Consider the following 144,179-nt stretch of genomic DNA (forward strand, 5'->3'; position numbering starts at 1 on the left):
CAGCCATTGGGTTCGAGTGCAAATGGTCAACCTTTAGTTAACCCTTGTGCACACTCGAACTTGCTCTAAGTAAGGGTCTAAAGACACTCAGAATACTCATTCACTTCATAAGAAACATCGCATTTCCAAAATGAGTCTCTAGGTTCAAATACAAGTGCTCCTTTTTGTCGCAACACCAGCCATTCTAACATGCTCCCAGCAAGAACACTGCATCGGCAGCTGGGGAACGGTCAGTGTTTAGTACAACTTCCAAGGATTTCATTTTAAGCCGTTTCTCCTTTTACAAAATGTATGCTAAAACTCATCTTGAAACCTCACAAACTAAAGCAGCAACAGATTCCAAAGCATAGTACATGTTCATCACAAAAGTGTATCACAGAAATTTATCTTACAGAACAACTCCCACAGAGAAAAGACAACTAAGCAATTGACATCAAACACAATTAAGTATACCACTTTTCTTCCGTCGTGTTGGCAGTTTTCCATTCATTGTAATAGCACTCCGCACTAAAGCTAAAAATAGAAGCTTAGTACCCGGATTTCAGATAAACATGCAAAACTTTGCTAGCATACCCACGTAGAGGACATAGTTTTATGCTCACTCGGGTTACACTACTACAACAAGTGCCACGTGGCGCGTTATGATGGTGTGGAAAATTTGTCTGACAGCCGGGTGTTTTGAGCAAAAGTCACTACCAACTGCCCTATATTGGCGGTGTCCCTACATGTATTTTGTCAATATCTTTGTTCGGGGTTGCCAGTCAGAAGCCATACAACCGTTAACTGCTGTGTAGCCAGGGATCACACCCAAATTACGATACAACCTGGGAAGCAGCAGCCAGGGGATCACCTTAAGGGGATGCAACTTTTTGTTTCAGATATCAATAAAAACCACAAGGACAACTGACTGGTAAAAATTTACCCAGTCAGTTTCCCTTGTGGTTTATATTGGTCTTTTTTTAACAACCTGTCTGTAGCTTGGGTTTTAAGTTCCATCAGTGAGTTTGAAATGGTGTGCTTTCAGGTCATGGTTTGATAAAGACATGTGTGTATACTTGAACAGCGATGATCTGGTACTCCAAACCACTGTTGTATCTTCAAACAGATGTCTCCCGTTCCAATCTCTTCCCTTTTGCTGCATCCAACGTCTTCTTCTCCCCATTCTGTCCTTTTACACTTTCCAAATCTGGCCCCAAATGCCACTCGGCATCACGAGCCACCACCATTGGTCCAGCTACGTTGGGATTACTCTTTGATTTCCGTCGACCTCGTTTGACCTCTCCAGAGCTCAGAACGACCTCGGGGTCCGATTCGACCTCTCGCTCCTCGCGGACGAATGCTCGCAGCTCTTTCTCTCGGGCTTGGACATCTTTTACGGACTGAATACTAGATGGTTCCATTTCATAGTAGGGATGCTGTCGTAGTTTGATTTGAACTTTGACCTCGACACATGCTTCTCTCTCATTGTGGATATCATGGCTGAGCTGAGTATTCTTGCGCTGAAGATGAGATTTATACAAAGCATGAAATAATTAGTGAAGGTATGAATCAACAAACAAAAACTCCATGAACCAGGCACAGTTCCATAAATTTTATTTAGGGGTAATAGATGTCCAATGGGAGACTTTCTGGGACGATAGAGGGCAGCAGACTTACCGGGTAAATCCATTGTTCTCAGAATTATGCGCATGTTCAGAACTACGTAAACAATGGAAATTTACCCGGTATGTCTGCTGCCACCTAGCGTTGGAAAGTCTCCTATTTGCATCGGGGATAAAGAATATTCATTTTGGTTTTTACCCATATACACCGATGTGTGTTCGCACTCTATACTCTGTACTTACCCGAGTTCTATGAAAAAAATCACAGGCATGTTACTCGGGTGGGATTCAAACCCACAACCTTTGCAATACAGAGCAGTGTCATACCAGCTAGACCACCGAGATTGCCCGGTGGCTAGAGGCAGTTTAGAAAACATACATTTGTTTTACAATAAATCTTTTGCAGACGAACCTCTAGTTCTTGGTTTTCTCGTATGAGTCTATTCAGGATAGTCTGGAGCTCCCGGTCATCATCTTCATCATCCTGAGGTTGACCAGTGTTAAGGAGAAACGTAGGATGTCATGTCTAAGAGCATCAAACTCGAGTTCTGGTGGTTAAGTCATCACAGTGTGGGTTCGGGTTCCGGTCATGACATTTGCAAGAAACTTTACCATAATTGCTTCTCTTCACCCAGGGGTATAAATGGGTACCTGCGAGGGTACAGGTGTATGAAAAAGCTTTTGGAGCGCCACGGCAGCTCAGGGCTATATACTCCCCAGGGAGCTGGGAAAGATGAAAGAAATGTTAGTGGCCAAATGACCAGGGCACTAATGGAACGCGCATTGAGACGATTATTGTGAAATGCGCTATATAAGAACTTGTTATTATTATCCATTTCGCCTTACTTTTCCCATGACTCATAGTAAGGTGGGAGATCGTTCATCCACTGTTACAGCAGCTAAAGAGTGGAATGAACTTCCCTCCTATATTAAATCTGCTCAATCAGTGAATGTGTTTAAAAAGGTTCTCAGAACATACCTCTTTCCTAATTGATTTCCTATTGTTGTTATGTTTGTATGATGTTTAATATATTGCTCTTTCTATTGTAAAAGCTGTGATATGGTTTTACCATGAATAGCGTACCTAAATGCATAATAATAATAATAATATCATAATAATTATGTCAGGCTCTATGAGAATGAGTCTCTTGTTGCACAGCCCAAGTCCTGGTACATGTATCTTCTCAGTTTCTCAGCTCAAATCAATGTGACCAAACTGAGGCTTGACTGAAAACATAGTCCGGTCTCTTTTCAATTAAATGAAAACCAGTGATAACAACTGCTACTGCATAGGGGATACTTGTCAAAGAAGGTTAATAATAACAATTTTTTTTATAGCGTATTATACACCATGTCTCAAAGCGATTCCAACATTATTACCCCTGATCACTGGGCCTTTTCATTTCTTAAACCATCTCAGCGCCCCGGGGAATTTTACAGCCTATGCTTCCAAATATGTGGCGCACTAAGCTAAACCAACCACCAGAACCACAAGGTACCCATTTACCCCTGGTTGGAGAGAAGCAATTACAGTTAAGTGTCTTGCTCAGGGACACAAGTGTCACGACCGGAGATCGAACCCACACTCTGCTGAACAGAAAACAGCAGAGCCTCAGTTTGGTGCTCTTAACCGCCCGGCCACAGTGTCTTGCTCAGGGACACAAGTGTCACGACCGGGGATCGAACCCAAACTCTGCAGAACAGAAACAGCAGAGCTTGAGTTTGGCACTCTTAATTGCTCGGCCACAGTGTCTTGCTCAGGGACATAAGTGTCACGACCGGGGATCGAACCCAAACTCTGCAGAACAGAAACAGCAGAGCTTGAGTTTGGCACTCTTAATCGCTCGGCCACAGTGTCTTGCTCAGGGACATAAGTGTGACAACCGGGGATCGAACACAAACTCTGCAGAACAGAAACAGCAGAGCTTGAGTTTGGCACTCTTAATTGCTCGGCCACAGTGTCTTGCTCAGGGACATAAGTGTCACGACCGGGGATCGAACCCAAACTCTGCAGAACAGAAACAGCAGAGCTTGAGTTTGGCACTCTTAATCGCTCGGCCACAGTGTCTTGCTCAGGGACATAAGTGTGACAACCGGGATCGAACCCAAACTCTGCAGAACAGAAACAGCAGAGCTTGAGTTTGGCACTCTTAATCGCTCGGCCACAGTGTCTTGCTCAGGGACATAAGTGTGACAACCGGGGATCGAACCCAAACTCTGCAGAACAGAAACAGCAGAGCTTGAGTTTGGCACTCTTAATTGCTCGGCCACAGTGTCTTGCTCAGGGACATAAGTGTCACGACCGGGGATCGAACCCAAACTCTGCAGAACAGAAACAGCAGAGCTTGAGTTTGGCACTCTTAATTGCTCGGCCACAGTGTCTTGCTCAGGGACATAAGTGTCACGACCGGGGATCAAACCCAAACTCTGCAGAACAGAAACAGCAGAGCTTGAGTTTGGCACTCTTAGTCGCTCGGCGACAGTGTCTTGCTCAGGGACATAAGTGTCACGACCGGGGATCAAACCCAAACTCTGCAGAACAGAAACAGCAGAGCTTGAGTTTGGCACTCTTAGTCGCTCGGCGACAGTGTCTTGCTCAGGGACATAAGTGTCACGACCGGGGATCAAACCCAAACTCTGCAGAACAGAAACAGCAGAGCTTGAGTTTGGCACTCTTAATCGCTCGGCCACAGTGTCTTGCTCAGGGACATAAGTGTGACAACCGGGGATCGAACCCAAACTCTGCAGAACAGAAACAGCAGAGCTTGAGTTTGGCACTCTTAATCGCTCGGCCACAGTGTCTTGCTCAGGGACATAAGTGTGACAACCGGGGATCGAACCCAAACTCTGCAGAACAGAAACATCAGAGCTTGAGTTTGGCACTCTTAATTGCTCGGCCACAGTGTCTTGCTCAGGGACATAAGTGTCACAACCGGGGATCGAACCCAAACTCTGCAGAACAGAAACAGCAGAGCTTGAGTTTGGCACTCTTAATTGCTCGGCCACAGTGTCTTGCTCAGGGACATAAGTGTGACAACCGGGGATCGAACCCAAACTCTGCAGAACAGAAACAGCAGAGCTTGAGTTCGGTGCTCTAAACCGCTCGGCCACAGTGTCTTGCTCAGGGACATAAGTGTCACAACCGGGGATCGAACCCAAACTCTGCAGAACAGAAACAGCAGAGCTTGAGTTTGGCACTCTTAATCGCTCGGCCACAGTGTCTTGCTCAGGGACATAAGTTTCACAACCGGGGATCGAACCCAAACTCTGCAGAACAGAAACAGCAGAGCTTGAGTTTGGCACTCTTAATTGCTCGGCCACAGTGTCTTGCTCAGGGACATAAGTGTCACAACCGGGGATCGAACCCAAACTCTGCTGAACAGAAAACAGCAGAGCCTCAGTTTGGTGCTCTAAACCGCCCGGCCACAGTGTCTTGCTCAGGGACACAAGTGTCACAACCGGGGATCGAACCCAAACTCTGCAGAACAGAAACAGCAGAGCTTGAGTTTGGCACTCTTAATCGCTCGGCCACAGTGTCTTGCTCAGGGACACAAGTGTCACGACCGGGGATCGAACCCAAACTCTGCAGAACAGAAACAGCAGAGCTTGAGTTTGGCACTCTTAATCGCTCGGCCACAGTGTCTTGCTCAGGGACATAAGTGTCACAACCGGGGATCGAACCCAAACTCTGCAGAACAGAAACAGCAGAGCTTGAGTTTGGCACTCTTAATCGCTCGGCCACAGTGTCTTGCTCAGGGACATAAGTGTCACAACCGGGGATCGAACCCAAACTCTGCAGAACAGAAACAGCAGAGCTTGAGTTTGGCACTCTTAATTGCTCGGCCACAGTGTCTTGCTCAGGGACATAAGTGTCACGACCGGGGATCGAACCCAAACTCTGCAGAACAGAAACAGCAGAGCTTGAGTTTGGCACTCTTAATCGCTCGGCCACAGTGTCTTGCTCAGGGACATAAGTGTCACAACCGGGGATCGAACCCAAACTCTGCAGAACAGAAACAGCAGAGCTTGAGTTCGGTGCTCTAAACCGCTCGGCCACAGTGTCTTGCTCAGGGACATAAGTGTCACGACTGGGGATCGAACCCAAACTCTGCAGAACAGAAACAGCAGAGCTTGAGTTCGGTGCTCTAAACCGCTCGGCCACAGTGTCTTGCTCAGGGACATAAGTGTCACGACTGGGGATCGAACCCAAACTCTGCAGAACAGAAACAGCAGAGCTTGAGTTCGGTGCTCTAAACCGCTCGGCCACAGTGTCTTGCTCAGGGACATAAGTGTCACAACCGGGGATCGAACCCAAACTCTGCAGAACAGAAACAGCAGAGCTTGAGTTTGGCACTCTTAATCGCTCGGCCAGTGTCTTGCTCAGGGACATAAGTGTCACAACCAGACCCACACCCTGCTGAACAGAAACAGCAGAGCTTGAGTTTGGTAACCGCTTGGCCATAACACCCCATGTATCCTTTTGAAATTTGGCGCTATATAAATCAAGTTACTACTAATAGTATTCATATTCTTATTATCTGAGGAGATAAAGGATACACTATCAGTGCTGCTATCCGATGACATGAGGCTATCCGTACTGTCCATTGGGTAGGTGCGACAATGGTGAGTGTGTGCCTCACAGATCTCCGCTTTCAACCTCAGTACCTCCTGTCGCTCAGCCTCAACTCGCTTTAATAACTCGTTGCGTATGGATTGAAGCTCCTCCTGTTCAGCCATTACCTCAGCTTGAGACAACAGCAACAGACGGATCATCTCTGATGAAAGACCAGACAAGATCACAATCAATTTTATCTGTCAATTTATTCATTGTTCAATCCTTGTTTTTCTTAGTTTTGGGTTTGAACAAAGAACTGGAGTGGGACTTGAACCAATGACCTCAAACTGAGCCATCCGTCTCCCTATAAAGCCCGGTTCATACCTCATGCAAATGTGAATTTGACGTCACAACCCCTCTTTCGCAACGATATTCGCAAGTGAGTTGAGTTGAGTTAAACTGCTGCGAATTTTTCGTTGCAAATTATTGACGTCAACATTCGTATCGCATTCACATTCGCAGAAAGTATGAAACGGGCTTAAGTCAATATCTTTGTTCAGGGGTGCCAGTCAGAACTGTTAGCTGCAGTGTGGCCAGGGATAGCTGCAGTGTGGCCAGGGATAGCTGCAGTGTGGCCAGGGATAGCTGCAGTGTGGCCAGGGATAGCTGCAGTGTGGCCAGGGATAGCTGCAGTGTGGCCAGGGATAGCTGCAGTGTGGCCAGGGATAGCTGCAGTGTGGCCAGGGATAGCTGCAGTGTGGCCAGGGATCACACTCAAGTATACAATACAACCTGGAAAAACGGCAGCCAGGGGACGCAACTTTTTAATGTCAAATATCAAGTAATAAACCACTCAGGGAAACTGACTGGGTATATCAAGGTATTTCTTGTTTGTGTTATGAACATTCCATTTGTGCATTTGGCCACTTTGCTTATACATGTATTCAATACAATACAACAGTGGCTTCTTACACTTGTGTATAGTGCACATTTCCGTCACTCAGTGACGATCAAGGCGCTTCAACATTCAGTATTTTTCGACCTGGGCCCAATTTCCTAGAGCTGCTAAGCGCAAAAATTTGCCTAGCATGAAATTTTTCTTCCTTGATTAAACCAGGATTACCAACAAACTTTTCATTTTATTGCATATTGCTTGATACTGGTATTCAGCTGTTATTTGTCTAACCTGAAAATCATGTGGAAATTTGGTTGGTAATCCTGTTTTTATCAAGGAAGAAATTTCATGCTAAGCAATTTTTTGTGCTTAAGCAGCTCTATGAAATTGTGCACAGGTATGTGGGCCTACCTAGATCTTCCTCATCCTGTTTCTTAGCTTCAGCATCCTCCAAGAAGACGGATTCATCCTCATCCTCCTTGCCCTCATCTTCCTTGACTTTCTTGGTCTCTACCGCATCTTTCTCTTTTTCCTTTATCTCAACCACAACCTTGGGAATGTCTTGAGTGTTGTCAACTGTCGCAACCTCCTCCTCATCAACTTGCTGAACATCTAATGGAGTCTTAGGTGCCTGTCTCTTCTTAGGTGTCCTTTCCAGTGACTCCTTGTCAGGATCCCTGACTTCTTGAGAAGCAGCACCTTTTTCTTTTACTTCTACGTCTTTATCTTGGGTTTTTGGTTTGTCCTCTTCTTTAGTAATCTTTGTCTCTTTGTCTTTATCAATTTCTTTTTGTTTTTCTTTTTCTCTCTCCTTTCCCTTTTCCCGCTCCTTCTCTTTTTCAATGGCAGCAATTCTTGTTTCCGAAATGCGTCGACTCACTCGCAACTGGAGGGAAACAACGTATACATTTTAATAAGCTGTACAAAAAAGACTTTAAACAAACATTTGTCAACGGAAAATTATCAACTACATGAATTATTTGTCAACTTGTGATTTAAGTAGGATTTTAAACTGTGAGTGGTGGGAGTATAATCAAGTGAGGCTTGTGGTAGCGCCATGTGTAAATCCTGTTATAATAGTTACAAGGTTGGACACTTGTTGTTATAAGTTGAAACACAATGGTTTAATGAGTAACTGTAGAACTGGTTGTGTGACATCCACTGGGCTTACTAGCATATGAATAAACATGAGTCTAGACTTGTACAAGTCCTAATGAGTAACTGTAGAACTGGTTGTGTGACATATACTGGGCTTACTAGCATATGAATAAACATGAGTCTAGACTTGTACAAGTCCTTCGTAAGTATTATCACAACAAATCCCTTTTGAGTAGTGTTGGTTCTGAAAAGAGCTTGTGGTTGACAACTCATTGTTTTGGCTAGTGTGCTCTGATCGTCTTCAGGAGAATGCTGGACTCTGTTGCTGGATGCTGCTTTTAGTACCTGCCTAGGAGGTTAACTGTGATTGGGCTTGGCTCAATGATGCGTGAAAGGCAAAAACAGGATCAGCTGGGTTGTGATATATATTCCACATTGTATAACTGTTCTCAGCCAAAAAGTATTGTCTACACTAACAAGGCTCAAGGTGTAATACAGGAACTTTAAGATTTTAAGAGAACGTTTCTTACTTTTCTCTTGAGCTGGGTGACTATTCGCTGCACTTCCCAAAGGTGTTCTTCAGTCAACTGTAAACAAATTTGAATACAAAAACGCAATATAAACTCATGAGACAAATGAATGCATTATAATTAGCATGAGACACAGACAGTGTCTCAGATGTGTAATGTTTTTAATTTGTTTCTTCTGCAATAAGTCAATTAGTAGAGTGCATATTCAAAATGTTCATGTTGCTAAGGTTTCCATGAATATTAATTATTAGTAGAGTGTTTATTTAAAATGTTGCTGCTGTCAAGGTTACCATGAATATTCAAATACCTTATCAGCCAATCCCCTGTTGAGTTCCTCGTGCATCTTAGCCAAGATGGCCTCCTGTCGCATCAACTCATCCTCCAAAGCACTTGTAGAAATAAATAACAACAAAGTTTCAATGTGTATTTGGTTTGCGCCAACACACCCAGTGTAAACATCTATCTCTGTGTCTTACTATATATTATACTGCCAAGGAGTTGATTTTTATGGAACTCAGGAGAGCTCTCAGTTCTCAAAATGTACTGCATGCCCTGCTTAATAACTACTACCTGGGCAGAAGGTAGCAAATCGGCCAGGACTAATACTTTTGCTTAGTGAATCGACTTCTCGTTAACGTCACATTCACTGAGTGAGCTTTTAATTGGTCTCAACCTTACAACTAGCTTGCTCTAATCCTTGTCAGGAGACCAGGCCAGCCTTCGATTTCACAAAACTCTTCCTAACTAATCTTAGGACTTAGGACGAGTCCCAACCCTGCCCTGTAGCATGCACACCTTAAGATTAATCCTAAGTTAGGACTAGTTAAGAGTCCTAACGCTTTGTGAAATCGATGGCCCCTGTGCCCCTGGTTTTGGCCTTGGTGCCCTTAAAGCCTGGTTCATACTTCCCGCGAATGCGAATGCGATATGAATGTTGACGTCACAAATTCGCAACAAATTATTCGCAGCAGTTCAACTTTGCTCAACTACTTGCGAATATTGCTGCGAAAAGAGGGTTGTGATGTCAAATTCAGCTAAAAACCGGGCTTAAAAAGATTCCAATTGACTTTAAGATTTTCCATTGAAAGTGACCTCCAAAATGAAAATGGCCTTGCCCATTCAACATGTTCAACGACAAAATTCCAAGCCTGGGAGACTGCAGAGTGTGAGACATGTTCGCCTCCATATCGATTTCAGCAAAAACTGATTTAATGAAAAGTTCTTTTTGTGTCTATATTTAATTCAATTAAGCAATAAAGTCAAAACTGATACATGTATGACATGATATGTTTGAAGGAACTCACTCTGTGTTTTCTGGAAGCTCAAGCCGATCTTTAGTCTGGTTCCATCGTAGTGGTTGCGGACACCTTCAACCACACATTAAAAACAACATTAGTTTAAACATGTGCTTTTTAATGACTTGAACTGTAAGATTTCTTTTATCAAAAGTAAAAGACCACTGCTTGAGCCCATTTCTACAGGTGAATCAAATTGTTCATCCATTTATTACTTGGCATTTTTCAGTCTTGGTAATTGAGATGATTCTAGTTTTTATTTTTTATAAACCCTGTTTCAGCCCTAGGAGTAGGCGGCAACAATCCTCTGGAAAAAAATAATTGTAGCCCACACCTTGAAGTGGCCTTCAGGCCTTGTGTGTCTGGCGACTTGCATAAAAAAAGGGGGGAAAAAACCTGGGGACAGTGGTGCTATCAATAGACCGTATTGAATAATCCCTTTGTTGCTATGAAAGTCGCCATATTGTAGGGATGCTGTATTTTGTCCAAACACGAACATCAATGAAGCACACAACACGCAGCATTCCTGGTTTGATTTTTATGGCTTACGCACGCACACATACACGCTCACAGCTGCCATGTTAGAGGGCAGGTATTTGAATGATATCGTCATATGCGATACGGTCTATAGTTATGGAAGAGCATATTCTGTTGAGTTTAACAGGTGTTAATTTGAGTTGACTTACTTCTTGATCTGTACACCTTTGAATAGTGTATTCCAGTTGGTAAAGAGAAGGTTGAGGACTCGGTGACTAATGTGGAGTGTTGGACACATCACAATGGAGATGTTTTGAATTGTCATCTTAGTCTCTGCCTCCTGCAAAAACAACAGAGGGGGTAAATAGTTTGGCAGCACACATGTATGAGATCAAAACTCATTCAGCTGTGATCCCATCCAAAGGACGAAGCAATGTTTAAGTGCCTTGCTTAAGGAAACAAGTGTCACGGCACGGGATTCGAACCCACACTCTGCTGATCAGAAACACCAGAGTTTGAATTCGGTAATCTTAACCCCTCGGCCACGACACTTCCATTGGGCCTGTAAGACCAGTGCCTGTCTTAATCCTTGTGGATAAAGACAGGGGACCAGTCTAGCTACCATTATAATTAATAATTAATAATAATAATTTGGGGGGCTAATCGTCCTTACTCACAGCTTGAGCTGAATTGCGAAGGACGCGGCTGCAACATGTTCGAGAAGCAGGCATGCAAGGGCGCACTCAGCTGCCAGCCACATCAACCCATTATGACCACGGAGCACAGCCAAGATCGAAAGTGTTTGATTTTTTCCTGAGGGAGGAAAACCAGATAGTCTGGAAAACCCTCGTGGCACAGCAGAGAACCAACGCACAACTCAACTCACATATGGCCCCAACCGGGAATCGAACCGGGGTCACCTTGGTGAGAGGCGAGCCCTTTACGCACAAGCCAACCGTGCCACCCTAATTATACTTACATTGTTAAGGACGTGAGCGAGATGGACCACCATCCAAGACAGTAGTGTAAAGTTACATTTAGGCAAGACTTGAAGCATACGATTAAACTGGGCTACTCTGGTCTTCACATCAGCAATGGCTGGATGGTAGGGAAAACATCAGTTAACATATGAGAAAATGCTCATGGCATAACTTGATCCAGAATGGTATGCAGTTTGCACTGGTGCATGGTACAACAAACTAAGCTTGTATCTACACAGACTGTTTAAAGTCACCTGGAAATAGAATTTTTATTTTTTCAAACATATTAGTATATGTTTAGGAACAATTGAACAATTGTTTGTAACGATTTACATGTTTAAAAAATAGATAAAGTTGTTTGGGGGGTTGACTCCGCCTACCCATTTTGTGACGTCAATCGAGGCAGAATTGCCTTGATAGGTAGAGTAAACACACGTGCAAAATACATTCAAGTCCAAGTCGTGAGTTTGTACGTTTCGAAAAAAGTTTTTTCTTGCATTTTTCTGGCAATGCCGACCAAGTGTATTGCTGCTGGATGCAGCAAAACAACTAAAGATGGGGTCAGTCTGCATGGCTGGTCAGACTCACAAGAGCAATAGTGCCTAGTGGTCCGGTCCGGCGTCTTTTTCAGCGCTGTGCAGCATTTTCTCTTCAAATATCGCGCCTCGATTGACGTCACGAACAGCGCCCTCTCGGGTCGGGGCCTACTCGTAAATTTTTAAATAAGGTAAGAACACATTTTTTAGAACCTTAGTTATCTGTTTATTCACATGCCACTCATCAAAACACATATAATAGTGACAATAGCTTTATTTTGACAAAATACCACTTCCAGGTGACTTTAATAATAATAGTGGCTTCTTATATAACGCTCATATGGGTGACGCTCATATCGGTGACGCTCAGTCACTCGGTGACGCTCAAAGTGCTTCAAACAATATTTCCCTGCAAGGTATGTGGGACTACGTTTGAATTATGAGATCTACTTCTTTAACATAGCACCATGTAATTTTTTATAAGATGATGGGGTGCAATATGCAGCCAATCAAACCAGGAACACCGGGGCGAACCCCTATTTTGATAAGTGCACTGTTTTTTTTTAACGTATGTTACACAACACACGGGACCAAGAGCTTTCTGTCCAATCTGAAGGGCGAAGCATCATGGTCAAGTTTCTTCTTGCTTAAAGATACAGGTGTCAAGACTGGGACCCGAACCCACACTCTGCTGATTAAAAACACCAGAGATTGAGTCTGGTGCTCTTAACTGCTAGGTCACAACACTCCTGTTTGAAAGAGTATCCCTATTTCAGAAAGTTAATACTCCTTGAAACAAACTTTGTACAACAAAAAAAAGAAGGGAAAAAAATCAACTTAATAAAATGTGCTGTACTGCACCACTGCTTGTAACTGGAGTTACTGGATTCACCTCATTCCACTAACCTGCTGTTTCTTCAAGTTTAGGAGCGAGAGTCTTGGTGAGAATAGGCTCAGGCAGCTCTCTAAGGTACTGCTTGAGGAGACTTGCTACGTTGTTTGGATCTTGACTACTTAGATCCACCTCTTCATTGCGATTGTATCGGCCCTTCAGCAGCTCCACCTTGGACTTAACCCCAGACAAACGATAAATACCAGCAACACTTAGACCTAGCAAGGGAATTTAAGTGAGACGTATAAGAGTTATAGCCATGGCTAAGGGGATCTGAAAAGTTGTAAACAACTAGGAACTCCAGTTAAGAGGGGCCGCTAAACAACAAAAAACTTGTATAATTAATACTGGTTTGTACACTGAAATTACTGAGGTTCTTGATATTCAAAAAAGCTTTCCCATTTCAAAAGGTGTTTCTGTTTATTTTTCTACTTTTGTCTTTGATCATAAACACGTTTCTTCTTAGCATACAGTGGTACTTCCTTCACATTCTTCAACAATGACCTACAAGGCAGTGGACACTATTGGTAGTTACTCAAAATAATTATTATCATAAAACCTTTCTCGATTACGAGTAATGGGGATAGGATGATGGTATAAAACATTCTGAGAAACAGCTCCCTCTGAAGTGCCATAGTTTTCGAGAAAGAAGTAATTTTCCACAAATTTGATTTTGAGACCTCAAGTTTAAAATTTGAGGTCCCGAAATCAAGCATCTGAAAGCACACAACTTCGTGTAACCATGGTGCGACAAGGGTGTTTTTTTCTTTCATTAATATCTCGCAACTTCGACAACTGATTGAGCTAAAACTTTCACAGATTTGTTTTTTGATGCATGTGTTGAGATACACAAACTGTGAAGATCAGCCTTTGACAATTACCAATAGTGTCCAGTGTCTTTAAGGTTGACTTTCAAACTAACCTTGGAAAAGGTAAAGTTATTATTTTGATTATTTCGAAATCCGAAGTAAACAACTTTCACCTCGTGCCAAATAAAGCTAGGATGTGAATCAAGTTTCAATGTTAACAATGTCCTACATGTATACCCAACATTATCCCCAGAAATGTTTTTGAAATTTTGAGCTCATGAACACAAGTTCTTCTTACCCTGATCTTCAATAAAGTCAACGCATTCTCGTACTATCTTTGGTAATTCAATCCCATCGTACATCTTGGTATGTTCTACAGCCTCGGCTAAGGGGATACCGAAGACAGGCTTTACTTCCACTGAAACAAAACACATGATTTGTATGAAAAGTAAAGTTTTAAGTGAAGTAGTTTGTTTTCATTCAGCTACAAACCCTCGGGATGGATTTTCACAAAGAGTTAAGACTAGTCTTTCTTGAGTATGACAAGTTACTCGTCCTAACTTAGGACTAGACCTTAAGTTTTTAAAATCTCCCAGGACTAGTCCTAAGTTAGGAATAGTCCTAACTCTTTGTGAAATCGACCCCTCCAATCTTTTGGATTGTTCCCACTCAATGATCTTCATTTGATGATAAAAAAAGATAAAGTTCTTTTCTTGCTGCTTCTTACCAGGTTTAGGAGACGGCACATTGCTGATGGTGTGTGCCTTCTTACGAGCAAACTTTTCTCTCTCTTTGCTCCTTGTCCTTTCCTTCTTGGCCTCTCGCTCTCTGCTCTTGCTCCGTTTCTTCTCCGCTTTCATCATCTCTTTCTCTTTCTGTTTCTCGTCTACTACCGGCTCTTTTTCCTTGTGTTTCTCCTTTGGAGTCTTGACCTTACGAGAGCGGAAGATACTCCGCTTTCTCTTGCCCCTAAAGAAGATTTAAAAAGAAATAATTACCATTCCATGTGACAACACAAAAATGTATCTCACAAATTTAGTTTAATATTTTATATGGAAAGGTTTGCGGTAACACCATGTAATGACTATCCCTAAATGAGTTGGGGTGGTTCTGAAAAGTAAACGGAGTAGGCTGGGATGCTTGCTAGTTGCTGCAAACCTAGACTTTTAGACAAGCTGTTATTAAGCTGTCGCGGTGATAGCGTTGTAACTCTGTCTGCGATTCTTGAGACACTGACGATGTTCTTGCAAGACTGCTGGCCCCGCGAGACTCCTGCTCTTGCAACTATGGTAGATCAGTCAAGGAGCCAGCAGCCTCGCACGAAAGCAGTGATCTCACAAGAGCAGTCTTCGACCACGGAAGGGGCTTCAGAGTGCATTACGCTATCACGACATTAACAACTTGTCTACTGCAAACCAGAAACTATCATTAAATAGAAACTCTTAAAAAGAATTCTGTGTTATATAATTAATTAGATACCATTTTGATGGTACCATTCTCAATAGAGAGGGATTTCTTGTTCAACAGACACAACCACCGTGACGGTAGGACCAATCCTCAACTCTAATGATACTCCAAACAACATGGGTTGACCTGCTACTGGGAACATACAGTGTATGCGCATGACATTGCTCTAACTGAATTCAATGTTTCTATAATTTCTAGTAGCATAACCTTTGACCTTTCCCTATTGACCTTTGACCTTTCCCTATACCTCTCATCTTCATCATCAGAGTACACCTCCATTGGCTCAAATGACTTGTAGCCTCGTTCCTTGTCTTTCTTCTTGTCTTTCTTCTTGTCTTTGCTTTTGAAGAGTTCCCTATCGCTACATTCAGAATCTATGACGGACAGGAAAGTGAAGAGTAGTCAGTCACAAGGTCAAAGAGCAATGAATCACTGAAACAAGATACTTGAAATATGTGTAGTATAATACAGGCCTGGAAATTCTAGTAAAGAGTTAAAGGCAATGGACACTATTGGTAATTACTCAAAATAATTTTTAGCATAAAACCTTACTTGGTAACAAGTAATGGGGAGAGGTTGTTACAAGTATAAAACATTGTGAGAAACGGCTCCCTCTGAAGTGGCGTAGTTTTCAAAAAAGAAGCAATTTTCCACGAATTTGGTTTCAAGACCTCAGAATTAGATTTTGAGGTCTCAAAATCAAGCATCTGAAAGCACACAACTTCGTGTGACAAGGGTGTTTTTTTCATTCATTATTATCTCGCAACTTTGACCAATCGAGCTCGAATTTTCACAGGTTTGTTATTTTATGCCTATGTTGAGATACACCAAGTGAAAAGACAGGGCCCAATTTCATGGCTCTGCTTACCATAAGCACAGAATCGGCGCTTACGGAAGCAGGGAATTCTGTGCTTACGGCAAGCGTACTTCACGGGTTAGCAGCGAATTTGCACGTAAGCGGGGAATCGCGATCGTAAGCGCAGAATTCGGAGGTAAGCAGAGCCATGGAATTGGACCCTGGTCTTTGCCAAATTACCAATAGTGTCTCTAAAGCCAACTGTTCATTTGACATTAACAATTTTAAACTCAGAATGTCTATGGGAACATTTTTATTGGGTACCGAGCCTTGGACCAGGGTAAAACCCATGAAATTCCAAGCCTGACTTATGCACCATTAATAAATAAAAAGTGAAATACAGATTAACGTGTAATTGTTTCTTCTACTGCATGAAGCTAAGAATGGAGAACTACAGTAGCTACTTGTACTTACACAACACTTGCTATGATATAAACATGAAGTACCAATTATGATTGATTAGAACTTTTAGAGGCTTGTGTGCTCCAATGACCCTGAAAGCTAGATCCATTGGGGGATAATGCTCCTGGTGGGTTCAACCATATTGGACAGGTTCCAAGTCAGACAAAATTTGGCGCCTTGTCCTCCAGATTGGGGGTAAGGCATGGTACTAACAACTCCACCCGCTCGAGGATTAAAGAGACACGTTGCCTTGGATCAGGCAAGCTGATCAATGAAAAGGGTTTGAAAACCAACTGTTATCAAATGCATAAAATGGTTGGAAAGATGTTTTACAAGTAGAATATAATGACCCACACAAAAGTGCCTTGAAATTGAACGATTTGCCTTATACCTTGCCAACAAACAAGGCACACCATTTTGTGGAGTCAAATTTTTTTACTCCATAAAATGGCCGACCGTGTTAGTCCACAAAATAAAAGGAAAACCATGCAATGACGAGGCATATTTGTTGTGGATCATCATATTCTACTTTTTAAACATCTTTCTAGCGGATGCATTTCATAACAAACAGTTTCAACCACTTTTCATAGACTAAGTCGCCCGCCCCAAGGCAAGGTGTCCCTTTAAGTGAGTAAGAAGTGCATCACACTTCAGATGGATCCAATTCCAACAATTTGGACATAAATGTACCAACATCCAAATCCAACCAATTGAGCCTCTGAATATAGTATGTATATTCCTCAAAATAAGTCACTGGAGCTGTTAGTGAAAATTATTGATTTGTTTTAACCCCACAAAACAGTGAGAAGACAGCAGTTTTAATGACTGAAGTGCATTATGTGGTTGTGCATTGAAGGTTTTTGTTACCATTAAAGTGATACCTCCACACACATTTATAAAATGTCTAATTAACTAAACATTTGGGTTTCCAGGCCCGGAATTTCATCTTTGAGAGGGCATGGTTATTTTCATTTTATTTTTCTATCCATGGGCACTTTTGATAGAATTGTTTTTACATAATATTTTATTTGAGACTTTTGAAGAAAGAACGTTTTTTGATTACCTGAGGAAATTCAGTCACTGTCTTTTAAAGGCAGTGGACACTATTGGTAATTACTCAAAATAATTAAAAGCATAAAACCTTTCTTGATTACGAGTAATGGGTGGAGGTTGACAATATAAATCATTGTGAGAAACGGCTCCCTCTGTAATGTAGTTTTTGAGAAAGACATAATTTTCCACGAATTTGATTTCGAGACCTCAGATTTAGAATTTGATGTCTTGAAATCAAGCATCTGAAAGCACACAACTTGGTGTGACAATGGGTGTTTTTTCTTTCATTATTATCTCGCAACTTCAAAGACCAATTGAGCTCAAATTTTCACAGGTTTGTTGTTTTATGCATATGTTGAGATGCACCAACTGTGATGGCTAGCCTTTGACAATTACCAATAGTGTCCAGTGTCTTTAAATAAGAGTTTCATTTTGAAATAACTTCAATTACAAGTGAGCATTATATGCAAATCACTGCCAAATACTGAGCCAGCAGCACACTAAAAGCTTTGCCATTTATAAAACAAAGACAGGATACTAGAAAAAAAACGGGCATACCCTGTCATGCCTAGTGCTTCTAACGAGTTCAAATTTCTGTCATATTTTCTGAAGTGCAGTTCCACACATAAGGCATTTCTTTGGCATGAAAGTATTGCATAGTGTGGTACACTGTACATGAAGTACATGATAGAAACAAAACTTGCTGCAGAGAGTGACTAAACACATAGACTACAAATTGGGTGTGTAAAGTTTGAGATAAAATTGACAGGAACTGTAACTTAGTCATGTATTATGGCAGATTGGCAGCTAAAAATCATGGAAATATCTACGCCCCATGTACCCATGGTCTAAACATGGTGGAAATGTTCACACTCTGTCGTGTCTGTAACAGTAATGTAGCCATATTGATTTTATTTTTTACCCATACACCAATGTATGTTAGCACTTCATACTCAGTACTTTACCAAGCTCTGCAAAGTGCGAACACAAAATCACAGAGCTCGGGAAAGTAACACACATCAGTGTTGGGTAAAAAACAAAAATTATTATTTTTTATCCCCGATGCAAATTTAATGTTTAAGACCATAAGGCTAGCTTTAAAGGAACATTACAGAATTGGTTGTTGCTAACAAACCGTTGCTGGCAGTGTAAGCACTTTATGTAATCCACCATATAGGCCTACATAAACTGACACACCTGTAGAAGTTTGATAGAGCGATCAGCCATCTGGGTCACGAGAGAACAGTGAAAAACCGATTATAAATTTTGCATTGCATCGATGCCAAAATAAAAATGAATAAACGCTCACTGAGCGGTAAACTCCAAATGCGTAGTTAGATTATTTATTTCTCATCAAATATGACATTTCAGACAGAACTATTTTAAGGGATGTTTTCTCCTATCATCATTAGACATGTCAGTTTTATGTAAATCTGTGGTCTTCATGATTTTTGTTTCTCACCAATTCTGTAATGTTCTTTTAAACCCTGCATGGCAGTGCATGGATTCTTGACTTGAATGCAGAGTCAACAATGAGATACTCTTATAATTAGTTACTGGTATCTATGCCACTAGGCACACATCCCATTGTACATAGTGCCCATCCTTGTTAGATTCCTTTATTTTCCCAGCAATTGAAGTCTTGCTTTTTAGTCAGAAAAATTATTTGAATGGGGAGAAAAAACAAGATGACTGCACCATGATAAATATCTCATAAAATATATTGAGTGCCGATCAATTAAGGGCTAAAACACCTGTTAATACTTGTTAGTTCCTCTGTCAAAGTTATAGAAGATTGAAGAAGTTGAAAATGGTTAAATTTAAAGACAGTCACTACATAATGAATGACTGACTATTTTTGACAGACTCAGCAGATTGTTGTACTTTAGAATAATGTATTTTGACCATCACCAAAAGCGCCACCTTAGTGGGAGAAATAGAAAAGCACACAGTCGCAAACAGAAAGCTCACACAAATCATTTGTTCAATGCCAAACTGTACCTTTTTACAATTTACAGAATATCAGAAACCTGTCAATAATGAAACAAAAAATGAAGAGAAAAAGCATGCTGAAAATGTATACAAATCTGTTGAAAACAGCCCTTTCTAAATATTTGTAACCTTTTTATCAGAGTTAAAACAGTAATAATGCCTTTATCAGGGGGTTAAATACTATAATCAGCAACAACTCAACTGTCTTAATCTTATCGAAAATACTCAAACAAAGCTATTCATGAATTATACCTGTATGTGATGGGGATACATTATAATCAACGCAGCCCAAAAGCTTAACTTTTTCAAAAATGAAAAAAAAAACAAAAAAAAACATTGGTATTAATATTATTGACAGTTTATCAATGTTTTCATCCTTTGACGAGGTTTTTTAATTTCACTCAACAAAAAGGAAATACAAGCATTATGAATGTATATTGAGTAGGGTGGGGAAAGCTTTAGGTGTACAGTACAGTACACAGGAAACTTCAGTTCTGGCTGGCTAACGGTCGTAAAACTTTCACCCATCAACGCTGATTTGAAAAACGTATAGCGTTAAGGAGGCCCTAAATATGAGACCCCTATGTTATGTATACAGTATAGGCTCAAGGTGAGCCTTTTAATTTTTTTTATAGTTTCTAGAAGTATACGAACAGACGAATGATCTGCAGATCTTACCCTGGCTGAACTCATCTTCATCCTGAATACTTCCAGAAAGACCAGGGAAATTTGCTTCATTGACTTGGTCTGGATCAAAACTCATTGTGTAGTCATGTCAATTTTTGCAGAAAAATAATTTACACAACCAATCAAAAATGGCCTTGGTTAATGTTACAACGTCAACGATCGAACAAGTCAATAGGTACAGATGTTTGTGTGATTTTCACCAAATTATACCACAAATTATCTAGCAAACGCGTAAAATACTAATATTTTAGTCCCTTTAACATCCATTTATCAAGCTCACAACTCGGTAACAGGCCTCAAAGATCACACTATTGACATGTTTTTCTGCAATAGAAAAATGCACTCATGGGCGTCGCCATCTTTTTTTGCAGTTGCATCCTGGGAGTTTAGCAATTGTGGGAAAAATCAAAATGGCGCACGACTCGAAACGTAAGGGCCGACAAACGCTTAGAAAGTTATGATTGATGGTTGATAAATCTCTTCCGTGGTGAGTGATGTTATATAAACAGAATTTCTATATTAAATATTAGGCTATATTTTTAATAAGATTAAAGTTGAAACGTTTTTCGGTCAGCCTGAAGTTTTATTAGACTGTTTTTGAGATCGTGATTTTGCTTTCCCGTGCGGCGTCGTCGTGCTTGCCGTGTGGTTCGCCGTTTGTATGTTGTGTGTATTTTCGGATCCGTATATCATAGTAGGGATGGCAACCAGAATTTCAATGTTTGTTCTATAGCTTTGAAATGTGGCTAGTATGAAAGAATTCAGTAAATGGAGTTATTTGGTGGTTGTTTGAAGAAAATCGGTCAAGGGGTTCCAGAGTTGTGGTTATTTAGTGTCAAGTTCAGAGTCGTGGTCGTTGCCTAGCAACTAAAGTAAACAACAAACAAACAAATAACAATTTTAATAAAATCCTAATTAACAAATTAGACTTTTTAGTTACACAAAACTGAAATATTCTGGTTCCAGGCAAAAAGTGTTATGAGAACTGAAGAAAAAAACCAATTTGATTGCGTGGATTTTGAATTAACAGACCTCAAAAATGGACTCAAAGTCCCCAGGGATTACTCAAAGTGCATATCTTGATCTTTCGTATAAACAAATAAACAATGAATAAACAACAGTTCTCAGAAGAGCATATCTCAAAAAGTAATTGACTGGCCACCTTCATTTTTGGACTAGGGGTAGAAAAGTGGGATGCATTTGAGGTTACTTAATGACAACTAAAAATTCCCATGAACTTAATTATTGTTATTTTTGAAAATATGCAAATTAGGCCTAATTACCCGTGTAATCTGACTCCCCGCTGAGATAAACAAACAGCGAATATACCTTGCATTTTCAAAAGTGCATATCTCTAAAAGGAAATCTCTAACCAGCTTCATATTTGGACAAGGGATAGAAAAGGGAGATGCCATTAAGGTTTTTAAACAACAATAACAAAATTCCCTTATCTAAATAATTTTTTTTCTTGTTCAAAATATGCAAATCATGCTAATTATCTGTATTTTGACACCTGCCAGATATAATGAATTAACTCGTGTTTTCAAAAGCGCATAGCTCAAAAAGTAAATATCTGATCACCTTCATTTTTGGACAAGGATTAGAAAAGTAAGATGCCTTTAAGGTTATTAAACAACAAAAACATAAAGAAGAGGTAAATAACACAACAAAGTTAATGTTAAATTCAACTTCTCAAAAGGTCAATATTTAAAATAATGTGAAAATTTCAAAAACACAGCTATATCAACATCATACATGAACACAACAGAGTAAATGTTAAAATGAACAACTTCTCAAAATGTAAAAAATGTCAAACAACAAAGATAAATAACAGAGTAAATGTTTAATTGAAAGATAACAATAAAACTTAATAATATTTAGTCAAAAATCAAGTAACAAAGCTAAGTTGCAGAATAAAATGTGTGAAATTGGAGATTAGAGTTTGCAATTTAAACTGCTGAATATGGATCACCGAAATCCGAAGAAAAAAAAACAATTTTGACGGACGAAAAACAAGTTCAATTTCTTTTTTACGAAAATAATGTGAATATTCTTTGTCAACAAACAAAAGTTCTCTCTAAAAAGTTCAAATTTCCCGCAAATATTCTGCACTTTGATCAATAAACACTTGCAATTCTCAATACACGTCCGCTCTTCACGAATGAATAATGGAGTGTAAACAAATATAAGACCCACGCGGCGCAGTAACTGCCATTTTGCAGCTTCATTGCGCAAGTCTGGTTTCGGCGCGATGACGTCACCATGTACACTGCGCTGTAGTGGGATTTATGAATGACTCTTTACGAGAGGTCAAAACTAGACATCTAGCTCTGTACACAACCTTGCAACCGAATAGCTACAGATTCTTGAGCGACCCCTCATGGAAAAGGCGCTGTAGCTGAAAACCGCCTCGTTCCTCAACTTAGCTACGGCCACCATTTTGTAGAATAGAACACGGTCTTTCGTTTGGTATGCGTCGCGATGGTGAGCTAAGTCGCGATCGTTAAAATCCCCTTCAACAAACATTTTAACATTGTTTCAATAGTTTAAGATTAATTATGGCAAAGTGGACTTAGCCATAATTAAAAAGCCTAACATCTAAGCTTCATTTTAAGGGGTATTTCGATATTTTTGGACGTATTTACGGCCGTACGACAGCCCAAAGAAAAACTTCATCACGCATGGCAATTCAGGGACAAGAAATGAACTGCGCGCTGACGGGGTGCGAATTAACGAAAAGTACGGATTTTTTCTTCTCTTTTCTCGGAAAGTAAATTTCTAATTATTCTAACATTTTGTCAAGTACTAGAAAACGAATTTCTCAAAAGTTTTACATTATTAACATACTTTTATTCTACACCATTTCGTAAAAAAAAATTTTTGGAACTGAAATATGACACCGTCGCAAATTAAAACTTCGTCAAATTGTTCGCCAGTCACGTGACCGGGCGACGTCCCTAATCATAGCAGAACCTCTTTTTGACTCTCTGAGTCTATGAGTAAGTGCAACACTGCACACACTTAATTACACAATCACCCACCTAACTAACATCACTAAAAAAGTAAAAGGTCAAAGCATCTATTGAGTTCCAGACAGACTACACACACAACACAACACAGAGTACAGACAGAAAAAAAAAAGAATGTCAGACAACTCGTCCGTCGGACAACTCGACGGTTCAGACAACTCGACGGTTCGGACAACTCAATGGTTCAGACAACTCCACTTTGCGGTCGCACTAAATACCGATAACTCACGACCCCTCACGACAACTCACAACAACAATTTTTAAATGCACTTTTAACGGTAGACGGAAAAGGAGACCCAGTAGAGGACCCTACGTCATCACCGTGATATGAATAAAACATTTAGGTCAGGTCATTCCCTAACCCTAACCCAACCCCTAACCCCCCAACCCTAACCCTAACCGTAAGCCTAACCCCAACCCTAACCCTAACACGCTTTGCCTCGATTTCGATTTGACATCTGACCCGACATCAAACATGAATTATGCATACCATGTTTTATTCACACGACCAAAGTCCATGACATACGTCCTCTACTGGGTCTCCTTTTCCGTCTACCACTTTTAACAGAACATTTGAAGTTGAACGTAATTCAACCGGTAAATATGTGCACAAGAGTCATTTGCATCTAAATCAATTTCAAACTGTTGAAAAAATTGTATTTTTAACTGTAAAAAAGGTGTTTTTTACCCCGAATTTAGTAACGAATGGAAATATTCGCCATGTTTTTGACGTACATGGACGATTCATTTGAGTTGTCATATTTGTTATAATATAAGCCTTGTATTAAAACAGCATTCTTTATGGCGGAACTTGTGTCAAAACAATGTCAGCAACTCTCAGAGTCTTATTTATTATTATTGATTAAGTTACTCATTTTAAAACTTACTGAATGTCTGTTGGGGTACATGTACGGCATCTGCTGGTCTTGTTTCATCGTTACCTGAAAGAAAAATTTATAAAATACAATCTTTCTTGAGTCAAAAAACAAACTGCCATTTTAAACAGGCAAGATGAGTGAGGGGGAGGGCTAGAGCACTTGTTTGACTTGGACTTTGAAGGCAGAGACGGACATCTTGCCATGTTCAAAAAGATTGATATCAAGTGTCTATATGAGTTTTATGTCATTGCTCAGTAGAATTGATTGAATGCTATTTCATCAGATGAAAGTCAACATTTGGACATACATGTAATATTTTTGCTAGATGTTACAGGTAATATTTCTTAATTATAATTCAATTAAAAACACACAAGATCACCAGACTTGTCCAGTCAAACGTTTACTGGCAAGACACCAAAACTACTGGCCCCATGCCTGCTGTGTTCAAGTGTTTGGGTGGCACGGTTGGCTTGTGCGTAAAGCGCTTGCCTCTCACCAAGGTGACCCCGGTTCGATTCCCGGACGGGGCCATATGTGAGTTGAGTTGTGCATTGGTTCTCTGCTGTGCCATGAGGGTTTTCCAGACTATCCAGTTTTCCTCCCTCTGGAAAAAATTAAACACTTTTGATCTTGGCTGTGCTCCGTGTTCATAATGGGTTGATGTGGCTGGCAGCTGAATGCACCCTTGCATGCCTGCTTCATGAACACGTTGAAGCCGCGTCCTTTGCAATTCAGCTCTAGCTGCGAGTAAGGATGATTAGCCCCCCAAATTATTATTATTATTATTATAATTTGAGCCCCGCTGATAATATTGTGAAACTGCTTTCTTTCAGTCTGCCAAACGTAGTTGTTCACAGCGAAGAAAACAGCAAATAGAACAATTTTTTTCTTGTCACTTTTTTTATAGAAATGGTTGTTTGAGTGAATTGAGTGACTAGAGCCCAGTATGAATCCGGGTACCAGTCTACACTTTGATGGAAAGGCACTTGAGGAACAGCAAGAGGCAGAGCTGAAACAAGATGACCTCAAGAGAGAACAGGAGGTAAGTTTTTTGCTAAAACGGAATGAGAGAGAGAGGAGTTTTGGCCCAGCTCCATAAACATTACCGCCAATCAACATGGCTGATTTTGCTGATCTGGCCAAAAGGCACTGTGGGGAAAGGGGGCTTTAAAGCCCACAGTGACTTTCGGCAATTGAGCACAATCAGTCAGGTGGAAAAATGGGATAAGGTCCATAGAATAATGTACCGCTATATGGTTTGCGGTGACACCATGTGTGTATCTACTTGGCAGTTAGATTTTGTTCTTAGAGCTAGCTTAATTCTACTACCGCGGAGTAGGTTGTTCGGGTGTTCGGGAGACTTCTCAGTTCTGAAAAGAACTGTTCTGCTTATATGGGCGGATGGTAAAGAAATAGGCTGGGACTACTACTTTAGCTTATAGGATCGTAATTATCTGTACTACCGTGAAGTCAGTTCTTGGGTTGGTCTCAATGTTTCGACTAGCTTGCTCTAGTCATCGTCAGGAGACTCTACCTTGCAAGTAGATACACACATGGTGTTACCACAAACCAAATACATATTGATACCTCACCATGCAATGCCTCAAGTCCTTAGCTATAGAATTGTCAAACAGATGTTCTTAATATTGCTCATAGACCTACATGTAATGTAGTAACTGGTAGCCTGTTTCTGCGAGGCAACAAAACTACATTCTGCATTACTGTTATTGTGAACTCCCCACAATTGTTTGGGGTCCCTCTGATTCTGGAATTATTGTTTAGTTCCAATTTTGTGGTCAGCCCAATACATATTACTCACATGATCAAAGTCACTGAGGCAGTTACTTAAGGGCTAGGCATATAATTATAAATTTTGGTTTTTACCCATACACCGATGTGTGTTAGCACTTTATACTCTGTACTTTCCCGAGTCCTGTGAACAAATATCACAGGCATGTTACTCGGGTGGGATTCGAACCCACGACCCTTGCAATTCTAGAGCAGTGTCTTGCCAACTAGACCACCGAGATTGCCCGGTAGCTAGAGGCAGTGCGAATCCTATGTTTTGGCAGCCTGTACCGCAACGATATAATAGATGTTTAATTTGCATCGGGGATATAATAGATATTAAATTTGCACCGCTAGACATATAGACTGGTTTTAGCAGTTAAACGCTGGGGATACCACTTTTAATTTCTCAAAATTTTTTCATCAACATTTCAAAAACTTCTTAAAGAGCACTGTGTAGGGATGTAGAGTAAGAAAATCAATTAAAATGCACTGTAAAATCCTAGGTCGACAGAAACTAAACAGTTTGTAACGGTTTAATTTGAAGGAAAGGTGAAGACATGGGACAGCCAAACAACATCAGAGTCCATTTCATGTGTGAGTGGTGTTCAGGGGTACGGTCTTAGCGCCCTCTTGTGTCCACTAAAGTTATGGCTTATAGATTTTTTCTCCCTAGTCATTTTTCTCCCAGGTAGTCATTTGTCTCCCTAGTAATTTTTCTCCCTATTTATTTTTCTTTATGGCTTTTTAAGCTTTGTCTATGATGCTTTACAGTGTACTATACGTTATGAATTAAATCTGTTTGTGAAACCCCAATTTATTATTTTGTTCAATGTATTCTGCTTTCTATTCATGCACTTTAGCTACACATATGAAAGAGTTTTGGTTATTATTGTCATCTAAGTTTGATCATATCTCTAAAACTTTCATATTTCTAATGGATTTCTATCAAGGGGGAGACAGGAGTTTTGAAGCTGTTTGACAAAAAAATATGTTGACCTTCAAAGTTCATCAATAAGATCCAATCATTTCATTGATGATTCTTAACAGTTTTATCCCCTTGTGGCTGAAAGCAGTTACCAGTTTTGCTAATCCTTGTATTTCCTCAGAAACAAGACTGTTTACATTTTTATATCAATTCATGACAATTTTCAAGGTTTTCCAATAAATGCAGTCAATACAAAGAAATAAGACTGTATTATAAACACACCCTGTTAGTGGTCAACCATGGGTCAACCAACCTTGTTCAAACTCCCCCACACACCCCTGAACAATCCAGGGGGTTCCTGGTAATGGGCCACTCTGTTAACCCACTCTTTTGGCTTCACATGCCTCAGTGCACATCAGCTCTGGCTAGTCTAATCTTCCACGAGACTAATCAATAAAACCATACATTTCTTCTTTTTTGTTGATGAAGGTCTCTGACCTTTGTTGCCTCAAGGATTTCTTTGTAAATTCATTATTTTTCAAATTGTCAACAACTTTTTCCTGAGAAACGGTGAGTATCTTGAGAAGTAAATCTTATACACTGGACCTATATAGTGCACACTATTCAGCAATGAAAATGAGATGTCGAAACCAAAAGATCTGAAAGTGTTTAAGTCATACATGTAGTTTTACAAGATGTTTAGTGACTAAGAACGTGTGTCAAAAGGTGTTGTCTTTTGTATTAAAACAGGTGAGGTTTGTGGTTGACACATCCCCATACTGATATAGCAAGCCTCACCTGATTTTACTGCCGCCATGCAAAGTTTCAAATCGTACTTGTCTTTTGTAATTGATAAAGAAATACTGAGTGCTCGACTTTGTTTATTCCTCCATGGTCTAATGATCTGTGATTACAGTACTCACTGACCAAAAGAAATAACTTACCTGGTTGCTTTGTGGCAGAAGATTGAGACAGCAAATAAAATAACATTTTCAAAATAACACAAAGCTTCAGTAGCAAGTTTTAAAATGAAAACATAAAGTTGCTTTAAAAATGTCTTTTGTCAAATTGCTAGAATTAAGGCTTTGGAACCATCAACTAAATAAGTTTTAAATATTTACAAAACGAATAGGAAGTTTGTTGTGAAAATTCAAAGGATTTCTCCACTAGGTAATCAGGAGCAATAGTTCCTATCACAATGTGTATTACATCACTGTTTGTTAATCGCTTAATCCTTGAGACTATTGTTATGGTAGGACTCTTTGTCAAGGCCTGAGTGATATCCTTAGAAAGAAATCGATCAGCCTCGACATTAATTGAGCTTTCTTCAAGGACATTCCAGGAACCAACAACTTTGAGTGACATTTTGTTTGTTTAGATGTTGTTTTGGGGGTTTTTTGTTTGTGTTTTTTAGAATTTAGGGATCAATTATTATTATTATTTTTTTTTTTCCAGTGTGTTTATTTTTATTCTTTTATTTGATCATTTTTTTTGGGGGGGTGGTATTTTGAATGTTTAAATGAAGGAGGAGAGCATAAAAAAGCATTATCCTTATAGCCTATGTATTGAAGTTGCTTGTAAATCCATTAGAATCTTTGAGCAAATGGCGGTATAAAACTCGATTTCCAAATTGTAGGCGTTGGTAACTTTTGGTGTAACTGGCAAGTGGCTATAATAAATGCCTCTGTCGTCAGAGGGTAGGTTTTAATCAGGGAAAGAATATTGTATTTTTGTGAAATGACTCACACACAAATGGTTCCCACAATTAGATTTTCTATGTGTGTGTGTTTGACATGTGAATAAGACATTGATCCAAGTCGATCTCTTGGTGGGGATATCCGACCTTAAGTTTCTTTAGTCACCCAACACATGGCTTTTTATCGAACTGGCTTTTCAATTCCTGGCAGTTTTCCAACTTCCATTCTTTAGGAGTTCACCAGAAGCCATTTTCAAACAAAAGGATGTGTAAAGGGCTCTTGTATCCCGAAAATTATCTCTGTAAAGACAGCAGCCTCCAAGGATATTGGCAGGATAATTTTTATTGACCTGTTATGCCAAACCTGGAAGAGCTTTATACTGAGTTTAGCCTACTGAAACGCAGAATGATCGTTATTTCCGGGAAAATTGCAAAAAAGGGGAATCAAGCATGAAAGGGTGACCAGTTGGGTTCAAATTCTTTAAGAATTATCTGGGGTTTTATTTCTTGGTAGTTTCTTTCCTGGGAATTATATCTGAAGTGTGAAAAGAGGTTATTGTAATGTAAAATGCAGACCTGAAGCTTTGTTTCTAAAAGAGCAATGGCACCAAACAAGCCATTTTCTCCTAGGTAAAGGGCATCTCTATGAGGAAATTGCAAGTTTCTATTGGAAATTTTTAAGGGGCACCAAATTGATGATGGGGCAAGGGGGGGGGGGGGTGATTGCTCCCATACCTCAGTGGTGAAGTCTCAGGACAGAGTTTATTCAGAAACTTCAGGTACTTCAGAAACTGTGGTCAACCTTTATTAGAGTACAAAGTAATTAGGCTGACTCTCTGAGCTATGCCCATCTAAAGAAGGAATGTCCTAATCTCTTAAGTTCCATTCAAATCTCAGAGAATCGGTGGTATTCAAGCATTTCTAAAAGTCTTTCCTCCATGGGTTAAGCTCTCATGTTTTCACAGTTCAACCAGCAGTGCATAGGGAGTGTACAACTTCTCAATTTGCCAACAAGTTTGAAATTCAATATCCATTGTCTATAAACTGTCCATATCTCCAGTTTATTTTAATACAACCAATCATATCAATGGTGACTTTAATCCAGCTTTGCTGACTGGATCACAGAAGATTTGTGGAACCTCCCAAACAAGACCCAAACACTCCTATTGTCCACCCCAATGACTGTGTACTTAAAGCGTCTTTGTCATTAATGCTGTATTATTTACTGCCTTTTTGTGTTGGTCTGGGTGGATGGATTGTTGATGGGTTGGATGGGTAATGGTACAATCGACCGGTTGGTTTCTACTGACGTCAACCTGGTATGGATGTCAGTAATGTGGACCCTGATCTTTGGGATGCACTGGACCTTATATAATCCGCTCTGTATGAGTGCACATGGAGCGCCAAAAAGTTTACTTCAGTTTTTAGTATGAGATGGATGGGTGCATGGCACAGATATCATCAAAAAGGGGTGAGTACCTTTTCTTTGTTTTGTTTTATACTTTTTAGCTCTGTCAAATTGAAAGTTACATTTTCTACAAAGTTTTATTTTAAATTATGCAAATTCCAAATGGGTTAAACATCTATTAATACTTGAATCTTATCACTATTTAAGCTTAGGTCAGTTCATTTTTAAATTAAGCTTAAACAAGTTCTGAAAATGCACAGTTTGTACACATGTAAGAATCGCGCCATACATGCTCAAAAAGAAGATCGTTAAAATTTCTGCTTGTTTTATTTATAGCATTTTAAGAAATGGCCTTCTTATAAGTTATTATTAATGAACATTGTTCATTAAAAAATGTTCATTTTTGCAAAGTGACCAAAAAAGCCAACCTCTCTCAAATTTCACTTACAAATTTGTATTAACACAAACTTGTGGACATAAAATAAATTTGATGTTTACAACAACCGTTTGGGGGCTATTTATGTGTGGTTTTACTGAAATCAAGCAAAAGGATAAAGAGTAAGGAATGTAACTCTTCAAAAATGAAAGTAATTTGTTGAAATATGTACTTTTCTTTAAATTTCCAAAGTGTTGTTTTTATGTCGCTTCTATAAACATCGTTTACACCACTCTTGCGGTTTCAATATAGCTTCATAATCACATACATTTGTGTTTGTTTCCTGTTAGTGTTATTAGGAAGTACTTCTGATTAGCATCTGGTTTATAGTGTGTACTGAACAATTATTATTATAATCATAATTACGTGTAGGCTTCTATTGCACAAACGTATGCGTTAGAGTAATCTATTTTAAGCCACTCACTGCAATGAGAGACTTTTTTAGACGGTCCTTTTTCACAATATTGCGTGTGCTCAGACCTACGCGCGCAATACTGAGCATGAGTGCGCACGCTCAGAGTCGCAAAAAAGGGACTTTTATGTCTGCTGCCACCAGCGTCTGAAAAGTCTTGTATTGTTGTGACTACATATTTACTGCAAACTTAACATGCGACAAAACACCTTATAATTTATCTGCAGAACCAACAGCTAGCTTCTCTTTAAAGATACATCACAAAATATTATAGCTAACAACAATAGTTATTAAAATGTTTGGCTTGCATCAAGCTATATTTTCTAAAAGACTATCTAAATAGTGTGTGATAGCTTAAAATTGCTAATTGGACGATTTTCAAGCAGCTTTGGAACTATTAAATAAGGTTAAATTATTTATTAATGGCTTACCCATTGAGTATGAGAGAACTTGCCCTTTGTATGACAGCTGGAAGTATATAGAGCTGAACTGGTTTTGAAGACCGTTCCCAGGAAGTTTGAAATTAACAGTGAAAGATCTGGCTTGGTTGATCCTTGCATGCTTGTGTGTATCACCGTTTCAGTTTCCTGCTAGCTAGCGCAATATTCCATATGCGATATTCCCAAATGAGTCTTGCTTTTATTAATAGTCAGAGCATATTTTGTTTCTGTGGAAGTTGTGCACTTTTGATACATGTAACGTTATCTGCAATGCATTGTTATTTCCTACTTTTAAAGGAACAGTGCAAATTCATGACACTTGTTCAAAACTAATTGTTTCAATTTTTCAATTTTTAATTATTCAAAACAAATTGGTGAATTTTATTTCACAAACTTAACTTATAGTAACTTTAGACATTACATGTAGGAAACAATTGTGTACTACTATTTTACATACATGCTTATACGGGTAGTTTTTTACATGATTTATGATTATCTTCTTTTTTTTTCTTCTTTTTTTTTTTACTGCTTTTTGTTCATTTTTGTATGGGTAGCTTCAACTTTTTTCATTCGGTGAGATAATTATTTTTCAAACGAAGTAAACCAGACCCTAGTATTACCTCCTGTACTGTAATAGTTACTTAATTTCAGAGTTTGAACAATTTAAAATTCCAAGAAAAGAAATTCAAAGTAACCTTAGTTATCATTATATAAGTATCACTAAAATGTGAATTTTGCTCTTTAGATTTGACTTTCCAAACACTGAAAATATTAATACAATTTGGTTCTTTAGATTTGACTTTCCAAACACTGAAAATATTAATACAATTTGGTTCTTTAGATTTGACTTTCCAAACACTGAAAATATTAATACAATTTGGTTCTTTAGATTTGACTTTCCAAACACTGAAAAGATTAATACAATTTTGCTCTTTAGATTTGACTTTCCAAACACTGAAAAGATTAATACAATTTGGTTCTTTAGATTTGACTTTCCAAACACTGAAAAGATTAATACAATTTGGTTCTTTAGATTTGACTTTCCAAACACTGAAAAGATTAATACAATTTGGTTCTTTAGATTTGACTTTCCAAACACTGAAAATATTAATACAATTTGGTTCTTTAGATTTGACTTTCCAAACACTGAAAAGATTAATACAATTTGGTTCTTTAGATTTGACTTTCCAAACACTGAAAATATTAATACAATTTTGCTCTTTAGATTTGACTTTCCAAACACTGAAAATATTAATACATTTTTGCTCTTTAGATTTGACTTTCCAAACACTGAAAATATTAATACATTTTTATTTCATATTGCAGGTATGAACAATTAAAGCTGAGAATCAACAACTTCTACAATATCTCTGGACAAACAATTAATCAACCCAGAAGGAAATCAGCCTATCAACTAATTTTGTTGCCCAGTTACCATGGTAACCCATCTGGATATATGTACGGCATTTCTTCATTTTGCTCTCATCCACTTAGGAGTTCAAGATGTAATGATTTGAAGAGCAGGGACGTTGATGTAATCAAAGCTCATATGGAACACCTGAGAGAGTATTTGTTAATAATCAAAGTCATCACATGATATCCGACCAAGTAGACAAACCAATCATTTTCCATGGATTAGCATCTGATTTGAATAATTGTTATCCAGATGACAGCATATTCAGACTAGTTGTCATCGCTATTTGAACAACTGCATAAACAGACTAGACTCATTAACAGTTCTTTACATCTGGCACTTATTGCAAGTATTGTGCATAGACTTTAATCAGGAATATTGGTGCCACATCATGTCGCACGCTTTACATTTCTGTCGGCTTCCAGGCATTTGAAATGAAAAATTTACGTGTTTCTTGAAAAAGAATGATGTTTATGTTCCAATGGGGGATGTGGAGCTATCAGAGTTAAAAGATATTGAAAATTCACTTTTCCAGGTAAGTTGGTAGTCTGATGATAACAATTATAATAATACGAAGCATTTATATAGCGCTCTACGGAAAACAGAGCGCTTTACATGAGACTATGACAAAAAGAAAAACAAACGAACTAGGATGGGTTGGGGAACAGAAATGTCTTGAGGAAGCTTTTGAACACAGGCAACGAGATCGCCTCTCGCAGACCCGCGGGGAGCTCATTCCATAGGCGAGGAGCAGCTATGGAGAACAAGCTATCCCTAGTAGTTCTAGAGACTGAAAGCCAGGTCTGATCAGCTGATGAGTGGAGTCGTTGCCTGTATGCATTAGCAGTATTAGAGTTGTGGGAATGTACAAGTTCAACCCGATATGATGGAAATTAGGTGTGAAGGATTTTGTAGCCATGAGTGACAATTTTGAAGGTTATGCGTTCTTTAACTGGGAGCCAATGCAGTGATGCAAGCAGGCCAGCAGAAGGCTGGTCACGGCCACACGCAAATACTAGCCAAGCGGCCTTGTTTTGCAGACGCTGTAGTCAAGCGAGGTCATTTTCGCGGGCACCTACCAAAAGAGAGTTGGCATAGTCAAGACGGGACAAGACCAGACTTCTGATGGCATGATGGCAAGGGCTTTGTGTAATAAACCGGCGAACACGCCATAGATTACATATTTTGAAATTAACAGTTTTACAAACGGATCTAATATGATGAGACATATTCAAAAAACAATCTAGCGAAACTCCTAGGTTGAGACTCTGATATTGAAGTGATTTGGATTTGAATAAAGACAAATTGACTGAAGCGGGACTTGAACCAGTCGGAAGCCTTATAACCTTTAACTGCCGAATAGCCAGGTATCACACTTGAGTTATTTAATGATACAACCTGAGAAGGCATAGGGTGCGTTCAGACACGGTATTAAAGTTGGTTTAACTCATGGTTCAACTCGATCGAGTTCAACTCAGTGTGTCTGAACGGATTTAAAGTTAGTCTGAATTGAGTTCAACCCACAAAAGATAAACCGTCCAGGGAGGGGGGTTTATCTTTAGACCGCTTCGGGTTTATCACAACAGGCGACCCATTGACCTCCGTAATCATTACGTAAGCACACGGTGACCAATGAACCGGACAATAAACAGGATGTTAGAGTAACGGTTCGCGTTTTCTTTGACCTCTTAAAACCAACGATAAACCGGATCGGGTTTAACTCAGTGCTGTCTGAACGCAAAGGGGTTTTATTTTTATGTTCACCCCCTGCTGCTCGTAAAAGTTAAACCGGTTCGTGTCTAACTTAGTATGCTGTCTGAACATACCCTACTTCACCTAACTTAGGACTAGCCGTACGTTTTTTAATATCTCCTAGTCTTAACTCTTTGTGAAATTGACCCCTAGACAAGTAACAGTATTGATGTTTGAAATCCTTGTTGGCTACTGGCCAAGATGGAAGAAGTCTGAGCTCCATTTGATGCCAATCCTTGACGGAAGGAAACAAACTTCTCATGTTTGCTCTGATGTGACCATGCTCATGCTGATCATTTAAAGGGAAGATACACGTTTGGTAAATGTCAAAGACCAGTCTTCTCACTTGGTGTATCCCATCATTAGCATAAAATAACATGCCTGTGAAATTTGGGCTCAATTGGTCATCGAAGTTGGGAGAAAATGATGAAAGAAAAAACACCCTTGTTAAACGAATGTTTATGCTTTCAGATAGGTATAAAAGACTATCTAGCTTAGAAGTCTTATATTATTTTAGTGAGAAATTAAAAAAATAAAAAACTACGTTACTTCAGAGGGAGTCACTTCCCACAATGTTTTATACTATCAACAGCTCTCCAATGCTTGTTAATACCAAGTCAGTTTTTAAGTTAATATTTGTTTTGAGTAACTACCAAACGTGTACCTTCCCTTTTGACACTGGACACTTTTGGTAATTGGAACTCACTGTTTGTTTTAAGCCAACATACATTGTAGTCGTATAATACCATAAAACTAACCGTTGAAAATTTCAGTTCAAAAGGTGCTAGCGTTTTTGAGATATAACTGAAAATCTGGAGTAGTTATGTACGCTCACACAGGAAGAACAATTAAAATTTTAAAAACGCAAACTGAGAAGTATTTCTGTCAGTAAACACTTCTCAGTTTAAAATTTGGGGGGATAACAAGTTTTATATAACACCCAAGCAGATCCTTGCCATTTGATTGGAGGATTGTCCGTCACGTGATAGCAAATAAAAGTACCAATACTTGCTGAGTCACTCACCGTGCTTATTCGTTCCATCCGAAAAGTACCATTGCACGCTGCCAGCGTGCAATGGTACTTTTCGGATGGAACGAAAAAGCTGAGTAAAAACATCACTGCGTGCGTGTGTCTTTGGTAACGCAGCAGTGTTAATATTATCAGTAAAATTACTAGCATTCGGTTTCTACAATTAAAAATTGTAGGCCTATGCTTTGTTTTGAAAGTTGTATCTTTCAATCAAAATGACAAAGATCTACTTGGATGTTATATAAAACAAATAATGAATGTTTTTCATTCGTGCAATGGTGCGAAAATGTTCATGAGTTGAAAGCGTTGAATACCACATTCCATCTTTCAACTCATGAACATTTTCGCACCATTGCACTCATAAACATTCATTATGTGTATAATAACTTTTTCCATAACCACATTACCTCGAAGCAAAAAGTTCCTCATTTTTATACCATCCAAAGCTGCTGTACTTATCAAAATGAGTTTGTATTGCCAAACGTCATTACCAAACGTCTACAGATTATTTAAAGGAACACGTTGCCTTGGATCGGTCGAGTTGGTCTTTGAAAGGCGTTTTCAACCGTTTGTTATAAAATGCATATGATTAAAAAGTAATTTTAAAAGTAGAATATAATTATTCACACAAGTATCACTCGAAATTGTGTGGTTTTCCTTTTACCTCGTCGACAAACACGGTCCGCCATTTATGGGAGTCAAATTTTTGACTCCCATAAATGGCCGACCGTGTTAGTTCGCAAAGTAAAAGAAAACCACGCATTTTCGAGGCATATTTGTGTGGATCATTGTATTCTACTTTTAAAACATCTTTCTAACCATATGCATTTTATAACAAACGGTTACAAACGCTTTTCAAAGACCAACTCGACCGATCCAAGGCAACGTGTTCCTTTAACATTTCTTTTCCAAAACTAAAAGAGCCTTTAACATTTCATATAGACTGGTTGATATAACTTGTAGTGTGTCTTTTACGCAGCACTATTAATATGATTTGAAAGTTGTTTGTTGTCGGGTTGTTGTTGTTGTCTTTTGGGAGGGCTGGGTTTTCTCACTCTTTTGTTTCGTCTACTTTTGGGAGTAAACCATAGAGCTATATAGCCCTATGGAGTAAACAAATAAAAGTTCAGCTTGATTTCTAAACTGTAATAAGATTTTGATACATTTTAATTTAATGATATTTTTATTTTAGTGAGAGTGATAAAGCATGGGACATGTCCTAAGCTGCTTAGCAGAAAATACTGCTCGACAAATTTCTTTGCTAAGCAAACATTGAGTGGGGAACCAGTTGCCACAAAGTAAACTTTATGGAATTTTGGCTGGTAACCTGTTTCTGTTAAGCAATACTTTTTTGACTTTGTGATATAGTGGAAGTGTGTAACTTTGCTTGGATATCATTCCTGGTTTATTGAATGTATGCTGAGCCTCCATCCATCGATTCATTATCGAAAATTCAAATCTTGTAATGAGTAAAAGTCAACCCTTAAATCTAAAATGTGTTAAATGTTTTCATTTTTTCTGTTACGATCTGACAAGTTTAACTGTAAGCATAGTGAACACACAACCAGTTTGCATCACAGTACATGGCATTGTGTCTGGTTATCTAATTGAGTACTTTGCAAATTTCAACTCGGGAATATAATGTGCCAGTGCTCAATTTCATAGATCTGCTTAACGGCTAATGTTTTGCTTACTACTTGATTTCCATTGTGTAGCGCTGCTAATCGTTAACACATTAAGAGGCATGCTAACCTTCAGGTGCGTAATAAGAATGATGTAACAATACAGATCCATGGTGAATGCGCAAGATTTTGGTCACAGGTTGAAACACTAATTTGACTCTTCTCTTGTCTTTGTTTTTTGTTCTTGATAGTTACGTGAATTGTTGTCGACTGCTCTACCAGATGACCTACTAGACGATGACACAGCCTCATTTTCCAGTCATGAGTCAAGCGGCTCACTTAGTCAACATCATGACAATCCACAAACTGCTACAAGGAGGTGAGTCATGTCTTAATCGGGATACTGCAGGCTGTATTCAGGGATCCGTTGGGAAATCTTATCACACCGTCTTCGAAAAACTATAGGTTGCCCAGCCAGTTTCAGCAAAAATTCATTCAATTTCATTTACACTGGACACATTTGGTAATTGTCAAAGACCAGTCTTCTCACTTGGTGTATCTCAACATAAGCACAAAATAACAAACCTGTGACACAAAGTTGTTGCTTTCAGATGCTTGATTTTGAGACCTCAAATTCTAAATCTGAAGTCTCAATATCAAATTCGTTGAAAAATACTTCTTTCTTCAAAACTACTTCACTTCAAAGGGAGCCGTGTCTCACAATGTTTTATACTGTCAACCTCTCCCCATCATTCGTCACCAAGTAAGGTTTTATGCAAATAATTATTTTGAGTAATTACCAATAGTGTCCACTGCCTTTAACACTCGTCCAAACTCATGAGAATGCATTTCCCCCAACCACTCAAACTATGTTTGTTTTTTAAGCTACTAATGCATTCAATTATGTCAAACACTGCAGGCTATATTCAGGGATCAGTTGGGAAATCGTATCACACTCTCTTTAAAAAACTACATGTTGCCCCAGCCAATTTTAGCAAAACATCACTCAATTTCTGGGATCAGTTGGGCAAGCGTAAAACACCCTCTTTAGAAAACTATAGGTTTTCCCAGCCAATTTCAGCAAAAATCCGCCCAATTTCATTAACAATCATCCAAACTCATGCATTTTCCCCCAAACCACTCAAACTAGCGATTCTTTTTAAAGCTACTAATGCATTAAATTTTGTCAAATACTGCAGGCTGTATTCAGGGATCATTTGGGAGATTGTAACACACTCTCTTTGAAAAACTATAGGTTGCCGAGCCAATTTCAGCAAAATTCACTCAATATTATAAACGCTCGTCCAAACCACTCAACTTTAGCTACTAGGTAATGCTTTAAAAAAAAAAATTCTGCACGCATGATTTTGTTTTTCACAGTCTGATTCATTTCAGTCAATCTATTTTATTTATAGGCATTCAATAAGGGAATAAAAGGGTAGCGACGAGTTCTTTAACGGCCGTTTAAGACAGGCAGGGTCGTTGCCATGTGATAAAGGCCCGAGCTGAAGGCGAGGTCCTTTATCGCACTGCAATGACCCTGCAAGGTTTTAAACGGCCTATTAAAAACGAGTCACTACTCTTTTATTCCCACTCATAAATGCCTTTTTGGTTAAAAGGCGTGATAAAGCAAGAAGCTGTGTAAAAATATCCGTTTCCGACGTACTTGAGCTCTGTACGTCCGACTGTTGCACTGTTATGACTGAGACGCCTATTTCCGACATTTTCCGGATTCGTTCGTGCGCGTCTAGTCTTGGTGCAAGACATTCTCGTTTTCCTTTCACACACAGCGTGGCCAACTCACTGACAGCAACCACATCACCCGTTACAAGAAACGTCTTGCACTAAGACTAACTGGTTATACACTGTAAGCAGAGTCCAGCTGGTAATTGTCAACCATTTAAACACCCCCCAAGTGACGCGCTCTCCACCAATAGGAGACTTTCCAACGCTAGGTGGCAGCAGACATACCGGGTAAATTTCCATTGTCTACGTAGTTCTGAACATGCGCATAATTCTGAGAACAATGGATTTACCCGGTAAGTCTGCTGCCCTCTATCGTCCCAGAAAGTCTCCCATAGGAATTGAAGAAACTGTCTGAGGTATTTATGAATGGGGGTTTAAGAGGTAGCTATCAAAGATGACACTAATTATAATGTATTTATCTCCACCAAGCCCTGATCCTTGGAACCACCTGAGGCAGAAGCTTCCTGCTCATCACAGACTGATTCAGCATCAGACGCAGCAGACATCCACACCCAATAGCTTCAGTAACCCACCCGCTCTCAAGACGCCTGGCCCAAGCCATGAACATCAAGCAAGTCAACAGGTAAGTTGTTATACACCCATCCCTCTTAACACTCTTACATCCAACCATTACCATCAGTCACCTAGTGAGTTGTTAACACTCACTGGGTTCAGTAACCCAACGCCTCTCAAGACGCCTGGCCCAAGCCATGAACATCAAGCAAGTCAACAGGTAAGTTGTTATACACCCATCCCCTCTTAACACTCTTACACCCAACACTCACCATCAGTCATCCATTGAGTTATTAACACTCACTGGGTTCAGTAACCTGCCCCCTCTCAAGACACCTGGCCCATGCCATGAGAATCAAACAAGTCAACAGGTGAGTTGTTCAACACCTAACCCCTCTCAACACTCTTACACTCAACCGTCACCAATAAGACATGCAGCAATTACAAAGAAAAAGACGGCAGGCCTAATACTTCAAGGTGATTGTCTCCATGCCCTCCGGGCATTGCCTTGGTGTCCTTGAAAATGGTCTAGTAGAAATTTACAAGTTCGTCACGGGGTGCCCTTTACCATTGAGAAAATGCCTTGGTGCCCTTACTCTTTCAAAAACGAAGCACACAGGCCTAAGGCGGGTAAGGTTTTCTTTGTACACATTTGTTTATCTTGTATACATAAAGTTCTGTATAAATCATTTGGTTTTGCAACTAATATGAAAATATGTTGTGAAGTTAAAATCAGTCTTTGCATGTTTTGCTTGCAGCACTACCTCCCTACAAAGACCAACGTCCATAATGGGAATAAGCTTGTCGAGTCATCAGATAATGAGTGGATTGAAGAACATACCATAAGACAACAATATGAACGAGGCGAGATAGAGGGCGCTGTTAGTGATGAGATACCAGAAACTGGGACCGCATTTCCTGGACATGAAGCGCAGCAAAGGTTTAGAAACAATCAATATGAGCAACATTATGATGTCCAAGGGATGGAGAATGGATACCAGGACTATGGTGACCATGCTGATTACCAGCCAACCAATGGGATGAATGGATACCATCATGAATATGCTAATGAGGATCAGGCAACCAATGGGATGAATGGATATCATCATGAATATGCTGATGAGGGCCAGATGCAGAATGGAGGAGTTGAAGAACCAAGCTACATTGAGGATACAGAATCAAATCGTCCAGAGCTGAGGTACAATGAGAACGTCCAGCAGTATGACCCATCAGACAATCCTAAACACACTCAACAGTATTCAGTCAATGCTCAGCCGCATCACCAAGAGAGGAATGTGAACCAACCAGGCAACCATGGATTAGAACCATCCTCAGTCAGGTATAGAAACAGGCTCGGTTGGGGTCAGGTTTAGTGATGTAGCCACAGTGGGCGGTGCCGGGCGGGCCTGCCCAGAACTAACAAATTTTGACCAGCACTCTGAGCAAAACAAACACTGTGCTGCCCATTACAGACTTTCCCCAGATTGCACTTCAGCAATGATGGCCCTATATCTAAACATGAATAATACCCTGTCACTAAAGTTGGTCATAGCCAGTTAACACTGGTCTGGGGTGCGTTCCACTTGCGCAAACGACTCGCAACTGTTCGCGCAAACGTTTGTTATCTTTTGAACTATTGGTGCGTAAACGCGATGTCAATATGGCGGCGCCCTGAAATGAAGATGGCGCGCACCATACATAGTTGTTGTTTTTTTTACTTTGTTTTTGCTGCAATAGTCCTCTTTTTGACATCATTACATCAACTAATTAACTTTGTTATTTCAAATCTGCATTATCATCCACAGAAAATACAATGTAATTATGTTTTTGGCAAAGAAATAATACCGTATGTGTCACAACCAACCCATCGGGGTTGTTGTTGCAACCGAGGAAGAAACCAACACTGCAGAAATAAATTTGCACTCAAGCCAATCAAGATTATATTTACAAAATGTTACAATTTATTTACAACACAACTCTTCTGCAATCTGAATTATTTTCAGTGGCCACACCTCAAAAAAACAATAAATTCAACTTCCAAAATTCACTCATTCCAAACCTTAAATTGAGTCAACCCGACTCTTAAACTTGTGAGTTACAGTTACTGGCTTCAAGTAACCTTAACTCGCCAGTAGTTTATTCAAGTTTCTACGCCTTGCATCACCTCGATCTCAAATTCCAACTTCTCAATAATTTCAACAATATATCTCTGGTACTTTGCAAATTCTCAATAATTCAACAATATCTCCAATACTTTGCAACTTCTCAATAATTTCAGCAATATATCTCCGGTACTTTGCAAATTCTCAATAATTCAACAATATCTCCAATACTTTGCAACTTCTCAATAATTCAACCATATGTCACAGTACTTGGCAACTTCTCTACAATCCAACAATTATTTAACAAACTGTCTACTCTAAGGTTCACACCACTCCTTAGGCTCGTTAATTCTCCTGAGTCTACAATATCATAGTTCCTCAATGGTCGTGAGAAGTGTACTGTTCATTGGATGTTCATCTGTGCATTCTGTGTTTCCAGCTCTAGAAAACCCTGCCATTGGTTAAGTTCCAACTCCACTCTAGTGATGAAAATGTTGGCAAGACGGTCCCATGTGATTTATCATGTCATCAGGGGCGTCCGATCAGTCACTCCCGGACTTTAAAAGTCGCGGGTGGATAAGGGCCATCTATAATAATTAAAAATGAACCAAAACTGTACAAGAACAAGGTCGCTAACATTATGGGATGGTATCGGCACGCTTTCCAATAAAACAATGAAAAATTATCAAACTTGCAATTCTCCGCTTTTGGACCAACAATTCCTTTAAACAAAAATGCTTTTACAAAATGCTTTATATTGAATGAAAAATACTACTTCAATCCAATGGGTTCCTCCATAACCATAATTAAAAGTAACTTACGATTTGTCGAGCTCAGTCCTCCTCTGTGCCTCACCAGAACTTAACGTCTGTGCTGTAGCAACGCAAGCAGAACTCTAAATGCATAGACCCAACTTCCTACACATCACCCCACTCACTTCAGAACTGGTACTCTGCACATCACTTCACTTTCTCCCATTCATATACACCACCACCACTATCTACACTCAAGCATACCAGTGAAATTCGCGAGACATTCCCGAGAGCCAACGCCCCAAGGAAAACAAAGGACCGCCCCTAACAAAAAGCCTTTGTGCTTGCAAGTTCTATTGCTGCACAGTAGCACTTGCCCACCTGTCCAAACTATTTACAACATTTCAACACAGTAGCTGTAGCAGCTGCACAGTAGCCAGTAGCGCTTGCCCCAGCAGTTGCACAGTAGCAGCTCGCGTTAGCACTATTTACAACAGCAAATCATGGCCCTATATTTTAGTGTACCACAAAATATACAAAACAACTATTTCCAACTGCTTCCATTAGTCAACCTGTGACAGTATGCTTGTCCGCCATTTTAAAAACCATTCGCCAACACCTCAGAAGTACATGTATGTTCGCCTAAAGTTGCCAACGTGCACCAACGGTGGCAGCACACAACTCTTTCCACTTGAAATTGTTGGCAAACGTGCGCAACTGTTGGCAACATTTGCGCGAGTGGAACGCACCCCAGGTTGACCTAGTGGTATCTTTCCTTGCCTTCCACCTTTAGGACCCAGGTTTGAATCCCAACGGGGACACTATGGATTGGGTTTTCAGTCCCTACCTGACTCCCTGGGTTTGCTCTTGTAATATTCCTCTGGGGTTGCCCTCCCACATTTAAAACCCAAATTTCCTTCTTGGTCTTCTCTCCATGGGGTTCCTGTCTAGTATTGACCCAATTCACCTGACGTCATCATCAAATAATCTCGGATGCGCCATTTTGACCCAGGGGAAACAATGTCAGAAGTGCTTTGATACGCCCTTCGGGCTGTGATAAAGCGCTATATAAAAATCAACTACGATTAATTATTTTTAAGATTAATGTTGTTTGTTCAACACTTTTGATTTGACCTCGGGTAGTGCATGCTCATTACATGTAATTAGACTTTGCAGCTGTTGTAACATTTGTGTGGTTTTAATGTGTTCATTTTGGGACAACTCTTTTACAATTCTTACCCAGAGTCCAATACCGAGTTGGAACTTCTCAGCAGAATGAACCATTGCAGCAAGCAAACCAACACAATGGATTTCCTACAGTTAACAACCAAGCTACTCCGGGATTTACACAAGATGCTGAGGACCCTTTGCAGAAGCAGTTCCTGGGTGCTGGTGAGTAAAACCAAAGTCTGCATTTCTAACTTCTATGAATTGGGCCCAATCTCATAAAGCCTGTAAGCGCAAAAACTCGCTGAGCACAAATGAACTTGCTTAGCAAAAACAGGTTACCAGCCAGAATAACATACAGTTACCATTGCTGTGACTGGTACCCCAGTCATTTTTGGGGGCTTAGCCAAGTCCTTTGCAAAATAGAATTTTCTGCTTGACAGCTTTATGACATTGGGCCTGTTCCCACATGATACCCATAACTGTGTATTAAAAGCAGTGGACACTATTGGTAATTACTCAAAATATTTCTTAGCGTAAAACCTTACTTGGTAATGAGTAATGGGAGAGGTTGTTAGTATAAAACATTGCGAGAAACGGCTCCCTCTGAAGTGGAGTAGTGTTCGAGAAAGAAGTAATTTTCCACGGTTTTGATTTCGAGACCTCAGATTTAGAATTTGAGGTCTCGAAATCAAGCATCTGAATGCACACAACTTCGCCTGAGAAGGGTGTTTTTTCTTTCATTGTTATCTCGCAACTTCGACGACCAATTGAGCTAAAATTTGCACAGGTTTGTTATTTTGTGTACATGTTGAGATACACCAAGTGAGAAGACTGGTCTTTGACAATTACCAATAGTGTCCACTGTCTTTAAGTTTGCGGCACACATGTGTATCCTACTTTTCTGTGTGGATTGTTCTTTGGCAACTAGTTCTTGCTTTTTTTCTACAGTCGGGGCGTAGCTTTCAGAATTTAGGAGACTACCGAGTTCTGAAAAGAATCGTCCTGCTTATTATCATTCTACCTGGGCTTAAGGTAGGAAATCGGCCGGGAATACTACTTTCACTAAGTTGATCGAGTGGACTTCTTATATATCAATCACCTTTTTTTCAGAGGATGATAGTTCTTTTTTGTTTGTAATGTAGGTGGTGATGAGGAGAGTAGACAGATGGCTCAGCTGCAGATCTTATACAAGGCCAGAGGTAGGGAACTAGACCATCTAAGCAGCCAACTCCAGGTTCTTAAGGAGGAGTCAGGGAGAGAGAAGAGGATTCTAAATCATCAACTTGCTTTGGCTCAAGGTAAATCTTCAATCATCTTAAAACTATAAAGCGCCTAAATTAAAGGTTTGCTCAGAGGCACCGAGGCACAGAAGAGTCATTGATGGTGGGCCAGAAGTGACTTGAACATGTTCCAGAAATTGGGTCCATATACTGAGAAGGCTCTATCAACAAAAATGAAGTGGCTTTTTCTTAATAATAATAATACTAATAATAAAAAGACTTGAAATTGTAATGCACACGTATCCACCCTGCTGGGTGTTTAAGGCGCAGTAAAAACCACAAAACAAACAAAACAAAGACAAACAGACACAACAAAATTAGTCCTTGATGCGGTATGATGACAGACGAATGATGTTGTTGATGTGTGGTTGAAGTGTCATCGATGAATAAAAAATTACCCTTAAGTTCCGAGCTTGCAGCGAGGGTGCTATCCGAGCATCACCGATGGAAATGTATGGCACTGAAACCTTTGTTAACTGTTGACGTGACCCAAATAGAAGGAACTCTGTCTTATCATCATTTAACTTCAGGAAGTTTTGTTGTGTCCAACATCGAATCTCTTGGATGCATTTCTCAAGTCTTGCAATAGATGCATTGCCGTTTTCTTGAGAGATTAAACGTGATGTATAGCTGAGTGTCGTCAATCGAGGTTTCAATACATACACGCTGAGTTCTATTGAAGAGATAAGATTTGCACCATGCTAGGGCTGTGTCCTCTATGCAAAGGTGATTCTGGAGCCGTGAGAGAAAGATGTTGTGATCAACAGTGTCAAAAGCAGCACTCAAGTCTAGCAGGACTAGTGCTGTAAGGTTACCATTGTCCATTGCAGAAAGACTATCGTTGCTCACACGGACTAGTGCACCTTCTGTCCCATGGAAAGGTTTGTATGCTGACTGGAACACGTCAAACAAGTTAAAAGCATGAATGTGATCAGAAATGCGTGATGAGACTACTCGTTCGATGACTTCTCCAAGATATCATAAGTTTGCAACTGGCCGGTAGTTTTTGAATATCTCCTTGTCCAGGTTTGGTTTTTTGATGAGCGGCCTGATGTAGGAAACTTTGAGGCTGTCACGGAAACAACGAGAACTGAGAGATCCGTTTACAAGATTAGTTTAGAACAAAGTATGGTGAACAAGAGCTATTTGACTGAAGACATCTCCATACAGCACCAACTTGCAGCATTTCCATGATGTAATGAGGGGCTATGTAAGCCCTTAAACCAGTGTAGTTTGATGAGTTCTTGGGTGATAGAGTCGAACTTGTGTTTGTTTGAGATGAGTCTGGCAGCAGTTCGCTAAAGGCTTTTAAAAAAAATCCTCCTTCTGATCCTCCGTCTGATTTGTTGACTCACTCCAATCAGAAGACTGTTGCAGTAGTCAAGTCTTGAAGTAAAGAACAGCCTCATGCCATTGTTTTTTCTTGACAACAAGTTTCATAAGGTAACAGCACTTCAGCTTTTGAAGTCGAAGAAATTTTACAGTAAGTTACTGTTGAAAAACAAAGCGGCCACCGCTCTTTGTCGCCATATCCCGGCAGAGGACCTCAGCTTGGTCCCTTGGTCGTATAGAGTTTTCACCTCAGCTTTCCACTTGAACTTTCCTTGCAATCAGCTGCTTACAGGTCATCCAGTACGTACATAGGTGAATCTTTAAAGGCGGTGCGTTGAGATTTCATCACTTTTCTTTGCTTTGGTAGGACAACATCTTGTCGAGCATGTGGGCTGGTTTCCTGCTCTTTCCTTTGCCGTCGCGTTGTTCTCAATCTATCAGGGGCTCAGCTTCGAAATCAAACCTTTCACAAGGATGGCTCTGACTACCTTCATGCATTTCTCAACAGCAGATTCTTCCAAACCAAGTATTCTGAAGTTATAACCGCCTGGAGAAGCGCTCTTGTTTGTTGAGCTAGCTGGATCTGGACAGCAGAGAGATCTGTCTTTAGCAGGTCTACAGTATCCTCTAGAATATCGTTTGCTTTTTCAAGTTCTGCTATCCTCTCACTGTTGTATTTTATGGAGGCCCCGAGTTGTTCTTCAAGCTGCCGTTATGTGCTCAGTGGAGCTCCCATAAAAACACATCTTCCTCTCACAAGGTCATTCTTGCAAGCCCCATGACTGCGGCTGTGCACTACATGTAGAGCAAATGAATACGTACAAATGGTGCTTTTCTTTAAACCAAACATTTTTTTATTAATTTTGGTTTTTTTACCCATACACTGATGTGTGTTAGCACTGTATACTCAGTGTTTTCCCGAGTCCTGTGAAAAAATATCACAGGCATATTCACTCGAGTGGGGTTTGAACCCACGACCCTTGCAATTCTAGAGCAGTGTCTTACCAACTAGACTACCGAGACTGCCCGGTAGCTGGAGGCAATGCAAATCCTATGTATTGGCAGTGGGTACCGCAACAACAATAATAATATTTTTTCCTTAACAACAAATTTCATAAAGGAAAGCCAACATGTTTTTTGTATTTGTCTTGATTGAAGGAGAGAAGGCGGGAGTGAATGCCAGTTATGAGCACTGTCAGGAGCTATTGATTGTATCACAACAAGAAACCAACGAGCTGAAAGGGCAGCTTCAGTCAGCTCATGTACAGATACAAGCTCTCAATGCTGCCAAACATCAGGTCAGACTCAAAATAAATATTCCTAATGGCATGATTTAAATTTTGCATGGGACTGATTATGGCATGACGCACACTCAACTGTACGACTGCCTGATGCACAACTCTATTTGCCAAACAAAAGTGTACGCATGCATGATTGTAAATAGCATATTTTATGTTAATGCTCATGGTATAAGAGCCAAAGGTCTTGATGGTGTTTTCATCATCTTAAATCATGTGCATTAAATCATATCCAAATTACAATACCATGTAACCCAAAATAGCACTCTGCATGGGTGGTTTGACTAATCAGCAACCTTACTGCAGAATTCAAAACCATTATTCGGCAGGAAATTTCTTGCCCCGTTAATGGGAGCCCCAGTTGACTAAATTGGTGGTGGTAGTATATTTACTTCCTGCTTGCCTCACCTACAAACTAGGTAAATGCTTGTTGGAACGGTTTAGCAAGGATATTTTTAATAAGGGAATCAGTGTGTGGTGGAGAGGTTTTCAACTTGTGATTTAATCCCAACGAGGCCTGGTTCTTGATAATTTTACCGAGATGAAGTCGAGGTAAATTATCAAGAACCAGGCCTCGGCGGGTTTAAACCACTAGTTGAAAACCGATTCAACACACTTTGGTTCCCATTCATAAATACCTTTTCGGTCAAAAAGTAAAATAAATGCAAAAATTATAATTGTTCAATGATTTCTTTCAACACAACAACCCTCCAGCTATGAAATGGTAAAGCCCTCCGCCGCCCTCGGGTAAACAACTCCTTATAAGGGATTGATGTGCACGTCGCGCGTATCGCGTGATGTGGCACAACTGTTTCAGCCGTTGCTCTCGACCAATAAGAATGAAGAAACTGTCTTATAAGAACAGGTGCAAGCTCGCGTGTCACGCATGTTTCAACACTTTTTACTGGTCATAAACAATGGTTTGTACACACCCACGTGACATGCTCTCCACCAATAGGAATAGCGAAACTGTCTGAGGTATTTATGAATACCCCATAACTGAAACTGACTGTCCAGATTTCATACATGTATATCACAGGTAGAGGAGAAGCTTCAATCAACGGAGGCTGCTATAGAAAGCTTGTCTGGCCAGCTGATTGAGCTACAACGATCACAACCTCTAGCCAAGGCTAGAGAGCAGCAGGACGGACTACTGAAGAACCTTCAGCAACGATATGAGCAGGAGTTAACGAGACTCAAGGAGAAGGTGGACAGTAGTCAAGGGACCTTAGAAGATAAGGTTAGTTCCTTATCTGAAAAACAAGCGGCGTGTCAAGAACAAGCGGTTAAGAGCACTGGATTCAAGCTCTGGTGTTTGATCAGCAGAGTGTGCGTACGAATCCCGGTCGTGACACTTGCTACGTAAAATTGGGGAGGTAGTACTTCTTGCTCTATCGGCCAGGCTTCTGATTTATGATACCCTAGCCTACATCCGTATGGACTGTAAAAAGGTGTAACCCTGTTTCAGCCCTAGGAGTAGGTGGCAAACACCCTCTGAAAACAAATAATTGTTGTCCACACCTTGAGGTGGCCTTCAGGCCTTGTGTGTCTGGCGACAAAATAATAATAACAAAAATAATTTTCTTAAAGCTGAGGAGTCATCATCAGTGTTGTTTTCAGTTGAAGGGGTTTACTTCTGCTCCTGGGCCCAATTTCATAAAGCCTGTAAGCACAAAAAACTCTGCGTAACACAGAATAGTATTGCTTAGCAGAATCAGGTTACCACACCAAATTACAACTCAAAGAAACTTCCCAAGTAGTATTTTTCTGCTGAACAGCTTTATAAAAATTGGGACCTGGGTGCATGAGAATTTTTGCCACATTTTGGAAGAGTTAATGTTACAAAATATCTTGCTGATCATGAGCATGTAATAAGCCGTTTTGAGACATGGCAGACACAATGCTACACACTATAAGGTTTGGGTAAATTTGTCTGTATCCATCCAAACCAAATAGTGCAGTCCTAGACCTTTATCATGGTGCAGCCATCTTAAATTTTTCCAAAGATATCATTGTAACCAAACCGAGGCTGGAAGAACAAAATAGTCTGGTTCCTATTTGCAAAATGATTACAAGCATTCATTATTGTTATTCAGTACAAGAAACATGACCAAGATGGAGGCAGCATGATAAAGGTCTATAGTGTCCACTGTCTTATAAGGCTAATGAAAGCAAGTTACCTATTATTTCCATCTTCTGGGAGGAGTGGTTTGTCATGAAACTGCTGCAGGTTTGTTTCATAAAATACATCTGGAGCACTTGAATCAATAACCAGTCGAATACTGATTGCAAAATAAATGATTGTATACTCAACTTAACTTTATGATGTATAGTGTATATCGGCATGGAAGATGAGATAAGGACAAAATGTTTTGATCGCTCTTATTTGATTCCATAGAATAATGAGGTTGCTAGTCTTCATCACAAGCTGTCTAGTGTTTCCAAGTCAGCCGAGCAGCAGAGACTTGAACAGGGTAACACCATCAACACATTGACAAATCAACTACAACAGAGCCAGAAACAATGCAGGGACTTACTGGAGACAGGTAGGAAGAAAAGGGGTTTGTTGTTTTTTGTTTTGGCCCTGAGTGGAGTGTCTTGGCCAAGCGGTCTGGTGCACCAGACTCGCATAGCCCGTCGTGGTCAAGCGGTCTGGTGCACCAGACTCGCGTAGCCCGTCGTGGTCAAGCGGTCTGGTGCACCAGACTCGCGTAGCCCGTCGTGGCCAAGCGGTCTGGTGCACCAGACTCGCGTAGCACGTCATGGTCAAACGGTCTAGTGCACCAGACTCGCGTAGCCCTTTGTGGATCAGCAGTCTAGTGCACCAGACTTGGGTAGCTTGTCGTGGCCAAGCGATCTAGTGCACCAGACTTGGGTAGGTTGTCGTGGCCAAGCAGTCTAGTGCACCAGACTTGGGTAGGTAGCTTGTCGTGGCCAGGCAGTCTAGTGCACCAGACTTGGGTAGCTTGTCGTGGCCAAGCGATCTAGTGCACCAGACTTGGGTAGCTTGTCGTGGCCAAGCGATCTAGTGCACCAGACTTGGGTAGCTTGTCAGGGCCGAGCAGTATAGTACACCAGACTCGTGTGGCGTGTCATGGCTGACCAGTCTAATTCTCCGGACCCAAGCTCTGATGTAGGTTCGAATCCCGTTCATGACACTTGTGCCATTGAGCAAGAGATACTTAACCATAATTGCCTCGTAAAAAGTTTTGGAGGTAGTGAATTCTGCTCTACCAGTCAAGCTCCTAGTGGATGATACCTTGCCAACATCCTTCTGTCATGTAATATACAAAAACCCTCTCCTATGTGTAAAAATAAACATCAATTGTTTAAGGGCGTTGTGATACCATTGAGTAAGAATGCATTAAAAATGTCCAGATTATTTTTACACAAAGGAGAGGGGTTTTGCTTCTCATCAGCGTGACCGAAGTGACACTGATAGGCTAAAATAGTCAGATCCCCTTTTGGTATAACAAGAATCAGTATGCATTATAGCACGGGGAGCAAGACAAAGTTGGTGGCAGCATTATACATTTTTACTTTCAAACCTTCAAAAATGCTAAAATGTTCTTGGCTTCCACTGAAGGCTAATAGTAGTAACACTTGTTTGCATCTGTTTGATTTCCTTTTACGGTTTACACAGGATCCCTTCAAGAGATCAACCTCTTACGTGTGCAGCTCCAGCAAGTTGAAGCAGCTCGTAGCTTCAGTGAAAACATGACTGCAGCGTTACAGGTTGGAACAGTTACTTTGCTTTATTTTCTTGTGTTACAGTTTCAAACAGAGAACCTGGACTCACTGTGTGATGCAAAAGTTGTCCAGTTGGGGAAATCTTGTAAATCATCGAGCAAGACACCTTATTTTCGTAAACAGTAAAAAATACATTGATTTCATGTACAAAATCTTCTGTTGTGAGCATTCTGACAGTGCAGTGTGCAGCAATTACACGTCTATATTAATATATTATCATCATCATCATCATCATTTAGGCTGTGTTCATCCAGTGTAGGATGTAGCCTCATATAGACGCCATTTTCTATATTTCTTGCAGTTCTTGGCCCAATTTCATAGAGCTGCTAAGCACAACAATTTGCTTAGCATGAAATTTCTTTCTTGATAAAAACAGGATAACCAACAAAATTTCTATTTGTTGCATATTGCTTGTTACTAGTAATCAGCTGTTGTTTTTGGGAAATTTGGTTGGTAATCCTGTTGTTATCAAGGAAGAAATTTCATGCTTATCAAATTTTCGTGCTTAGCAGCTCTCTGAAATTGGGCCCTGGTCCATGTTGTTCCTACATAATACCCTGATGGCATCAATCCATCTTCTCTGTCTACCTCTTTTCCTTTTCCCTGTCCTTGGTTGCCAATCAATTATTCCTGTTATCATCTGTTGTCATTTCGTCGCGCTTTATGTCCAGGGGTGGATTTAACAAGAAGTTAAGACTAGTCTTATCTTGAGTAAGGATGAGTTACTCGTCCTAACTTAGGACTAGCCATACCTTTTTTTAATATCTCCTAGGACTAGTCGTAAGTTAGAACAAGTCCTAAACTCTTTGTGAAATCGACCCAGTCCATCTATATTTAGCATGTTAATTTTTGTTTTTTACCCATGCACGACAAGTCCTTTCTATTAAAGAAAATACTCACCTCCGATACCTATAAATGCATTTACAATGCCCAAGCACAAGCGACTCCGCTGAACAAAAAACAAAGCACCCCTCCTTGCACTGCAGGTCCTGTGTGTACACACAAATACCTTCTAGTTTACAGCGCCATAGTGTCAAATCGTTCTTTTTCAGAACAACGTAGCATTATACACACTATACAGGCAAGCAGTCCAGGTTCCAGACACCTCCGTTTTTGATGTCAGAATCAGCCATAGAATAGAAAATCCCCGTGGATTTTGAAGGAAACTCTTTGTGAAATCGATCCCAGCCCATCTAGATTTAGCTTGTTTTATTGTCATTATGATGTCTCTTACTCCAGTTCTCTATTAGTCTAAACAGAAATATTGTCTGCGTGTTATTTTGATGCTTAATTTATCTCTGGTATAAACTAAAGGAGGAGTTATCTGAACTGAAGGAGCAGCTTCAGATGTATGAGTCTGCCATGGAGTTAGGTGTAATGTCTGCCAAGTCACCAGAATCTACACAGAATGCCAAGTCATTTGCTGTGAGGAATCTAGCCAAGTCGGATTGGAAAACGCCGCAAATTCAAAGGTACACAAGTATTTGGCTCAAACTGGCAAAGGCCTTAAGGCCCGCTCACACAGGCCCCAATAGCGAGAACGAAATCGAGAACGATAAAAATGCACGCCCTTCGATTGGTTGAATGAGTGTGGGCGTATTCTGCGTGGAGCAATTCAAGCAATAGAATGCGTTCTCTTTGCATCGTTATCATCTTTTTGGTTAACGGTGCAGTGTGACTTGGCCTAATCCTTAGCCACTCAGGCCTGGAATTACAAAAGGGCCAGAAGCCATGGCTCCTGTTGTCCCTGGTCTTGGCCTTGGTGCCCCTTCAGCAGTTTCCCATAGATTTTAACATTCTCCATTGTAAGTGCCCCTTGCAAAATAAAAATGGCTTTGCCCTCCCAAAGATGAAATTCCAGGTCTGGCCACTCTTTCATACATGTATGTAGTCAAAGCCACTGTTTGTTTGTTTGTTTGTTTGTTTGTTTTGTTTGTAGTCAAAGGCCATTTATCAATATTGAGCAGTGATGTATGTATTTTCATTTTTGTTTTTACCCATATACACCGATGTGTGTTAGCACTGTTTATTCAGTACTTAATCACAAATTCAGGAATTTTTTTTTTTTTTTATGCAAGTCACCTGACACACAAGGCCTGAAGGCCACTTCAAGGTGTGGGCTACAATTATATTGTCCAGAGGCCGTTGCCACCTACTCCTAGGGCTGAAACAGGGTTACTGTATCATCAATTCGAAGCCTGGCCAGTAGAGCAGAAAGCACTACCACCCCAAGTACTGAATATACAGTGTATTGGGTAAAACCAAAATGAATGTTCTTTATCTCTATGCAAACTTAACATCTATTAAAATCTACGTATAATTATCAACTAAGATAAAGCCAACCTCGGTCTTAGCTTACAGATCCTTATATCATGTCAGTGGTAGACTTTATATGAATAACAAATTATACATAAAGTATACAACAGTTGTTGTAATCTAAAATTGTTATTCTGTTTATATGTTAAACTGTTAATGACTACAGTTGCTGATCAAAAGTGAACAAATACAAACTATATTAGATGGTTATTTGTCTTTGGGAATAAAGAAACTTAATGAGCATTTAGACTTATTGTAAGAAATACAAAATTTGTTCTGTGTTTAGTCTTACAAAAAGTTTGTTTCTCTCTAATGACTTTCCTCAGGCCATCCACAGACCCTGGCTCCAACATGACTCCAGATGATCTAGTCAGGGGCTTAAGGAAAGAGCTAGAACGATCTTTACAGAGTAATCGCACCAAGAGAAGTCAGGTTGCTAAACTACAGAGTGATCTCAAAGCAGCAAAGGCTGATATAGAGACGATGAGGAACAAAGTACTGGAGTCAAAGACTACTGGCAAGGACACGGAGGTAAACAAAACTAACACAGTGTACAACTTGAAGATTTTAAATATACTTCATAATTCATTACTAAGCAAGGGTTGACAAAACCTATTGCCCGATACCCGGATGCTCAAACTCTGGCGTCGGGATACTGCTTTTGTCAGTGGCCGAGTCTGACAGAAAACCAGTTTTAAATTCCTTATAAAGACTAGAACTCTCTGTGCATGCTCTGTAATTAGAATAAGTATCGTTTAAAAAGGTATTGTCACTGGCATTTTTTGTTATGCCATAGCCTATAATTCCGTTCAATTTTACAAAATGTGATAGCAGCACACAACATATTGTAGTGACATCTTAACTGTGGCCCCCGTCATTGGAGAAAGTAACTGACAGGCAAAGCTGGAATTTTGTTTGATCTTTGATGGGTGGGGCACATTAAGTTCTCTCTGCTGAGGGGCACTTCCATTTTAATTTAGTATTGGAACTTTGCAAAAGGGCACCACGGCAATTGCTGTGGGTGCCGTGGGTTTTCTGAACTGATAATGTAGATGTGTATCTCACACTGGAATAGTTTAAATGATTCTCGTAAATCTTCACCCTCTCTATCTGTGTTTGTTAAAAACCTAAGAGCTCAGTTCCTTGACTCTTATTCATAAACTAATAAGGTGTAACTTGTTAGTTGTGTTGGCCTTGTCTCATGTTGTCTTGTCCGCTTCCTTTGTCCTTTGTCCTGTTACATTTCCCCGGTTGTTTGTTTGTTTGTCCATAGGTTAGGGTACAATAGCATTCTGCTTAACCTTACAATCTTGGGTTTTGCAGTGCCTTGGTTTTTCAATTAAGGATAAGATTCATTTCGTACTTAGGTGAGATTGAAGGTTTTAGAAGCACAACTTCAGACGTCCAAATCCATGTCCGACAACCCTCAGTCCTCAATGACTGCTGAATCATCCAAAGAGCTCCTCGAGCAGATAAATCAACTTCAATCTGAAAAGGAGAGCAATGCAGCTGTGTTGAAAGAGCTTAGGTCAGAGGTCAAGCATCTCAAGGAGCTGAACTCTGACCTAAAGAGGCAGATGGCTGAGATGGTGGCTGACTGGGATAAAGATAAGAAAATTGACTTGGATAGGTAAGAGTTGACATAATGTGGTTAAAGGCACTGGACACTAATTGGTAATTACTCAAAATAATTGATAGCATAAAAACTTACTTGGTAATAAGCAATGGAGAGCTGTTGATAGTATAAAACATTGTAAGAAGTGTCTCCCTCTGACGTAACAAAGTTTTTGAGAAAGAAGTAACTTCTCAGAAAAATATTTGAATAGAAATCAAGCATGAAAGCACACAACTTCGTGTGACAAGGGTTGTTTTCTTCCATAATTATCTCGCAACTTAGACGACCAATTGAGTTCAAATTCTCAGAGTTATGTTATTTTGTGCATATGTTAAGATATACCAAGTGAGAGGACTGGTCTTTGACAATTCCCAAAGGCGTCCAGTGTCTTTAACAATTAAAGATCATTTGTACACCTCAAACACACAGGTCATGATTTGATATAATTCATATTCATTTATTTTTTCATTAGTTTAGCTGCTGTTTAGAGCTGTGTTTTTATTTTTGAATTCCATAATACTAATGATGTCAAATGATGTCACTTTTGATGTCAATCAGACAACCATTCCACCACATACTCGACATGCCAAACTGCAATTGTAGTATATTTTATGCATGTGAGTTAATTTACAACTTGGGCATTTAAACAAGTGTATGTTAGTGAATTTGGACTTTTAATTTTAATATTAGTGCACAGTGCTGTTATTGATTTGTCGTAGGTTCCCATCTTTTAAAGGCAGTGGACACTATTGGTAATTGTCAAAGACTAGCCTTCACAGTTGGTGTATCTCAACATATGCATAAAATAATAAACCTGTGAAAACTTGAGCTCAATCGGCCATCGAACTTGCAAGATAATAATGAAAGAAAAAAACACCCTTGTCACACGAAGTTGTGTGCGTTTAGATGGTTGATTTCGAGACCTCAAGTTCTAAATCTGAGGTCTCGAAATCAAATTCGTGGAAAATTACTTCTTTCTCAAAAACTATGGCACTTCAGAGGGAGCCATTTCTAACAATGTTTTATACCATCAACCTCTCCCCATTACTTGTTACCAAGTAAGGTTTTATGCTAATTATTATTTTGAGTAGTTACCAATAGTGTCCACTGCCTTTAAGCAGGACTTAATTTGTCTTTCATCCTTCAAATGCTTATAGTCTTCCAAAACTCGATAACAAATTTAAATTGATTTATGTCTTGCGTGGAAATATTGAATAATTCATAAGTTCAGCCATATCTCTTTTTATCATTACGTTTTTATTTTTATTTGTTTCAAATTGTAATAACTATTTATTTCAGGACACTGTAAAATCTTAAATATAAGGAAAAGCGACTGACAGATTCCGCTTATTCTTGCTATATTTTCAAAGCATCTTTTGGTTTGTGAAATATCTCTTAAGAGTTCAGAGGACATGTCTACAGCTACATGAGGACTCCTCCAGGAATCTAAGAGAACAGATGGTGACCGAGCTTCAATCTGAGAGGGACATGCTTAAAGAAGCACACCAACATCAGATACAGGAGCTCAGGTACCAGACAGCTTTACTCAATATGCATCCATTATGTCTAAATAAGATTTGTATCTCCAATATCTGCTTGACAGGGATCACGTTTTTCTGACTTTTGTCAGAAATCTAATTATGAAAATTTGTCTTGAATATTTGAAATTCTGCTATGAAGACATTTGCATATCGTGCACATTGAAGTAAAATTAATTTTGGTGAACTCCAAACTTTTCAGTCAATTTCAGTTTCCGTCCTTTTCTATTTTTTACAGTCACCTTCCCACTTTAAAAAGGAAGTTCTTTTAGAGTTGACAAATTTTGAATAAGTCTTGTTGATCTTACTTGAATCAGGGCTGATTTAGAGCAAGCTCAGACGGAGCTGGTCGACGTGAAGGGACTCTACATTGATGTATGTGAAGAGAAGAATAAGATTCAAGATGCAGTGACTGAAACACTCAAAGCTGAGGCCACAAAACAACTGGATCAGGTAAGATTATTACATTCATAGCATTAAGACATTGAATCTCCCTCGATATCAAAGTCTTATATAGCGCACTTATCTAACAACAAGGTACGCAACGCGCTTATACAGAAAGTTTTGAAAGTATTGAAGTTATGAATTTTGAGACCCATTTATGTAGCACCTTATAAGGCCACAGCTAGGAACACCGGGACGAACCCCTTCTCTTTTCGATAAGTGCACTGGGTTCTTTTACATGTGTCACACAACACATGGGACCAACTGCTTTTTAAGCCCATCCAAAGGATGAAGCAATGGTAAAGTGTCTTGCTTAAGCACACAATTGTCATGACTATGATTTCTTGAAACACTCTCCTGTCTTTATTTTAATGCTACCTGATCAGATAGTGACATTTAGGTAATTACATAGGTCAAGGGTTATGTTTTTCCATAAGTTGGGAAGGTAGTGCATTATGCTCTACCAACCCCTAATGGATGACACCCATGCCTACATCCTTATGGATTGTGAAGGAGTCCCTGTTTCAGCCCCATGAGTAGTCGGCAATGTGTCCCTGGTGACAGTTGATTTGGGTCGACAGTCCTAATCAGTTAAGTGTAGCCCTCGCCTTGAAGTGTTCCTCCGGCCTTGTGATGTTAGGCGATATCTCATACAAAAAATTATGAATGAAAACAAAGTGTGAGAAGTGGGTTTCAAAACTACAGGTATGGAATGACAAGAAGTAGATGTGATCATGATTGATGAGCCATATTGTAGAGATCATCATTGTGATGGTGATGCCTGTACGCGTATAGAGCACAGGCGTTGCTCAGTGGCTACATTTTGTTGCTTTTGATTTTATCGTTTTTTTCCATTGTTCGGCAAGTTGAGTGGCTGGGTGAAGCTGGTTCAATCCAATACCAACCATCCCCAGGTCATCAGAGAGTTGCTGTTGGTAGGTGCGCATAAGTGCTGCACCTGTACGATAGGGTTCTGTAGGTTGGGTGTTCTTATCCAGGAGTATTGAGAGAGGAGTGTCACGCCTAGTTGCGTGTCCGATTAACAACCATCCCCCGGTCATCAGAGAGTTGTTGTTGGTAGGTTGCATAGGTGCTCCACCTTGACGATAGAGTTCTGTAGGTTGGGTCTTCTTGTCCAGGAGTAATGAGAGAGGAGTGTCGTGCCTAGTTGCATGTCCGATTAACAACCATCCCCCCCGGTCATCAGAGAGTTGTTGTTGGTAGGTTGCATAGGTGCTCCACCTTGACGATAGAGTTCTGTAGGTTGGGTCTTCTTGTCCAGGAGTAATGAGAGAGGAGTGTCGTGCCTAGTTGCATGTCCGATTAACAACCATCCCCCCCGGTCATCAGAGAGTTGCTGTTGGTAGGTGCGCATAAGGGCTCCACCTCTACGATAGAGTTCTGTAGGTTGGGTCTTCTTATCCAGGAGTATTGAGAGAGGAGTGTCATGCCTAGTTGCGTGTCAGATTAACAACCATCCCCCGGTCATCAGAGAGTTGCTGTTGGTAGGTTCGCATAAGTGCTCCACCTCTACGATAGGGTTCTGTAGGTTGGGTATTCTTGTCCATGAGTATTGAGAGAGGAGTGTCATGCCTAGTTGCATGTCCAATTAACAACCATCCCCCGGTCATCAGAGAGTTGCTGTTGGTAGGTTCGCATAAGTGCTCCACCTCTACGATAGAGTTCTGTAGGTTGGGTCTTCTTGTCCTGGAGTATTGAGAGAGGAGTGTCATGCCTAGTTGCTGGTTTTATCAGTTGTATAGTAGAGAGACTTGTCATAAAAGCTAATTCTGTATTGTTACGTACGACCAACTCACAAGGCTAAATCCCATAAGTCGGTACGCACGGCAGACTAAAAACAATGGAATTACCAAACTGAGAATTTAAGAAAGGGAAAACCAGCAACTGACAAAGGCAACGGTTGAAACATTCTGTATACAATAACATTTAATTAAGTAATTTATTTACAAAATCCAAGCTTACAAAGGGTGATGACAAAATGAAGTTAGATAAAGCATAAGCAAGGCATAGTTCGTAAATTAACTGAATCAGTATACTAAAGTAAGATTCGGCCGAATATCAATGAAATTAGAATACTTCAAAGAAATACCAGTTTTTGTGCTCAATCGGCCAGGAGTGCTCGGGAACGGGGAGTCCGGCGCTCACCACCGGTAGGTAGCCTACGGTAGTACATCACAGTTACCGTAGTCCAAGACCCTCAGTACTACGCCCAAAGAATTCCTGTCCAGTCAGCAGCGCTGCCAGACCCCGCGGTAGAAGTAGTGAACATCACATCCCCGAGGTTTGCACCAGTTAGCATCCCGTCCCGAGATTCCCAGAATGGAAAGAGGGTGCGGCTATGGCATGCATTACCTTTTATACCGCATAATTTCTCAAGCATGACCACGTCTTGAAAGGAAACAAGTGCGCCATTATCAAAGCACACAGGTGGGGAAGGTAAAGAAAGGAAGATTCGGCTCAGCAAACACACACGCTGGCTATAGGTTTAAAGGTACAACCTGTGACCATATAACAATATCTTCTTACCGACCCACAGGCTAAGACTGAGTGGCAGCTCCAGCATGATGCAGCCTTAAAGGAGCTTCATGAATCTCTTGAGAGTAGTCACCGTGCAGCAATGGTCACAACCAAGAATACCTGGAGAAAGGAGATTGAAGTGGACAATCAACTACTGGTTGAAGAACAGGTAGGAAATCTTGCGAGGATATTTTTCCCGCCGGATTTTCGGCAGTTTTATTGAACACATCTACATCTAAATAGGATTAAAGGGCTCAAACGGTTCCAATAACCAAAGGTATTATTTGCATTTAAGGCAACTGTTACATTTTTTAGTTTCTAAATGTGTGATTTCCTAAATAGCTTTAGAAAACAGTTCACTGACTCCTATACAAAATGTGGTTTGACCCCTATAGATTCACTGGTTGTGGTATTTTCGTTCTTGAGCAAAACCGATTATCAGAATCACCTTGTTCTTTTGGTAGGACAGTTTTAGCCATCATTTAGACTTGTGTACACAGATATATACGTCATTTAGACACTTGTGTACACAGATATAAAAGAATACAACATTGAATATTGTAAGGACCAGCCTTGATGCGTAAATGTTCTCTGGGTACTACTAGGTTGCCTTAGCCAAGGTGGAGTGGAGTGAGACGGTACGTAAAGATGCAATGAAGAGCGCCCTCACAGCTGCTGATGCAGAATGGCAAGTCAAGATGGAAGCTGAGCTGGAAAAGAGAATTACAAAAGGTGAATGTAATGTCTAGCATTACAAGTTGCTGTAACAGTGTCAGTCCACTTAGAAGACTCTCCGAGTATACAAATTCCCTTTTATAGACAGCTTTTGCCAACTAGAATAAGTTTAAAAACTAGGACTGCAATAATAATAATAATTGTGGCTTCCTATATAGCGCCCATATCCATCACTTAGTGGCGTTTCAAAATTCAGTATTTTCTCCTGCATGTTATTGTGGAGCTACCTTTTTGAAGTATGCGACCAATTTCTGCGACCAAATAGCACCATGTAAAGGTGCTGTGGTGCAATATGCTGCCAATCAATCATTGTGTACCGGCTGCCAATCAATCATTGTGTACCGGCTGCCAATCAATCATTGTGTACCGGCTGCCAATCAATCATTGTGTACCGGCTGCCAATCAATCATTGTGTACCGGCTGCCAATCAATCATTGTGTACCGGCTGCCAATCAATCATTGTGTACCGGCTGCCAATCAATCATTGTGTACCGGCTGCCAATCAATCATTGTGTACCGGCTGCCAATCAATCATTGTGTACCGGCTGCCAATCAATCATTGTGTACCTGCTGCCAATCAATCATTGTGTACCGGCTGCCAATCAATCACTGTGTACCGGCTGCCAATCAATCACTGTGTACCGGCTGCCAATCAATCACTGTGTACCGGCTGCCAATCAATCACTGTGTACCGGCTGCCAATCAATCATTGTGTACCGGCTGCCAATCAATCATTGTGTACCGGCTGCCAATCAATCATTGTGTACCGGCTGCCAATCAATCATTGTGTACCGGCTGCCAATCAATCATTGTGTACCGGCTGCCAATCAATCATTGTGTACCGGCTGCCAATCAATCATTGTGTACCGGCTGCCAATCAATCATTGTGTACCGGCTGTGATTGGTTTAGCAAGTTGGAATTTTGAACAATTCCATCAAAATTGGGTCTCAAGGTAATGAAGCCAAATATTAGGAACTGATGTGTTCATAGCTTGTAAATGTAAAGCATGAAATTTGATTTTCTGAGTTGTTAAAGAAACAAATTTTCAATTTTAAAGCCTAGTTCATACATCCTGCGAATGCTTCATGCGAAGTGAATATCGCCACAATTGAAAACGGAGCACGTACCGACTACTGATTATGGCGTCATCAAAATTCGCTCTCATTCGCAGGAAGTATGAACCGGGCTTTACATTGAGCCATGGACACCACTGTATCCTTTTTTTTCTTGTTTTGAAGTTTTAAGATGTTCTCATTAACTTACTTTCTCTCCAACAGCAAAAGAAGAATTAGAAAAGAAGCATCAAGACTACCTGGATAACCGCATCAAGGAGCTGCAGAGAGATCACGATGTAGACAAGGCTCGGGCAATTAAGACGTCTCTCTCTAATGCCAAGACAGAATGGATGATTAAGGCAGAGGCAAACACTAAAGAGAAAGTGAAACAAGCTATTGAGATGACTAGAGAACAGTGGACAGATGAAGGTATAGTACACACATCTAACTCCTGTATCCAGCACTACTGATAATAATAATAATAATAATAATAATAATAATAATAGTGGCTTCTTATATAGCGCTCAGGTCCGTCACGCAGTGACGCTCATGGTGCTTCAACATTATTACCCCTGGTCACTGGGCCTTAAATCATTCCTTAAACCATCTCAGCTCCCTGGGGGAGTGTACAGCCTGCTGCCAAATGTAGCGCAATCTATGCTAATCAATCACAAGAACTAACTCTGCCCTCACAGGTACCCATTTACCCCTGGGTGGAGAGAAGCAATTATAGCGAAGTGTCTTGCTCAGGGACACAAGTGTCACGATCGGGATTCGAACCCACACTCCACTGAACAGAATCACCAGAGCTTGATTTCGGTGCTTTAAAAACTTTTTAAAATTTTTGTTTGGTGTGCATTGGGTTGTGTATTCGCATCTGTACAAATAGATTACGTGCTGGTTTACTGATACTAAAAATTGCGTTCCGCAAAAGTAATTTGGCATACATGAGCTTGCATAACCAACACGTGAAGCCAGCCGGTTTTAAACAGCTCTAGGTAATGTCTTTATCAGCCGTTTAAACACACCCACATGAAATGCTTTCTACCAGTCAGAAAAGCAACACTGCCATGGGTATTTTTGAATGTGGATTAAATGAATCTTTGGTTGGGTTTGTGTTGTTAAGATGCAGACCAGAGGATGGTGGATGCTGTATCATCAACAAGACGTAGCTGGAGTGATGAGAGAGGTCATAGTGAGACAGTCAAACAAGAATGGATGCAAGAGCATGGAGAGAAGGAAATATCAAGGGTAAGACATGATTTGATTCACTGTCATTCCATGCCATTTGCCTCACAAGAGGAGGTTGGGACATTTCCTATAAGGATTTTTGAGAGCATCCTGTGGCAAATTACACAAAGTATATCCACTGACTTAGGTCTCTATAACACAATGACAGACTCTTGAGAGACTATGTGGGACCAGACTTTGCTCTGTATATTGAGCAATAGACTTTTAGGTATGCTTGTTGGCACCAGACTAAAATATGCACATATAATAATTACAGTGGCTTTTTATATAGCAGCTTTTCATGAGGCACTCATGGCACTCATTAATACCTACTGGTCACTGGGCCATTTTTGTCATTCCTGAAACCATCTCGGCTCCCTGGAGAGTAACAACCTGTGCTGCTAAAAAATGTAGTGTACAAAGCTAAATCAATCATAAGAACCATCTCTGCCCTCACAGGTACCCATTTATTACTCGGTAAAGACAAGCAGTTATATTTAAGTGACTTGCTCAAGGATCCAAGTGCCACGACCAAGACTTGAACTCGCACTCTTCTGATAAGAAACACCAGAGATTAAAACCTGCCGTCGATTTCACAAACTTAGGACTTAGGACGAGTCCCAACCCTGCACTGTAGCATGCAGACCTTAAGATTAATCCTTAGTTAGGACGAGTTACTCATCCTAACTCGAGATAAGACGAGTCCTAACTCTTTGTGAAATCGACGGCAGTGCTCTTAACTACTCGGCCATGACACAGACATGAGTACGAACTTCATGTTAGAGGTGTATTTTGCCTAAGTTGGTTGGTGGAGCACAACATAATGGCATGTTAGAATCTTCTTTTGAAGAGATCAACTCACATTGTTGAGCCCTAGTGTGGTACATCAGAGTTAACAGTTTCCAGACCCACTGACATTTAATTAGAGAATAACAGCGCGAGGACCCGGTCTTCACTGCGTGGAAATGACCGGGTTGGTGGCTGGTACTGTTAACGGAACGAGCCAGAGACGATACAGTGCAAAGCGCAAACGAGTTGTACACAATGTACATGCTGGTTTAGGGGCCATTAACTCGCTAGTTTCCAAAGCCGGTCCTTTATCATCTGTTAATACATCCCCACGTGATCGGGTTTTGACCAATCAGAGTCTGGAATCTGTCCAGGGTATTTATTAAGTATCATTTGTTTGTACCATCAGAGAGTAGCAGAGATCACCCAGACTCTAGAGGCCAAGCACCTCTCTCACATCACTAGCCTACAGGAACTTATGGAGAAAGGAAAGCAGAGATTGAAACAGGAAATGGAAGCGGAGAAACTATGTGCCTTACAAGAAGCCAAGAATCGTCTTGAGAGAGAACATCATGAAGCCTTAGAAGAAGCCATGAAAGTCTCAAGATCTAAAGCGGAGAAAGCAAAGGTGAGATTATTAGTTTCTTTAAAGGAACACTAAACCTTGGATCGGACGATTTGGTCTTTAAAAAGCGTTTGAAACCGTTTTTATGAAACACATTATGGTTGGAAAGATATTTTAAAAGTAGAATATAATGATCTACACAAGTATCACTCAAAATTGCTTGTTTTTTCCTTTTACGCGGTGGACTAACACGCTCGCTCATTTTATGGAGTCGAAACTACATGTATGACTCCACAAAGTGGCCGACCGTGTTTCTTCGCGATGTAAAAGGAAAACCATGCAATTTCGAGGCATTTTTGTGTGGATCATTATATTCTACTTTCAAATTATCTATCAACCGTTTGCATTTCATAACAAACGGTTACAAACGATTTTCAAAGACCAACTCGCCCGATCCAAGGCAACGTGTTCCTTTAATAGCATCATTCAGCAGATGAGTGTTGAGCCAAGAGTGGTTCTGGATAAGATTTCCGCCTAATGTGGCTGTGGATGTTCTTGTCTGTAGGTCTCGGTAGCCAAGCTCTGTGAATGACGATTGTAGACATCTGATCTAGACGTAACCATAAGCTTTTCTCCACCCATAGTAAAATGGGTACCCGTGCGGGCAGAGATGGTTTATGTGAATGAATAGCTTGGAGCGTGGATACTCGCAGCACTGGCTGTATACTCTCCAGGGAGCTGAGATGGTTTAAGGAATGAAATATATGGTCCAGTGACCAGGGGTAATCATGTCAGAAGTGCTTCGATTCACCCTTAATATTATTAACTGATTGACTAGATGGAGAGTTTGGCCCAAACATCTAGAGAGTGGCAGACCAAGCTGGATGAGATGTTAAAGACACAGCAAGAGGTGGTCAACAAGGCAGTACAAGAAGCTCAGGAAGAATGGCATCAGGTCAGATACCGCACCAACTCTTATTTCTCTACATCAAAACTAAGAACAATACCAAACCTTCTTGGGTTTTTTTTTTGAGGGGGGGGGGGTTGAACAAGGAATTGACTAGAGTGGGATTCTAGCCCCTATGTTGGCGGTGTCCCTATTTTGTCAATTTCTTTGTTCGGGAGTGCCAGTCAGAAGCCATACATGTACATCTGTTAACTGGCGTTTAGCCAGGGATCACACCCAAATTACGATACAACCTGGGAAGCGGCAGCCAGGGGATCACCTTTAAGGGGATGCAACTTTTTGTTTCAGATACCAATATAAACCACAAGGGATTTTTTTGCAAGAAAGCCTACAGGTTCAAAAATTGTTGTCATAGTTTTTATTAATAGGTAGGGACGCAAGGAACAAAATGTGAGTACAGTCTACTCTTGTCATAACAAGAGCGCTGGGACTGGCCAATTACCTCTTTATAATTGAAACGCAGTTGTAAGAGTACAACAAAGAAACACGAAGCAGACTTGGTATTTGGATCTTCAGAATGGAATATCTGCAAGTAGAACCGCCTTATAACAGTGCACTTTATGATCAGGGTTGACTGTGTTTGATATTAATAATTCTGCTTTGGGTAAACTTAAATCACCATTCATAAATACCCCAGACAGTTTTGCTATTCCTATTGATGGAGAGCGCGTCACGCGGGGGTGCTTAAACCTTTGATAATGACCAGTGTTTATAACTGGTTGTGAGCGGATACTCCGCGCTAGTCATGGTGCAAGACGTTTCTTGTTACAGGCGATGCGGGCGCTGTCAGTGAGTTGGCCGCGCTGTGTGTGAAAGGAAAACAAGAACGTGTTGCACCAAGACTATACGCACACGAGCGGAACCGGAAACTGTTGGAAATAACAATGCAACCCACGGCATCGTACATGTACATACAGAACATATGTACATACAGGAAAGTTTTACAGAGTTTCTTACTTTGTTACTCCTTTTAACCAAAAAGGCATTTATGAATGGGAATAAAAGAGTAGTGACTCGTTCTTTAACAGCCGTTCAAAGTCTTGCAGGGTCGTTGCCATGTGACAACGACCCTGCCTGTTTTAAGTGGCCTTGAAAGAACTTGTTGCTACCCTTTTATTCCCTTATTTATATGCCTACACAGAACTCAGGTTCTTTTGGTTTTACCTACATGTAACACACATCAGTGTATTGGGATAAACCAAAATAAACATCCTTTATCCCTGATGCAAATTTAGCATCTGTTAAATTAATTTACCTTTTGAAATATGAATGGACGGTTTTCTGATACTCATCCAAACTTTCGGCCTCCGTGTCTTCATTGATGCAGAGAAAGCATGAGATGGAAGAAGCCCATAAGAAAGCACTGGAATATCTTCACGCTGAAGCAGAGGCTGACCAAGAAGAGTTGAGAAGCAAGTATGAGAAGGAGCTAGAGAGAGGACTAGAGGAAGCTGTGACTGAGGCGAGGGAGCAGTGGTCTCAAGTTAGTATCAATGTAGTCATAATAACAATAATAATCTTATATAGCACACGTATCTACCAACAAGGTACTCAAGGGACGTAGTATAAATTTTTACAGAAAGATAGGTCATTTAAGTTACGAATTCAGGGACCCAATCTTGTAGCACCTTTTAAGGGTTCACAAGGTGCAACTGTGCAGCCACAGCCAGGAACACTGTGGCGAACCCCTTCTCTTTGCGATAAGTGCACTGGGTTCTTTTACGCGCGTTACACAACACACTGGACCTACGGCTTTACGTCCCATATGAAGGACAAAGCAATGGTTAAGTGTCTTGCTTAAGGACACATGTGTCATGACAGGGACTCGAACCCACACTCTGCTGATCAAAAACACCGGAGTTTGAAACTGGTGCTCTTAACCGCTAGGCCAAGACGCTTGCACATGTAAATTCTAGGATATTAATTGTTATTCTTTACATGGGACGCATAGATGTAGGTCTTGTGTGTTGTGTAATGCATTGAAAAGAACCCAGTGCAATTATCGTAAAGAGAAGGGGTTTCCCTGTGTTCATGGTTCAAAAAAGTGTGTTGATTTGGTTTTCAGCTAGTGGTTTAAACCCGCCGAGGCCTGGTTCTTGATAATTTACCTCCACTTCGTCTCGGTAAAATAATCAAGAACCAGGCCTCGGCGGGTTTAAACCACTAGTTTAAAACCTCTTCACCACACATTGATTCCCAAATTTATACATGTAAAAGATTTTTTCAAAAGTAAACAAACTTGTGACTTTCTAAAATGTTCTCCAATGCAATCTTTTTTGAAAAACAGAATTGTGATGCAGAGCTCAGGAAAACTTGTGATGAGATCCTGGAACGCAAAGAGCGGATCTGGCTCCAAGAACGAGAAGACCTCCAGGAGCAACTGAAAGATGCAACCTCCCAGCTACAATCCAGTCTGAAACAAGGAGATCGCCACCGCAAGAAGCAAGTCCTCTCTAAGCAGAAAATGGAGAAGGAGATTGAGTCTCTGAAGGAGCAGCTTCAAGATGCCGATCGGGAGATGAAACAGACAGAGTATAACTTGAGGAGGGACCTTGAGAAGCTTCAGAGTCGACTGAAAGGAGCCAAGGAGGCTGTCGTGGAGGAGCTGGAGGCTAAGATGGAGAAGATGAGCAAGAGACATGAAGAGGAGTTGATTATAATCAGACAGGGAAGATGTGATCAGAAACAACTAACGGATTCAACTTCACAGGTAGGGTCACTACAAGAAATTCAAAACTTTAAAGCATGGTTCATACTTCCTGCGAATGTGCTACAAAATTTTGGCGTCACAAAATAAACTCGCAAGAGTGGACTTGTGGTCAACTCCTGTGAGATATTCGCTGCGTAGACAGCCCTGTGACGTGAAAATTTGCCTCGCAGGAAGTTTGAACCGGGCTCAATCCCCCAATCCTCACCAATTGGTTTTGATGGATTTTATACTGTATGGGCCATTTACCTAATATTTACATGGCGTTGTTTTGAGTCTCCCTAAACATGGAGGAGGGAGGCGGGAATGATTTAATACAGTAAAGCGGGTTCATATATCCTGCGAATGCTATACATAATTTTACTTTACAGCCCTGTTTTCACAGCGAACTTCACAGCCCTGTTTTCACAGCAAATGTTTTGCAGGAGTTGAGCACAAGTCAGCTGATGCAAACTAGTTGTTGTGAATTTGTGACGTTAAAATTGGTATCACATTCACAGAAGTATGAACCGGGCTTAAGTGGGTAAGGGCAAATTATATACATTAATTTATTCGTTTACCTAAATGACTCATCCGTTTAAAATTTCTTTATTGTGGTCCACAGACGAATAACGATGACTGGGTGTCTGCAGATGTAATGCAGGAACTGAAAACTCATTACATAACAACAGTCAAGAAGATCAAAGGTAAACAATTTGCTTTCAAGTAACTGCCCTTCTCAGTCACAAATAATATTGTTGATTCCTTTCTGTGTAGCCAGGGAAGTTGACTGAGTTCAAATCATGCTCTTGTAAATTGTACTTCGTTTACCCTAAATATATTTATTTTAAGGAAGACATATTCCTACTTGATTTTAGGGTTTGTAGTTTTCTCCTACTTTTGGGTGTGTTTTTCCACAAAATGGTAACAAATATAGACTTGTACTTTGTTTTTGTTTACAGTGGATGTGATCAAACGAATGGAAGACATGAGAGAAAACTTCAGGTGTACTGTCCACACAGAAGTCATGAAGGAAAGACACGCAACCACAAAGAAACTACGCAGATATTACCTTCAATGTCTACAGCAATTCCTTGAGGAGGATAGTCAGAATCCAAGGTAGGTTTTTATCTTGATTGTTCAGTACTGAACTTAACTGGACCCATAGAAATAGAACCCGGAGAATGCTGAGTGCGTCATTGTGCATGCCATTTCTTTGTGAGACCATTTTAATGGACACGCGTACGCATTTCTTTGGCAAAATATTTTGCCATACAGTAGACGTCATGGACATTGATCAATGAAAACACGCAGAAACGATCTATGTGTGATGCCATCTTGCCGTTTTGAGCAAGTTCGAGTGCGCACATTTAGTCCACCAGTGGTCGACCACAGACTAGCAACGCACATGCGCAGTGACGTACTCACCCGAACGACTCGTTTGGTAGTCTAGTCAACCTTGCACATTTTCGCTAAAGTGTCACTGCTTCCCTTCTGCGCTTAATACACGTTAGAACGGAACATGCTGTTAGGACCAGTGAAGAAACCATGGGCTCGAGGCTGGTTCCAAATGGTCGACCACAGTAGTCAACCAATGGTCGACCAGCCTGGGTTCGAGTCAAAATGGTCAACCTTTAGTTAACCATTGTGCACACTCGAACTTGCTCTTTGCCATACACGAGTGTCCCCCTATGATCTTGGTATCGATACACCGCATCCCAGATGACACATGACTGGACCCAAACAGCGCCCTCGAACTTGCTCTTTGCCATACACGAGTGTCCCCCTATGATCTTGGTATCGATACACCGCATCCCAGATGACACATGACTGGACCCAAACAGCGCCCTCAACGAGGTCAATAATGAAGACCTATTATTGTTATGAAGGTTGTTTTCATTGTTTGACCTCAGCAATGCTGCAATGCAAGGGTCTATTAGCATTGGTACAGAAAACTGGAGGCAAAGATTATTTTGTGCAAGTTTGTTTACTTTGGTTGTTCAGTAATATTGTCCAGTACTAGGGTGACTTTTTCAGGATATTTATGTTTTATGTTGTTTTTACTTTCGTCTGTCCCAACTTTTTCCTTGGTTGGTTATCTCGTGTCCCTGAACTATTTCCTGTCAATCGTCTTTTCTTTTTTTCATCTTCTAGGGCCAATGTATTGCTTATATATATCTGTATACTTTTACCTTTATTGTTGTAATGACCACATTTTGTGGATCTTATTTTTGACCTATTTTATGATTTTACTTTTTGTGGTTTAAAGTTTCTAGTTTTTCCTGTTTTAAAGTGCCTGGGGTGGATTTCACAAAGAGTTAGGACTAGTCTTACCTCGAGTAAAGTAATTTAGGACTAGTTGTACGTTTTTGATATCTCTTAGGACTAGTCCTAAGTTAGGACTAGTCCCAACTCTTTGTGAAATCGACCCCAGGAAGCCTTTTCAAAACAGCTTTGGCACTATATATGTGTTTTAATATTAGATATTACTGTTACCAATTTGTATACATTTCATACAAATTGGTTGATCATAGTTTCAATCACATAATGAATTGAGTTTATCTGTGATTTATCTTGTTCAAGGTATTTATTTGGCAAACAAAATAAATAAAGTTTATCTGTGGGGTGTAGCTATTTCTGAAAGCTGTTACAGATTTGAAGGCTCTTCTAATTGTTACAAATATGAAATTGCAATTAAGCATTGTGTAGCACTGAGCTGATGATTAACAGTGTGAAAAAAAAGGCAAAAATACTTAATGATTAAAACCATCATGTTTTCTGAATAATGTGTCTGCCCCACCTTATCTGTTTCCTTGGTGGGGTATATTGTGTCCCTGAACTATTTCCTGTCAATATTCTTCTTTTTTTTTCCCTCTTTTTTTCTTCTTCTAGGGTCATTTTCACAAAGCTGCTTAACGGTAAATTTAGTGCTTACTGCGGCGTGAATTTCAGTTTCATAGAGCAGCTAACCCTAAGCACAGAAAAAGGCACGATTACATTCCAGTGCTTACTGTATAAAATTGAATGACGTAACAATGCAAATATCCATGGTTAACGTGCAGCTAGCTGACAATGCAAATATCCATGGTTAATGTGCAGCTAGCTGACTATTTTCCTTGCAAAATTGGCATGCCCTTAAACAATTTTTGCTGATTTAGCACTTACCAGTAAGCTGCGCTATGAAATTGATCTAAAATTGATCGTTACTGCTAGTAAATAGTGATTTCACAATACAAATCACTATGGTGATCCTGAAAATGGGTCTTGCGATGAATTTTTTGCGATGAATTTTATCGCTTTGTGAAATCGGCCCCTGGTCTTTTTACTTAGGTGTTTTTAACAACTCTTTTAACCCTTTTATATATGTAGGAATCACACCAAAACACAGTCAACAGCAAGTAAACTAGCAGCAATGGCCAAAGCCCTGGATCTTCAGCCTGATGAGTTAACCATGAGAAGCCCACACCCAATTACATCAAGTCAGAACATGACGTCTCTAACTACAAGACCAACCGAGGGTAAGAGAAGCCATGATAGCAGTAGTAATGATGGACAAGGAAACAATGATCCAATAAGCAGTAGGAAGGGACCACGTATTGAAGGAAGACAAACTAATTCTGTTCAAAGTCATACCTCAACGGAGTTTAGAGGTACCCATGACATCTGTACCCAGCCTGATGACAAATCAAGCATATCTCAAAACAGCTCTAATAAAGACAGCTCTAGAACGGGACACACTACTCCACGCGATAACTCTGCTGCCAACAGCCGTAAATCCTCAATCGATCTTGGTGCTTCCTCATCAGGAATATCCTGGGAGGGTATGGAGACTGGGATCTCTCTTGGCAAGCTACCTATTCAACCACGAGAGTTCAACCCTAAACCTGAGCGTCTGCCTTCCCACCTCTACCACAAATCATCTGGTAGCTCAATGTCCACTACCTCTTCATCTTACGACTCTGTAACAGCACGATCCAGGGAGTCTTCACCAAGCCATTCAGTCGGTAGCTCCAGGAAGGCACAAATAGAAAGCAGAACCCACTCTGGTGGTCAGTCGTTTACAAAAATTCCACTCAGCAGAGTAAGTCTTAAATCACAAGAAAGCTCACAAGAAAGCTCTCCAGAAAACTCTACCAGCGACACCAACAGAGGGCACTTAAAATTACTCAACGGACCATCTAGGATGACTGAACGAAATATTACCAGCCATTCCATGAAGCACAAGTTGGGTACAAAATCACAAGAAAGTTCCCCTGAAACTTCAGCCACTGCATCACCAAGATCAAGACAGCACACTTATAACACTTGTACATCTAAAGTGAGCTGCAATATAACCACACGCTCCAGACACAATGAGAAGCAGTGCATTCCAAGTGATGATTTAATTTCTTCACCGAACAGCCCTTTTGTGAAACCAATCTCAACTTTTAAGAGAAACGCCGACTCTAAGAAAGGGCCGTTGAGGGTCCCACCACCATCTGAGAGAACGGCTGCAATGCTGGCGTCCATGCCTACGAGTATTCTGAAACCAGTACCTCAGTCTACCCGGCATACACAGATCCCCTCTCCAGGACCCTACAAGCCTACCGACACATCTACTGCCTCCCTTGATACAATCTATAATGACCTACCAGCAAGTCTTAACATCCAAGACATTCCACACGACGACATCTCGCTCAATAAGGTCGTCAGGTTTGATAGTGTTTCCCAGGGGAAAGATTATAACTATAAAAGTCACGCTGACGAGGCAGTATTGAGACCTTATAAATCTAGGAGAGTTGAAACTACGTCTACTTTGCCTTCTAAAATGAACCTCAGAACCAATGTGCCTCTATCAAGATCTGGTGACAAGTTTAGCCACATGCTGCAACAGGATAGCGGCTTTGTAAGCCCACAGGTTGAAGAACAAATTTAAGCCAACATAGACAAATAAATATTTCTAGGTGTGCACAAAGAGTGTTATTGCACAAGATGTAAAATAATATTACGGTTTACGGAATTGCAGTTATTGAGCCTTACGGGGCCCAATTTTATGGCTCTGCAAACCGCCAAAATCTGTGCTAACGATCACCATTTCAGCTTACTATGCAGGCGCTGAATTTCTGCGCCAGCTGTGTAAGCAAGGATTTTTTAGTAACGTTGAGCAAAAGCACAAATTCCCTGCTAACCCGTGGAATAGGCTTGAGCTAAGCACAGAATTCCCGGCTTTCGTAAGTGCTGATTCTTTGCTTATGGTGAGCAGAGCCATGAAATTTGGCCCTTGTATGCTGACGAATTGTTTCCTTCTAATTTCCTTAGAGCAGTACTGCCTCTACTTCTACTTCTAGTGATTAAAAGATTTGAGTTTAAAATTAATGTGGTAGGTTTTGGCAAGTTTGTTTGCGTGGAAAACACTGTTTGTTTAATATTTGTAGTTTAATCCAATTGAGATGAATTCAAAACTAATTTTGCATCGAGCCAATTAATGAACTAATTTTGTACATTTTGTAAATAGCAGGAGATAATTTTATTTATATATTTGTAAATTGAAAACTGATTTGAGTTTGAATTAAAAAAGTACTTTATTACAAAAAAAATTATATTTTTTGGATCTATTTTGTCCTTTCCTGGAGAAGTTACCCATTTAGGTTAAGCAATGACTATACAAGTGGTTGCACATTAGTTAAATTTGAAATAATTAAGATGCATTGGCACAGAAGAAGCACTGTCAGATTGAAAGAAAAAATCAAAAAGTTTGAATACAACTTCATTAAAGATGTGTAAAAACATTTTATTCATGTAAAAATGTATAAAAGTACCCTTGAAAATCCGTGTAAAAAAACACAATATACCTCAGCGGCAAACTAACCTTAACTCTAATCTAAAGTATTGCATTATTGGATCGACGCTGAAAAGGTTAAGTATTTAAAAGTCTTGATAATGTTCATTGTGAAAAATATTGAATTTATTCAAAATGGTAGATCTATTCTTTGACTTCTGGTTAAAAAATAGTTATTGTTTAAGGTTAATCTCTAATGAAAATCACCTTGAAAAACTTTCATAGTTTTGAAAAAGTATTTTGTAAGATATAAGCAGTTTATTCGGCACATAATTGGAAAACTATACTTTCAATTTTCACCAACATTTATACAAATCATAAAACTATTATAATACATATTTGGCACTTGGTTTTGTTAAAAGTAAATCAATTAACATAGACAATCAAAACAACATTTAGATAAAAGTCATATCAACCTTCAAAATGGAAAGCATTTAATTGTGCTTCCACATTTAACATTAAATACCAGCAACGTTTCTGATACTTGAGTGTTCTTGAAGATGTACAGTGATATCATCTTCATGTTTTAATTTCAAGTTTATTGCCAATTATTACGACTCCATCAGCTGAAATGAGTATGTTGTATCTTGGTATTAAACCTGAGTTACACTGTTACAGACCGTGGGTATGATGGTTGCAGCATCATGTGGTTCGGTGGTTGAATCTACTACACACACAAACAGAAACAAAATTAGAAAGAAAACAAAACAACTAAGAGAGGGTATGAAGGTTTAGGGTAAACAAAAATAATAAACAATCTTAGTCAATTTTAAAAAACGGATTTATCTGGATCTTGTTTCCACATAATTGTTCAGAAATTTCTTGTCACTTCAAAAAATCACTTTATTCACATCAAGCTATTTATTTATTCCTTAAATTTAGAATATAAAGTGATGATTTTGATAATTTCTTGGCTTCTGACTGGCACCTAAAACAAAAATATTGACAAATAGGGACATCGCCAATATAGGGCTAGTAGATAGCTCAGTAAGAAGAGCGCCGGCACGTTAATTCAGAGGTCGTTGGTTGAATCCCCCTCTGGTCAATTTTTTGTTAAACCCAAAAAATCATTTAAAAGTTTATCCATTCAGTTTCCCTGTGGTTTATATTAATTTCTTTTTTAATGACATGTAGCCAATTTACTATGTTCTTCTTGAGTCTACATGTAACTAAAAGACCACTAGGGCCTTTGCCTTTGTAAGCACCAGTATAGAACTACTCGCCAAAGCTCAGCTGGTTTCCAATCAATCTGAGAAATTAACTAATTTCCGACTAGAAAATTTAATACGGTGCAAAATTAATCATATTCACTAATATATTTTTATGCAAGTCGCCAGACACACACGTCGCTACCTACTCCTGGGGCTGAAAAAGGGTTGCCCCCTTTACAGTCAATACGGATGTAGGCTTGGGTATCACAAATCAGAAAGCCTGGCCGATAGAGCAGAAAGCACTACCTCTCCCAATTTTACGAAGCAAGTGTCACGACCTGGATTCGAACCCACTCTCTATTGATCAAACACCAGAGCTTGAATCTGGTACTCTTGAAGGCAGTGGACACTGTTAGTTATTACTCAAAATAATCATTATCATAAAACCTTTCTTGATTACGGGTAATGGTTAGAGGTTGATGGTATCAAACATTGTGAGAAACGGCTCCCTCTGAAGTGACGTAGTTTTTGAGAAAGAAGTAATTTTTCACGAATTTGATTTCGAGACTTCAGATTTAGAGTTTGAGTTCTCGAAATCAAGCATCTGAAAGCACACAACTTCAGGTGACCATGGTGCGTCAAAGGTGTTTTTTCTTTCATTAATATCTCGCAACTTCGACGACCGATTGAGCTCGAATTTTCACAGGTTCGTTATTTTATGCATATGTTGAGATACACCAACTGTGAAGACAATTCTTTGGCAATTACCAATAGTGTCCAGTGTCTTTAAACTAGGCCACAACACACGATATGAGACTATTTTATCTACCTTGGTTCAAGTGTTCTTGTCTTGCATGTTCTGCAGTACTTGATGTATTCTCACGTATTCTCCGGACAGCGCTTCGCATGTTCCCCCAATAATCACGTGTGATTCTGACCATCAAAGACACTATACCAAAGCTGAGCACACCACATACCAGATAGTACCAGTTTCTATACAGCCAGTAGGCTACATCTTTAGAATGCGTTTTAGTGAAGAGATTCTTGAGTTTATCCAGTGCAGAGTCTGTGTCCAATGTCACACAATCACCTTTAAGATCACAATATCCTGGGTGTGAAAGAAACGCATAAAATCACAACTAATTTCAAATTCCATATTGATTCAATTATTACTGCATTTTCAAAAAAATGTTGATGGAAGTGTTGCTTAGACGAGTATGATGATGATTAGCTCCTTTGAGCCAACATTATATACTTGGTAAAGATGCTTGCAAAGCAATGTGTCAAGAATATTTCAAGTACATCATTTAGGCTAAGTGTCCTTCAGGTCAACTGAGCCCAATTTTATGGCTCTGCTTACCGCCGAATTCTGCGCGTACGATCACCATTCTGCGCCTACGTGGCAGGTGCTGGATTTCTGCGCTAGCCTTGTAAGCGTAGAATGCCCAGTAATGTGGCGTACGCACATGCAGAAGCCAAAGTTCCCTGCTATCCACTCGTGAAATATGCTTGCTGTAAAAGGCTGTACACATTCCGACCGCAGCGAGCTCTTTGTACCCCATGTGTTTTACCGCCTTTCGCTGCCGTCGCTGGTATTACGTCGTTTTACATTCATAACTATTGGAGTGGTAAAGTAGTAACACACAAGTCCAATGTATGCGAACAGTGCTACATTAGAACCTGTCGACTTTGAGCTTCCTATTGAGTTTTGAAGCAAACAAAATGGCCTTTGCTGTGATGAGTTATGACACTTGTTAGATTTTGCTGATCGGAAAAAGAGTGAAATATGTAATATTGATTTTTTTAATGATGAACAGAATGTCGATGGTCTTCGGCCGTTGAACACGAATTGACATTGTTTGCAAACATTTTTCTTATCAGGGGATATGCATTTGAACAACAGAACACAATTAGACACAAACTGAAAAAAAGAATTTAAAATGGATTTTTAATTTTACTTTTAGACAATTTGGGGTGGAATTGAGAGCCGTAATTATTCAACTGATTTTGTGTTTGTTTTATACGAATATTACAAAGAGGTGATTCCTATTGCATTTTCTTTTGCTTAAATCATTGAAATGTCGTTATTCTTAGCTAAAATCATCCTTGCCGTATGCCGTTTGGTTGAGAAATATGCTTGAACGCAATGCAATCTGTGTATTTGTTTCTGTGACGTAACCACAGACATATAATACCTAGTTCTTTATACTAGGCAATGCGCAAGCAGATGTTTCTGCCGATGATAATTATAATAATTTTGGGGGCTAACACACGCGGAATCTTTGAACAAGACTAGTTGTAACTCCTTCTGTTCCTTGCTCTATGGTTTAACACAATTGTCTATTTGTGAAAACTGCCCCAATGAGGTCTGTGAGCAGGGCATCGTCGTTTACAAACCAAATGCGTAACAAAAGTGTCTATTATTGAAAGCTGAAATATCTTGGTCATACAAAGTGTCTATTCTTGAAAACTAAAAACACAGAGTATTAATTTTGGCACCATGCCGGCACTTTGTACACAAAAAATGGCATACCAAAATATGGCTTTTTCGTGAAAATACAAAGCTAAACCTTGTAAAAATTATCCTTGTGTTAATTAATTCAATTACGAAGCTTTAACTCTTTATCACTTGAAACTTGGGGGAAAAAAATTATATGCATAATAATAAAAAAAAAATTGAAAACGGGAATTTTTGACTACAGAATATGTAATTAAATTTTAGCACCGTAATTGCATTAATGATAATGGGAGTTTTATTTGTCATACCTGTATAAGCATGACATACACTGCCAGGTTGTTTCTGTATAATATCTCCATTGGCTGCTACCAATCCAAGACTCACAGCTGGTACACACTCACTATCCACCTGCAGGAGGTCATGATACACAATAATTATAACAATTAGCGGATATTGACTTTTGTTCACAATAGTTGTGCGATTGTAAACATCCGTTGTAACAACATCTATGTATTTGTGTGGGATTTGAGGCATTGTATGGTGAAGTCTCAATATTTATTTAGTTTGCAATAACACCATGTGTGTATCTACTTCCCAAGTAGATTATGTTCTTTGAGGACTATCTTGCTGCATATTCTGAACCCCTCTGAACCCCTCTGAACCCCCCTGAACCCCTCTGAACCCCCCTGAACCCCTCTGAACCCCCCTGAACCCCTCTGAACCCCTCTGAACCCCTCTCCCACATAGACCAGCCATGTAATACCATATCACATGACCATACAAAAATATCCTGCTTATTTTTGAGCAGCTCTAAAAATTGGCCTAGGCTTGGAAAATGATTTGTTTTTATAATTTGAATTATATTCCCCCTATCCTCCCCCTAAAAAAAGTGCAGGTGTAAATGTTCAACTGTGCAACAACAAAGCAGATGCAAACATAAACAGGAATTGAAAAGTAATGAGTTTTGATAATTTAACCTTTGGGAGTCATAACAGCCACAAGCCTCCAATGCTTATAACTTCTTTTCATATTTAAACACAATTTCACGGCTCTGCTTAACATGTTGCGCTTGCAATCACCATTCTCTACTTACTGTGCAAGCACCAAATTTCTGCGCAAGCTGTGTAAGCGAAGGAAATTCCCGGCTAACCTGTGAAATTTGCTTGATGTAAGAGCAGAATTCCCTGCTTCCAAAAGCGTCAAATCTTTGCTTACGGTAAGCCAATAAATTGGGCCCAGCTAACAAAGGTGAATTATATGGCATAGGACATGTAAAGAATTTGAACCTTGTCTTTAGACTCTATTCTTTCTGTGCTAGTTATTGCACCATTATAACTATTACAGTTTAAATGTAAACAAGTTTATAAACAATGTCTTAAATGGGGATCAAGAAAGAAGAGGGGACATACCTGGCAGCAGAGTTGACAGCTCTGTTGGGGGTTGTTGACGTCATAGTTACATAAGCATTCTTGAAGACCTAGATCATAGCATGGGCCTAAGACACATTGACCATCAAAGCATCTATTAACGTCTCCGTCACACCTAGAACCATCAGGTTGAGATTCAGACTGGGGACAGACCGCACTGGAGCCAGTTCATATGCAGTTAAGAACGATAGCTTACAATAGATAAGTTGCAATCATAGAGTTATATATAAGAACTAGAAGGCGCACTGGCCTATATATGTGACCCGGCATGCGCACAGCCGTTCTCGCGCAAGGCAGTGTGTTCAAAATTGTCCCCCTAAAAAGGCTGATTTACGTCATGTGGGAAGTTTGGTGGATGTGATAGGAGTGTACTGTTTGGTTTTGGTGTATACACACAAATTTACCCAAACCTTTTAGTGTTGTAGTATTGTGTCCGCCATATCTCAAGAAGGCTTATGTTCCCTTGTCTAAATGGGAACAACTTTTATTAGTTTTCCTATTCAAGTGACAGTTTTTGTAGTCAGTTTGAGCATGGAGGCAATTCTACATCCATGGCTTGAAGTGTCAAAAGGGTTATTAAAGCTAGAAATTGCCTTACCACATATTAAGGACGTCTAGATTTAAATTTGAAATAGCAGTTTATAGAGACTCAAGAAAGTTACACATGTATTGCACGCAACAAAAAACACCAAGATGGATTCCATGAACGAGTACAATTGGAAATTGATAATCGGACATTGTTTGCCCTATAAATTTCTATTACATAGTTCTATGAACTTTTATAAAGTATTGTTGATAATTCTATGCAACATTTTGTTCAGGCACACCATCAAAATATCAGTCTTATTCTCAGTTCCTGGTGAAGAAATGCATCTTTACTTCTAGATGGGTTTCTTTTGATTGTACAATTCAAAGGATATTTGCAGAATGACTCTTGTTGACATTCTTCACTGGATGAACATTGTACATACCAAGTTGCAGGTATTAAATGACATCTAGAATCGCAACACTTGGATGTCAATGGACTGAAATACAAACATGAATAAAACCTGGTTTATTAATAATAACAATAATAATAATAATAATAACAACAATAAGACTTGTAATGCGCACATAACCACCCTGCTGGGTGTTCAAGGCGCAGTAAAACCAAAAACAAAACACAACACAAAGAAAAGCAGACACAGCAAAATAGTCATTGAAAACCTGTGACATAAGATAAGTTTTGAGAAGAGACTTGAATATTGTAGCGGCTCCTCTGAAATATATTCAGTGAAAAATTACTGGAAAATTTAGTTAAATTAGTTTATTTAATTTTATATTGCTTTTCCTGACACTGGGGGTTTGTCTGCCACTTTAAGGTTAACAAATGAACGTTTGCATTTTAAAAGACATTGTTAAAAATGCAGGTCTGACACTTTTTTGAGATGTTGAAGGCAATTGCCTCCAAGCCCCTTGGACGATTGACCAGGAGCCATCGCCCTGGGGCTATTGCCTTGGTGCCCATGAAGTGTAGAAATGTAATAAGTGGTGCCCTCTGCATAGGGAAAAGCTGCCATGCCCTTACAAGAGTGTCAGGAGCCATCGCCCTGGGGCTATTTGCCTTGGTGCCCATGAAGTGTAGAAATGTAATAAGTGGTGCCCTCTGCATAGGGAAAAACTGCCATGCCCTTACAAGAGTGTCAGGAGCCTTGCTAGTGAAAGGCACGCTGCTACTTTCTACATGTCAGATTTATGAAATGTGGACCTGATATTTAGAGTTCCTAACTTTGGTTTGGTTTGCTAAGTTTAAGAAAAGTACTTCTTGTGAAAGGCTCACTAGTATTTTCAACACGTCAGACTTATGACATGTTGACCTGATATTTAGAGTTCCTAACTTTGGTTTGGTTTGCCAAGTTGAAGACGAGGACTTCTATAAGATTTGTTTGAGGTATGGCGGACATGATAGGAGTGTACTGTTTGGGTTGGGTGTATGCAGACAAATTTGCCCACACCTTGTACACCTGCTGCCTCCATCTTGGTCATGTTCCTTGTATCCAATAACATTAATCATTTTTTAAATAAGTAAGCAAATTATTTTTTCCTTCAAGCCTCGGTTTGGTAACATTGATATCAATGGGAGAAATTCAAGACGGCTGCACCGTGATACAGGACTATAGTGTTTTATTTGGCCTGAATATATGACATATTCCCTTGGGGTAGATTTGTTTACCTACAAACTCGGCCAAGTTGTCTTCTGAAGGTACACTCTGGATCAGTTCCAAGGCCCCCCCTTGGTGTACAGCAGTTATCAGCGTAGGCACACATAGAATCACTTCCACAATCGCACTCCTCTCCGTCTTCAACTAATCCATTACCGCAATACTGAGCTACTTGGGCTGAGAGTGAGCAACAGTAAAAAATCCTTATGGTTAGTTTCTAATTTGACTGTGAACTTTGTAAATGCTATATCGTACCTAAGTTTTTTACAGCATGGACCGTATCAACAATAATAATAATAATAAGCCGTTTTTGACTCTCGGCTGAAAAAAGCCGCGCGGCCGGGTGCATTTTTTACTAGAGTAATTCGTTATTTTTAGAGTAAAATGGTTATTAACCGGTATCTACGATGTCTATTTAGCCATAAAAAGGTTATAGTTGAAATACAGAGATCATACTTTATTGGCTCTTTAAGATTTAAAATTGTACCTAGGTTGCATTGTTTTTTTTCCAGTAGAATGGTATTCTGCACCTTTGTTGTCAATAAGGATTGTATTTCTATTTTTGCTGGCTCACTTTCTCTTAAACTTTTTCTGTGTAATTTTGTTATGGTATTTTTACTGTGATGTGCCCTCGAACAGGCTGGTCCTGGATAGAGTCAATTTCAATTTCATTTTTAAAAATTTTTTTTATTAGTTATTTACTTTTTTATGTGAAGAGACGGTATTTTCAGAAGCTTGACAGTGCATGCTTCGATCCATTTCCATGACGTTTGTATGTACAGATTTTATGTACTAGCAAATTATCCAAAAAACATAAAAACCAACCACCATGTCAGAATTATTCGCGAAAGATTTGCATATCCGTGCCAAATATTTTTATGAAGCCATCAAGCAATTAAATTTACCACCAGCAAATAAAGGAAAAACAAGCACCCTGTCTGAAGCCGTTTGCTTGTGAAAAGCTCACTGCTACTTTCTACAGAACAGATTTAAAAGTCATCCTAACTTTGTTTTTGACTGGTAGAGCATAAAGCACTACCTCCCCAATTTTACGTAGCAAGTGTCACGACCGGGACCCAAACCCATACTATGCCACTAATATGATATGGCTCTACATAGAATAACTATGATTCAATACTTGGCAACAATATTCTCAGGCACTACAAGAGCTAGTAATAATAATAAATAATAACCGTATTTATAACGCGCCTTTTGCCAAAGGATACAAAGCGCCAGGTATTATTACTGCAAGGAGTGGGGCGCATTTTGAGATGTAAGGCCTAATCCTTAAGCACCATGTAATGGTTTACAAGGTGCTGTGGCGCAATATGTTGCCAATCCAGCCAGGAACACCAGGGGGAACCCCTTTTCTTAGCTTGGGGAATACACCCATAACAACCAGGAATTGACCTGCCTCTAGCTACCGGGCAACCTCGGTAGTCTAGTTGGTAAGACACTGCCTTTAAATTGCAAGGGTTGTGGGTTCGAATCCCAACCGAGTAATATGCCTGTGGGTTTTTTCACAGTACTCGGGAAAGCACTTTTATACAGTATTTTAACACCCCATTACAAATATTCTGCCTTTTCATTGGTTTAGAGCGCGTCACATGATGTCTTAGTTTTACTAGCCGCGGCCGTGTGATAGTGCATCGTTTGCCATGTGATAGTCCGACGACTATCACACGGCGTGCAGTACCCAGACATCTTTTTACCCACCTCGAACCCAATCAGTTGTGCATCTGTGTCTCTGAAATGGCGTTTGAACTTTACATGTACGAAGATGATAAGTAGTCTGTTGGGGCGTTATAAAACAAACACTGACTGCTTTAATTCGTGCTAGATGGTTAAAACTACGACTCCCTCAGTGATCCCCGGACCGTTCCATTTTCCCTTTGGCTGCGCCTCGGGAAAATTGAACGCTCCGGGGATCACCTCGGGTGTCGTAGTTTTAACCATAGCACTCGAAGCAGTCAATATTTGTATACTAACACACATCGGTGTATGGGTAAAAACCAAAATTATTTTTCTTTACCCCTGATGCAAATTTAACATCTGGGGCAAACTTACATTTCAAGCATTGATGACCTTTGGATGTGATCATGGCTGCAATCTGGCTCCTGGAGCAGCTTGAGAAGCGATCATTATTTGGTCTGTTCCCATCGGTAGCTTGAGAGTACATGATGTAGTTACCTTGGGAGCCAGACGGGGAACAACTCTGGCTTTGTGGGTCATGCTGATAGAGAAAAAAGTACTGATTCTATGATATAAGTTTATGTAGCTATAAAAGGGTAAATGGGGGGGGCAAAGATGGTGGACTTGGGCTCAATTTCATAAAGCCAAAATAAGCCAAAAAAAATGCTTGAAATATTTCTTTGCTAAGCAAAGTTTTTTAGTGGGGCACCAGTCATAACAATGTAAACTTAATGTAGTTTTTGTTGATAACCTGTTTCTGTTAAGCAATACTTTCAAACAAACAAATTGCGTGCTTAATAATAATAATAATAGTGGCTGCTTACAGGCTTTATGAAACGGGGTTCAGATGGGGAAGAACTCCCTCATTCATAAGGAATGTTTGTTCAGCTTATTTTCACCTTTTGCTTATTGTAAATTCTCCTCTTTTAAAGGCAGCGGACACTATTGGTAATTATAAAAGACTAGTCTTCACAGTTGGTGTATCTCAACATATGCATAAAATAACAAACCTGTGAAAATTTCAGCTCAATCGGTCATTGAAGTTGCGAGATAATAATGAAAGAAAAAAACACCCTTGTCACACGAAGGGGTCTCGAAATCATATTCGTGGAAAATTACTTCTTTCTCGAAAACTACGTCACTTCAGAGGGAGCCGTTTCTCACAATGTTTTATACTATCAACCTCTCCCCATTACTCGTGATCAAGAAAGGTTTTATGATGATAACTATTTTGAGTAATTACCAATATCGCCACTGCCTTTAACAAGTAACTGACCTCGCTTCCAAATCCATGGCCCAGCTCATGTAGGACTGAAGTGACACTAACACTGCGTGGCATATACACACCAAAGTTGAGTAGAGTAACAATGGCAGTGTTCAGACTGCTGGGCTGCCCTTCATCCATGTACACAACTTGCTTCTGACATATCCCTGGTTAATAGTTTAGACATTTAATGGCCACAAGAAACAAATGTATCAACATTAATTTAATCATACAGACTACAACAATTGAAACATCATGATTACATGGCTAAGATACATGTACTGTTAATGTTGTTCAACCCAAGTGAGAGATAATGTATGAACTAGGTCTAACTTGATAAAGCTATTTTACTAACAGGGAAATTTCAGTTTGTTTAACCAGCCGTCGATTTCACCAAACTCTTCCTAACTTAGGATTAATCTTAGGACTTAGGACGGGTTCAGTTCCGTATCCAAATACGTCGGACGCATTGAACCCATCCTAAGTTAGGAAGGGTTACCTGTCCTAACTCGAGTTAGGATTAATCCTAGCGTTTCGTGAAATCAGACGCAGGCTATTGTACCTGGCCGATACGCATGACGATACCAGCACAATTTGGCTGGTGTCAAAAAAATACTAATAATAATTTTTTTAATAACGTTTTTTTTCACAACAAATCAAAAATTAAACCATATATAATGCTCCAGATTGACCACAAATATTTGCAACTAAACCTGTGATTGTCTTTGGTGAGTTAGGGGAAAAAGACACGTGGACTGCATAAAAGTCGCTAAAATGCGATACACTTTGTCAGAATTTCAGTATTTAACTTTTTGCTTAATTTTAAAAACATTATCAAGAATGTAGTACATCGTTATATCATGTAGCAATGTCAGTGAAATTGCACCTGATTGTCGAGGAAGACACTCAATTTCCATAAAAAGTGAAAAAGAAAACGATTTTATCATGTCTTTGTGCATAAAATTAGGCACAAAGACACCGCACAATGGCGCGGCACCCATGGCGGCGCGCGGCACCCATGGCGGCGCGCGGCACCCATGGCGGCGCGCGGCACCCATGGCGGCGCCCAGCACTTGCGCGACTGGATTGGTCTATTCCTAAGTTAGAACGAGTACCTCGTCCTAACTCGACTAGTCTTAACTCTTTGTGAAATCCATCGGAGGTCCTCCAACCGCTTCAACATATTGCCTGAAAGCAACCCTGCTTTTCTCACCTCCTGGTGGGTTATCGGAGCCAGGGTATCCCATCCATGCCAGGCCCAAGATTCCTTCATTGAAATCCCGATAAGTGAAAGCCAGACCCATACAATAAGAACTGAAGTCATACAGGGAGAAGTCAGACAGGAAACGATACGCATCCTGGTACTCCCGGGAGATGAGATAATTCTGAGCAGATTCTGACTCGAAGATGGTGGCCCCTCCGATGGCTAGACCAACATTATCCGCTGAAATAAAATAATAATTCCTCTTTTTATCTTTTAGAAATAGGACATAACAACAGGATAAAGAATATTAATTTTGGTTTTACGAGCTCTGGGAAAAAATCATTGGCATGATGGGTGGGATTCTAACCCACGACATTTGCATTTCTAGAGCGGTGTCTACCAAATAAACACTTCGATTTAAAAAAATGTTTCAGTTGGTGCATCTAAACAAGAAAGATACATTTATAATAGGCCTACATGTATACCCCGTTCCCATACCTCCCTTTGCATGTCTATTGCTAGGCTTAAGCTCGGTTCATACTTTTGCATCATAAAGTAAAATGGAGCACGTACCAGTTGTTGCGTCACCAACATACGCTTCACATTGGCAGGAAGTATGAACTTGGCTTAACTTTTATTGGATGTCCGAAATGTGCTGAATTCAAGAGAAGGAGACTTAAAATTAAGCTGAATTTTGGATTTTCAACTTACCGATGCCGTCCCCATCAAAATCTGTAGCTCTATACACAGAGTCAGCCTCCGCAATGTGAAATGCAACCTCTGCTATTGCCATAGATACATCACTACCTGCCACTTCCTTGAAGAAAGTATGATCTATAACTATGTAGAGTACACATGTCTTAGCTGTCTGATCAAACTCAGTTTGGCGCTCTCTGGCGTTTGATTCATCGGTTTCATCTTGTGATTGTGATGAGTCTATTGAATTTCTTATTATCCTCTTGAAGACATCTTTAGTTTGACTGTTGGGCGGTGCAAAGGTTACACTACATAGTTGACAGGGGCCTGTCTTAGCTTGCTTGTTGTTAATTTGAATGTCTGTAGCACGGTAGATCACTGAGTGAAATTCTGGCTCTATGAGGAAACGGACTGATGGTTCTAAGTGATAAGTCTCGTTAGATGTCTTGATGATTCCATCAAAGGTGCCATTGATGATATGGCCATGTATGGAAGAGTGCTCATCATCTGTAATTAAATTATGATTTGACAAGAATAGGAAGTTCTTGATGTGATTTTCATATTTTATTGGCTCAGTGCTATAGGTGCTTAATTGCTTGTAATAATCAAAAAATGTGAAGTGGAAAATGTGTGCAAGTTTAAAAAAAAAAAAAAAAAAAAAAATCCACAAGTAAATGCTTTTCTTAGAAACTGAATGTTTCTTTTTGCCAACAACTACTTTGAGACCACTCTTGATCAATAAACTCCATTTACCAGGACATACAGAAGCAGTTTCATACAAACTCCATTAAAGACCTTGGTCATATGAGGCAACTATTTGTCCTGCAAAGACTGAATATTTCCATGAGTATGTTAAACTTCTAACGCAAAATTTGCCTTATGGCAGTGAACTGAATATCCAAGTATGGCAGTTACACACAAAGAATACCCAATTTTGAAGTTGGAGAGTAACAAAACACTGCCTGTACAACTACTGCACTTTTGCAGTGGCAGAAGTAGGGACGAGGAAGTTGAACTTGAGCCTTCTATCCTAAACCCTTGATTGCACCTCCCCCCCAAAAAAACAAAATTTTGAGGTCTAAGAAAATATGAACATTGATTTAGTACTACATGAACTCCAATGTTCTGTCTGTGGGTGCTGCAGTTATAATTATTTTTATTTATTGACATCCAACAGCGGAAAGCCGCCACTTACAGGAATCGTTAAAAACTATGTATAAGTATAAGTATAAATATGAATATAAATATAACAATATATAACACTAAAAATTACCCAATAGTTGGGCAATGCATGCTCACAAAGTAATGTCATAGAGCACTTTAGGGTAACATCAAGGGAAATACTTCACATGGGCAATTTCCTTCGTTGCCCTTTGGTCATTGCCTTGGTGCCCCCTTGAAATGTTCCAATAAAGATTTCTTATTTCCTCATAGAAGTGCTCTTTACAAAGGAGGAAACGCCTTGGTGCCCTTGCCCTTTCAAGAACAAAGTATCAGGACTGCAACATAATCTAAACCTCTCCAGATGATACAGTCAGCTAAATTGCAATTAATTTATTCTAAACCAGAGTGGTAGGGAGGTTTTGGTAAAGTTGTTATGTATCCTATAAGTGGGTAGATTCTAAACATCACACTCTGTCACTGACAATGTTGAACACATAAACATAACATACAAATTTTGCTTTAATTTATCCACTACTTTTTGCTTGCAACCCAAGCATTGCTGGATATGAGAGAAAATTTGACTATAATTCTCATCTTAAAGTCAGAAATATTAAACTCACCTTTAAGGAAGCCCCTGTAGAGCTTGGAAACTAGGTTTTTCGTGATTGTGCTTTCAGTTTTAACAACAGTTAGTTGAGCATCTTTGCTGATGATATCGTGATGCAGAGAGAGCTGTACGTGAAATGATCTGAAACAGAAACAGAAAATCTATATTTTAGTTGAATTTGTTGGAATGATCAACACTTTATTCGTTGACATCTGTCGAGCTGTTACAACAAAAGTGTTTCTCACTTTTGGGGTGTAATAGACTTAAAGGCACTGGGACACATTTGGTAATTGTCAAGGACGAGCAGTATTCTCACATAAAACAAATCTGTGAAAGTTTTGACTCAATTGGTGATTAGAGTTGCAAGAGAAAAATGAGAGCAGGCTATGAATTGAAAATAAGTTGGATGGATATTACAAAACTATCATTAAAGCCATTATACACTTTTGGAACAGAAACAAAAATAAAAGTTCACAGATTTACAAATTACTTACAGGGTTTAAAGAAGGTAATGGTAAAAGACTTCTCTTGAAATATTATTCCATGAAATGCTTTACTTTTTGAGAAAACATTAAAACAATCATCAACAGATTTATTTTAAACACATGTCATTACATGGCGAAACATGCGGAAACAAGGGTGAGTTTGTACCGACTCTGATGATTTTTTTAGTCAAAATTTTCACAGGTTTAATTATTTTATATATAAAATTGTGATACACGAAGTGTGGGCCTTTGGACAAAACTGTTTACCGAAAGTGTCCAATACCTTTCAAGACACTGTAAAATGGGTGCATTATCGAGCAGGTTTTGTATCTTGACATCCAGTACGGCACTTGCAAGCTTTTCACATCTCTTGAGTGCTTACATGAAATATTTAGGCTTACTGAGTAACTTCAAGAGGTGATGTTTTTACCTTCCAAATGCAGAGACCTCCCAGTTGATCGAAGCATCCTCATTTTGACTCATCAGTGGACTTTTGTTTATCTGACACTGTGGCTGAGCAAGCCCAATCAGTGTATCAGTGTCATAGTTCAGTGGTTCAAAATGACGTATGACTTCATTCAATGTATCTGAAAATACAAATTAAAGATCAAAATAATGTTCCTTTTTTTTTTTTTTTTTTTTTTTTTTTTTTTTATAGTCAAGTGCCTGGCAGAGTGTTGGTCTGACCCCTATCATTGGGTATTGGTTGTGATTAGCAATGTCATCATGTTTGAGTGACCTAACTTGTTGTTGGTCAGATTGTTCAAGTTTCCTATCCTTTGGTAATGCATAATTTAGAAAATTCAATCCATTTAAAGCCATTGGACCCTTTCGGTACAGAAAAAAAAAAAAAAGTTCACAGATTTACAAATAATTTACAGGGTTTACAGAAGGTAATGGTGAAAGACTTCTCTTGAAATGTTAGTCCATGAAATGCTTTACTTTTTGAGAAAACGGTAAAACAATATAAATTCTCGTTAGCGAGCATTTCGGATTTATTTTAAACACATGTCATGACACGGCGAAACGCGCGGAAACAAGAGTGGGTTTTCCCGTTATTTTCTCCCGACTCCGATGACCGATTAAGCCTAAATTTTCACAGGTTTGTTGTTGTGATACACGAAGCATGGGACTTGGACAATACTGTTTACCGAAAGTGTATAATGGCTTTAAGCTACCTGGGCCCAATTTCACAGAGCTGCTAAGAATAAAAATTTGCTAAGCATGACATTTCTTCCTTGATAAAAACAGGATTACCAACCAAATTTCCATTTGTTGCATACTGCTGTAGAATTACGCTGGAAAATCTGTTTGAAGCCACCACACCAGTGTGTGCACAATGTGTGGATGGGATAGCTTAATTTTTTAATTACCTGGTGAGGTCCCTTTCCAGCTTTCAAATACAATCACTATCATCAGTCAAGGAAATGACATAAGGTTTATCGCGAATAGCAAAGTACCAAGAGAGGGCGCTGTTGAACCCACACAAAGGTAGGCCTATAGATAGGCGATGCGTGCGCAAAAGTCGAGCATGACAACATACACTGCATAGCAAACTGCCATTTTACTACCCACAACGCATTGCGGTTCTGACGAATCGCGATAAACCTTAAAGGCAGTGGACACTATTGGTAATTACTCAAAATAATTATTAGCATAAAACCTTTCTTGGTGACGAGTAATGGGGAGAGGTTGATGGTATGAAACATTGTGAGAAACGGCTCCCTCTGAAGTGCCATAGTTTTCGAGAAAGAAGTAATTTTCCACGAATTTGATTTCGAGACCTCAGATTTAGAACTTGAGGTCTCGAAATCAACCATCTAAACGCACACAACTTCGTGTGACAAGGGTGTTTTTCTCTTTCATTATTATCTCGCAAGTTCGATGATCGATTGAGCTCAAATTTTCACAGTTTTGTTATTTTATGCATATGTTGAGATACACCAACTGTGAAGGCTAGTCTTTGATAATTACCAATAGTGTCCACTGCCTTTAATGTTGTGCAAAGCATTCCAATCTTGTTTCAGATTATTTTCGCATAGGCCTATCCTACCTCCTCTTACCAGTTTTCACAGTATACTGGTGTCATGTGTTTTCAGTAGGATAACAGGAAAATTGTTCACAATCAAAAACTAAATATTTTTTTTTCAAATCATCTATCCAATTTTTTAACAATAACCATTTCACTTCATGGTGTGTTGAAATTTTAAAAGTTTTGGTTTTACGTTGCGAGAGACAGTCCGCCATTAACAGTGCTTATGCATGAACGACATTGGAGCAACGTCATATGTTTTCACACCTTTCATTGGTTGGTATTTTATTGAATATTCAGAAGCTAGTATGTTTGCAAAATAAATCAAAAATATTATTCAATTACTACTTAACAAATTTAATTACATTTTTGTCCTAAGGAATTATGGCTACTATATTAAAATCCAGAGATATCATAAGGCATGAAAGTAAAACACCCCACCCCTCCTTGATGCACTCACATTTCATAAAAAATCCCTTTTCCCCCATTTCAGACCAGTAATACTTGGTTTCAGGAGATAAGAAACCAATCTATGATATTTTCTCTTTAATGTAGACTTAATATTTATTACGCTTATTGGAATTTATTACAGTATGCAGTAAATCAACAACAAAAAATTGTTGTCATTTTCACTTAAAATATTTTAATATTTTCCCCACATTTGCACACCATAGAATCCCAAATAGTAACCACCTCACGTGATCCATCTAGTGACTAAAGCAGAATGAAACTCAATCTAGCAGATAGTAATTTTGTTTTGAACTTTCGAGGTTGGGTGATGTTTCTTTGACTCATTTGAATGTTGCCATAATAGTGCACTAGTGATTAGTACCAAATATCATTCATTTTATAAATGTTTGAGCATAACCAACGACAGGAAACTTTATTCTCAGCATGATTAAGCCTGATGAAAATACAGACCGTGAGTAAACTGCATAGCTTCTGTCCCCGGTGCAGCTTGCACAATTTCGCGGTAAACGGGAATCAAAGTTGGGGACCGAAAACACATGAGGGTCGATAACGTATGACGCTACGATATTATGCCTTTTTCTTTGAATTGGGAAAAAAATAATGATGCATAAGTTTGCATAGAAAAGAAGTTAACACAACTACTTTCTGATTGGTGGGTTCGAGATTTACAAAATGACCATTCCACAATAACTTGTAAAAGCATAGCTACCTTTGCCGATTGCTCCTTGAAAACACCTCAACAAAAGATACAAATGCAGTCCCAAGAAATGGCATCGGGAACCACATCTTGGAAACATCACAATGCCTGAAAGTAGTGTTGACTACGTAAACACACACTCGGCGTTCTGTTTTGCCTTCTGTGTTGTTGGAATACACAAAAACTCAAGACTAAAACCATACTAAGTCTCAGCTTTGCACCGTCCGGCAGTTAGTCACTGCCCTAAACACACGTTTACAGAACCTTACAATTACATCGTTGATTTTCAGTAACTTCTTAACTTCTATAAAAAATTAGCATCGGCAACAAATAAACAAAAGACTCGACGTTGCCTGATTTATATGTTCGTTGACGTCCGGTCCAAGCTTCTCGGTGTGTGCGCATGCGCAAACTGTACGGAAAGTTTTTCTACCCATAAGTCTTTGCGAATAATAAAACTTTTATCGCGTGTATCATTATGATCAATTTTGGTGTGTCATAAGAACTTAAGTTATTGTATTGTCCTAGCCTGCCGTTGTCCGTTTTGTATTGTTCAGTTTTCTAGGGAAGGATACAAAAGCAAAGGCCTACATAAAAAGGGTCTTAAAATAAAATAAGAGTCCACCATTTTTATCAAATCTAGGTCCAAACTTGAAAAAAATCACAAGAAGTCCAGCATTTTTGTCTCATTCTGTCAAAATACCCACCAAAAAAACCCAAGGGGCTCCCTACATAAAATGGGCCTTAAACTGAAAACAAAAATCACAAGTGGTAAGTCCAGTATTTTTACCACTCTGTTAAAATATCGGAGGAAAAAGCACAAGGGGTTATTCCAGTGTTGGCCTATAAGCCTACATAAAAGGGCCTGAAACTAAAACAAAAACCACAAGGGGTAAATCCAGCATTTAGGCCTACTATAAAGGGCCTTTAAACAAAATCACGAGGGGTATAAAATTTAGGTCCAAAATTGAAACAATCACAAGGGGTAAGTCCAGCATGTTTATCACATTCTGTCAAAATTTCTTGGGGAAAAAAGAAAAAATACAAGGGTTTAGTCTTCATAAAATGAGCCTTAACCTGGAAAAAAATCACACGGGTAAACTAAATCCAGATAAAAAACAAAGGAGAGAGTATTTTTTATTAAATTTGGTTCATAGATTTTAAAAAACACAAGGGGGTAATTTCAACGTTTAAAATTAAAACTGAAGCAAATTTGTGCAGAAAGTTAGTATCACAAGCGTGGTGATCACCCATTACAACCCTTCAGGGATGGCTACTCCCGGACCCTTTACTTTCCCACCCGGAATAATCACCCTACCCTAATTTGGGTAGAGACATGACGGACCCCAATCCATTACTGGTGCAAGCAGTAAAAGTCATGTCCCTTTAGAACGGGGCGGGATTCGAACCGGGTGTACCAGCTCTGGAACGCACGCAATTGAACTATCCAGTGCACTCTGTGGCCACAGTGCCCGTTGGTATTTTAAGGTGATTTTAAACACTACTTAATTCACTGCGATAACGGCAACAACTTAATAAAAGCAATAAGCTTTCTATATTTGCCATTTTATTTCAAACCTACATATAGCCTTGTACACATTTTTAGGCAGAATTTGATATGTACACAAGGCTATAGCCGTGTACACATTTTTAGGCGAACCCTTGATGAGTACACAAGGCTATAGCCTTGTACACATTTTTAGGCAAAACTTGATGAGTACACAAGGCTATAGCCTTGTTCACATTTTTAGGCAGAATTTGACATTGACAAGTACACAAGGCTATGTACACATTTTTAGACAGAATTTGATATGAACACAAGGCTATAGCCTTGTACACATTTTTAGGCAAACCCTTGATGAGTACACAAGGCTATAGCCTTGTACACATTTTTAGGCAAAACTTGATGAGTACACAAGGCTATAGCCTTGTTCACATTTTTAGGCAGAATTTGATGAGTACACAAGGCTGTAGCCTTGTACACATTTTTAGGCAAAATTTGATGAGTACATAATGCCTTGTACACATTTTTAGACAAAATCTGATGAGTACACAAGGCTATAGCCTTGTACACATTTTTAGTCAAAATTTGATATGTACACAAGGCTATATAGCCTTGTACACATTTTTTTACAAAATCTGACGAGTACACAAGGCTATAGCCTTGTACACATTTTTAGAAAAAAATTGATATGTACACATTTTTAGGCAAAACTTGATGAGTACACAAGGCTATAGCCTTGTTCACATTTTTAGGCAGAATTTGATGAGTACACAATGCCTTGTACACATTTTTAGACAAAATCTGATGAGTACACAAGGCTATAGCCTTGTACACATTTTTAGGCAGAATTTGATATGAACACAAGGCTATAGCCTTGTACACATTTTTAGGCAGAATTTGATATGAACACAAGGATATATCCTTGTACACATTTTTAGACAAAATTTGATATGTACACAAGGCTATACCCTTGTACACATTTTAGGCAAAATTTGATAAGTACACAATATAGCCCTGTACACATTTTTAGGCAGAATTTGTCATTGACAAGTTCACAATATAGCCTTGTACACATTTTTAGGCAGATCTTGATATGAACACAAGGCTATAGCCTTGTACATATTTTAAGCCAAAACTTGATGAGAACACAAGGCTATAGCCTAGTACACATTTTTCGACAAAATTTGATAAGTACACAATATAGCCTTGTACACATTTTTAGGCAAAATTTGACATTGACAAGTACACAAGGCTATAGCCTTGTGCACATTTTTAGGCAAAATTTGATATGACACGAGGCTATAGCCTTGTGCACATTTTTAGGCAAAATTTGATGAGAACATAAGGCCTTGTACACATTTTTAGGCAAAATTTGATGAGTACACAAGGCTATAGCCTTGTGCACATTTTTAGGCAAAATTTTGATATGTACACAAGGCTATAGCCTTGTACACATTTTTAGACAAAATTTAATATGACACGAGGCTATAGCCTTGTGCACATTTTTAGGCAAAATTTGATGAGAACATAAGGCCTTGTACACATTTGTAGTCAAAAATTGATGAGTACACAAGGCTATAGCCTTGTACACATTTTTAGGCAAAATTTGACATTGACAAGTACACAAGGCTATAGCCTTGTACACATTTTTAGGCAAAATTTGATGAGTACACAAGGCTTTAGCCTTGTACACATTTTAGGCAGAATCTGATGAGTACCCAAGGCTATATAGCCTTGTACACATTTTTAGGCAGAATTTGATATGAACACAAGGCTATAGCCTTGTACACATTTTTAGGCAGAATTTGATGAGAACATAAGGCCTTGTACACATTTGTAGACAAAATTTGATGAGTACACAAGGCTTAAAATGTGTACAAGGCTACAGCCTTGTACACCTTTTTAGTCAAAATCTGATGAGTACACAAGGCTATAGCCTTGTACACATTTTTAGACAAAATTTGATATGTACACAAGGCTATAGCCTTGTACACATTTTTAGGCAGAATTTGATATGAACACAAGCTATAGCCTAGTACACATTTTTTGACAAAATTTGATAAGTACACAATATAGCCTTGTACACATTTTAGGCAGAATTTGACGGGTACAAAAGGCTATAGCCTTGTACACATTGGGGCAAAATTTGATGTGCCTTGTGTACGGGCATTTTCAGGCATTTTTAGGCAAAATTTGATAAGTACACAAGGCTATAGCCTTGTACACATTTTTAGGCAACATTTGATGGGTACAAAAGGCTATAGCCTTGTACACATTGGGGCAAAATTTGATGTGCCTTGTGTACGGGAATTTTCAGGCATTTTGAGGCAAAATTTGATGAGTACACAAGGCCTTTTACACTTTTGGGGAAAAATTTGATACGTACACATTTTCAGGCAACACTTGATAAGTACACGAGGCTATTTTCAAGTCCAAATTACTCAATATTAGGAGGGTAAAATTCTGCATTTTAATGATTTGATATTAAATTCTAATTTAACTTCAATTGTTTAAATTAGTCACAATACTTCCAATTAACAATCTCCATTTACTAATCTTAACAATATTCCGAGGGACTTTAGAAAGTCAAACTTTATCTCTATATAAATGCAGATGAATACATTAAAACTATCATTTAAAAATTTCACATTGGTCTAGATTTAGAGATATTGTTAAAAAATTGCAGCGAATATTTCCATGGAGGGAGAATCCCGACATATAATTACACAATCTAAGAAGCGTTGCTGCAAACACCAATGTTTTTTACATTTAAACTGCATTCAAAATATACTGAAAGCTGCTGAGTAGGCTTCTACCCAATATTTGTTTTGCCTTTAAAGCGATTACCAAATCCTTGAATACATCTGTAAAAATTACGCAGTCATGAGGCTTCCGACAAATTAAAGAAAGTATGCCTATTATCAAAATCCGTTTAAAATAAACATGACATGCATAACAAGCTTAAACTACATGTATTAAGTTTACAGTAAATAAGTACAGGCTCTACAAAACTGAAAACAAAGTCTTTTTTGAGTGCGACTAGACAAGATGCATGTTAAGTAACCCTTTAATTTTAGCTGAATATGCAGATTGGTGCTGAGGGTAAGGTATTAATAATGAAATAAAGTGAGTGATTTGTTCAAGTGGTGTTAGTGCTTTGGTTAAGTCAGTCTTGGCTCAAGACATCAGTGATCAATGAGTGGATAGTGTACTACGCACCCTCCTATTGTATGATTTAACCAAATTGACTGCCTCGCGTAGTACACTCGATCTCTGATGCCTTGGAGCAAGACTAAGGTTAAGTTAGAATGCGAAAGAGATAGTTCAGTTAGGTGGGAGCTCCGTTTCACAAAACATTAAAATTCATCTTAAGATGAGTTGTCAATATCTCCATAGTGATTTGTATTGTGACATCACACTTGTGCTTAGCAATTAAGATTAAAATGATCTTAGCAGTTTGTGAAACCGAGCCCTGTTTGTTGTGAGTGTTGCCATGTTTTTTTTGTAGTTTGCATTGCTCGCGCATTTTGGAAACACATGCGATTTTGTCTATTTTGCACTCAACTGTACACTTTAAATTTTCGCACCCATTTTTTTATTTTTTTTCAGCGATATGGTAAGTTAAAATGAAGGGCCTAGTACCAATTTGATTAATTGATCTCACACACAAAAACGATTACCTCAAAATAATTCAAGAAAGTAGTTCACAATATAGCATCAATAATTATAATAAAAATAATAAACGACATTTTAAATGCGCTCTACTTAGAAAACTAAATCACAGCGCTTACAAAAATATTTAGTTTAGGAAAATAAATAAATAAATGAAAAATCAATTGAATTAAATGAAATGAAAGCCACTTGACTGCAATAAGTTGATTAATGATGAAATAGGTATGTTTTGGTAATTTTCTTGAATTTGTAAATTAGTCTGTTGCAAATTACACAGATTAAACCTGACCCTTTCTTGAATTTCTAACATTTCTGAGAACTGTTTAGTGACTTGCGATTAATTTTGTTCAATTCTTCCACTTAATCACCTAAAGTATAGTTCAGATTTTTCCCTCATTTGAAGTCAAAAGGTTTTTGCAAAAAGTACAAATATCTCATGATTTAATTGATTGTTTATTGGTGGTTGGGTTTGTTTTTCTTCACAAAAATTGCACCATCTTTAGAGCTGCATTCCTAATAACTACTTTGAAACCATCAAAATCCAACAGGTATTGTACTTAAACTCAATGAATTTAATTGTCCATTCTGTGAAGTAATCATGCTTGGCATGAGGCCAGAAGTAATTCTTTTAGATCAAACTGATGTAAGTACACACAGCGATATTTGTACAATCTGTGATTGGAGTTTGATGGATTCAAGATAAAATAACTACAATAAGGCTCTATCTGAAATAGTGGCTGAGGATGTAGCTTGATTGTCACATATGTGTCAAAGTATGGTATGAGGCCCATAGCAACAGCTGAAGCCAAAGCCGTATAACCACACATTCAGAAATGGCATAAGATTGTCCTCCCTTGAGTGTCGTCTTACAGTAAAGCCATGGTTCATACTTCCTGCGACTGGAATGCAATTTGAATGTTGACCTCACAATCGTCTTTTCGCGGTGAATGTTCGCAGAAGTTGGGCACAAGTCAGCTGATGTAAATTATTCATGTTGAATTTGTGACATCAAAATTTGTATCGCAGTCGCAGGAAGTACTTATGACCTGTGCTTTTGGGCGCCATCATGGTCCAGCTTCATTTGGCTATAGACTTGACACAGTTCTTTCTTCAGTTGGTGACAGTCCAAAAAGCATGGTGTAAAACATCACTACTACGTTATTAGTGACAGTTACTTCTAGTGGAGAGTCTTCTAGCTAGAATTGACTGTCCATTTGACAGTAAATGGCACTCAGTTTAAGGCAGTGGTGATCAAAAACATAATTATGTCACATGAGCAATGAGGCATGCAGTTCTCCAGCCTGTCAGTCCATAATGTGGGGGGGGGGTTATCCTCAACATCCCCTTGCCACTTGGTAATGTTCAAACTTGTAGTGAAGATTCATCTATAGAATTGACAGTCCTTCAGTTAGCGGCACACCAGTCCAAAAGACATTATTGTTCCAACTATGAAAGCTCTTCAGCTGTCAGTCCATGGTGGTTTATCCTCGCAGCAGTTGGTAAAATGTTAAAACTTGTAGTGAGTAGCCATCTGGCTCTAGACCTTTATCACGGTGTGGTCATCTTGATTTTACTCCATTCCAACTCGTTGTAACCAAACTGAGGCTAGACGAATTAATAGTCTGGTGACATATGCAATGAATGTCAGCATTCATGACCGTTATTGGAAGACAGGGAACATTACCAAGATGGTGACAGCGTGATAAAGGTCTATAGACTTAACACAGTTCTTTCATCAGATGATAGGTCATCACATTCCAACCGAGACCATTGGTAAACCTCGACTTCCCTCAGTCACTTGAACAGTTGAACTTGAAGCAGAGATTCATCTGGCTAGACTTGCACAGCTCTTCTTCAGCTGGTGGTACTCAGTCCAAAAAGTGTTGATAAGCCTCAAGAGGTCCAAAGTCATCGTCTCAATCTGTGATAGAAATAAAGCAATTTTCAAAGATGAGTTAAAGAAACTATTTATGACTGTAAATCAGTTATTTTTAGGATCAATCTACATGCTGACATGTGTGCATGCACGGAAATTCTCCTAAAGCGCAAACCACAGTACAACTCGTTGAACATGCACAGATAACAAGATTCATCATTCCACTTTTTGTGTTTCAAACAAAAATCATTTTCTAAATAATTTAACCTATCTTAATGAATATTAATTTTTTGGTTTTTACCCATATACACCGATGTGTGTAGCACTGTATACTCAGTACTTTCCCCGAGTCCTGTGAAAAAATCACAGGCATTTTACTCGGGTGGGATTCGAACCCACGACCCTTGCAATTCTAGAGCAATGTCATACCAACTAGACCACCTAGATTGCCCGGTAGCTAGAGGCAGTTCGAATCCTATGTTTAGCAGCGGGTACTGCAAACGATTTAAATAGATGTTAAATTTGCATCGGGATAAAGAATATTAATTTTTTGGTTTTTACCCATATACACCGATGTGTGTAGCACTGTATACTCAGTACTTTCCCTGAGTCCTGTGAAAAAATCACAGGCATTTTACTCGGGTGGGATTCGAACCCACGACCCTTGCAATTCTAGAGCAATGTCATACCAACTAGACCACCTAGATTGCCCGGTAGCTAGAGGCAGTTCGAATCCTATGTTTAGCAGCGGGTACTGCAAACGATTTAAATAGATGTTAAATTTGCATCGGGATAAAGAATATTAATTTTTTTTTTTTGGTTTTTACCCATATACACCGATGTGTGTAGCACTGTATACTCAGTACTTTCCCGAGTCCTGTGAAAAAATCACAGGCATTTTACTCGGGTGGGAATCGAACCCACGACCCTTGCAATTCTAGAGCAATGTCATACCAACTAGACCACCTAGATTGCCCGGTAGCTAGAGGCAGTTCGAATCCTATGTTTAGCAGTGGGTACTGCAAACGATTTAAATAGATGTTAAATTTGCATCGGGATAAAGAATATTAATTTTTTTGGTTTTTACCCATATACACCGATGTGTGTAGCACTGTATACTCAGTACTTTCCCCGAGTCCTGTGAAAAAATCACGGGCATTTTACTCGGGTGGGATTCGAACCCACGACCCTTGCAATTCTAGAGCAGTGTCATACCAACTAGACCACCTAGATTGCCCGGTAGCTAGAGGCAGTTCGAATCCTATGTTTAGCAGCGGGTACTGCAAACGATTTAAATAGATGTTAAATTTGCATCGGGATAAAGAATATTAATTTTTTGGTTTTTACCCATATACACCGATGTGTGTAGCACTGTATACTCAGTACTTTCCCCGAGTCCTGTGAAAAAATCACAGGCATTTTACTCGGGTGGGATTCGAACCCACGACCCTTGCAATTCTAGAGCAATGTCATACCAACTAGACCACCTAGATTGCCCGGTAGCTAGAGGCAGTTCGAATCCTATGTTTAGCAGCGGGTACTGCAAACGATTTAAATAGATGTTAAATTTGCATCGGGATAAAGAATATTAATTTTTTTGGTTTTTACCCTTATACACCGATGTGTGTAGCACTGTATACTCAGTACTTTCCCCGAGTCCTGTGAAAAAATCACAGGCATTTTACTCGGGTGGGATTCGAACCCACGACCCTTGCAATTCTAGAGCAATGTCATACCAACTAGACCACCTAGATTGCCCGGTAGCTAGAGGCAGTTCGAATCCTATGTTTAGCAGCGGGTACTGCAAACGATTTAAATAGATGTTAAATTTGCATCGGGATAAAGAATATTAATTTTTTTTTTTTGGTTTTTACCCATATACACCGATGTGTGTAGCACTGTATACTCAGTACTTTCCCGAGTCCTGTGAAAAAATCACAGGCATTTTACTCGGGTGGGAATCGAACCCACGACCCTTGCAATTCTAGAGCAATGTCATACCAACTAGACCACCTAGATTGCCCGGTAGCTAGAGGCAGTTCGAATCCTATGTTTAGCAGTGGGTACTGCAAACGATTTAAATAGATGTTAAATTTGCATCGGGATAAAGAATATTAATTTTTTGGTTTTTACCCATATACACTGATGTGTGTAGCACTGTATACTCAGTACTTTCCCCGAGTCCTGTGAAAAAATCACAGGCATTTTACTCGGGTGGGATTCGAACCCACGACCCTTGCAATTCTATAGCAGTGTCATACCAACTAGACCACCTAGATTGCCCGGTAGCTAGAGGCAGTTCGAATCCTATGTTTAGCAGCGGGTACTGCAAACGATTTAAATAGATGTTAAATTTGCATCGGGATAAAGAATATTAATTTTTTTGGTTTTTACCCATATACACCGATGTGTGTAGCACTGTATACTCAGTACTTTCCCCGAGTCCTGTGAAAAAATCACAGGCATTTTACTCGGGTGGGATTCGAACCCACGACCCTTGCAATTCTAGAGCAGTGTCATACCAACTAGACCACCTAGATTGCCCGGTAGCTAGAGGCAGTTCGAATCCTATGTTTAGCAGCGGGTACTGCAAACGATTTAAATAGATGTTAAATTTGCATCGGGATAAAGAATATTAATTTTTTGGTTTTTACCCATATACACCGATGTGTGTAGCACTGTATACTCAGTACTTTCCCCGAGTCCTGTGAAAAAAATCACAGGCATTTTACTCGGGTGGGATTCGAACCCACGACCCTTGCAATTCTAGAGCAATGTCATACCAACTAGACCACCTAGATTGCCCGGTAGCTAGAGGCAGTTCGAATCCTATGTTTAGCAGCGGGTACTGCAAACGATTTAAATAGATGTTAAATTTGCATCGGGATAAAGAATATTAATTTTTTGGTTTTTACCCATATACACCGATGTGTGTAGCACTGTATACTCAGTACTTTCCCTGAGTCCTGTGAAAAAATCACAGGCATTTTACTCGGGTGGGATTCGAACCCACGACCCTTGCAATTCTAGAGCAATGTCATACCAACTAGACCACCTAGATTGCCCGGTAGCTAGAGGCAGTTCGAATCCTATGTTTAGCAGCGGGTACTGCAAACGATTTAAATAGATGTTAAATTTGCATCGGGATAAAGAATATTAATTTTTTGGTTTTTACCCATATACACCGATGTGTGTAGCACTGTATACTCAGTACTTTCCCCGAGTCCTGTGAAAAAATCACAGGCATTTTACTCGGGTGGGATTCGAACCCACGACCCTTGCAATTCTAGAGCAATGTCATACCAACTAGACCACCTAGATTGCCCGGTAGCTAGAGGCAGTTCGAATCCTATGTTTAGCAGCGGGTACTGCAAACGATTTAAATAGATGTTAAATTTGCATCGGGATAAAGAATATTAATTTTTTTGGTTTTTACCCTTATACACCGATGTGTGTAGCACTGTATACTCAGTACTTTCCCCGAGTCCTGTGAAAAAATCACAGGCATTTTACTCGGGTGGGATTCGAACCCACGACCCTTGCAATTCTAGAGCAATGTCATACCAACTAGACCACCTAGATTGCCCGGTAGCTAGAGGCAGTTCGAATCCTATGTTTAGCAGCGGGTACTGCAAACGATTTAAATAGATGTTAAATTTGCATCGGGATAAAGAATATTAATTTTTTTTTTTTGGTTTTTACCCATATACACCGATGTGTGTAGCACTGTATACTCAGTACTTTCCCGAGTCCTGTGAAAAAATCACAGGCATTTTACTCGGGTGGGAATCGAACCCACGACCCTTGCAATTCTAGAGCAATGTCATACCAACTAGACCACCTAGATTGCCCGGTAGCTAGAGGCAGTTCGAATCCTATGTTTAGCAGCGGGTACTGCAAACGATTTAAATAGATGTTAAATTTGCATCGGGATAAAGAATATTAATTTTTTTTGGTTTTTACCCATATACACCGATGTGTGTAGCACTGTATACTCAGTACTTTCCCCGAGTCCTGTGAAAAAATCACAGGCATTTTACTCGGGTGGGATTCAAACCCACGACCCTTGCAATTCTAGAGCCTTGCAATTTAACCTCTAATTTTAATGAGGTTTTCCAACAGTTAGTTGTATGGTGTGTTTATTGCAAACTAAAGGATAGGATGATCATGTATTCTTTCGAATCAATGACTTGAAGCTTTCAAAGATTCTATTTGGCCAAATTTGAAGGATGACTTTTCTCGTCCAAGAATATTTTCCACCTTACCAAGCGGTGTGGTCTTTACTTTTTCCCTCAGTTCAAAAAGCGTTGGGTAACCTCAACATCCCTCAGTCACCGGAGCGGTCGAACTTGAAGCAGAGATTCATCTGGCTAGACTTGCCACAGTTCTTCTTCAGCTGGTTGCACTCAAAATAAAGTGTTGATAAGGCTCAAGAGGTCCAAAGTCATCGTCTCAATCTGTGATAGAAATAAAACAATTTCAAAGATGCGTTTTAAGAAACTAATTTATTCTAAGACACTGGACACTATTGGTAATTGACAAAGACCAGTAATCTCACTTGGTGTATCTCAACATATGTGATAACAAACCTGTGAAAATTTGAGCTCAATTGGTCGCCGAAGTTGCGAGATAATAATGAAAGAAAAGAAAAAACATTGTCACACCAAGTTGTGTGCTTTCAGATGCTTGATTTCGAGACCTAAAAATCTAATTCTGAGTTCTCTAAATCAAATTCGTGGAAACTTGAAAACTATGTTACTTCAGAGGGAGGCGTTTCTTAGAATGTTTTATACTTTCATTCAACAGCTCTCCATCACTTGTTACCAAGTAAGGTTTTATGCTAATATTTGGAGTAATTACCACTGCCATTAGAATCAATGGACATGCTTGCATGTGTGTACGGAAATTCTCCTTCAGCTCAAATCACAGTTCTTCAACACGTTGAACATGCCCAGACAACAAGACACATAACATTCCAGGTTTTGTTGAACTTTATGTATTTGAAAAATCCTTTTCTGACTGCTTGACCTCCTTTTTTAATGAAGTTTTATAACCGTTAGTTGAATCATTATTATGGTTGACTGGTGTTTTTTCTTTCAAATTGATGTTTTGAAACCTTCAAAGGTGCTAGTTTTGAAACATTATCCCCTTGAAGGGTTTAACATCAAAAATAAAGTACCAGGTTTAGTTGAATTTGTTGTGCTTTTTAAATTCTCCACTGACCAATTTGACTTCTAATTAATAGAGTTTTCCACCAGTTAGTTGTACAGTTTGTTTATTGCAAACAAAAGAATGGGATGAATGTATTCTTTCAAATCAATAACTTGAAACCTTTAAAGGTACTTATTTGAACTCCTTTATCAGACTTGTAGGATGAACCGTTTCTTCAACCAAAAGTTTTCTAACTTACCAAGCAGTCTCAGTCCAAAAAGTGTAAGTTAGCCTCAACATTGCTACACCACTTCAACAGGTGAATATGTAGGTAGGAGTCATCTGGCTAAACTTGACACAGTCAACTGGCTAAACTTGACACAGTCAACTGGCTAAACTTGACACAGTCAACTGGCTAAACTTGACACAGTCAACTGGCTAAACTTGACACAGTCCCTTGCTAGTCTTGATTGCCTCTAGAGGTTATCTCCAAGGTCTTCATCTCGATCTTAGGTAGAAAAGAAAACAATTTAAGAAAGATTATTTTGCACATATTATATTATACTCTTTCAATACAATTAAAAACACCATTGATTGAAGTTAGTTTGTATGGCGTGTTTATCGGGGAAAAAGGATGGTATGAATGTTTTCCTTCAAATTGCGGCGAGCACAAAAATGTGCTTAGCATGAAATTTCTTCCTTGGTAATAAAAGGATTGCCAGCCAAATTTCCATTTGTTGCATATTGTTTGTTCCTGGTATTTAGCTGTTGTTTGCTTTAACCTGAAAATCGCGTGGACATTTGGTTGGTATTCCTATATTTATCAAGGAAAAAATTTCATGTTAAGCAGATTTTTGTGCTTATAGCAACTCTATGAAACTGGGCCTAGATCTCCACCTCAATTCACATACAACATGATAAGGTTCCTTGATTTTTTTTTCTTTTTGATTTTTTTTTCCTGCAAGCTTGGGCTTCTATTCTGAATGAGGTTTCTCACTAGTTACTTTTGAATGGTGTATGAATAAATCCTTACAAAGCAACGATTTCAAATCTTTAAAAAAAAAATTAAGGGTTTTTATTCACTTTTTTTAATGAGATATTGGCTAAAATCAACTTATTGTTTTCAAACCTACCAAGTGGTGGTCTGTTGTTGACCTTTTACAAGCGGCAAAATACAGTTAGACCTGACACAATCATTCTTCAGCTGGTGCTACAGTCAACAAGAATTTAGCCTCAATGTTGGGTGTATCCCATCACGCGCTAGATGAAAAAAATAATGAAGACTAATTTTTACATAATATTTTTGCTGTATTAATTTTGGTTTTACCCAATACACACTGATGTGTGTTAGCACTGTATACTACGTTGTAATTAATTTCCTGAGCTATGTGAAAACAAATCACTGCATTATTTGGGTGGGGTTCAAACTCTTGACCTTTGCAATTCTAAAGCAGTGTCTTACCAACTACCAGCTATAGATAGGATTCAAACTGGCTTTAGCTATCGGGCAATCTCGGTCCATTAGTTGGTAAGACACTGCTCTAGAATTACAAAGGTCAGGGTTCGAATCCCACCCCTGTAATACGCCTGTGATTTGTTTTCACAGAGCTCTGGAAAGTACAGTGCTAACCCACATCAATAGAAAAGGGGTGGAACCAAAATTAATATATTGGATCCTTATCCCCGGTGCAAATTTCGATCTATTAAATTGTTGATGTAGTCGTCAGTTTTTCTGAGGAGTAAAATGCCATCATGTTTAAGACAATAATTGCCTCCAGCACTCAAATTGGCTCTTAATCATGAACATACACACACATGACACAACACTCCATAATTTGTTGATTTGTTTGCGTTTTTAAAAATTCTTGAACAAACATGTATTTGTGACCTTGTATTTAATGAAGTTTTCCACCAGCACCCAATTTCTAAGGCTGTTACTGTTAAGTAGAACAAAACTGAGTGAAGCAGCAGCCACAACAATGTTAACCTAATATAATTTTGGCTGGTAACCAGTTTCTGTTAAGAAAGGTTTCTTTGCTTAGCAAGTTTTTGTGCTTTCATGCTTTATGAATTGTGCCCCGATACGTTACCAATCTTTGCATGACACCTGAGTCTCTGCACGACTCCAGTCTCTGCAAGTAGACATCACATCAGGGATCATTGAGGACTTCAGCACAAAAGCTACTTCATCATCTTGAGGAAAAACAGATCTTCTCTTTGGGAAAAAAAATAGCAGTTAAAGGAACACGTTGCCTTGGATCGGTCGAGTTGGTCTTTGAAAAGCGTCTGTAATCGTTTGTAATAAAATGCATATGATTAGAGAGATATTTTAAATGTAGAATATAATGATCCACACAAGTATCACTCTAAACTGCGTGGTTTTCCTTTTACCTCGTGAACTAACACGGTCGGCCATTTATGGGAGTCAAGCCATTTATGGGAGTCCAATTTTTTACTCCCATTAATGGCCGACCGTGTAAGTTTGCAAAGTAAAAGGAAAACCACCCAATTTTGAGGCAAATTTGTTTGGATCATTGTACTCTACTTTTAAAATATCTTTTTAACCATATGCATTTTCTAACAAACGGTTTCAAATGCCTTTCAAAGACCAACCCGACCGATCCAAGGCAACGTGTTCCTTTAAGCATGTCTGGGATCACAGCAATAGGATACTTTGGAACGTTAGGTGGCAGCCGGCTTACCAGGGTGGGGCAGGGCCCAATTTCATAGAGCTGCTCAGCACAAAAATTTGCTTAGCATGAAATTTCTACTCTAATAAAAACAGGATTACCAACAAAATTTCTATTGTTAATTGCTTATTGGTGGTTACTGGTATTCAGCTGTTGTTTAATATCAGGAAAATCATGTGGAAATTTGGTTGGTATTAATCCTGTATTCCTGTTTTTATCAAGGAAGACATTTCATGCTAAGCAAATTTTTGTGCCTAGCAGCTCTATGACATTGGGCCCATGTCAATTTCCATAGACCCTTTGCAAATACTCAGTACCGAAGCGTTAACGTGTAATGAGGTGCATGCTGGTCTAGCCATAGAAGTTTGAGCCCTAGACCAGCATGCATCTCATTTAACAGTTAGCACTTGCGCAATGTATATTTGCAAAGAGATCTACCAGGTGTCGATTTCACAAAGAGTTAGGACTAGTCCTAACTTAGACTAGTCCTAGGAGATATACAAATTGCATTGATAGTCCTAAGTTATGACAAGATAAGACTAGTCCTAACTCTTTGTGAAATCCACCCCTGGTAAGTCTGCTGCCACCCTGGGCCTTAAAAGTCTAAAATCAGCCAGAGTCAGTAATCAACATACGCGTACACCTGTGATAACCACAATACTTTACCAAACGATGTTCTGTGTCCCAAAGAGCTGCCAACTCTGCAAAAACAAGAACAATAGGGCGCATTTTTAGTCTCCATTGTTATTATTATTTGCAACAGCCTGTAGGGAGCGAAAGTCTCACATCCGCCAAAGTAAGTTTCAATATACACATCTGAGATTACTACAATACTTTACCAAAATGGCGTCATGTACTGTGTCCCAGAGCTGCCATCTCTGCAAAAACAAGAACAAGACGGCAAATTATAAGTCTCCATTGTTATTATTATTGTCAATAGCCTGTAGGGAGCGAAAGTCTCAAATCCGCCACAGTAAGTTTCACCATACACATTTGAGATTAAACCACAAAACTTTACCAAACGACGTTATCTACTGTGTCCCAGAGTTGCCATCTCTGCAAAAACAAGAACAAGACGGCACATTATTAGTCTTCATTATTATTATTATTATTGAGAGAAACATTAGTGGAGAAAAGACTAGTTTGCTTTGAGGTATGGCACTGAGATGTTAATTGTAAGAGTGTACTGTTTGGTCTGGTTATATACAGACAAATTTGAAATTTACCAAAACCTTACAATTCTGTAGCTTTGTGTCCGCTATATCTATTTTTTTTTTAAGCGAACTATTTTTACTTGTAAATGTACTTTTTCGGCCTGCTTGGCCGCCAGTGCAGTCAATAAATGAACCATAATAGTTAATTAGTAATTAATATCTCAAAAAGGATTATACCTTTACTTAATACTTGACCAGCAGTTATTGTGTAAAGTTTTGTAAAATTGGCTGCTGTTAAACTTGACCATTTGCTTCAAACTGCCCACTTCACTGACTTCCATGGAGAGTCTTCATTGTCGACTCAAGTTCCGAAATTACTGATAACAGCGTAGTTCCTAGTCTTGGTTCAAGACAATATCTGTTATTCATTTAGGGGCTTGTTTTTACTGTCTGTAGGTGAAACTGTTTTTTTCTGCGTCACCGCATAGGAAATTAGATTGAGCATCTTGAAATCAAGACTAAGTTCTACGCCAGTCACACCTCATACTTAACCTCATACTTTGAGGCAACAGGTTAAAACCTGTTGCCACCTGCTAGAGTTAGTCCTATATCTGAAGTTAGTCTTATCTCTAGGCCTAACTCTGGGCCTTTACTGGCTCATCATTTATACATACCTTGGGTGCGCTTTCGTGGCTGTAACCAATTACTGGTTCAATTCATTGGCCAGTGATTTACCAAAATGCCAATTCAACCGAAACAGTAATTGGTTACGACCGCGTAAAACACACCCCTTCAGGCATCACTGACATCAGTCTTTCTTCTTGATCTGCTCTCTCCCTCATCTTGTCTTCTCTCTCGTTGTCTTTAGGTGGGTTTTTTTCTTTCTTTCTTTCATTGTTTTTCGCAGTGCTCCAGGGAAGGATTTGCAATAAGCCTTCTGGGTTTTAAACTAAGAGAACTGAATTTTGTGACTTTGGATTTTTAAAAATGCTTAATGTTCGTTACACCCCCCCCCCCACCACCACTTTAACTTAAACGTTGATCTTAAAAATGAGTCTACACTCAGATTTGATGTAAATGCTGATATTAGGAGTATGTAAATATGTATTTTAGTTGGTCTAAAAGTATCTATTTAATACTCCTAATAATCGAGCATTTACCATCACATGAGCAATGTTGTTTATTTATTATCTAATTCTTTAATTTTTAAGGACCTAAGTTAATGAAAATTACCTTCAAAATTGATGCTATGCCGACATTAGGAATGTAAATAACTACTTATTTACAAAAATAAATAATTTATTTAATCACTCCAAAATCAAGCATAACTCATCAAATGAATGGTGATGGACAACAATATTTGACAGAAAATTGTGTGATTATGGTTTTTTTCCCCTACAATACTAAAAGTGTTATTTTGTTATGCTTTATTTAAAATAAAATACCTATAATTTTCAGCATTTTTTTTTTATTGGATAGATTTTGTACAGCTTTGTTAACATTATTCTGAATTATAAATAAACAATTAATATGTCAATAACATTATTTATAAACATGACAACGGACAACTTGAAGTATCAACCCGACAGAAATTTCCAGTAAGACCAGTCTCCGTATTAAAAAGCATCATTGGCTTCGACCAATATGCACATCAAGAAAATGCCAAGAAACCGTTTGAAGTCACCTTGAAAGATGCACAAGTATATAAGGACAACATCAACAAGATCGTAGATTAGGACAAGGGGGCTTTACAGAGGGGGTGGGACTCTGCGAGAGAACGGGTTAGATCTTCTCTTACACTTCGAAGTCTTCACCTTGTCTTGATCTTGATTTTGGGTCAACTTGCATTATCCGACCTCCACTAAAATTGGCTCTATCAATAATGTAACTGTTGTTTCATCTTTTGGTTTTTTGAAAGGGCAACAATTATGACAGGTCAACAATTTTGAAAGGTCAACAATTAAGGTCAACTGTCTTTCAGAATCATCGCAACTCATAATTGCGAGAGTTGTACATGTCAATCGATTCAATTCAACTAAAATATTAATCATGTGAGAGCCCATATTGTTTATTTTGTATATAATGCCTCCCATTAAACCTTTTTATAAAAGTCCATTTTTTCTACAAACTTTACTATTTGTTTTGCTGCCATTCAATTTTGTTTATAACTACTGCATCTGTTAAACTTGCATTCAAAAAATGTTTGTTTTAAACAGTCCACGCTTCCATAAACCCTACTAGTTTTCGTTTACTTCCATTCCAGGGGGTGGTGTGTTTTTTTATCAAAGAGGTGAATCACAAAAGTGAACTTAGTCGATAAGTGGAGGTCGGATACACGGCAAAGTTCTCCTTACCTTGGTCCTTTGGCGAACCTCCATGGTTGTACGTCCACATACCACATCCATAGATCTTCAACTCCCATCTGATGTTCACAGTCTGTTCAAAGTCACCAAGTTATACATGGTGATGTAAAATAGTAAAATACAAGTTCACTGCAGTCTACAGCAATTCACTGGATCACCCCTCCCCCGCCCACGAGGAGCCAATTTTAGCTCAAAGTTATTTTACAAGTTTGTAGTCGGAACTGGAGAACTTCTTGAAATCTTGACAATGTACTAAGTGGCCCAACAGTGAATTTTGTGTCGAGTATTGCAGTTTTTCATGATTTTTTTTCTCCAGTGGCCAAATGGTCAAACGGCTCGTATTTCTTTATGTCTACTTCAGACAAGCTTGTGGTTGGAATATCACAAACCTAAACGTGCAAGAGCTACTGTACAACACTTTCTGAATGCACGAGGCCAAGAATATCGTCAAATTTACAAAATAAAGTTCTTCAGAAAACGCGACGTCCAAAATGAATGCCGAGAGATACGGCGATGTCCTTCCTCCAGCGCGACTTGTCCAGTAATGCCCAGCCCATGCCATGCTGTATGTATTGACTAAAATGGTTGCTTCGAAAACCGTGCGCAGAGCACCCTATTTGTATTTTAACAATGGAGACGTTTCCAAAGACGCATTCCAACCACATTCCTAAGTCGCCCCATGTTTTCATTTTCTTTCTCTTTTTTTATTATCTTTCTGTACCGTTTTGGAACTTGTCATGATTGTATACATTTATCTTTGGTTTTAAAAGCAGTATTCTGAACCAGTGGCATTCTATATGGTTTTATCTTCATATTTTTTATAGATAAAGACCTGGGCCCAACGGTAAAGCAATTACCTAAGTTCAGCATTTTCTTTTTTTAAATCAAAATTGGGTCAAAATTTTAAATTCAAAAATTTTAAATTCAAAAATTTAAAAACACACAGCATTTTTAGTCAAGTTTGGATCAAAATGTGCAAAATTTAATCATATAAGGATAGATCCAGCACTAACTTTATCAACATTGGGTCGAAAAGTAAAAAAATAACAACAAAAAATACAAAAAAAAACACAAAGGGTAAGTTACCAGCATTTATTAAATTTGGACCCCAAATAATCGAAAAGGGGTAATAAGGTTCAGGATTTTTAGAAGTAAAACATTGTCTAATTTTGAAAGACTCACAAGGGTGGGGTCCAGCATTTTTATGAAATTTTGGTCCAAAGTTGAAAATATCGAAAAGGGGTAACATTTTTATAACTATAACTGTAAGGGGCATATTAATCAAATTTTGTTCCAAAACACTTTAAAAAACGTCATAACAACAACCATTTGTTGTGTTATGTAGCCGTTGCTTGCAGTGTTACAATACAAGATCCTTACAGGGTAGCTTGACCTCTTGCTTGTTCGTGATTTTACAATTCACAGAGAATATTTCAGAGGGATGTACAAACCAATATTCAATTGAGAAGAAATACCCAATGCAATCTGTCTTCGTTTCGACAAACAAAATGTTCGATCTCCCCCCCCCCCCCCAAAAAAAAGCGGAAACTCTCGTCGTCAAACTACGGATTTTTTCGGGGTGCACACTGCAATTATATAAGTAAACTTTGGATGGACTTTGTCTAGTGATAGGTCATAAAATACGTCCCAGATCATCTCCTGTCCATAGAATGAGTTTAAATGAAAAATGATATTCATAAAAGATATATGCATGGGTACACCCCAACTCCCAATGGCAGCAGCTTTTTGGGTAGTGCTTTTATAAAGTATTATAGTTAAACCATGTAACAAACTAGAAATGCACCATTGTGTAAAAGACCGCACAAGAGCTCCTGCATAATCCCAGAACCCTAACCTTACGGATCTGGTTTGGGTTCAATCCTTTCTATAGAATTCCTATTTTAGATTGTCTGTGATTTGTATTCAATATGTCCTACCACTAAAACAGGTGCATAACCGGTGCCAGGTATAGCGACAAAGGTATAAGAATAGATCAATCATTATGCAGATGGGCCGTATTCATAAAGATAGCAATTGCTATTTCTATGCTTTTGCCTACATCTTTTATACAGATGCATGTATTAAGATGTAAGCAAAAGCCTACAGAAAGCAATCGCTATTTAAGTTTTCTCATTTTTGCTCTATAGGGGCCTACAGCTGTGACGGAAACAGTGCAAAACATAATAATACAATAATTATCAAACTTTTGAAACTTGTTTTTCTCATTTTGTAGTTTAATATATAAACTTTATAAGTACTTTGCTAACTATATTGGCAGAGTCTTTGCATTTTTGTGTCAACAAAATGTCCATAGAATTATTTTAAAAGTTTAAATGAAAAATGATAGTCATAAAGGACATATGCATGGGTACACACCCAACTCCCCATGGCAGCAGTTTTTTGGGGTAGTGCTTTAAAAAAGTATTAGTTGAACCATGTAATAAACAAGGAATGCACCATTGCGTAAAAGACCACACAAGAGCTCCTGCATAATCCCATAACCCTAACCTTAACCTTACGGATCTGGTTTGGGTTCATTCCTTTCTAAAGAATTCCTATTTTAGATTGTCTGTGATTTGTATTAAATTATGTCACACCCATAGAGCTATATATATTGACTAGAGCGCTAACACCCCGTTATACACGCACTAAAGTTTTGAAGCCATGTGGGCGCATCCATGTTTATGTACAAACCAATACAAAAGCTTGAAATTTTGTACGGCAATTGTACGGCTATTTGCATGATGGTGCGTTTGTTCTTTTTTATGTGTCATCGAAGCAAAACATTCAGCAAATGTGAACGCACAATCTGCTGATGAGCGTACAAAACTGCGAGCATCATGGCGCGTATACTTTTTTTAGAACGTCAATCACTGAGTCGAAGTTACGGTTTTCGTAGCGCGGACGTGCGCGAATGGGCAGTCGCGTACGAAAGCGCACACGCCGAATGTACAAAAATCGCGGCAATGTGTGTTCTCTTAAAATTAAAATCGTTCCGAACTCACGCAACACATCAAACATGTCTTCTGCGCTCAGGGTGGCTTCAAAACGCAGAGCAAGTTAGCGCTCTAGTCAATATACATGTATATAGCTCTATGGTCACACCCATAAAGCATGTGCATATAAACCCGCGCCATGTATGGCGACAAAGGGTAAAGAATAAATCAATCATTATGCAAATAGCAATTGCTTTTCTAGGCTTACATCTTTATACAGATGTATATATAAAGATGTAACCAAAAGCCTAGAAAAAGCAATTGCTATTTTTTTTTAAATGAATACGGCCCATATGAAGCCATAAGTTTAGTGTTTTCTATATACAACCAGCTGCCACTATCTGGGCTTGCAATCCAAATAGTATTTCTGATTATTCCACAAAGGAAGTTGTAATGGTCTAATCATTTGATAATGCAATTTTCCCTTTCTTGAGACAAAGTATTTTTCCATCTCACTTTTGTTTTTTTGACATTAAACCATGAAGAAAGACAATTTAAGAAACATTTCCTTTTTAACATAGAAGCTACTTCCATTTTGTTTTATTGTCAGATTCACACCAAGAATATAATGTAAACCTACTAGTGTCTTTAAGCGACTGGATAATGTTATGTCACCTATCTTCTCATGGAGTGTGGCTCTTCCCTTCTAAGACGTTACTAGAGCCCTAGACACCACATGCCAATAATATACTATGAGTTATCACACAAGCGCGGGTGGAATACGGAAAAAATATAGCGCTTCTGCGGCCCATGTCCAACAAGGCCTTCAGCTTTATTTTTTTTCGTATTGCACGAGCGCGCATATTATAACAAATTTATCTTCCAGTTTCACGTCAACGCGCAAAGTTTACAATTTCAGAACGTTATTTCGCGACAAAGCACACAACGTTTAGAGAGTAATTTTTGCATTGTCCGTATATGGAATGTGACACATTGACATTCATAATACGCACTGTGCAGTAAAAACAGAGGAAGTAATGTATAGGTTTTTATCCCCCCTCCAGTTCAAGCATCTGATTGGTGGATTAGCGCGTACTGCTGGAAGATAAATATATATATAGTATACACATTATTTGATAAACTGTCAATTACACACCCTATCATAATCACTAATGCCTGGGGTAGTTTATTAGGAAAACGAGAAAACTAGTATTTCAGCTGTGCAGGCTTCTTGGTTATTACAATTTACAGTAATCTGTACATGCAAAAGTCTATTAGTAGTACAAGTATTTACAACTATAAGATTCCAAATTAACATCATTATTAAATATGGTATTTCATCACCCTATGCTTGACCAAACAATTCATTAAAGTCTCCACTTTGACCTTTTTGAGAAAATTTGATTTTTCAAGCAACCGAAAATCTCAAATTTTGATGTCAATTTCATAAACACAGCCTAATGTAAGCAAAGCAAATAACATCGTAACTCACAGGCAGTACTTGTGTGGAGTTAAATGATGAAACAACACAAATCCATCATGAACATGCACACATGCAATTGTTCAGATCGTTTATGAAAATTAATTTTTGCTTATGTACATTTTTCTGGTAATTATAAGCATACACATTTGCATACCAGTAAACGGCACAAAGGATTTGCATTGTAACACTTGTTTTCTTACAAAGACCGTCTTCAAAATAGCATGCCGGCTTTGCTTAAGATAAACAGACATTACGGAACAGAAGCTGTTTTAAATGCAAAGTACATTGTATGCCTTTGTTTTTTGAAAAGAATTGTTTTTTGTAATCCCATAAAAATATAACCATATACACTGTAACTAACCTGTGAACATTTATTTCAAAAGGGTGATAGCGTTTTTGAAATAAACAATCTGAGAAACGTTACTGTCATTTTTTAAATTTTTTTTGTGTGTGTGTGGTGGTTTTTTTTTGGTGGGGGGGGGGGGGGGGAACAAAAGCCGATATATTTTATTATAACCACATTACTTAAAGACAAATGATTCTCAAAATGCTTTATACAATCAGAACCTGCTTTACTAACCAAGTCATTTTAAGAGGGATTACCAAAATGTGTACCTTCCCTTTAAGTGCAGCTCAATTTTAGAAAAAACTATCTGAGCCTAATTTCATTGAGCTGCTATTGCTAAGCACACAATTTGCTTAGCATGAAATTTTTGCCTTGATAAAAACAGGATTACCAACCAAATTTCCACGTGATTTTCGGGATAAGGTAACGACAGCTCAATGCCGGTAACAAGCAATATGCAACAAATTGAAATTTGGTTGATAATCCTGTTTTTATCAAGGAAGAAATTTCATGCTAAGCAAAATTTTTGTGCTTAGCAGCTCTATGAAATTGGACCCTGAACTTGGCACCTGTATTCTGAACTTCCATACTTCTTTGTAATTTTTAGGATGGACATATTTTTTCAGCTACAGGGGTACATGGTAAGAACTAAATGGATCCACATGCTCAGAAATAAACATAATGAGAAGCCATGAAACACTGAATTCCTGTGATCTTTGTTTGATCAACATCAGGCGGAAAAAAATAAAGACATCTTAATTTGTACAGTATATACCATGAAGCAAAGGGTTCACAATTTTTAATTTGCATCAAGCCAGTCACTTGTGCACTTTAGTTAAAGACACTGGACACTACTGGTAATTGTCAAAGTCCAGTCTTCTCACTTGGTGTATCTCAACATGTGCATAAAATAACAAACCTGTGAAAATTTGAGCTCAATTGGTCTCCGAGATTGCGAGATAACGTTAAAGTCACCTGGAAGTGGTATTTTTTCAAAATAAAGCTTTTGTCACTAATATGTGTTTTGATGAGTGGAATGTGAATAAACAGTTAACTAAGGTTTTAAAAAAATCAGTTCTTATGTTATTTACAAATTTAAGAGTAGACCCCGACCCGAGAGGGTGCTGTTCGTGACGTCAATCGAGGCAGACTTTGCCTGTAATGCGTAGAGTAAACACAATTGCAAAGTACATGTACGGACCAAGTCGTGAGTTTGTACGTTTCAACAACAAAACATTTTTTTCAAAATTAAATTCTTTGAAGTGCTTCTTTTTCCAAAAACTACTTCACTTCAAAGGGAGCCGTTTCTCACAATGTTTGATACTACCAACCTCTCCGGGTTACTCGTTACCAAGTAAGGTTTTATGCTAATAATTGTTTCGAATAATTACCAATAGTGTCCATAAATCTGAAACAACCCAGCCCCCCCCCCCCCCTACCGTTATGCCACTACCGAAAACTTATACCTTATACTAAACAAAATTAAGGAAAACCAGACAACCTTATTAGTTTATATGCAATCTTTGTTACATTTGGTTATTTGTTGTGCTTAGCAGTATTGAATATTCCCTTATCATTATATGGTATTCCCATATCATTATATGGAGCTGTCATGTGAATAATGTCAGACTTCAGTAGCAATGAGTTCAAATTCAGTCACAAAAGGTTTCTAAATATTCATGCATTTATGGGTGAATGGGTACAAAATCAAACGATTCAAAACAAGGTTATGTTCAATAAACTCAATCGTGTGTGTAAAAAAATAACTAGTTTACCTTAAAGGCAGTGGACACTATTGGTAATTACTCAAAATAATTATTATCATAAAACCTTACTTGGGAACGAGTACAAGGGGAGAGGTTGGTAGTATAAAACATTGTGAGAAACGGCTCCCTCTGAAGTGGAGCAGTTTTCGAGAAAGCAGTAATTTTCAACGAATTTGATTTCGAGACCTCAGATTTAGAATTTGAGGTCTCGAAACCAAGCATCTGAAAGCACACAACTTCGTGTGACAAGGGTGTTTTTCTTTCACATTTATCTCGCAAACTCGACGACCAATTGAGCTCAAATTTTCACAGGTTTGTTATTTTATGCATATGTTGAGATACATCAGGTGAGAAGAATGGTCATTGACAATTACCAATAGTGTCCACTGGCTTTAATGTTGAGGTTCATTCTGCTCTAAGGCAAGCATGTACTAGGCTCATTTTACATTATTGTAGTTGTACATTGTTGTTGCCAGGCATATATTAGGTTTGTTTTTTTTTGCGCTTATCATTTGTTTTTTTTTACGCGGAAACGGGGAAGATTTGCATGCCTGAATAAATACCTCGAGACAATACAACCTGCACGCTGCTTTGTGTTAAATAAACAAATAAGCAAAAAGCTTATAAACTTAATGGCCCGTTCCCACAATTGAAAGTAAAGCTATAAACAATGTAAAACTGTAAAAGTGGCTGTAAAAGTCCAAAGTATAACACATTGAAAATACTGCAATTCACATGACTCATGTTTCACAATGCATTTCACTAATCGCTGCACACAATTTGGTAGCTCGTTTCAAAATGGATTCTGATTATCGGGCTTTCAAAACAAATTGAATCTTTACCATCATTTTGTGGAAGCAGGCGTGGTGATATTACAACAGATTACACTAGTTTGTTGGAGATGTTGATTCTGCTTTAGTTATCCTCTGCTTCCATGCAATGACTAGTTGAACAGCCACCAGTTGTCTAGAGAAACAAAGACAACAACAATTAAATTTGTTTGTTCTCTCTAAAGACTACTCCAAATCTTTCCAAGAAAACTTGAATCAAGAACATTGTCAAAACTATAAACATAACTTGAAACAATTTTTTTTTTATATCAAAGTATAGAACACCTTAAAGGATTTGGGTACCTTTTCAAAATGTCCACAGATTTACAATAAACTTACAGGGTTTGAAGATAATGATAGTGGAAAGCTTCCCTTCAATTATAACTTACTGAGGTGCTGTATTTTTTGAGAAATGAATAAAACAATGTCATGAAAATGTGTTTGTAAATGATTAAAATAATTTTTGTCTCATGAGACGAAAATTATTTTCATGACATTGTTTTACTCATTTCCCAAAAACTACAGCACCTCAGCACGTAATATTTTCAGGTAAGCTTTGTACTATCATTATCTTCAAACTGTGTAAGTTTAGTGTAAATCTGTGGACATTGTGTTTTTTGTCCTACAAAAGTTACATAGACCCTTTAAAGGAACGTTACAGAACTTGTAAGAAACAAAAATCGTGAAGCTCACAGATTTCCATAACACTTGCACAGTCAAATGATGATAGTAGAAAACATCCCTTGAAGCATTTTGTGTCTGAAATTTTATATTTTATGAGAAATAAATAAACTAATTTCGTGTTTGGAGTTTATCGCTTAGTGAGCATTTTATTCATTTTTGTTTTGGCATCGATGCAATGCAAAATTTGCAATCGTTTTTTTACTATTCTCTCATGACCAAGATTGCCGATCGATCTCAAACTTCTACAGGTTTGTCAGTTTATGTATATGGTGGATTATTTAAAGTGCTTACACTGCCAGCAACTTGTTTGCTAGCAAAACCAATTCTGTAATATTCCTGTAAGGTTTTTCAAGGTGAATTTTGCTTAAAATCTTGGCACGACTGTGTAAATGCTGCACGATTCAGGCATGCTTTCACTTATGAGTCAACTCGGTCCCAAGTCAACTCGGTCCCAGTCAACTCAGTCCCAAGTCAACTCGGTCCCAAATCAACTCGGTCCCAAGTCAACTCGGTCCCAAGTCAACTCAGTCTGTATGGTTGACGGGAAGTAATTGTATGTTTTCTTTGAATTGGAAAACAAAACTACTGTCCTTTGACTTTGAACATGAAATGGGATAAGTGTGCACCAATGTTCAGGGTATAATATTCGATGCCTTCAATAGCGACTCATTTGTTTCTATATTCAAATTTCACTTTTGAAAATTACCGATTGTGTTGGCCAATAAATTTCAACTAAAAAACAAAATCTTCAAAATGTCTCTTTGCTTTCAAATTGAATCCTCTTTGATTTCTTTTCAAGTAACTTACATTTAAAATTAAATAATATAAAAACAGTACGAATAACATTAATTAATGTTTGGTTAAATTATAAAGAAACCTTTCAAGAACTTGAAAGTTTTCTTTCTATAATTTAACAAAACGTATTATTTTTAAATATATAAGAATAATAAATAAAAACCAAAATCTACTAATTAAAAAACTAAAACTTTTAAGGAAATTAGTGTTTGGTCGAAAATAAATAACAAAATTATAATATTTCAATTATAACTTGGGTTGCGGTCCCTCCCGCCCGGCCCGTGCAAGCTTCCCTGTCTTGGGACCGAGTTGACTTGGGACCGAGTTGACTTGGGACCGAGTTGACTTGGGACCGAGTTGACTGGGACCGAGTTGGCTTGGGACCGAGTTGACTTGGGACCGAGTTGACTTGGGACCGAGTTGACTTGGGACCGAGTTGACAGGTACCCATGCTTTCGTCCTAATTAATCTGATTTCTGATTTTTTACGTTTTTTTTTTACCCTCAGAAAAATCATCATTATTGTAATCAAACACCTGAAAAAGTATAAACAATTTGTGCATGTAGGCTTGTCAAATTGTCTTACCTTTTTCCATGGGCCAAATATCATCCATGAAGATGTTACAATTGTTGCTTCAACCATTGAGCCATATAATATGCACAACATTCCACTCCAAGATCAAGATATTTGAGACTGGCCAAACTCCCCAAACTGGCCATGGGAGTTTGGCCAGTCTCCAAATCTCGCCATGGTTTAGAGGCCCAATTTCATGGCTCTGCTTACCACAAGCAAAGCATTGGCGCTTATGAAAGCAGGGAATTCTGCGCTTAGGTCAAGCGTATTTCAATGGTTTGCTGGGAATTTCAACTTATGCATGTGCGTACTCCACATTTACTAGGCATTCTACGCTTACAAGGCTAGGGCAGAAATTTGGCGTTTGAGAATGGTGATTGTAAGTGTAGAATTCGGCAGTAAGCAGAGCCATTAAAAATCTAAATGAACGCCTAAAATCTTCAATACTTACAAAAGGAGTGCGTTCTCCAAATTTGCTCCAGAATGTAACTTTCACTGTATGTGATTTTCCCGTCCGCTGGTCAAACGACAAGCAACTGTCAAATGGAGGGGAGTATAGATGTAGACTGCATGCTGTGTCTGTGTGGCTTTGGTTCTCAATCCGATGTAAACCATGCTTATCTAAACACAAATCAAATCAATATTTTAACAAGAAACCATCTATTTATATAGGTTAAAATTATAATCCTTTGTTCTGTTGAATTTTCATTGATGTACAATTTATATAGGATTTGAGGCATTGCATGGTGAGGTATCAATGTATATTTGGTTTGCGGTAACACCATGTGTGTATCTACTTGCCAGGTAGAGTTGTTCTTAGGGAACTGTCTTGCTTTATTCTACTGCCAGGGAGTAGATAATTGGAGGTTCGGGAGACTTCTCAGTTCTGAAAAGAACTGTCCTGCTTTTTAACTATTACCAGGGCGGATGGTATAGAAATTAGACTGGACTACTACTTTAGCTTATAGGATCGTAATTAACTGTACTGCCGCGGAGTCAGTTTTGAAATTGGTCTCAACGTTTCGACTAGCTTGCTCTAGTCATCGTCAGGAGACTGAAGAGGTAAGAGAAGAGTGGGCTTATTTATAGGGGTTCAGTGGTCAATCAATGCTCTGATTGGTTGTGTGGATGGCAGGCTCAGGGCTGTTGTAAGGGTTGGCCATTGTGTGAGAAACCTCTCGGGTGTAGTGAGGTGTGTCAGTAAGTTGGGGGTTGTTAGAGGAGGAGGGTGGTAGGATAGTATGCCAAATGCTGCTGATGAAATAGCCGATATCTTGTGGCACAGTGTCGTGTCTGTATATTTCGATAGCTTCCCTTATGCGCCTTGTATACCAATGTCTCTCAGGTGATATGATACGAGCCTGATCCCAATCTATGACATGGTCTAAATCGGTGGAGTGTTTGACAATGGCAGATATGTCATATTCCCCTCTGCGGCCATGTGCTTTATGTTCTTTTAGCCTGGTAGTTAGGTCTCTACCGGTCTCGCCAATGTACACTTTACCACAAGTACAAGGAATTCGATAGACCCCTGCCTGACTGCTGGAGTCATGCTTGTCTTTGTGAGTGTGTAGCTTAGTATCCAACTTGTTGCGAGTTCGGTAGTAAACCTTGATTTCGGCCTCACGGAGGATCCGTTGAATTTTGTGTGAGGTATGACCAATGTACGGAAGGACCGCAATGGGCATATCTTTGGATTGTGCAGACTGAGAGTTGTGTTTTGAAAGGGACTCTCTTTTGTTTGGTTTATACCCATTCTCTTTTAGCACTGTGTTAAGGTGCTCCAGTTCATTAGGTAAATGTTCCTTATCACAAATAATGTGTGCCCTTTGAAGTAGGGTCCGGTTCACTGAGGCTTTCACAGAAGGAGGATGGAATGACCGAGCGTTGAGGTAGCGGTCTGTATGGGTGGGTTTTCTGTACACAGAGTGTGCTAGAGAACCATCAGTCTTCTTGGAAATGAGTACATCAAGGAAAGGTAATGAATCGGATGTCTGTTTCCATGGTGAACTGAATGTTAGGGTGTTGGCGGTTAATGTGACTAAGGAAGTCATCAAGGTTTTCCAATCCATGTGACCAAATGATGAACGTGTCATCCACATATCGGAGCCAAAGTTTGGGTTTGAGTCGAGCGGTACCCAGGGCTTTCTGTTCAAAGTCTTCCATGAAAATGTTCGCTAAGACTGGGGAAATAGGAGACCCCATGGGAGTTCCTAAAGCCTGTCTGTAATATCCATCTCTCCATTGGAAGTATGTGGACTTCACGCATGTCATTAATAGATCATGAATCTGGTCTGGCGTTAGGCTGGTTCGATCGGTTAGAGTTTCATCTTGTTCTAGTACCGCTTTGGTTATTTGGCAAGCTTCATCGGTGGGTACATTAGTGAAAAGAGATTTGACATCAAAACTCACTAATATATCGGATGACTGTAATTCAATTCCCTTGACAATATCGATAAACCCTGCTGAATTGGGTACATGGTGAGGTGTTTTGCCCACAAGTGGGTGTAAAAGCTTAGTCAAGTGTTGGGCGAGGTTGTAGGTAGGGGAACCTCGAGAGGAGACAACAGGGCGGAGCGGTTTATCTGGTTTGTGAATCTTTGGCTGACCAAAGAATCTCGGGCACTTCGAGGCCGAAGGCCTGAGATGTCTGTACAATGGAGTGGGTATGGCAGTGCTACGGTTTAGTGAGAGGAGCTTGGCAGTGAGCTTCCTTTCAACTGATGGGATCGGGTTCTTCTTGAGCGGACATAGGTATCTGTGTCAAGGATACTTTGAACCTTTTGATCATATTCAGTGCGGTCCATTACAACAGTGGCATTACCCTTGTCAGCCTTCAGGATGTGTATTGAGGGATCCCGGCGTAGGTCATTTATAGCCTGGAATTCTCGTTTCGATAGATTGGATTTAGGAGGTTTAGAATGTTTCAAGACCTCATGAATCTGAATACGGATGTCGTCTGCCTTTTGTTTGTCCAGCTTTCGGATAGAGGGTTCAATTGCTTGGATGAACTCCTCAACTGGTATCTTGTTCGGGGTAGTGGCAAAATTCATACCTAAGGATAAGACATTTGTTTCAGTTTCAGATAGCTGGCGTTGACTGAGGTTTACAACTGATTTATGTTTAATTCCCTGATTGTTTGTCCCGTTACGTGTGCAACCCTTGCTACTAGGGTTCGTTCGTACCTTGTTGGCTTTAGATTGGAGGCGCTGGAATTTGTCAGAAAACAACTCACATGTTTTTGGACATTTTGTTTGTCAGATAATGATAGGATTAAAGTTTCAAATTAACTATACTTGAAAATGACAGAACTGGCCTGCATGGATGCAGAGAAAATATAGAAGATTCATAGAAGTGGTCTTGAAATTTACATTTTATCTTTGTAATAATGATCATCGCAATCAACACATCATGATAATTATCATTAAAAGAGTAATATTGCACCTTCTGATCACACTGAACTAACATCTATATGTTGTGTATGACAAAAATCTATCCTACCCAAAAAGCAATTGTTGAATATAAAAGAAACATACTAAACGATTCATCAGCTTTAATATCTCGTGATTTGTGATAACAGCAAAGTTCTTCTTTTATCACTATATCAAACAAGCAAATTATGCTAGCATGCAAACGTGTACGTAAACATTGATAAAGCTGAATCCCAACAATGCTATTAACCTATTTCTGCTAAGCAATATATTTCTGTGCTTAGCAAGTGTTAATGCTTACATGCTTTAGGACACTGGGCCTTGTACTTACTGTTAGCACATAATTCTGCAGTAAGCAGCACCATGCCATCAAATACCATGCCAGATATGGGGGGGGGGGGGGGGGATTCTGCAGTAAGCAGCACCATGCCATCAAATACCATGCCAGATATGGGGGGGGGGGGTTCTGCAGTAAGCAGCACCATGCCATCAAATACCATGCCAGATATGGGGGGGGGGATTCTGCAGTAAGCAGCACCATGCCATCAAATACCATGCCAGATATGGGAGGGGGGGGGGGTACTCTCTGCCCCATATACTGAGCGTGGTGCTGCTTATTGCAGAATTCTCATGTTTTATGAACTTAATTTACGTTGTATATTTGGTTTGCGGTAACACCATGTGTGTATCTACTTGCCAGGTAGAGTTGTTCTTAGGGAACTGTCTTGCTTTATTCTACTGCCGTGGAGTAGATAATCGGAGGTTCGGGAGACTTCTCAGTTCTGAAAAGAACTGTCCTGCTTTTTAACTATTACCAGGGCGGATGGTATAGAAATTAGACTGGACTACTACTTTAGCTTATAGGATCGTAATTAACTGTACTGCCGCGGAGTCAGTTTTGAAATTGGTCTCAACGTTTCGACTCGCTTGCTCTAGTCATCGTCAGGAGACTTAATTTAAGTTGGACTGAATTGCTTTATTCATCAGATATAAAAAAAAAAAAAATGACATTTTAACTCCAATTGTACAGTAACATATTAAAAAGTAAAAATTTCACAATAATATTGAAGTCTTATAGAGCGCATGTATCTACCAAACAAGGTACTCCAGGCGCTAAGTATATTACAAACTTTCAGAAAGTTATTGCAATGATGAATTCTGAGACCCAATTATTTAGCACCTTACAATGGTTTAAAAGGTGCGACGGCGCATATAGCAGCCACAGCCAGGAACACCGGGCGAACCCCTTCTATTTTTTGATTAAGTGCACTGGGTCCAAGGATGAAGCAATGGTTAAATGTCTTGCTTTAAGGACACAAGTGTCACGGCTGGGGATTCCAACCCACACTCTGCTCGGCCACGAGACTTCCACAAGATAAACTAACATACCGTAAGTGAATAATAACATTTAAAAAAAAGCATTATGTCCCAATACTTTAACACACTCATTTTCCTCTTGTACGGAAAGTACAAACAAATATAAATTAAAATGCTCTTACTAAAATTCCTGAGTTTTCAACCAAACAATTAAGACACAATAGGGGCAAATTGGACTGTGCTATCAACCATGGACGTCCTTGACTCCTTTCATGGTTCAGCAATTATTTCCCTGCTGTTCAAAACAGCCTCAACAATGTACTATACCAAACTTATACTTAACAGGACAATAATCTTTCCCTTATTTCCTAGAATGAAATTAGTGTCGTTAAAATAAACCAAAACTGCTGTCAACATGGCTGCACCGTGTTAAACGCTTACAAACTTGACATGAAGTTATGCTGACTTAAACAGGATTTGAAGCACTTGACTGACTCACCATTAATATATGTCACTTGATCTCTGTTATAAGTGGATTCTGCCCCATGCTGCATCTCGCTTTTTTTCTCCGAGCGTGATGGCCAGTTATATAACGTTTCTTTAAGCGAGCCATCTAGTACCTTCATGAAACAGTGGGAATCCGAATGGCTGTGTATGGAGCTGCGAAAAAAATTCAAGAAATATCTCAAAGAAACAATTCCAAGGCAATCAGTGATTTTTAATCTAGGGTACCTCAACGCCCAAAATGTTTGAGCACTGATGTATGGTGATACTCCCATTCTAATGCCTGATGCTTCTCATTCCTCACAGATGCAATGGACGTAATTGCCCTGGTGCCCCTTGAAACATTCCCATGGGAATTCTCATAAAGGTGCACTTTACAAAGGAGAACATGCCTTGGTGCCCTTGCCCTTTCAACAACAAAATATCAAGCCAGCATGTTTTATGTTGTTTCAATCATCACCATGGTTACGGTATCTACCCCAAAATGCTGGTCAACATCTTTCTAACCACTGCATTTTATAACAAACGGTTTTAAAATGCTTTTCATAGACCAACTTGCCCGATCAAAGGAATGTGTCCCTTTAATCTAATCTAAGTTTTGGTAATATTGTATATTCTTTTCCCCTTTTTCAGCGGGAGGGGGGGGGGTGCATCCATTAACTGTCCAAGGTGTATAGAACATGATGAATGTGATACCATGACAAACAGATCAAGGTAATGGCTAATCTTCCTTATCATTCTTATCTGCTTCACATCAAGAGTTAATTAAACAAACCAGTCTCAGCTTGTCTAACAATCTCACTTATCAAGTTCATCACACTCTTAAGTGTTTGCCAAATTTAGCAAAACAAACATCGAATGATCTGTACTCTTCCAGACACTTCATGGGCAGCAACATGTGTTCATTTTAATCACTTTTAATGATCAACGCATCAAGGTAAACATATAAAGGAACAAAACAGAATTGGTTTTGCTGGAAAAAAAGTTGCTGGCAGTGTAAGCTTTTTACGTAATCCACTACACATAAACTGACAAACCTGTAGAAGTTTGAGATCGATCAACCATCTGGGTCACAAAAGAATAGTAACAAATCGATTATAAATTTTGCATTGCATGGAAAAAAAAAATGAATGAATAAAACTGCTCACTAAGCGATACACTCCAAACGTGAAAATAATAGATTATTTATTTCTCATTAAATATGAAGTTTCATAATAATAATAATAATAACCGTATGCCAAAGGATACAAAGCACCAGGTATTATTACTGCAAGGAGTGGGGTGAATTTTAAGATATAAGACCTAATCCTTAAGCACCATGTAATGGTTTACAAGGTGCTGTGGCGCAATATGCTGCCAATCCAGCCAGGAACACCGGGGCGAACCCCTTCGCGTTTCAGACAGAAATATTTCAGGGGGACGTTTTCTACTATCATCCTCATTAGACCATGTAAGATTTACGGAAATCTACGTTCTTCACAGTTTTTGTTTCTTACTAATTCTGTAACAATCCTTTATTTAAACTATGTTATTGCTGGGACATTTTGAAACACCATCCGTCAGTAAAATGCCATTTCATGTTTTTCCATTTACATCTTGAACATCGACTTCATTTTTGAAAGGGCAGGGTGCAAAGGTCTCCTTGGTCAAGGGCAGCCTATGACCGTTAATAAGCTTGGGCGATATCAATTTATTTTATTCACGATATATCGCCGACAATATATCGCGATGTTCGATATAATCGCGATTAATGAAATTTGACATCATCAGTCTTCAAACTCCAAGTGAAAGTTGTAGAAGAGACAGTCATAGCTTAAGAGAGGTGTTCTAATGACCTATTCTTCTGCTTTTACTCCAAACCTATGGGGTGCAAGATGTCTCAGCTAGCAAATACATCGCGATATTTAATCGATATTGCGATATATCGCGATTATCGCAATTATCGATATTTCGATTAAAACCAAATCCATCCGATATCGAAATTGTTTCCAAATTAATATCGCTATATTCGATAATATCGTGATATCGCCCAAGCTTAACCGTTAATTTCTACTGGAGAAATTCAAAGGCACAAGGACAATAAGCCTTGTTGAGATATGGCAGAAACAATGCTACCGGTACAACACTATAAGTTTTGTGTGTATACACCCAAACCAAACAGTACACTCCTATCACATCCGCCATACCTCAAAAAGGCTTAGGACAAGGAGGACATCAAGGCAATTGCCTTTGTTGCCTCTGTATGTAGAAAAGACTAATAAGACTGCAGGACTTGCAATCACAAGGTTGTGGGTTTGACTCCCCCAGCTAACCACTTATTACACAATAACTATAATTTTGTTTTAATTGTTGCCGTCTAGTTACTGAATCACAATTTCTTGATTTGTGTAATTCATAATCATAGGCGTAAAACCAATGTTTGTATGAGAGAGATTGGCTGTTGCAAGCTTGATGTTTATATCCCTTTGTGGGAGCTTGCCGAGTTCCCTTGACGGGAAGATCAGTCATACAAACTAACCAACACCTTTGTAGTAAAAACTAAGTCAAGAGAAGAAGAATTACACAATACAATTCTCTTAGAGTACGATTTACTCACCTTCCCATGCCCTCACCCCAACACAACACCATCAGATTAAACTTGCCGTTACCAACATCCACCAGATTTCTTGTATACCTATGTATCAAAAAGGGCAAAATTATTGTTTTGTTTTTTTCATCAAAACAAATGGCAATTAATAATCATGAACTGCTTTGATTGAATAAGTAATGATGAATTGAACTCGGTGACCATCTCAAATTTTACTCAGTTGTTGTTCAATCCCGGCCATATTGGGCACCGGGTACCAGACACTTCGGCACCGCGCAAACTCGGCACCAGTAAACTCGGCACTTAGCAAACTCGGCACCTCGCAAACTCGGCACCCACTCGGCACCAAACAAACTCGGCATTGGCCTGTTTTGGTCCAACAAACTCGGCACCAAACAAACTCGGCACCGGCCTATTTTGGTCCATCAACCATATCAAACCAAACACCATAAAAACTGGTTTGAATTTAGTTAAAATAATTAGTAGTTATGCTAGCTTATATGACCATAACTGCTTCCGATCTTTCGAAAAATTTGCATCGGAGATTTTTTTTCCCCCCGGAAACTTTACATCCGCAAGGTCATTTTTTTTTTTTTTTTCAATCATGTTGGTGAAAGTGCATCGCTATTTGTTGACGTATTGGGCTTTGAAAATGCATGGAAAATGTTAGCGTTTGGTTGACAATGACTTTTTGATCTTGAAGAGAGTGTGATTTGGGAGTGTGTTTTGCCTACATGGCGGCCGTCGGCCGTGGGTGACTTTTGCCTCACCACGGCGCGCGGCAGCAGCGACAGTTCAGTGTGCTCACCCGGTTTATTAGTGGAATCTTGCAACTCAGCATAAAGTGGGCTACGATCATCTTGTAATAGAACACAGTGCACGACAGTCTGTATTAGAAATTATTTACACGTACTCTTTATTTTGAATTTTATGTTATATTGTATCAAAGTTTCGTGTAAATGTTCCCAAAAAATACTTGGACATCGAAATTACGTATTTTCGACTCAAAAACGTCTTGAAAAGTTTACACAAAATAAGTATTAATTATTTTGATACAGATCTTTGGAAAATACATATTATTTATTAGGTATGTATCGTCAATAGGACGTCGAACCCGTCGTTACACACGACGAGGATCGGGATTTATTTCAATTTCCAACTGGGTGCCGAGTTTGCAACCGTAGCAGATTGAGCGTTTTCAACCAGGTGCCGAGTTTGTAATTGTGCGTGTGCCGAGTTTGTGGGTGCCGAGTTTGCAAGGTGCAGAGGTTGTGGGTGCCGAGTTTGAGAGGTGCCGAGTTTGCAAGGTGCCGAGTTTGCAAGGTGCCGAAGTGTCCGGTATTCTGGGCACCACAGCCCCCGGCCCCGTGACTCCTTTCAATGTTGGCTCTCCTTGCGCTGTTTTGGCGCTCCAATCAACATTGAGCGGGGGATGAGAATGGTTCTTGTCAAAAAGGAAGTGGACAGGGAATGTTTAATGTAACATTGCGGATGGTGGCGACTTCTTACTGTATTGCATCTAGGCTGCAAAAGGGCATACTCAAACGACGCACCACACAACGCAGGGGACATCAACATGGCAGATGAACTATAAATAGTTACTGGGTCACTAAATCCTTTATTTTATTTTTTTAATTTGTCATTATCGGTCGTACTTTCAAAATTTGTCATGAATGGTTGTACTAGCTAGTATGCCCAATAATGACAAATTTTGAAAAAAAAGAAGTACAGGACCTCAATAACTTGGTCTAAAATAAAATCATCACTTTCTAGCTTTATCAGAAAATAACGCCTGAATCATTTGTTATGTTGATGAAACAATTTATTTCAATGAGATATATTCCTTTAGGCTTTCTTTAAAGACACTGGACACTATTGGTAATTGTCAAAGACGAGTCTGCTAACCTGGTGCATCTCAACATATATGCATAAAATAACAAACCTGTGAAAATTTTATCTCCATTGTTCGTCGAAGTTGCAAGATAATAATGAAAGAAAAAATACCCATTGTCACACAAAGTTGTGTGCGTTTAGATGACTGATTTGGAGACCTCAAATTCTAAATCTGAGGTCTCAAAATCAAATTCGTGGAAAATTACTTTTTTTCACAAAAACTATGTCACTTCAGAGAGGTTGGTAGTATAAAACATTGTTTCTGACAATGTATTATACCATCAACCTCTCCCCATAAGCCGTCACCAAGTGCGGTTTTATGCTAATAATTATTTTTAGTAATTACCAATAGTGTCCACTTCCTTTAAAACAATCGCACAACATCGGTAAAAACAGTATTGTCCAAAGGCCCACACTTTGGAAGTATAAAACATTGTTTCTCACAATGTTTTATACCATCAACCTCTCCCCATAAGCCGTCACCAAGTGCGGTTTTATGCTAATAATTATTTTTAGTAATTACCAATAGTGTCCACTTCCTTTAAAACAATCGCACAACATCGGTAAAAACAGTATTGTCCAAAGGCCCACACTTTGGAAGTATAAAACATTGTTTCTCACAATGTTTTATACCATCAACCTCTCCCCATAAGCCGTCACCAAGTGCGGTTTTATGCTAATAATTATTTTTAGTAATTACCAATAGTGTCCACTTCCTTTAAAACAATCGCACAACATCGGTAAAAACAGTATTGTCCAAAGGCCCACACTTTGTGTGTCACAACTTATATTATAAAATGACAAACTTTAGGCTCAATCGGTCATCAGAGTCGGGAGAAAATAACGGAAAAAACCCATCCTTCTTCCCGCATGTTTCGCCGTGTCTTGACACGTGTTTAAAATAAATCTGTTATTCTCGATATATCGAGAATTGATAATTGTTTAATGTTTTTTCAAAAAAAAAAAGCATTTCATGGAATAATATTTTAAAGGCAGTGGACACTATTGGTTATTACTCAATTAAATCATTAGCATAAAACCTCACTTGGTTATGAGTAATGGGGAGAGGTTGGTAGTATAAAACATTGTGAGAAACGGCTCAATCTAAGTGAAGTAGTTTTCGAGAAAGAAGTAATTTTCCACGAATTTGATTTTGAGACCTCAGATTTAGAATTTGAGCATCTGAAAGCACACAACTTTGTGTGACAAGGGTGTTTTTTCTTTCATAGTCATTTTGCAACTTCGCCGACCAATTGAGCTTACATTTTCACAGGTTTTTTATTTTATGCATATTTGTTGAGACACACCAAGTGAGAAGACTGGTCTTTGACAATTATCAATAGTGTCCATTGTCTTTAAGGGAAGTCTTTTCACCCTTACCTTCTGTAAACCCTGTAAGTTATTTGTAAATCTGTGAACTTTTCATTTTTGTTCTGTTCAGAGAAAGTGTCCAATGGCTTTATAAACAAACAAATTATTGTAAGTGGCATGATGCAGAAATCTTTCCACTTTGCCAGCTATGCTATGTTTGTGTGACAAGCATCATAGCGGTCCTACTACTTGCCATTAACTCGCCGTCAACTCATTTTCGCGCCGTCAACTCATTAAATTTACATGAAAAATCTATAAAAAGGGGGCACGGAAGTGTTAAGTCTGGGCTAAACTACATATTTCTCATGGTTTTTGGTACAAATTCATTCACAAAAACGACTTTGTGTAATGTGTTGATAAAAAAAAAGTACCAATCATTGACATCTTGGGCCAAGACTAATCAATGTGAAAAAGCAAGATGGCGGTCGACAGTTTTTCGGCTTCCAGAATTTTTTTTCACAAGAAAAAAACTCAATTTTTATTCCGAAATATGACCTTAAACTTGCGCGAATGCTCTTTGAGCTGATACTTTACAGTTCTATGCTTCTTTAGTGGATTTTAAATGTATATTGGAGGAGTTGACGGCGAGTTGACGGCGCAAGTGAGTTGACGGCAAGTTGTAGGACCCCATCATAGTCATAGGAAAAGCTTGTGTGTGTAAAACCATGTAAGTAAAACCATGGAGGAAGAAAAAAACAAAATCTGTCGGAACGTTTTCAGTTTCACTAGACATGCTAGACCCAGTCACTGGAGCGCTATACTTTTTTTCAAAATTTTGTCATTCTCGGTCTCGGTCTTACTAGCTCGTACGTAGTACTAGTAGAGTACGACAGAGATTGTCAACATTTCGAAAAAAGGAGTAGGCACCTACAGCGCCCCAGTTACTGGGTCTAACTCTAATCTTAGTAAGATTCTTACACATGATGGGATAACTTTCCGTACGGCGCCACCACTTGTTCACTCATTTTTACATAAAGGGATATCTCATTGAGGTAAACACGATACTATATTTATTATTTCATATATTGAATGGAAAAGTGGTGGCGCCATACGGAAACTTTTCCCACATGATTTTGCAGGCCAAAATCTTTCCATGTTCTTTTCTTTCACCAGTGACCATGACTGTGACATGGGTTTTTTAAGCATGAAGGATTTACCTAACCAAAACTTGGGGTAAATTCGAAGGATGACTGAATCAGAATAGGCAACACTGACACCACTACAACACTAGCCAGTCTGACAGCAGTAGACACTGAATCCATGCACATGTCATGCGTCATGTGCGTGAAGATAGAGTTTTTATCTCTATTGATGATGTCATCAATCATTATGTAATAATGTCTGACTCCGTAAAGATAATAATATTCATGTTATTAAAAATGTCAAAAAAATATCGATACTTGCCTGTGTTCGTCATAAATGGCAAATTTCTCCCAATCATCTTCAGTGCTCTTGTACCGTTCCATCACTTCTTGTACCTCTTCAACGTTCACATTTTCTTCAGCGAAAAGTGCGTGTAAACTTTCGATCAACTCTTGCAGATTATGCGGGTTTTTATTATATTTCGGAATACTGTCCATTGTTATACTAAAAGTTAAAGCTCGCAGCACTCTATACAACAGATACGCACAAAATTGAAGAAAGAAAACGTTGGATTTCGTTGGTTTTGGATGGTTTTGTTAACGATCAAATCATCGAGTTCGATCATAGATGGCTTCAACAGACCAAGGAATACATAGCACGCATGTGGATAATGGTCACGTCGTCGATCAATAACCAAATAACCTACAACGTTGTGGTTATGGTGGAAAGCATGAGCGTGGTTCCCTGTGTGTACATTGCGTAGACATCCTCTGACTGGTACCCTCCTTTGACTACGCTTTGGCAATCCGCCAAAAGTTCCAGTGATACGATTGGTCAACGTGGAGGTGTGTCCCGTCAGCTAGCTCTGTGGTGCACTCACGTCACGTACGCAGCAGACGTCTACGTCTATTCATGCTGCGTAGTAGACGCACATAGCAAACAATGTCGGGTAGTCTTATTCCAAGACGTTACATGCTGACACAGTTCATATTGCTTTCGTTAGATGAGTGGCACCGTTTATTATCATTCATATAGATATTGTTTTTATTTTCACATTGGGCCTAGATAACTCAGTTGTGGGTGTTACATCGATAACATGCGATTGTTATCCCCCACATTGTCTTTTTTTTCCACACACAAACGGCTGCACTGAAGGAAGTTGTTTCAAAGGAGGGCGCTATTCAGAAATCCCAGGGTCGCCGAACAAATTGTTTATAAGGCCGGTGTGGCGGTTTCAGTTATCCGCCGTGTTCAGTTTTCCGGGTGACGTAGTCGGACATATCAACACGTTGTTCGAACGGTTTTAGCTTTCCGGCGTGTTCAGTTTTCCGGGTGACCTGTCAGATACCGCCGCGAGTACCCTGGCGAGTACTGTAGTTCTCTCAGCAGTGACCCCCAAATTGTTTATATTACGATTCTTTTCTGTGTAGTCACATAATCTCTTGCCCCATCTTTACATGTATTCATGGGTACAACTTTAGGCAGGTCACACTCTGCTTGCAAAAAAAACAACTCAAACGATCCACGAGTTTGCCGCTAGTTGTACTCGACTCGTGGAAGCCGCCATGACAGCTACCGGAGGGTAATGGATGACTCAATACGGCACTAAAAATTTACCACTTTCGCTTGCATGCTGTGCGCAGGCATCGCATGACGTACCGTATTTGGTCATTCGGAAAACTGAACACAGCGGAAAGTTGAAACCGCCACACCGTGTCCGAAACGGCGACTTCGGCTACAGCTAGCTGTAGCCGAAGTCGTCGTTTCGGACACGGCCTTATTACGATTCTTTTCTGTTTAGTCACATTCTCTTGCCCCATCTTTACACGTATTCATATGCGTACAGCTGTAAGCAGGTCACACTGCTTGTGCCACACCAAATTCTCTCATACGATCCACGCGTTCGCCGCTCGTTGTATACTCGTGGACGCCGCCATGACTACAGCTACCGGAGAGTAACACGGATGACTCAATACAGCACTAAAAATTGACTACTTTTGCTTGCTGTGTGCGCAGGCATCGCATGACGTAATGTTACCGTATTTGGTCATTCGGAAAACTGAACACGGCGGAAAGTTGAAACCGCCATACCTGATCGAGTCGCAGGTTCCAATCCCTCTAATCTCTAATCGCGCAGGTTCAAATCACTCTCTCCCCCAGTGTGGTTTATTACTTGATACCAAAGGTTTTCCAGGCCAAGTTCAACACAAAATTGCTTATTTTAACCTCTGACTCATTCAGTTTTGTTTTAAAACGAGCTCCGTTGAATCATGGAAGCAGAATTAGCATAAAATCGCTACATTTAGGGATTATTTTATTCAATTTTCAGTTTTATTAGTATTCACTGTCACCAGAGGGTCAACTGTGTCTCTCTTACGGTTTTTCTGTTGCAGTTCTGTTTTCATTGGAGCCAGCAGGCGATTATGTGCCCCTCCCCCATGCACCCTGTAGATACCCCCAAATATCCCAATCTACATATAGGCGGACTGTGGTACAAACTTCTTCCGATAAATAATGATAGCGCCCTCGATCGTGAATCATTGAGCCCTTGTTTTTGTTTACATGCTTAAATCTCCGTAATTTTAAACATTTTAGGCCCACGCTATAAACGTCGCATCGCACTAACCTTGTGCCGCGTCGAACTCAATTCAAATAATTCGAACGTTATGGATTAAATTCGACAACTTTTAAATTCGAGCGAGTGTATTGAAGCTCTAAATTGTGACCAAGTTGGATATAAATGACAGAGGGGGCCACGTTAGGTATCCACTAACGGTGTTAGTGTTAGTGTTAACACAGGTCCCCATGCAACTAATAGTATAAATAAGTTTGCGGTTGATTCAAACTGAAGAATTGGTGGCCTGTTTGTTTGAAATACTTAGCCGGGCCATCTTGATAAAAATAGTAAATGGTAAATAGTAAAGCCCTCATCCTCCTCTTTTTGTTTTAAATCTGGACGATCAACTGGTATTTTGTTGTTTTGGCCTTATAGGCGAGTGGGCGAAACAAACATTGAACAACTAATCACACATACTAACAAAACAACACTTGGTGGTAATGGGATGGGAGGGATCCGGAAAATAGCAAAGCAGCAAACGGTAAAGTCCATGCCCCACTTTTTATACACTAACACCCTGCCGACATTTGACGGCCGGAAGGCTAGGGGTTGGTGTGTGCAAATGGGTGTGGAGGATCACTGTCCAAATTAATTAGCAACTCCCTAGATCTGTTTTTGGATCTTTTCGATTGTTTTACATCCTCCACTTACCAATTTCACGGTATTATAATATGCAGTCATTTTCTTTGAATTGGGAAAAGAATAATGATGCGATATATCAACCGATGCCTTAATTATCTTCATTGTTTATAGAATTGGTGGCCTGTTTGTTTGAAATACTTAGCCGGGCCATCTTGATAAAAATAGTAAATGGTAAATAGTAAAGCCCTCATCCTCCTCTTTTTGTTTTAAATCTGGACGATCAACTGGTATTTTGTTGTTGTTTTGGCCTTATAGGCGAGTGGGCGAAACAGACATTGAACAACTAATCACACATACTAACAAAACAACACTTGGTGGTAATGGGATGGGAGGGATCCGGAAAATAGCAAAGCAGCAAACGGTAAAGTCCATGCCCCACTTTTTATACACTAACACCCTGCCGACATTTGACGGCCGGAAGGCTAGGGGTTGGTGAATGCAAATGGGTGTGGAGGATCACTGTCCAAATGAGCAACTCCCTAGATCTGTTTTTGGATCTTTTCGATTGTTTTACATCCTCCACTTACCAATTTCACGGTATTATATGCAGTCATTTTCTTTGAATTGGGAAAAGAATAATGATGCGATATATCAACCGATGCCTTCATTATCTTCATTGTTTATAATTAAGACGTATGCAAACATAAATTTAAAACTTGATGGACAGTTTTCACACCACACCGATCTTCAATGACTTCAACTGGTCCCATTTGTTTTGAGTTTTTCCTGTTTTCAAGGCAAACGAGAAAGAATGGTTTCCCGGTGAAGCCATACGTGGAAGAAATTATTATCTTCTTCTTCTTCTTCTTCTTCTTCTTCTTCCTTTAAAGTGCTGCTTCAGAAAATTTGAAGATTACCGCACTAAGTTTGAAGATTATCTGCAGTGACTGCAAGTGTTCTGTGAGACTCGTGTAGCCAGCAATTGTCTTCATTTTATCACAATATTTTTTTGACATTTTAAAAACTACCATGGTAATTTTACAACAAATCAATTTTTTATTAATAAAGCGTAAAAATAAAAAGTGATAACTGAATCACCAAGCTGACGTTTAAATTTTAATATTTATAATAATATTGATACAAGGGTTAAAAAAAAATATAAAAAAACATTAGGAAATAATATAAGGCATATGGCTTCTTTAAGCCTCTGTATATTGTTTCCAGAATGCTCAGCAGAATGTTCAGTCAACATGATTTGATCATCGTGAATTTGAATGGAAATAGTGTTTGATGAAACTTTTTGGGTTGGCAATTTTTTTTATAATATGGCCTCAACCCAATGACATATTTTTGTACCTTGTAGAAATGCCTAAAATACCAAACTTTTTGCATTTACAAGTGCAAATAACCAGTGGAGCCTTACGTGTTTCTAAGTTTTGACTCTTTGCTTGGCAAATAAACTTCCACAATGTTTACATCGCGCACAGAGAGGTAAAAAATTTGCCACGATTTTAGGGACACCTTGAAAACAGGACCTCCTACGACACTATTCTAAACAATAATATTGTGAACATTAAACATTTCAACAGAAAACTGAACAAATCGTTTTACAAAACCAGAAAGTGCAATGCTCAAAATACTATGGAAAGCTGCCGTATGCTGCTACGGCTTGTAGTCAAAGGTTCAAAATGCCATTAATTTTGACTCGCTATACCTCTTTCCCTTCAACAATGGTGACGTTGTTGATAACATAGACACACCTTTACACTATAACAACACACTGGATGGTCTTTATTATGGGGGGGGGGGTCACTAAGATAAAAGCAAAGGATCCAGTCAAGAGGGTTCAAGTGCCATGCCCCACCCATGTCGTCGGCCCCTAGTTGCGATAACGTAACCCTCCTTCCGGGGGAGGGTTACGTTATTGCAACTCGACCCCTATTGTTGGGTGGGTGGGTGGTGTGTGTGTCCATGGAGCAATTTGCTCCATGGTGTGTCCAAAAGCAATGCCCTCCTCAGATACGTCATAACTTTAGGAAAAGGGACAGCCCCGAATGCTCACCGCACTTTGGATCAATCCATTTAATAATGGGTGGTTATTTTTTCGAAGACTAACTCATTAACTCATTCTGAAATGTTTAATTAAACTGTTGTCAAATTTTAAACTAATTAACTTTCAAATGAGTTTAACACACATTTTGCTTGATAGAAATAGTCCAAAAACTTTATCTTAGAGTAAAGTATGTTGGTGGTAAATTTAAGTCCCTTACCTACTTAAGGTCAAACCATTGTCAAGCTATGAGAGATAAAGGTTATTGGTGACGCAAATACCACTCTTTACATTATTTCCTGTTCAATTCAGAAACGTCATACTCTTCGAACTCGATGCTGGAAACGTGGAATGCGACATGTTTCCTTTATGATTGGTTTGGGTTTGTACATAATAGCTTCAAGTTCATAGGCTATATTTGGAATTGGAGCAACTGTTGATAATAATATTAGGGAGCATTGTATTGGAATATTGTACAGCACTCGCTGCTTTTTGTTCAATTTAAATAACAATGTTATCGGCTATGTTTTCGAAGAAGTCAACTAGTGAGGGTCGTTCAGGTGTAGAGTTGTGTCCGGGTCCACCCAGCGGTGGTTGTTGTTATGAAGAAGAAAACCAGGGGAGTGAGCTGTCCTGTACTCACAAGCAAGAACACAGCAACCAGGTCGAGAAGGAAGCTTGTTTGTTGTCTCCAAACTCGAAACTCAAGACAGAAATGTCGTCAAGTAGTAGCACCACCATGATGGGGGATGGTAGGCCTATTGCTAGTACAAACTCGTGCATGTCTGGTTTTGCAGGAAGTTGTACCATTTCTAACTCGGTTAACTCAATGGTTAACACAAGTTGTAGTGCAGTGTCCTCAGCAGAGCAGTGTTCATCCAATTCAACCAAATTAGCTAAGTTTCCATCATCCAGTGAACTGTGTGGTGAGCCACTAAAAGTCCAACTTCCTCCATCGCCATCTAGTAGAAGTTGCTCAAAATCTGACTTTGATGAGATGGATATTCGGGTGGTTCCCGCAAAAGCCCTTAATGTTCCCACAAGAACTCGCCTCTCGCTCATGTTGAATCCACCCAAATTTGGGGGAAACGATTGGACAGGCTTAGCCAGTGAGATGGGCTTTGAGTATGAGATGATAGAGAACTTTGCATTGGAACGAGATCCGATGAAATTAGTACTTGCTCAGTGGACAACTCAACAAGATAGTACTGTGGGAGTCCTGCTGGACATGCTTAAAGATTTAGAAAGGGATGACGTTTTACTTGATATAACTAAACTAGTCGGTAAGTATGAAGTCAGTGACTAACCTTGTACATCGTAGCTCCATCCTCCTGACAATTATTATTATTATTATTATTATTATTATTATTATTATTATTTCATTTTATCACAGCATGCAAAAGAAAGATCTCATTTTCCTTTGTGCCGGTAACTCCTCGAGCCGGGCTACGTCCCGTAGCCTTAGATCTCAAGGGTCTTTCTCAGGATCCTCGCTGTTATGCAATTATTTCTTATTTACGGATTCATCAGACCTCTGTCATTACACTTTACCATGAGACATTCGGTTTTAAAATTTGAATTTTAAGGAACGGCATTTAATATATTGGTGTCGGACGTACATTTCACAGTGTCGGACGTACTTGCCCGAAATTGCATTCAAAAATAGGTAACAATCAGTTCAACTTTTCACTTTTGTTATAAAATAATGATTTAATCTACCAATTTGGTGTTGTAATATCAGATTAAATCATTATTTGTTGAAAAAAGTCTTTAATTGTCAACTTATACCACGTTTTGAGATCAATAGAAACAATGTGCATGTGTAATGCAACTTGTACATGATGTACATGCGTATCCTGATGCATTGCTGTGGTAACCAAAACTGGCAAAACACCCAAGTTTCAAAATGTTGCCTAACAATGAAAGATATGAGTCTGCAAAATAACATTTGGTCCAAATATATTGTAGATTGGACTTGTGTTTAAAAAAAATTAAGTTTAAAGTTCTTGGTGGGTAACTAATGCCAAGGTCAAAGGTCACCAAGAATTTTGGTGTTAAATGTTTTGATATTTTCTCTAAAGAACCAACTTTAGAGCATTGTCAACAGTTTACTAAATGAATAAGAGCTCTATCCTTGCTTGGGGGTAACCACATGTACCTGAATTTAACAAATATACTGCAAAAACCAAGCTTTTCTTATATTAATTATAAGTACCAGTGGGTTTTGGAAATGGAAATTAAAATTTTCTGCGGATTAAAATTATTGTGTTTTTAGCAGCCAGTAGAAAAAAAGGGGAATGAAATACACTTGTTTTGAGGCAAGATTTGAGTGATTTGGGTGAGAGTTACCCTAGGTACCAATTTATAGCTTTGTATGATATTTTAAAGGCATTAAAAAAGGCTTTCACATAATTATTTTGGAGGTGTTGGACGTACTGGTGTCGGACGTACGAACAAAATGCACGTCCGACACCAGGATTTTGTACGATAAAGAAGATTTTTTTAAAGAAATGATTCCATGTTTAGATAGAGAGCATCAATTGTGCTTTGTAGTGTAAATTTGAAAACTTTCTGCCCACGGTTGAAATAGGGAGATTAAAATATTCACTATTTTGGTGTCGGACGTACATCGGAAAAGTAAGTTTCCTAAAATAGATTACCATAGCAAACTTCAAACAGGTGCAAAACCAAAAGAAACACTATTTAACCACAGTAAAAATTTTGATTAAATTGGCAAAACATTATTTTTGAGCCAATTTCACTATTTTTAAAGTATTTTTTCAGTCGAAAATAGCACTTGAGCCGCTGAATATTTTCAGTAACAAATTATATTTTATTAAAATTCATACAATTAGCTACAAAATGATGTCTCATTTGTCACATTAGTGCCATTTTGAAATTTTGGCACTGAGGTTTACATTTCTATGGAACTGCCCTCTTGTCAAAATTTTCGTGGGTCTAGCTGCAAAAGGAGAGTTGTGCTGTCAAATTCACGTCAAATTCGCTTCGCATTCACATTCGCATGAAGTATGAACCAGGCTTACCATCATCTCAACTAAAATTTCCCCTGTACATTTATTTATTTATTTATTAATTTATTTATTTCCTTTATTTACCCAGGGTGAGCCAAATAAGTAAAAAACTGGTTTCCATTTGGGCCCTGCGAACAAACTAACATGTTAAAAGTATAAACATAAAATCACATGATAAAATTACGATATAAAAATTAAGTAAAATATTTAAGAATGTTACGGAAAATTAAAAGCAATATAAACAAAAAATAAGAGCAACAAAGTAATACAACAATACGGCTGTAATTTGTCTTGTTTTTTAAAACAACATTTTCCTTGCACTGTAATGTAGCCCAGGGGCCGATTTCACAAAGAAATAAAACTAATCGTAAAACAAATTGTCAGTATTAACGTAGTGATCTGTATCGTGATATCACACTCTACTTGGCAACTACGATTGATTTGCAGTTAAGTTCAATCTTAGCTCTGTGTGAAATCAACCCCAGGCTGGACTCCTTCGAACTCTGTTGCGTCCATCCTACCAGGGCTAACTGACTGTAAATAATTATGATTTTTTCGTGGACAAATTGATCCAAATAGAGTCAAATTTACCTAACCGACAAAATACAACACCTGGCATTCAAAAACATGGTGCCCCCTATTATAAAGAGGACAGTTTTTGCTTCAGTGGTAATGAACATTAATTTGGTCTTTAGGGCTGCATGGATCTTAACGTTTACGTTAATTTTATTACAGATTTCTTGAATGATTTCATAATTCACATCTATTGGTTATTTCTCCTCCTGTTTCATTTTAGAGAGAGATGCTCGCCGATGGTTAGAAAGACGTAAAGGTGATGCTCATGGTCAGCCTATTCAAGATCCTGAAGGTATGTAAAGTCGGCCTCAGGTCAACCTTGCGTCAACAAAAAACTGTCGACGACTGACTTTTCAGGATCACACTGCGCCTGAGCTAAGACCATCTGGAACTTTTTAGTCAGCGATTATTTACAGCTTGGGCATAACTGCAATGATTTTAAGACATTCTGAAACAGTCGCCGCTCAAAAAAAATTTACAGTCGCAAGAGTAGAACAATTTAAACTTGTGGGTCGGGAACCAATCGTAGGCGCACGATTTCTCAGTTGTTGTGACCTGAGCATATTTTGTTTGTGCGTTGTCGATGGTTTGTTACCGGCGCCAAAGAAATCATAGATCGACCTAAGGCCGGCTTAAGATCTATGATTTAATTTAATTCCATTATAATTGAACTGGATTTATACAGCACCTATCACCCAAGTTCAGAAGGGTTACAAGTGATGTAGTGCATCCAATGACTCTCTGCACCCATGTCTTCCCCCTCTACTCCCCAAAAACTTAAACAAGGAAAATTGGTATACAGAACTTCACCTTACAAACGACTCACTTGTATTTTTTATTTTTTTTTCCCATGTAGTGAGTGGAAGTTATCCACATGTGCCAAAAACAACAGAGCTTCGAGGAATCACACTGGAAGATCATCCATCCGGTAATAGTTTTATTTTTTTACATGGCCAACTACCAGCAATGAGTTAGGCCTATGGTTTCAGTTTGCATGCAAAGTATTCATTGTTGCAATATAATAAACAAGAGCTTGAAACTCTCACATAGGCAAAGAAGTTTTACAATCCGTGTGCATTTCACAGGACTCGGGAAAGTACCGTATGGGTAAAAACCATAATTAATATTCTTTACATCCTCGACGATGGAAATTTATTATCTATTACATGTGCATAGTTGCAAGCTTTGCGGTTGAAAACTGTCATGATAGATCAGTAGCCAATGTATATTACAGTATGCCATGTCTTTCATAGTGACATTGTCGAATGTATTACAAAAGCAACTATGATCGCATTCACCTGTAGGCCTTTTTGTAAACAGATTATTTGTTAATTTTTTACCCGAGTTATGTGTGTATATAGGTTCCGCCCTGTGTGCTTTATTGTATGATCCATTGCGCATCAAGAGTTTCAGTTTCACAGCCTTTATGCACTGAGAGCAAATGCTTCTTTTCAAATATTTTCCAAATACCCATAAACAGAATGCATAGGCCTACATATCACCATTACAGAGTCAATTGGCAACTGCTCTTTCAGTTCTGTGGGAATAGCAGACTACCCATTCCTTGAAATAGCGTCTGTCATGTATTCAACTACATGTACTATTGAATACTATAAGTATACAGTTTTGTTATAGCGCCCTCATGTGAATGTTAAGGTGATTACAGATTGATCAATAAATCGACACAGTTTGATACACAAACATGGCGGGTCTCTGAAGCACATTACATGGTGTCAGAAGTGAAACACTTCAAAAGTCCATAAAAATGGACAAAATTGAGCTGCCGAAAGGGTTGTCATTGCAGGGAAACCTAGCGGACAACTACAAATGGTTTTTGCAGCGATTTGACCTGTACATGCTCGCCACCGGAAAGACCAATAAGCCTGACAATCAGAAAACAGCACTCTTTTTAACCATAGCGGGAGAAGACGCGCTGCGATTGTACAACACGTTCAAGTGGGAACAACCGGACGACAAAGAAAAGCTTGTAAAAATCAAAGAAAGGTTTGAGGCTCACTGCAAGTCAAACACATCACAAGCGTTCCTGAGACATCAGTTCTTCAAGCGAAGTCAACATCAAGGTGAGACAGTCGACCACTTTGTAACTGAACTAAAAACACTGGCCAAAGATTGTGAATTTGGGGAATTGACAGAAAGCCTCATACGCGACAACATAATATGTGGCGTGACCAGTGATGTTGTTCGGGAGCGAATGCTTAGGGAAAGCAAGATAGACTTGACCAGAGCAATAGAGATATGCCGTGCTGCAGAAGCAAGCAAAACACAGATAGAAAGCCTGAGCAATACAGGAGAAAATAACAATGCGGCAACAGCTGTGCATAAAGTTGGAGTTAGGCCCAAACAAAAGAAGAAGGAGGCAAAAACCCAAAGCACAATAGAAACAAAGAAAAGGACATGTGGCAGATGTGGGACATCACACCCTCCAAGAAGCTGTCCAGCTTATGGACAGACCTGTCACAAGTGCAAGAAACCCAATCACTATGCCAAATGCTGCAGGGCACGCAGTGGTTGGAAGGCTACGCCAAATACTGCAGCTATACACGCGGCTTCAGAACAGATGGAAGAACTCTTCATAGGCCCTGTGGGTACACATGAAGAGACAGACAAACACGAAGACAAGACAAAAGACTGGTTCGTAAATCTGAAGGTGAACCACAAGCGTCTACAACTGAAAATAGACACTGGAGCCCAAGCAAACATCATCTCGCAGAACACCCTAAAGCAAATTAGAAGGAATCCGCAAGTGACAAACACTGCTGTGAGACTGATCAACTATAGTGGTGAGAAAATACCAGTTGTCGGCAAGTGTATAATCAAAGTATGCCATCGTGGAATCTCACATAAACTTGAGTTCGTAGTGGTTGAGAGTGGACAAAACTTACTCGGACTGGATGCAGCAATTAAAATGCAGCTTATCAAGCGTATAGACAACATGGAGAAAACAGACATCACAAATGAATATGCAGATGTTTTCGACGGAACGGGATGTTTCGACAGATGTCATCACATCAAGCTTGATGAGAATGCTACTCCGTTAGTACATCCACCGCGACGAGTACCGTTCGCACTACGAGACAGACTCAAAGAAGAACTGGACAGATTGGTTGAACATAACATTGTAGAGAAAGTTGATTACCCTACAGACTGGGTAAATTCATTGGTAATTGTAGAGAAACCAAATGGCAAGCTCAGACTTTGTCTAGATCCCAAAGAGTTGAATCAGGCAATAAGACGTGAGCACTATCACATACCAGTGATTGAAGAGTTGGTCAGTAAACTAGACAAGGCACAGTATTTTTCCATACTGGATGCAAACAATGGGTTTTGGCAAGTCCCATTAGACAAACAGAGCTCAGATCTCTGTACGTTTAACACACCTTTTGGAAGGTACAAGTTTCTGAGATTGCCATTCGGTATCCATAGTGCATCAGAAGTATTTCACAAGAGAATGTCTGAATTACTAGAGAATGTTGATGGAGCAGTATGCTACATAGATGATATTCTTGTGTATGGGAAAAGTAGGGAGGAACATGATGCAAGGTTGAGACAGGTTCTAGAAATAGCAAGAGCGAAAAATATAAAACTGAACAAAGCAAAGTGCAAAATAGCACAAACAGAAATCCAGTACTTGGGACGTGAGTTATCCCGTGAAGGCATAAAACCAGACAAAGCCAAAGTAAAGGCCATTCTGGAAATGCCAACTCCCGAGTCTAGAAAAGACTTGGAAAGATTTCTGGGAATGATTCAGTACATAGGGAGGTTCATCCCATCTCTATCCGCAATGTCAGCTCCGCTCAGAATCCTGTTGAAAAAGGAGACAGAATGGCACTGGGAAAAAGAACAAGAAGATGCCTACAACAAACTAAAAAACCTTGCAACATCGACTCCTACATTGAAGTATTTTGATGTAGATAGGCCAGTAGAATTATCAGTAGATGCCAGTAAGGATGGGTTGGGAGCTGTGTTGACACAAGAAGGCAATCCTGTGGCCTATGCTTCCAAAGCACTAACACAAGCGGAAAAAGGCTATGCACAAATAGAAAAAGAAATGCTTGCCATTACATTTGGCTGCCAAAAATTTCACCAGTACATATATGGCAGGCACGTGACCGTAATAAGTGATCACAAACCTTTGGAAGCAATTACCAAGAAACCTCTGTCAACAGCGCCACCACGCATCCAAAGACTGCTGTTAGCAGTACAGAAGTATGACATAAAAGTTGTGCATAAACCTGGCACAAGCAAAGAAATGATAATAGCTGATACGCTATCAAGAGCATACCTGCCAACAGAACAAACTGGAGATGACAAAAATGAAATAGAAATGCAGGTACACATGCTAGTCTCTAACCTACCAATGAGTGACGTAAAACGTTGTGAGTTCAGAGAAACAACAAAGAAAGACAAAACACTACAGATGGTCACAACCACAGTGTTAAATGGTTGGCCAAACACAAAACAGGAAGTGCCTGATGAGATAAGACCATATTGGGACTTTAGAGAAGAAATCCATGTCGCTGAAGAGTTACTGTTCAAGGGAGACAA

The 144,179-nt window shown here is 39.2% G+C and overlaps 5 protein-coding genes and 1 long non-coding RNA gene across 8 annotated transcripts in view; 2 read left to right on the plus strand and 4 right to left on the minus strand.

Annotated features, from left to right (window-relative positions):
* Positions 1-812: 812 nt before the first annotated feature.
* Positions 813-20,483, minus strand: LOC117287778 (ralA-binding protein 1-like). Of its 3 annotated transcripts, XM_033768297.1 has the most exons (15): positions 20,117-20,201; positions 19,448-19,476; positions 15,383-15,509; positions 14,396-14,637; positions 13,967-14,086; positions 12,874-13,077; positions 11,431-11,549; positions 10,661-10,791; positions 9,984-10,046; positions 8,987-9,068; positions 8,680-8,736; positions 7,463-7,937; positions 6,159-6,376; positions 2,014-2,085; positions 813-1,499 (listed from the first exon to the last, which is right to left on the minus strand). In XM_033768297.1, exons 3-15 carry the CDS (start codon positions 15,412-15,414, stop codon positions 1,098-1,100), a joined length of 2,217 nt encoding a protein of 738 aa, XP_033624188.1. In that variant the 5' UTR covers positions 15,415-15,509; positions 19,448-19,476; positions 20,117-20,201; the 3' UTR covers positions 813-1,097. The 3 variants fall into 3 exon arrangements, with proteins under 3 accessions (XP_033624188.1, XP_033624187.1, XP_033624190.1); XM_033768296.1 differs by lacking the exon at positions 19,448-19,476 and having other exon boundaries at positions 20,117-20,483; XM_033768299.1 differs by lacking the exons at positions 19,448-19,476; positions 20,117-20,201 and adding an exon at positions 16,406-16,435.
* Positions 20,484-20,543: 60 nt separating this feature from the next.
* LOC117288091 (centrosomal protein of 152 kDa-like) lies at positions 20,544-72,874 on the plus strand. Its single transcript, XM_033768790.1, has 27 exons — positions 20,544-20,612; positions 24,940-25,074; positions 37,210-37,337; positions 39,134-39,287; positions 39,976-40,556; positions 43,315-43,463; positions 44,384-44,539; positions 47,012-47,151; positions 48,191-48,391; positions 49,550-49,697; positions 50,795-50,886; positions 52,216-52,373; positions 53,544-53,748; positions 54,585-54,847; positions 56,233-56,361; positions 56,688-56,823; positions 59,372-59,521; positions 59,958-60,084; positions 61,366-61,572; positions 62,270-62,394; positions 63,572-63,790; positions 64,566-64,682; positions 66,022-66,177; positions 66,982-67,404; positions 68,006-68,087; positions 68,343-68,499; positions 70,750-72,874. Exons 2-27 carry the CDS (start codon positions 24,979-24,981, stop codon positions 72,293-72,295), a joined length of 6,045 nt encoding a protein of 2,014 aa, XP_033624681.1. The 5' UTR covers positions 20,544-20,612; positions 24,940-24,978; the 3' UTR covers positions 72,296-72,874.
* Positions 72,875-73,641: 767 nt separating this feature from the next.
* LOC117288092 (disintegrin and metalloproteinase domain-containing protein 10-like) lies at positions 73,642-88,030 on the minus strand. The gene is made up of 12 exons (XM_033768792.1): positions 87,978-88,030; positions 87,076-87,203; positions 85,307-85,798; positions 84,605-84,835; positions 83,404-83,558; positions 82,503-82,668; positions 80,447-80,612; positions 79,155-79,259; positions 78,217-78,400; positions 77,116-77,215; positions 75,179-75,457; positions 73,642-73,865 (listed from the first exon to the last, which is right to left on the minus strand). The coding sequence occupies exons 1-12, from the start codon at positions 88,028-88,030 to the stop codon at positions 73,792-73,794; spliced, it is 2,133 nt and encodes a 710-aa protein (XP_033624683.1). The 3' UTR covers positions 73,642-73,791.
* A 6,466-nt stretch (positions 88,031-94,496) lies between these two features.
* Positions 94,497-103,592, minus strand: LOC117287748. Its single transcript, XR_004518837.1, has 3 exons — positions 103,210-103,592; positions 102,065-102,256; positions 94,497-97,844 (listed from the first exon to the last, which is right to left on the minus strand). It is a non-coding gene; the product is annotated as an uncharacterized LOC117287748 (long non-coding RNA).
* A 12,588-nt stretch (positions 103,593-116,180) lies between these two features.
* Positions 116,181-131,470, minus strand: LOC117288519 (cysteine dioxygenase type 1-like). The gene is made up of 5 exons (XM_033769408.1): positions 131,078-131,470; positions 126,419-126,496; positions 123,818-123,978; positions 119,022-119,191; positions 116,181-116,654 (listed from the first exon to the last, which is right to left on the minus strand). The coding sequence occupies exons 1-5, from the start codon at positions 131,251-131,253 to the stop codon at positions 116,604-116,606; spliced, it is 636 nt and encodes a 211-aa protein (XP_033625299.1). The 5' UTR covers positions 131,254-131,470; the 3' UTR covers positions 116,181-116,603.
* Positions 131,471-136,335: 4,865 nt separating this feature from the next.
* LOC117288158 (myeloid differentiation primary response protein MyD88-like) overlaps positions 136,336-144,179 on the plus strand; it is a 13,004-nt gene continuing 5,160 nt past the window's right edge. The window contains exons 1-3 of the mRNA XM_033768879.1: positions 136,336-137,288; positions 139,834-139,905; positions 140,470-140,541. Of these exons, the coding sequence (XP_033624770.1) occupies positions 136,517-137,288; positions 139,834-139,905; positions 140,470-140,541 (916 nt within the window). The 5' untranslated portion in view covers positions 136,336-136,516. The remainder of the gene's footprint in view (positions 137,289-139,833; positions 139,906-140,469; positions 140,542-144,179) is intronic.

This window comes from Asterias rubens, chromosome 3 (assembly GCF_902459465.1).
Source record: "Asterias rubens chromosome 3, eAstRub1.3, whole genome shotgun sequence".
In the NCBI taxonomy this organism is placed as follows: domain Eukaryota; kingdom Metazoa; phylum Echinodermata; class Asteroidea; order Forcipulatida; family Asteriidae; genus Asterias; species Asterias rubens.

Coding starts and splice junctions, on each gene's coding strand:
- LOC117287778 (XM_033768296.1), bottom strand. CDS start 20,201: ATGAGTTTTGATCCAGACCAAGTCAATGAAGCAAATTTCCCTGGTCTT. Junction 10,792..11,430: donor TCGCTCACGTCCTTAACAAT/GTAAGTATAATT, acceptor TTGTTTTTGCAG/GAGGCAGAGACTAAGATGAC. Junction 9,069..9,983: donor GAGCTTCCAGAAAACACAGA/GTGAGTTCCTTC, acceptor TATTTCTACAAG/TGCTTTGGAGGATGAGTTGA.
- LOC117288091 (XM_033768790.1), top strand. CDS start 24,979: ATGAATCCGGGTACCAGTCTACACTTTGATGGAAAGGCACTTGAGGAA. Junction 39,288..39,975: donor AACATCAAGCAAGTCAACAG/GTAAGTTGTTAT, acceptor TTTTGCTTGCAG/CACTACCTCCCTACAAAGAC. Junction 59,522..59,957: donor AACTACTGGTTGAAGAACAG/GTAGGAAATCTT, acceptor GGGTACTACTAG/GTTGCCTTAGCCAAGGTGGA.
- LOC117288092 (XM_033768792.1), bottom strand. CDS start 88,030: ATGAGTCAAAATGAGGATGCTTCGATCAACTGGGAGGTCTCTGCATTT. Junction 83,559..84,604: donor CTCCGATAACCCACCAGGAG/GTGAGAAAAGCA, acceptor ACTATTAACCAG/GGATATGTCAGAAGCAAGTT. Junction 80,613..82,502: donor AGGTCATCAATGCTTGAAAT/GTAAGTTTGCCC, acceptor GCTCACTCTCAG/CCCAAGTAGCTCAGTATTGC.
- LOC117288519 (XM_033769408.1), bottom strand. CDS start 131,253: ATGGACAGTATTCCGAAATATAATAAAAACCCGCATAATCTGCAAGAG. Junction 126,497..131,077: donor GCCATTTATGACGAACACAG/GCAAGTATCGAT, acceptor TTTGATACATAG/GTATACAAGAAATCTGGTGG. Junction 119,192..123,817: donor TCAAGTGACATATATTAATG/GTGAGTCAGTCA, acceptor ATTTGTGTTTAG/ATAAGCATGGTTTACATCGG.